We start from the raw sequence: 144179 nt of genomic DNA, 5'->3' as shown, positions 1-144179 counted from the left end.
CATACTCCTTCCATTTCTGAATGATTGCTTGAACAGTGCTCCGTGGGATGTTCAAGGCTTGGGAAATCTTTTTGTAGTCTAAGCCCAGTAGCGGTTTTAGATACGGGCAACACGGGCGGTTGCCCGGGGCGGCATCGTGGTGGGGGCGGCATCACGGGCATCGGAAAAAAAAAAAATTGCTCGTACTCATGCTGCCCCGACATCAGCCAGCGCATCTTGGGAATGTCATAGGCACCGATCGGTTTTCTATCGCCCATTTGCTGGGAGTAAGGGCGCCCTCCGTTTGCGAGATGCGCCTGCTGCTTGCGGCACAGGGAGGAGAGGGCGGGGCGGCGGGGGATTCTCTGGCTGGCTGGAGCAGCATCTAATAACCAACTCGCAAAATAAAACAAAATAAAAACAAACCAACAGACACGAAAACACCAGACATTATGATACAGACTTATAATTTGCACCGATGTTTTTTCAAAGTTCTATACGCGAAAAGTGAGCGCGAGAGCCCTCGGTGCGCCTGCTCGCTGCTGAAGTCAAAGTAAACTTTATTGTCATCTCCACTACATACAGTCCAGTATAGAGAGAGACGAGACGACGAGGCTCCAGTTACAGCAGTGCAAGTAAACAAACAATATATATAAGACGAGTAAATAAATATACAGTTTAGGACCAGGGGTAAAGGGATCAATAACAATTTAAAATGTATATTTTATATTTTGTTGATTTAAAGTCTCTCACACAGCCGGTTTTTAAAGTTTAAAAAAAAGAGAAAAGAAGAGGAGGAGTGTAGGCCGGGGACTGAGCCTGCCTATTTGCCTGACGCACTGTCAACTTTACGCAATAATGCGAGAGGTGGAATTGCTTGCTTGTTTATTAAAGTGCTTGAAAAGTTTACAGAGCAATGTGATCGGCTCGCGATTCAAACTCTTAAAACATCACAGGCTCTAATGCAACAAGGGGAAACTCGTTGTGCTGCGGTCAACAAAAACTACGGCTACCCAGCCCTGCTCTGTCAAAATCAAACCAGTGAAAGACAGACTGACAACGCCCTCTTAATGTCACCGCTACCACCCACGTGACTCCCGTTACACATCACCATAGCAACCAAGCAAATGAAAACCCAGTGATCATTAAAATTCAATACATTTAATTATGGGTCCTACAAGGAGAAACGAGCAAAAGATACAGGTAAGAAGATGTGTCACTGGATAATGGCAGGTCATGTATCCTAAAACATTAAGAATCAGAATACCTTCTTAATCCCTAAGGAGATTATGAGGGTTACAGTTCCTCCAAGAAGAAATGGTAAAAATAGTAACAGTAACAGACTAAACTCCAAACAATATATACAATAATATAATATTAATTAGTCAGTGTCAATTGTTGATTTGTCCTGTTCTCATTGTATGACGAATTATGTCTGTTTAGTAGCCGTTTGCATACTATGCATAATCTCTCTCTCTTCATGTATGTGTGTGTGTGTGTGTGTGTGTGTGTGTGTGTGGGGAGGGGGGGGGGCGTCAGAGGGGGTGTTCGCCCAGGGCGCCAAACAGGCTAGGACCGCCACTGCCTAAGCCTGCTTTAGAATAGAATAGAATAGAATAGAATTCAACTTTATTGTCATTGCACATGCACAGGTACAGGGCAACGAAATGCAGTTTGCATCCATCCAGAAGTGCTTTAGTGATATAGATATATTACAATGTATATTAGCAATAATATAGATATGTAAGTATATTACAGAAATGGGTCTATTATGGTATGTTATAATGTACACGGTATGAAGTATGTTGTGAATATTCTACAACTATAGGTATGTACAGGCTGTAGTGAGTACAAGCTATGTACAGGATATGAACAGGATATAAATATGAAAAACTATACAGAATATGAAATAAATAACTTTACAGAAATCTGAGTTATACAGCTATACAGAAATGGGAACTATGCAAGTTGTAAACAGTTGTAGGGTTAAAAATTATTGTATTTACAAAATGATTATTTACACAGAGCTATACAGTAGTGCAGTTAAGATAAGTGAGGGTGTGGATAATTTCTACAGAGGCTATATAAAGTGCTAGTGGTTGTGAGTGGTGGTTCAGTCAAATCAAAATCAAAATCAAATCACTTTTATTGTCACGTCATATGTGCAGGTACACTGGTACAGTACATGCGAGTGAAATTCTTGTGTGCGAGCTTCTCAAGCAACAGAGTTGTGCAAAAATACAATAACGTAAAACAAGCAAAAATATAAGAATGGCTAAATCTGAAAGTAATAAATATATGTACAATATATACGAGTATATGCATTATTGGATGTGTATACTAAATATGTTTTTCTACGTGTGTGTGTGTGTGTGTGTGTGTGTGAGTGTGTATATACATATTTTACAAATGAAATAGAGTAAACAATAAAATAAGATATATAAAATGTACAGAGGTTGGTAGTCGGACATGTGCAAAATAGTGGCATTAATGTACAGTATGGAGTGCATAATGTTGAAGTTCCAGTAGTGAGGGTGAGGTGTCTATGACGTGTTCAGCAGTCTGATGGCCTGGTGGAAAAAGCTGTCTCTCAGTCTGCTGGTACGGGACCGGATGCTGCAGAACCTCCTTCCTGATGGAAGTAGTCTGAACAGTTTATGGCTGGGGTGACTGGAGTCCTTGATGATCCTCCCCGCTTTCCTCAGGCACCGCTTCCTGTAGATGTCTTGGAGGGAGGGAAGCTCACCTCCAATTATCCGTTCAGAGCACCGCACTACTCTCTGGAGAGCTTTGCGGTTGTAAGCGGTGCTGTTTGCTACATCCAGTGAGGATGCTCTCAATGGCACAGCAATAGAAGGTCCTGAGGATGCGGGGACTCATGCCGAATCTTTTCAGTCTCCTGAGAAAGAAGAGGCGCTGCTGCGCCTTCTTCACTGTTTTGTTTATGTGTACTGAGCATGTGAGATCCTCAGCCAGATGTACACCAAGGAAGCAGAAGCTGCTCACTCTCTCCACAGCGGCGCCATTGATGGTGATGGGGGTGTGTACTTCCCTGCACCTCCGGAAGTCCACTATCAACTCCTTTGTCTTTGCGACGTTGAGGGTGAGATGGTTGTCTTGACACCAGTGGGTCAGGGCGCTGACCTCCTCCCTGTAGGCCGTCTCATCACCGTTGGTGATAAGACCCACCACTGTAGTGTCATCCGCAAACTTCACAATGATGTTGGAGTTTCTAGTGGCCGTGCAGTCGTAGGTGTAGAGTGAGTACAGGAGAGGGCTCAGTACACACCCCTGTGGAGCACCAGTGTTCAGTGTGATGGGGGATGAGGTGATGCTGCCCAGTCTGACCACTTGGCGTCTGTCAGACAGGAAGTTAAGGATCCAGCTGCAGAGGGAGCTGCTCAGTCCTAGATCCTGCAGTTTCCTGTCCAGCTTCGAGGGAACGATAGTGTTGAATGCTGAGCTGTAATCTACAAACAGCATTCTCACATACGTGTCTCTCTTCTCCAGGTGTGACAGGGCAGCATGGAGTGTCAGGGCTATGGCATCATCAGTGGACCTGTTGTGGCGGTATGCGAACTGTAGAGGGTCCAGTGAGTCGGGTAGTGCAGAGCAGATGAAGTCCCTGACCAGCTTCTCGAAGCATTTGCTGACGATGGGGGTCAGGGCTACGGGTCGCCAGTCGTTCAATGAGGAGATGGTGGAGGATTTGGGTACAGGGACGATGGTGGCCATTTTGAAGCAGGCTGGGACTACAGACAGAGAGAGGGAAAGGTTGAAGATGTGTGTAAACACTCCAGCCAGCTGAGCCGCGCATGACTTGAGGACGCGGCCGGGAATCCCGTCCGGACCAGTAGCTTTGCGTGCGTTCACCCTCCTGAAGCACTTCCGCACATCCTCCTCAGACACAGTGTGCGCGCTGACGTCATCCGCGGTGCGCACACTGTCCGGTCTCATGGTGTTCGCTGTGTCGAATCTAGCGTAGAATACGTTTAGATCCTCACACAGAGAGGCCGTGGTCTGCGGTGTGCTGGTTTTCCCTCTAAAGTCTGTGATTGTGTTTAGTCCCTGCCACATACTCCGAGGGTTGTCAAACTGTTGCTCCACCCTGTCCCTGTACTCACGTTTGGCTGCTTTGATCGTCTTCCGGAGTTGGTAATGTGCGTGTTTGTAGTCCGATGTGTTCGTGGAGGCAAAAGCGGTGCTCCGTGCTGCCAGCGCCGTGCGAACATCTCCGTTAATCCAGGGTTTTTGATTTGGGAAGGATTTAACTGTTCTGGATGGGACGACATCTTCCACACATTTCCTGATAAATCCGCAGACTGAGTCTGTGTACTCATCGATGTCTTTAGCACCCACGTGAAACATTTCCCAGTCCGCGTGATCAAAACAGTCCCGCAGCGTAGACTCCGATTGGTCCGACCAACGATGCACTGCCCTCAGGGTTGGAGCTTCCTGTTTCAGCTTCTGCCTGTAGGCGGGTAGATGCAGGATGGAGCGGTGATCTGATTGGCCGAATGGGGCGCGGGGGAGGGCTTTGTACGCATCCCGGAAAGAGGTGTAGCAGTGGTCAAGAAGCCGGTCTCCACGAGTGTTGAAATGGATGTGTTGGTGGAGTTTTGGTGAAACTTTTTTCAGGCTACCCTTATTAAAGTCCCCAGTCGTGATAAACGCTGCCTCTGGGTGTGCGGTTTCCTCACTGCTGATCGCGCTGTACAGTTCCCTGAGTGCTCGGTCAGTGTCAGCTTGTGGGGGAATGTAAACAGCCGTAATAATCACTGCTGTGAATTCCCTCGGTAGCCAGAATGGCCGGCACTTAACCATCAGGTACTCCAGGTCCGGTGAGCAGAAGGATTTGACCGGGTGCACGTTCGCATAATCACACCAGCTGTTGTTGATCATGAAACACACACCACCGCCTCTGCTTTTCCCAGTAAGCTCCTGTGACCTGTCCGCGCGGTGCACAGAGAACCCCGGTAGTTGTATTGCGGAGTCCGGTACCTTGTCCGATAGCCAGGTTTCTGTGAGGCAGATCACGCAGCAGTCCCGCATCTCTCGCTGGAATGAGATCCGTGCACGAAGCTCGCACAGCTTGTTCTCCAGAGACTGCACATTAGCCAGTAATAAACTGGGTAACGGTGGTCTGTTAGTGCGCCGTCTCAGTCGAACCAGAACGCCAGATCTTCTCCCTCTGCGTCGGCGTTTGCGGCCTCCCCAGGCCCAGAACAAAGGCGTCTCAGGTGAGATGAATGGGGGGTCTGCAAACGGAGGGTCTGTGTTGCAAAACTTGAACTCCGGAAAGTGATGAGAAAGTCCGTCTTTTATGTCCAGTAAGGTTTGTCGGTCGTACACAAGGAGACATGTGCTACTCGTGAAAAAATAAAGGAAAAGTAAAATTAAACACAAAAAACAGCTGTTGCTTGGGGGAGCTCGCAACGAGGCTGCCATACTCGGCGCCATCTTGGTCATCACTTGGTCCATGTTATTATTGTGTGTTTGAGGGTACGGTTGTTCATTGTGGGTGTGTATATGTTCAGTCCATGTGTTAACGTGGGTCAGATGTCAGGAGGCAGAGTTCAGGAGTCTGACAGCTGTGGGGAAGAAGCTGTTCCGGTACCTGGTGGTCTTAGTTTAAATTTCTCAATAACTTTATCCCTGACCTGTCTGGTGTGTTCTTTGGACTTCATGGTGTTGTTGTTCCCAATATTCTCTTAGACAACCTCTGAGGCCGTCACAGAGCAGCTGTATTTGTCCTGACATTAGATTACACACAGGTGCACTCTGTTTAGTCATTAGCACTCATCAGGCAGTGTCTATGGGCAACTGACTGCACTCAGACCAAAGGGGGCTGAATAATTACGCACACCTCCAAGACAACGAGAAAATGCTCTCGTCTGTGAACCTCACTTTTCAGTTATTTATTTGTAAAAAATGTTTGGAATCATGTATGATTTTCGTTCCACTTCTCACGTGTACACCACTTTGTATTGGTCTTTCACGTGGAATTCCAATAAAACTGATTCATGTTTGTGGCTGTAATGTGACAAAATGTGGAAAAGTTCAAGGGGGCCGAATACTTTTGCAAGCCACTGTATATATATATGTATATATATATATATATATATATATATAATTCAAAATCTTCCAAATTTGTCTAGTACAGTCTTGAGCCATGATGTTTTGCTAGGAAAGAGAATACAGGTGCAGTGATTTATTGAAAATGTGCAAATATACATACAAATACAGTATATGTAGCAAAGATAAGCTTTTTGAAGGACACTTCTCTGTCAAAATGATCCCACACTGCTTTAATAACGGCGAGTGTTCCATTATGTGTTTATATAAAGTGGTCCCTCGCTATAACGCGGTTCACCTTTCGCGGCCTCGCTGTTTCACTGATTTTCTTTGATGCAATTTTGCATGCTTTTTTTTCCCTCTTTTTTTACAGTGCATTGTGTTCTGCGTCCTGATTGGCTGTAGATCTCCTCCATGCCGTGTCTCCCGTACGGTACAGAATGCGTTCAGCTTGTCAAATTTACATAAATGTTTGATCGCTAGCAGTGTGACTCTATAGTGCTGTACTGTATGTTTGTAAGTTTTCTCCCCAACAAACACAACAATGTCGATGAAATGTTTTGCACCGTCAAAGGCACCTGTGGTAGCACCCAAAAGGCAGAGGAAGATGCTAACAATCGCACAAAAAGTTGGACTTCTGGACATGGAAGGTAGAAGTTACCGTATTTTCCGCATTATAATGCGCATTAAGCGAAACAAAACAGTCATATAAGTCAAAGTTTACTCAACTCATTCTTCTTACTTCTTCTACTTCCGTACCATTGATTCATTAATGTTGAAGTCTCTGGCAGTTCCTCTATTCCCATGTTCTGGTCATGAAAACAGGGTTTGATCTTTGGTTTCATTTTATAAATTGGACTTATTTTTCTACAAAGGTTTGAACTTTGAGGGTGTTTAAACAAGAGAGAAACGTGTGAAAATGTTCATGCCTGTCTGAGAAACGTGTATAAAGTGTGTAGTGAGGGGTTTTACAGCCTTAAAACATCTATAATAACTGTAAAAAAAATAGAGCTGACTTCTTCGCGGATTTCACCTATGGGAGGTTATTTTTATAACGATAAACGAGGGACCACTGTATAAAGTCTGTATTTTGAGATACATGAGACTGACAGACCACAACATAGGTATTACATCCATTAATAAAATGAAAATAATAATAATAATAATAATTTTTATTATTATGATACTCTAATGCAATTTTCTCCTCTTATGTGCCTTACACCATGGTGAGGACCACTGGCACAGGGCCGCCCATACGGCCACTCCGGCCCTGGCGGTGGGTTTAATCTTCCCCAAACTGAGCAGCGCGCTGTTCAGAGCAGCAGAGCGCTCCATCAGCCTGGTAAGCCGACACCTGTCTGCCACGTTCATTCCTCCTCGGCGGATCCACTGCTTTGCTTCGGTCATGAAGAACAAACATAACCAGCAGGTGAAGACATCGGCTTCCAACCGATTCGACATGTCCAGCTTTGAGGTGTCTCTCCAGCAACTCAACGATCTGTTGACGGACGAAAGCGGCTTCTACAGCTGGCCGACAAAACACTTCCATGAGGTCTACCCGAGGATATACGTCGGCAATGCGTGAGTCATTGTTGTTATGTATAAAGCGCTTTTTATAGACAATACAAATCCTTGTTTATGACCACGTGTTTGTAAAAAGCCTATATCATTCTGAAAATATGCTCATACGTGCAGAATGTACTATGAAACTTACAGAAAAATATGGAGAATGAATTAAGTTATTATTGTTATTAGATTATACCCATATCACGAGGAAAGGTCAGCCTGCTGAGAGGATTTACTGAGTAATGAAAAATGTAAACACATTATTGCATCTGTTTGCTGTGCACGAGCACGCTTCACTCATGCGCTGTAGAAAGATCTAGACGCTCCAGAGAATGAATACTTTAGCTTGAGCTTACTAAAAGGACTTATTGCTATTAACCAGCACTGCCATATATGTGACATATTTAGATTTTTTAAAAAGTCGTATGGTATGGCAAAATCCATTTTTTCTCTTGTCTGAGTGTGAAAAAAATAAATAAAAGGATGCAGGAAACCAACCAGGACACCATGGCCTTCACAGTCTGATTAATTTTTGAAGAGGTGGAGGAGAGAGCGAACATGGCAGGAATGGAGGAGTTTTAAATAGCTCATGTTCTTAACCTGTTAGCAGAGCATCCACAGAGGCATGCTCCACTTTTACTGATTTCTGCATGGTCAGCACTGGTGGCACACTGAACTGTGTTGAATTAATTCTTTGGAAATGATAAACTATACCTCAGACATCCAGGATCCAGGATGTCTGAAATCAAGTTTTATTTGTAGCCTATAGCACACTTAAACAACAGACATTGACCCAAAGTTGGAGACGGAGACATTTATTTTCCAGTACTCCAAAAAGTACAGTTTGAAAATGCATGAAAAGCTAAGAGGTGTCTTTTATTGTGCTGTGGAAAATCAAAATCACAAAATGTGTTTCAGAATTTGCAAATTGATGAGCTGATTCATCACATAAGTCAGTGCTTTCCCCTAAATGAGTTGCCTTTATAAGTTAAAAGTATCGGCAATTGAAATACAAATAGAGGGCTGCTCTAAGAAGCATGTTAAGGAAAGTGAAATGCAGGCCAACACAGAGGGCTTGGTTTAAATTTACTTCAGTTAAATGTTATTAATATAGCACCAGTCATCTCATTGGGCTTTATATTATAGAGAGTGAATGATCTGTATTAGTAGCATGTGGCAACAGTGGGGAGGAAGAAATACAAGACAGACATGAAAAAAGGAAATAGGACAAAACACTAAGTTCATTTGCCATGGGGAGGAGCTTGCCTAGTTAGGCATGCACTAAGAAGGATGAGTACAAGATGCCAAAGACACCCAGAAAACAAAAATTCTCATCTCCCTGGTGACAGCTGGTTGAAGTACAACCACACATGTTTACATTGTTTCTGCACAGAGAAGAAGGGTAATGAGACTGTCTCTGTGTAATGAGACTCTCTTGCTGCCATTAATCGGTTAAATGTGTGTGTGTTTTATAAAACAGACACTAACCCAGTTGGTAGATGGTTGTAAACAGATGGCCACACAATGTCTTTTGCACTTACTCAGACTCTTAGAAGTGGAAAATTTAGATGTTCTTGAACACAATCTTTGTCCTGCTAGAAAGTCTAACGAGGACATTCAAATGAGGTTCAATAAGTACCTCGAACCAACATCAAGGTGACATCTATGGCATCAGTTGAACTTTTATTTTTGAGCTATTTTTCAAACAGGAATGTTCCAAAGTGCTTTTAGTTACCCTGATGATGTTATGTGATGAGCTTTCAGTTGATGTCGGGTAGTTTTTGGAGCTTGATCCATGCTAGAAACAATGAAAAACAGTTAGCATGATGTTGTCTAAAGGCAACAGTTATGCTAATAAGGAAAAAAAGTACTTAGGTTAGCAAAACTGTCTTATTTTGTTTTCAAAATTGTCTTTTAAGAGTGATTATATAAATGAGATGAAGCATGTTCATGAAGCTTTAGAGGCTCTGATTCAGTGGAATCAGACATTTGTTTAACTCTCTTCATAATCTCTGTGATAGCTAGCCTGAGTGTTAGCTTACTATAGTGAAACATTTGCTGCTAACACGTGACACTACATGGCATTTTCTTATCTCACACTCAGAAACACTCTTTCCCCCAAATAAACATAACCAATTATAGAAGGTAGTCACAATGTTTATTAGATGACAGATAATCCTGTTTTTTAATCATATAATATAATTGATAATTAAAAAGTACTGGAATTCCAATGAATTAATGCACATGGTAAAGTTTGAGGCAAACATCATTTGAATTCCTTCACAGTGAGGTATGCAGTGAGGAATCTTCTAGATTTGGAAGAAAATAAATTTTACATGGCTGACTCTAAAAGCTTTACAGCAGCACTTTGCGTTTTTTGTTTTTTTTTAAGACCAGTGAGTCATAGCGAGACCTCTCTAGTATATGTGAAGGACGGAGCAGAATCCCTGTCTGTTAGATTTCAACAAATGTACTCCTCACAAATATAGGCTTGGATAGATAAGGGAAGCATATCTGCACATAACATGCACCCACGCATCCTTCTTTCTCGGCTGCTGTGTTTATGCTTTGATGTTTCTGTCCTGATTCCACTGAGTTGGCGTTCAGTTTGAGCACCAGTCTGCAGTCTGCTCTATTTTTAGCTCTTTACATCTCTGAGGCAGGAGGTGCTAAGTGAGGCAGCCTTCCCAGAAGTTCACAGTGAAAAGAAGCACATCTCTCTGAGGCACAGCAGTCCATTTATATGATGGGAAAAGGAAACATGAGACAGAAAACTGTGACACTGAACTTCCTTCTTTATCTTTTGTTTCCAGAAGAATCTGTTCAAACTGAAGAAACGCCATCAGCAACAGCTCAGGTTCATTAACCTGTAATTGCTAGTCAGCATAGACTGTATATAAAAGATGGATACAGTCACCGTGATATCAACCACTGGTTAGGGATGGGCCTTTGTGAAGGTGTTAAAAGCAAGGGGTGACTATTATAACTACTGATATAATCCTTGTTTGACCTTAAATCATCAATGGAGTCGATGAATGTAGATGTTTATGTAGACTGTTCTAGAGATTTACAGTAGCAGCCCATAGTTACCTGATTCAGAAAAACAAATGAATAATGAATGAACAACATGTTGGCTTATTTCCATTAAGTCACACTTGACCAGCGGGGTTCCATAATATATAGTTTAAAAAAATCATGGATTGTCTGGAGCCATGTTTCCATATTTAGTTTCTCAGTTTTTAATTTGTAGCACCGTTACCTTGAAATTATTTCATTTGATAGCTCGGCTTCTGCTGGCCTCTGCTGGCCTCTGCAATCAGTGCAGTCTGGCCTTCTAGCTAGGCTGCACTGATTAAATGCATTCCTTTTAAGACTGCTTTTTTTCAGTTCATGAATTAACTGCATGTGAAGAAATTGTCATTAGATAATTGCCAGTGTTTATAATGAACTCAACAATGGTGCCATTCAAAGCAACCTTACTGCCAGTTTTAGCCAGCATGAGTGGTTAGTTTGTTTACTCTTACCTGCTTGCTGCAGTTAAAGCTTGAGAGAATAGGAACCAAATGCAGATAAATGAAAGCCAAGGACGTAGTTCTGTGGAGCAAATATATCCAACTGTGCAAAGACAGGAAGGAGGACAGATGCTGGCAACACATCCGTAAACAAGGCAGGCTGGTTTGTTCTTTTATTCATAATTACTGTTTTATTCTACTTTCAAATTCAGTTTTAGTTCTATAGCATCGTGTCACAGCAACAGTAATCTGCAGAAAGGACCTACAGTATCAGAGAGAAAGCCTCAACAATCGGATGATCCCACAATACAGAGCATTTAGCAGTGGTAGGGAGGAAGAACTCATTTTTAACAGGAAGAGGCCAATAGCAGAACGAAAACAGTCGTCTGCTGTTTCTTGGGGGTTGAGGGGAAAGAGATGACTACAAGAAGATCATATAGACAAACTGAGGTTACACAAAATTTTATGACATGCATTGTTTGCGATTGTGGCGAGTCCAAAGCCACACAATGTTGAAATTTAACGAAAACCTTTTGCAGTAGTCCAAACACAGAGTCAGAGCGGTCAGACTGTGTTTAGTGTGCTGTCACGTTGATATTTAGTACAACCTGTAAAGTCCCCTTCATATTGCATATATGCTTGTTTTCTTTTCTTGATGCAGATTTGTGGCGACGAATGTGATGCGCCTGAAGCGCCTGGGCATCACCCACATCCTGAACGCTGCAGAGGGAAACTCCTTCATGCACGTCAACACCAGTGCTGAGTTCTATGCTGGCACAGGCATCATCTACCACGGCATACCGGCCAGCGACACAGACCACTTCGATATCAGCGTTTACTTTGAAGAGGCGGCCGATTTTATCGAGAAGGCTCTGGCATACAAAAACAAAAAAGGTCAGAATGTATGTTCTGTTTGTCAGAGTGAAGTATTTGAAAAAATACAGTCACATCACGCTAACTGCTAGAAGTTCTAGCCAGTCAAGATGCTGGCTAGAACTAAACAAAGACAACATTTGCCATTAGTTTGTAAAAGAAGAGTTTTATAAGTTTCATACTTTTAGGCGAATACTTGAATTAGATTTGTCAGGTGACAGGTTTGAGGGCTTTTGATCAAACTTTAACACCTGTATCTCTTTTCCTCTGTAGGTAAAGTCTACGTCCATTGCAGGGAGGGCTACAGCCGCTCGCCTACTTTAGTTATCGCCTACCTGATGCTGCGGCAAAACATGGACGTCCACACTGCTCTGGCCATGATCCGACAGAAAAGAGAGATCGGACCCAACGACGGCTTCCTTCGGCAACTCTGTCGGCTAAACCAGAGGCTGTCCTCTGAGGGGAAGCTCTGGAACAAATGAGGCAGGCAGGAAAGCATGCTTATGCCTAATCGCACATCCGTCCTTTCACTTGTTCGACAGCCTGAACGAGCCACAAATACGTGAGGGAATGTTGTGGAAGCGAGGAGAGTCGAAAATGAAAGACTTGTTCTTTCAGACTAAATGTATGTTACAAAACAATGACACATACAGTAAATCACTGGGTCCGCCTGCTAAACATGGAATGTAATGTGTAAATTCGGGTACACTGAATTCCCAGCATGTTTACAGGGTCTCACGTCTGTTGTGAATATTACGTTCATCTGAGTTCACCTCGTACTTTTCAGATCCAGTCTGTGTAGCGTAAATGTTTTCCTGTTGCTCACTGTTTCAGAGAACATTTTAAGATTAAGAAGTAAATGTTAATATACATTTATATATGTTTGAAGTGGTGAAAATTTAGATAGTATAGTGCTGTGTGAAACTGTCACTGCCTTTTCTCATTGAGGCTTCCTTTCTCTTTCGCCCTCGTGGCGTCGAGCCCTTAGTGTTGGCTTCTCTCCTGAAAACACTGCCAAATGTCTCAGTGCCAGCTGCTCCCGAAGGGGACTTCAAGTGGACACTGTGATTTTTTTTCAAATCGAATCAATGATTTTATTGCACTAGTTGGAAATATATATATATAATAGCTATTTTTCAACTTCTAATACTCTGACACTTATGTACAATATAAATGTTTATTATATGCTTTAGGTAAGTGCACATATTGTGACCTCGCATCTGATAGCCTGCCTCAAAAGTATTTTTCAGTCTAAACATCATTCTACAATTATTGTGCTTTATAGAGAAATGTTAAAATATTTTACATTGCCAAATAGTTACCTTTTTATTAAAGAAAAACTAATGTACTTTAATATTATTGGATCTGCTAAAAATAACTGTACTTATTTATGAGAGTTGGATGAAAAGATTAACTGTAAAACACAAACCTATAGCCGCCAGTTAGCTTAGCACAAAGGAAAATGCTACGCTATAGCACAGTAGCTAATATAAATATGAGAAACATTATAGTTGGACATTTTGGTACTTAGTATTTTTGTAGAAAATTAAACAAACAAGGAAAAGCATGTTAAATATTGAGCTTTACAATTTTGTGTGTACCGTTATGTAAAGGTAGGCTCCTTTGTTTTGTTTTTTCTTTTTCTTATTTTTTTAAGCTACACTAGCTACCTGCTAAAAGTAGCTTTGTACATGTTTAGTATACAAACACGTGGTATCGGAGAACTTCTAATACAGAGTTCATCAGTAACATCCTCCCTTTTTATAATGGTTTAGGTTCCATTTTTACCACTGATGTTTCAGAAAAACCTTATATATAAACTTTTGGGTCATGAATCAAGCTAACAGGCTACAAGATGAATCATGACCATGAAGAGATTTGATTTTAATCCCACTGCAAATACCAGATACCACAGGAAATGATCCTTTTCAATATCACAGCGTTGTATAATAGTTATGAGTAGTTAAGAATATATTTTGTAGTTCTCCTGTGTGTGTCGTGGAGTATAGCCTAAATAATGATATGATCCACTGCTTCATTTGTTGCTGCAATCACTGTTCTCACAGTTTCTGAGAATAACCCCCACAAATCTAAAATTTAAGGGTATCCATAAATCACATTTTTCAAAATAAAAGGGATAGAGATAAGCGGTACCATTCCATTTTTAGTTCTTTTAGCCGTTGAACTCCTTTCGCTTGCAGTCATTGAGGACCATCTTGCAAGTGCCCTCTGTTGAGCTTTTAACTGAAATACAGCTAAATGAGATTAACAGGACATTGAATTGTGCTCCCTTATTGGCCCCAGTGGTATCAATCCATTCATCTAGCTCTCATCATGACCATGAAACTGTTTTTCAAAATGTCAAACTCTTCCTTTATTGTTCGCTTTGGGAGATCATTTGAATTCTTCCACTTTGTAACTCTGTAATTGTAAACTGATTGCAGTGTTAATACTGCCAGAACACGACAATTGTTGCTTCTCAGTCAACGCCTTTTACACATTTGTATGTTCATATGAGTGTTTTTGTCACACTATATCTAGTTTTATATTGTACGGCAGCATGTCAAAGTAACACTTTTAGCCCTTTGTACACACAGCTGTATATCTGTGTATATCTGCTGAGTCATGGTGTGCAATATTAAGTGTGCATTATTCCTCATAATGTGCATTAGTGTGCCTGTGACTTGTGAATCATCATGTGCATTACTGAGTAGTGGTGATGTAACTGGTCATGTCAGTCAGTAGACTTTCTGTGAGTCTCACAGATGATGACACTGCTCTTATGAAGTGCACTTTATCCAATGACACTGGTGATTGTTGTAGCTCTCTTTCATATATTCATAAATAAATAAATGAAGTAAACATGGCTGTCTTTCTTTAATGTGTGGCTTCTTTCAAAGAAAAATATCTCAGGTGTGAGAGCTCAGCCAAGATCCACAGCTAGATTAGATTACACAATGCATAATAGCAGCAGTTACACAATAGCAAATGTTTTATTTTATCCCATAATACAGAATTCAGAACTGCACAATAGTATTTTTTACCAACAAGGAGATTCCCAAAGTGTTATGAGGTGAAATGATTGCATATCTCAGCATGATGTAGAGAAGATGATGAAGAAGTTTCAACCTTAAAAGAACAACAACAAAAAACTGTCTACAGCAGATGAATAGTATCTGAAAGTCATGAACTCAAGAAGAAGAATCCAAATGTGACACAGGACCTTACAGATGATCTGGTGGCTGTAAAGAAGGTAAGGAGGGGAAATGGGAGAAAAGGGTGTCATGTGAACTGAACTAAAAGTCAATGGCAAGAGATTTCATGAAATCATAAATCCAAATGTGGAATTTTTGGTTCAAATCATCATCAGAATGTATGGTGGTGGTCAGAAGAGAGATACAACAAGTGTTTATAGCCATCTGTAAAACACGGTGGAGGCTCTGTTGTGTTTTGGGCTTCATTCAAGCCAGTGGTGTTGGGGATGTTGTCAAAATTGACAACATCCCCAACAAATTGATAAAATGACAGTCAGATTTTGATCCACCATGCAGTACTCTCTGGAAAGCATTTGATTGGTAACAGCTTAATTTTTCACCATGACAATAATCCCCAAACTCGGCCCCAATACAGTAAAAATTTGAAAAACAAACAATGGAACATCATTAGTAATGGATTGGAGGCCGGACCACAGCATTAGCGATCATGTTGACAGACAACAGAACAAAAGGCAGCCAATATCCAAAGAAGAGCTTTGACAGTCCTTCAAGAAGCCTGCAGAACTATTCCTGTTGTAGTCTTTAAGACTACTTAAAGAAATTCCTAGAAAGTTGCCCAAGAGAATTCAGGCCATGTTGAATAGAAAAGGTTTTCTTACCAGATATTGAAGCATTGGTGGTGTATTCCTGTGTATGTTTGCATGTTTCTATAAAATGCTGCACACACTGTGTTGAAATGCACCTGAAGACCTTTCTGTTTCCATTCAGTCTCTCCATGGAGTTACTTCCTGCTTCATTAATAGTGGAAGCTGCCAGCAGATTTGTTTCTTATATTTTTCAGCCCTGACGCCATGCACACGATTTAGCAAGGCAGCCAAAATTGTCTTTCAAAACATTTGAATTCATATTTTAATCTCACATCTATTTTTACCTGCATCCAAATATTTTTTCGTGCATTGTCTGTACTTGTCATTTTTGCTAACTATAGACAACGAGGCACAAAAAGACACAAACATACCTGAAACCCTGGTAACTTTGAACATTGATAGCTGGTTGTCGTTTACTGTGTCCTGTAGAGGGGGCTGTGGGACTGCTAGAGTTTTACCAGCAGGTTAAGCAAAGCATCACAGTGCTATATTTACAACATTAAAAGTTCTATGCACTGCCAGACTTTCACTCACAATTGTGCAGTCTTTTTGCTTCAGTGTAGCATGCATTCGTGCTCACAGCAAGAAGGGAAACCCAGCTAGGACTTCTGTATTTGAGACTTTTAAAAGGCCATTTTAGAGGAAATTAAATCTTGATTTTTAGATATTTTATGAAACAAATACATTTCCACATTGGGTTTTCAGCCAATTCCTGAGAAGACTGAAATATACAGAAGCTAAGAACTAAAGAATCAAGACGCATAAAAAAATATATAATCGAAATAATAAACTCAAAATGCAAGGTCTTGTAAGTCCACTGTGACATTTCCACAGTCTGTGATGATTTGAAATGCTTCATGTCATCTGCTGGTGTTGTTGGTGCATTTTGTTTTAGCAAGTCCAGAATCAACACAGAACCTATGAGAAGCTTTATCTGCTACGTGAAGATGCCGATTTCCTTATTACGTGTTTGACTCGCCAGCCATCTCACCTGACCTGAACCCCACAGAGTTCTCAATTATATCTGTGTTATCAAGAACTCTGTGGGGAAAACACCTTACCCAGAAATACAGACAAGCTGAGGGGTGCTATCAAAGCAACCTGGGCTTCAGCATCACCTCAGCTGTGCTGCAGGCTGACTGTCTCTATGCCACGCTGCAATGATGCAGTAATTTATGGAAAGCAAGCCCCGGCTAGGTGTTGAGGGCATAAATGAACAGCCTGAGATACTGGAGTTAATGAACTGTGAGCCAAAGTCATAGAAATAAAAGCAAAAAAGCTCTAAATCATATGAAAATTGACCTTTTTGAATTAACAGAAAGTAATATTAATCAAAACAAAGAAACAAAAAAATCAAAAAACATTTAGCATTTTTAAGATTTAAAGGGCAAAACATATTCCAGTGATCCAGTGAGTGCAGCGTAGTGTAACTCTTGGCTCAGAAAGAACTTTGATGACGCCATCAGGTGCAGACAACACTTTTTGAGGCAAACATCAAAGAGGATGTTATTCTCAGAGTTGCCACTAGAGGGTATTTTCGGATCAACATGTTCTAATGTGCTTCGTACTCAACATATTCATTTTTTCCACCAGTCGTTACTGTGTTGTCACTAACTTCACAAAAAAAAGTACATGACTTCCATCACATTTATCATATTACCAAGAGTCAAGTCTCTGGCGTCCTGACAAGGACATTTTAATAAGCACCTCGTCCTCACTGATAAACCGTGCACATGTGCATTCCACAGGTTTGACAGGTTGAGCTCTGTGGTGGGGCCCCTTCCCTCCCTGATGTTATCGTTCCTCGTCTTTTCATGCCTGAGTTGATGCAAGGACATGTCTGTTAGGAGAGGAGGGTAACTCTCTTACATAACACCCATCTGCATGAATGAATCCATGGGGGGTGGGGCAGTGTGCGAGGTGGTTGTCTGTGTATATCTCCCCAGTATTTGGAAGAATTTATTTCCAACTGGCTGATCCACTTTTAGCCTCTTAAACCTAACCGACCCTGCTGCCGGCACATCATCACAGACGAAATATTGAAATTCATTTGTAATTCCTGTGGTGACGGAGTGGCCCATTAAATGGCCCCATACAACTGTGTCAGACAGTGTTAAATGCTAACATGCTAACATCAACTTTAACTCCCTTTGATCACCGCTTAGCACTAATCAGAACAGCTCAGGCTGATTTTGGATCTATTTGTAAATTTCATGGATATCCATTTTATGCAGTCTTGAGTAACGTCTCATTTCTTTATATTTTGTCAGGAAAATGGGAAATAGGTGCAGAAATTTACTGAAATGTGCAAGCAATTATGAGAATAAAGTATATAAGGCAGTTCAAATCAGTTTGCACACTGTCTTAATAATAATGCTGAAGTTGAGCTCTAGGGAGGCCAATCCATGGCTAATAGTGCTCTATTCTACCTAGGTGTGTTTTTACTGCACTGGCAGTGTGCTTGGGATTATCATCATGTTAAAAAAATGAAACCGTTTCCAATCAAATGTCTTCCAGGTTTCATGGTGGATCAAAATCTGGCAGTAGTTGTCTGTGTTCGTAATTCCATCGGTTTTGGTGAGTTTCCCAACACCTCTGGCTGAAATGCAGCTCCGAATCATGACAGAAGCTCCACCAGGTTTTTCAGATGGGAGTAGACACTGATTGTAGAACTGAAAAATTCTGATTATTCTTGGGTGAGATGCCTGCTTTGTTAGATATCTAAGGTTTTACTCAGCACTGTACAATTTTGTATCAAACCATCTGTAACACGTGGGTTTATGTTTTTTAAAAAAGACACGTGTGCTTTTCTTAGAAAGATTAAAATTGCAGGGAATGTCATTGTGAATGTGAGCATCATCAAAATACAGTGTTCTATTTTAAGAGGCTTGCTGCGAGCGCTTTTCCTTTAGTTGAGGGGAAAAATCTGTAATGGATGTCCTGATCTGTCAATCTGTGTCTGTGTACAAGGGTGTATGTCTCTCTCTCTCTCTCTCTCTCTCACACACACACACACACACACACACACACACACACTCCACGCCAGTCTGTGGCATGTCTGTTCCGTACCAACTGTGCCCTTCTGTTTTTTGTTTTTTTTGAGAGGGAAGGACAGGGTGGGTTGGGGGTGTGAGTGGGCTGTAAGGGACTTTGGATTGGTGGAGATAAAAGCTGCTCATTGTTACATCATCTCCTCCACAACAGCTCCACAACAAATTTGACATCGACTGGCTTTTATGACTCGTGGTGTTGGTAATAATTCAGTATTCTGTGTCCAAGTGGAGCTCAAGCACGGTGAAGGAAACATACTTAAACTATTTCAACTGTACAGAGACAGGATGGAGGATTAAAAGTCAATAACAGCTTTTAATAAACCAACGTCAAAAAACGCAATGAATATTTTTGGATTCGGTCATTTCAGAACTGTATTTAATGTGGTTTGACTTAATGCATCTGATGAAGGTCACGTGTGGTGGTGAAACAGCTGAAAAGTTGTCCAACCCTGAAACCAGCCTTAAGCATAAGTTGTGTCAGCTGACTGTACTCTGGAGAGCTGAGACGACAGAACAGATGACCTCGAATTCCAGGATAATGACAAAAATTACAGCATGTACTGTGGTCTGGGGTGCTAAACATAAGGCCCGGGGGCCAGAATCAGCCTGGCAAAATGTTAAAGAGGACATAAAACTTTAACAGTATTTTTATAGAATTTACAACTTGTCCTAAAGGTACAGACCCACAGCCATTCATACTACACCAAAGCAACAGAAATCCATTGAATTACACAAATGTTTGTGTTTTTTCGCAGCTGTGTGAAAAAACACACCAAAATAAAAACATCTGTGAATTAACAGAAGCTTCCTGTTTTATAATTACAGGACAGTCATGAGCTAACAGAACAGACAGATTTCTTTCATTTACCACACGAGCATTTCTTTATCATCCGGAAAAATTGAGACTTGATGTTGTAATTGCACTTTTTTTCTTTCTTTCCTTCTTTTTAATCTACTGACAGAAAGAGGATTTTAACTGGTTCAGCCCACTTAGTGGCTGAACCAGATCAAAGTGGGCTGTATGTGGCCAGAATGCAAAAGTGAGTTTGACGTTCCTGCTGTAGGTCACCATGTAAGTAAGTGTATGTGAATAGAAAAAGTGTTTGTACTTACTTACCTATGAAACTTCAGGAAAAATACTGCAAGTTAAACTTTATGATAAGCCCAGGCATGAAATGCTACATTATTATATTACGGCTACTATTAAATATGTTTTCTTCTTCACTACACTGCATGGTGTTACATTTTTTAACATAGTTTAAAACAGGAGATATTTGCCATAGATACAATTCTCAACAAAATTCAGATGGGTATCTAGGGATGGGAATCGAAAACCTGTAAATAACCGATTCTTGGAATTGAGCTACTTGTCGATTCCATTTGCACTTGCGCCACAATCAGCTGATTTCAGTTTGCGTGCGGGAACGGAAATTTGCATGAATGTGGGATCTTTGACATGTTGCTGGGTGATGGTGTTAAATCTCAAAGCAGAGCCAGTGAGAACCTGTGTACTGTGAGTACTGATAAGAAATCGAATCGATAAGTGATATCGATAATGCAGTCAGCATCACTCAGTTCATATCAATTCCCATCCCAATGGATGACTTAGAGCAGTGGTTCTCAAAGTGGGGGGCGAGCCCCCTACAGGGGGCGCAGAGTCTTTGCAGGCGGGGCGCGGCATGAATAAAAAAAAAAACAGAATGTGTGGACACTGCTAGCATAATGGACAGGTTTTTGACGGGGCTCCCACACAGACACAAAGCAGAAGATGAAGCATCACCAAATATGCTTCCAAACTAACTTCCTTCCAAACCAAAGACTAGAAAATATGATGATATCAGCGGCGCCAAGGTAGCTATCCCCGTCCCCAACACAGTTTGTTTCCCCTGCGTTGGGAGCACAAGCTGGGCTGTCCACAGACAAACAGTATCCCACATTCTTGACTTTTAGTTCGCAAACACTTCTTATAATGAAATTTTGGCTTTACAGTAGGATGCAAATAATATCAGGCTGATCCTGCCACAATTTGTTCCCCCAGTTCAAATCATGGACAAACAGTATCCCACAGCTGTTTATGTTTTTAAACCCATTTTGCAGAGAGAGGGAGGCGAAGATTTTATTGTAAAACAAAGGGGGCCTAGCCAAAAAAGTTTGGGAACCACTGATTTAGAGAAAGAAATGGTAACCCTAGATGAACCGTTTTCGTAACAAGCTGTAAACATGTTCATTTCCTCTCTGAAGTTGGGCGTTTTAATGAAGGTCTATGGAGTTTGGCTCACTTTTAGCGCTGGCTTCAAGCAGATATTTGAAGAACTGTAGTTTCTTTGTTGTTCTCCTTTTTTGTGTTGCCTTCATTTTTCAGCACAACAGGTTTGCAACTTTATGGATCTGATCTTCGAGAATGAGAGTAACATGCAGAGATGTGATGAACCACAGGAGGAACACTTTGGGGAGGAAGTAGCTACGTCTAGGCTGCCTTATTCCCAAAGAGTCACCACGGCAGATAGCCCCAACCTTCCCAACAGAACACCCTCCCGGGATCAAACCAGGGATCTTTCAGGGAATGTGTAAACACGTTGGACACTTTTTGTATATGCTATTCCTATTTTTATACATGTGCCTAATTTGGTTGTTTTCTTCTAGCCGGTGGAGTTTAATCATCGTGTGTTTTATTTATTTGCTATTGTGAAGCAATAGTGAGCAGTGATCAAGAGGAAGTTAGGAGTCTTTAGTGAGGTGTATGGTAGGAGTGACAGATGGGTTCAAAGCTGAAACGGGATTATGCCGAGAGCTGAGCGTGTTCACAGTGGTGACGGATGATCAGGCAACGGTTTAAATGGACTGATGTTTGCATGTGACGCTCTGATGTGAGGATAAGGAGTGTGCTGTGAAGAGTACATTTTTTTTTTGTTTCTTTTTTTTAAGCTTGGCTAACCTCCCGTCCATTAACACTGAAGGAGCATGGTCATGATTGTGCTGCTTCCTGCCTGGTCCACAGCACCATGGATCCATCCCTGGTCACTACAGCACAACATCTAATTTAACTTTTGTTGCAAAATGGTAGAGAGGTAGCGCCTTCCATCTGGTGACTGGTGACCATCAGGGACATGTTCAAGCTAAGAGCGCTAATGTACCTTTTCTATCATTTCGCACAGGTGGGTGTGTCGGGAGTGTTACCCAAGCAACAGCGGCCTGTGTATAAACCCTGTGATATGGAAAAGGCAGTGAACACAGATCAGATGGTGTAGATGCTTGGGTAACATAACAGGGTGTTCAGCAGTGTCTTGTGTTTTCTAGTTCTCGGAGTTCTGCCAAAAGAGTTGATTTATTAGTCTCATCAGGACAGAGAATCTTTCTCCTCGTGCTCCCAGAGTCTTTTAAAGACAGTCTGGCAAACACCGAGTGTGCTGTCATGTGCCTTTTACTCAGAGCTGCTTCTGTCTTGCTGCTCCACTAGAAAAGCCTAGATGGTTGTCTTTCCTATGAAATCTTGATTATTCTGCCATGAAGCTTTATATCCACAGGGTGTAACTCAATGGTAATGACGGTTTCCATATTATTTGGGGTGGGTGTGGCTCAGGTGGTAGAGTGAGTTGGCTACCAATGGAAGGTCGGTGGATGTCGGTAGTGTAGTAGAAATAATGGAGTACTTAAACTGAGTAGAAAAGTCTGTTTATCATGTGTTTGCAGGATGCTCTCGTTGGCTTTCCTACGCGATTTTGCCAAGTGGCCAACTTTACACAGTTAGGTTATATCACCCCCCTATTTTTCACACTAACCTTAAAGCTTGGGGTGTATGGGCTTTACATGCTTTAATGTTCAAAAGACACATTTTTCCTCATTTACTGCTGCTGCATTTCAGCTCCCGTCTCTTTGCAGCGCCTCTGGAAACGTCTCCTTTTAATCGGTCAGCTGGCACGATCAAAGTGAAGCGCCATTGGTTCTGTGTATAAAAGGCACAGCCCTAAGAGCTGCTGACCACTAAATAAAGAAGCTTCAGCCACAATGAACAATAGAGCTAAAAGCATGGCTGTTATCTTCAAATTACATCAATGGTCAGACTATGTTATGACATCAGGGTTTTAAAAGAAGCTTGAAAAATGGCTTCAAAGTGTCGGCTGGTTTACACGTTACAGAGCCTGAATGTGCAGCATTTGGGTCACCACTTCATGTTGTCTCACAGCAAAAATGGAAGATATGTAAGGAAGCACAGCCTGTTTTAAAAACAGTAAGCCTATATGTGAACACAGGAGAGGGGCAAGCAGATGGTAATGTTAACCACTTCAGCTGCCACTTTGATGACACTAAACATAAAGGGATTAAAAAAATCACTGGGTCTTCAGTTACTCAGATGCCAGGAGTGCTTTGAAGACTTGTGTTTGTTCTTGCAGCATAAAATGCAGCATTTGGTGTGCTTTGCTCACAGCTAAGACATTTTAGGGTTAAGGGCTAGAGAGCTGAGTGGAAAAACAATGGCAGGCTGTTAGGGAGTCTTTGCTCAAGTGAATGAGTAAATGATCTTTACTGTTATACATAGCACAATAAAATTTGGTTTGGCGTTCTCTTCATCCTAAAAGATAAAAATAAGCACATTAAGAAACTTAAGCAGCATCATTGTAAATGACGAGGTCAGTGCCATATTGTTTGTGTCTGTGTTGAAGTGTATTCTGAGGATTTCTGTGTTTACAGTCAGTTGTGTAGTGTGGTTGAAACTGGGGCGATGGAAGCCAACCCTATAGAGTCTGTTGATTCTTGTTTTTATTGTCATGAACAGTTTGCCAGATGGCGGTGGCTCAAACAGACAGACTGTGTGCTTTTCTTATCGATACTGTCTGCAGCCTTCTTTATCCTGATGGCACAGATGGATTCCAGATGTGGAAGTTTGGCCCATTTCAGTTTTCTGGGGAAGAAGAGCCTCCGTCGTGCAAACCTGACCAGCTGGCAGGTGCAATGTGGAGTAGGAGATGTGGTTTCCTAACCCTGGAGCTCAAGTGGAGGTGTTGAGGATCATTGTCTCTACACTGCTGACCATCAGTCGGATAGTCCGCTTCTTGCCATCCTCATTAGACATGTGGGTGATCATTGTGGTGTCGTCTGCAAACTTGATTTTGGAGTGTGGGGAGCAGATGGCGTGAAGTCGTAGGAAATATTGTGTAGCGCACTGGACACAGCACACATCCCTGTGGGGTGTATCTGTGTTTAGTGTGGGAGTAATGGAGGTGTGTTTGCTGAGAGCCGGTCAAACAAATAACTGCGTGGGCGTCGAGTTGCTGTTTCACATATTAATGGAGGACAAGATTGTGCTGCAGTATTTTCTGTGGCAAGGACACTAGGCCTTTGTAAACCACATGCAGGAGGGGAAAACACAAGAAGGAAAATCCAAAAAGCATAACACTGTATGGGTGGTTTAATCTGACCAGTTTGGAATGCCTCTGCAAATGATCTGAATACTTAGACATGTGGAAACATGTCTAAGCATTCAGATCATTTCATGCTTTAAATTCTGTAAAATGACGGCAAATGAGTTTGCTCTTTCTTTTTACTGCAGCACACATAACGCCATCTTTTAGCTTCAGTTGCACTTAATGTGACATTAAAACAAATTCTAAAAATAGTTTAAAAAAGTCATGTGTACTGCTGAGAACTCTTCTAGTTAAAGAAATTACAGTTGCTGCCCCCTTTTTGGAAGCAAACTATAAAAAAATGAAGGATGCTTTAAGACTTTTGCAGCGTATCGAACACTTTACTTTTATATTTAGCTAGTTTAGTGTTTATTTGTCTTTTAACTTGTGCTTCTGCGTGCATCTGAAACCGAGACGATATAACTCCTGATCACTTGGACAGAGACAAAGTAGGCAGACTGTTCTCAAATCATTTTATAACGCTGTAAACGAATGCCACAGAGCCACAAACACAAACAGCTTCGAGCCACTGAGATGTCATTGTCTGATTGTGCCATAAATGATTTGTCACAGAAAAGCAAACAAACAGCAAACGTGCCCGTCACAAACCCACGACCAGCACGATCGAATACAACATCCAACTGTCGTCTGGGGCGCTCCGGCTCACATCTCACTCAGCGTTACATTCAACACTGTGCTCTGCCAACAAACCCATCATCATCCCATGATGTGTCTCGGATAGAACAATTAGAGCCGGGATGGATTCTACTGCAGGGAGCAGCAAAGAAATAAAAAAAGGAGACAAGTCTAATCGTGGGAATAGTAGTTTGGGATGCTGGATCCTAAACCGTTCTTGTTCAAGGCACAATTTGCTGGCCTGTATTATATACACTAAATGCAAATGTTTAATTGCATTTTTGCACTTTTTTGCAGTTCCTAAGAATACTGGACTCTAATTCACACTTGCATTGATAATGTTATTTGACTTCGACTTGGTATACCCCCTCAGGTACGCTCCTGTAGTGATGAAGTCCTCCCTTGCTTTGTGCCATGATGCCAGCTGATGACTAATACCTCAAAGCGTGGCTTCATATTTCACCAGACACAGCAAAATAAGTCGTCTGCAAACTTTTTTTCTGAAAAACAACACTGTCACAGTGACATATTTTATAACCTGAATAGACCCTGTAAGCATTTTAACACATTTACTATATACACTGCTACTTTTTTATCCAGTTCAGTTTATTATTTCTGGCATGTGAAGAGGCCAAAAGAGAGCGAGCAAAAGAAAATAAAACCTTTCAAGTGTCCCCTTCCTTGCTCCTGTTCCATATTTTTCCATGATCAAAATGATCGCACCCAGTCCTTTCCTCTGGCACACAGCAGTACAATGAGGTATGAGCAGTTGTATATATCTCTTTTTTCTTCTTTTGTTTTGGTCTCTGTTTTATGATTTATCGTCATGTGTTTCTTTACACTTTTTTTTTGTATAGTGAGGTGTGTTCTCCATCAAAAGCTATATTATCGTTACAACATTGACACTTTTACATATGGCAGATGTATACATTGCACGATTAACCTTAGCTGGAGGTCTGATAGATGCTGACATCAGGATGCGAGTGTTGTTTTTCTCTTATTTTTATTGACTCTAGCTTAACAAATGATACAGCTCAAGCAACTGTGGAAAGCACAAATCAGGTTCATTCACTTTCAGTTCCAACTGGACGATGGATTAAACAACACTTTAGCTTTTAAACAGTAAAGTTGAGAAATATTTTCACTGAGACGGTAACCTGGTTATTCACATTTCAGAGGTGTTATAAGGGATTGTACGTAAATTATTAATGAGGGGCGTGAAAGAAAAGATGTTTATATACAAATATAAATAATCCCCTAAAATGTAAATATATATAGAAATGAATAAAATACATCTCTGTGTATTTGTTATACGGTATTTGTGGTATTAACTGTATTAAAAGTATTAACTGTACTGATTACCTTCTGAGTCAAGAGCAAGGCCCATGTACAGCAAGGCCCATGTACAGCAAGGCCTTCAATGACTTTTTCTACACCAATTATTTATGTACCTCAAAAGAAAGTCTTTCATTGTACCAGCTTTTAGCAAAACTATTAAAATATGGTGTTCAAACAAATGACGTCAACACCAAATAGGCAGTTCAAGAGCGAAGAGAGGACAGAGTGAAGTTAGCTCTAAGCTAGTAAGCTAATCTTTGGGGCCAACATTAGTTGTAAAATTGAAATTAGCTCAAATTGACTATAGCTTCTTTTTTTTAAATCACCTACATCTATCAAATTAGCTCAACACCAAATTGCTGATAACTCAAGTATGACCAGCAAATAAAAATATTATTATGAGTAAACCTTGGAACAGCAAGATTACAACATCATCAGCTAGCTAGCTAATTAGCTGTTTGTACCTTTGAATGCTACTTAGAATAATATTCAAGAGTTTGTCAGAGCAAAGATTATCATTTCTGTATTAAAATTAATTTAAGAATTGCATAACATTGCGGGTTGTCACCTGGTGAAATTACATTCTTCACAGTTTCACTACCGCTCAGCAAATAGTTAGCAAGTGTTTACAGACTGCTAGCAACCACCAAAGCAATCCCGAATAGGTTTTTGCTGCAGTGTCGTAATCCCTTAGATGACCAGTTTCACCTAGTGACAGCAAGCAACTGGGAAAAGAGTTTTCCCCTGCTGCCGGTGATTACCACAGGATCACCGACTAGTGTAGGCAAGCCTAACTAAGCCTTTAGGAACCGATTTCACAGCAACTGCCAGCAAACTTCAGCAGCCGTTCAGAGAAAATACATTTTTCTCAAACAACTTGTGTTTGCCAGGCAGTCACTAACTGGTCTCTAAGCCTGTGTGACTGGGACCCACAGTGGTATATTACGTTTTAGCATATGAGAAGTTGCAGTAGTAACAAAACAAAAAAAGGTCAGAAGTAAGAAAAATGAAAGATTCAAAACCTTAAAAAAAAAAGTATGAATCCAAAACACTGACTAGCTTATCACACTAAACGTATATTTTTGAATAATGCAATTCATTCATTCTTATACAGCAGTGTGTATTACAGTGCAAGCAGTACAGCTGCTAGATACAGCCAACTATGGTGCCAAAATGCAATCGCCTGTTCCAAGAAGTTTCAATTGTATTTATTAATATGGCTTCTTTTTCAGTTGGCTAAACTGAAGATGAGCTGAACCCGACCCATGGGTGATGTCTGAGCACTAGCTACCACTGCACCAATGATGATGTGAAAGTGCATATACAGCCATATTCTCACAGTAAAGCATCAACACAGATAGACATTCACTTACCAAGAAAAATCAGATGCAAATAAAGACAAAAGTATCATTAAAAAAACAAAAATTAAAAAATTCCTCTATACCCAAAACATTCACTTCATCCCTTCCTTTAAATCACTCAAATGTTTTCAGTCATCACACAGTTCTTTCATAAACATACTAGTTTTTTCTTAAAAGGACTCATCAGTAGCAGTCTGTCACAGGACGTGGTTCATGTCCACCTCCAAAGCTCAACGGCCCAAGAAAAAGCAGAACGACGAACACTTGGTGCACAACAAAAGCAACATCAACAACATCGAAAGCAACATGAGTGTGGGACTTCACACCGTGTCTTTAATTATACAATTTCAGTATTTTACATTCCACGTGTGGACATATTCCTGCAGGGATTGTCGTCTTTCTCCACCAGAGAGTGCTAGCATGAGCCGTAGCAGGTTTCTGGGAGAGTGTGTGGGAAAGGAAGGAGAGGCATATGGAGGAAACACCCGGGGGGGTTGGAGATGGAAGGATGGGGAAAGGTGGATGTGAGGATGAGAGCAATGATGTTGGCTTACGGATCTTTTCCCTGGGTAAGTAATAAAAACAGTAGTATTTGTTAGTTTTGTGCCAGGCTGCAGCTGCAGAGCTTAGCATCAAGTTCACATTTGAGTTGATTGTAAACGTAATATAACCCTTCTTTTGATCTCAGAGGCAGACACAGAAAGCAAACTGTGGTGATGGTGTGGAAAACATGGAGACTGTTATTCTACAGCTTGACTGGGACGTTGGGACATGAAGCGGACGGAGGTAGCCTACCTCTGAGTGGCCTCAATTATGTCAAACAATGCTACACTGCCACAAGAACACGTGTTTTAGACTCTATGGCTCGCACAGGTGAAGGAATTTTCCATTCTGCCTCGCCTGCATGAGTGCACCAAATACTCGAGCCATGTCCAAGCAGACAGAACAAATCAGTTCTTTTATTCTGATTTCTTAATGTAAAATGATTTTTTGGTTTTTTGTCTCGTCACTGAAGCACTGCTTGGAGATTATGAAGCCAAAAAAGTTAGAAAAGACACTCCATGCTATTAGTAACAGAGCTGTCATGCAGAAAACATGCTTGGATACTTGGTCACTATGACGATCAAGACAACAAATGAAGGTACCGTCCTGTGCAGCTACTTCTCATTAGAGTTTAAAATTCCAACCACTGAGATCAGACTTAAAGAGCGACCTGGACATGTCTGCTATGTGATGATGACTGTGGAAGGTGAGAAGGATGGTTGCTGTCTCTCCACTATGCTGGTGCAGCTGATCACGGCTGAAGGCAGTGTGCTCTGTGGTGCTGGTGTGCTGTTTTTTTTTTCTCTTTTTAAAGGACAGGAAGAGGATTTCCCCAGTGATCATTTGGCTGAGAAAGAGAGAGAGTGGGTGAGAGAAAGAGAGAAACAGAGAGACCATGCTGCCAGCTCCAATCTAAATCACAAAGCTGACCTCAGTCTCAAACTCGGGGGGGATTCACCAAGAGGTTTGCAAAAAGCAAGTCAGCCATGAGTTGATGATCTCCACAAGGCATCTATAAAAATTATATGTATGCATCCACACAGGAAGTGCATCACTTTGAAGCTGAACGTTGGTGATTAGCAGATGTTACAGATGGCCAACTAATATGTTAACCTTTTAATGTATTTACTGCAAATCATATGTCAATTACATTACCCTGTTATGCTTATTTAAAGCTCTGTTTCTTTATTACATTAGCTGGTTTAAAAAACGTCCTTTGCTCGGTGTAACACTTTAGTTCATCCACTGCCTGAAACAGGCGATTCTACGCTCTCCTTCCCTCCCGATAAACAACTTGCTGTTTTTCTGGGATGAGCATATTAAGACTTCTGACTCGCAGGATTATTTGTACATATGCTGAACTCATTATCTGAAGCTTCTCTGTTTAAAGTTACAGTTACAGAATATAAGAAAACGCACATCAGGTCCAAAGTCTAACCCCAAGTCCAACGTATTAAAAACAACTGTATTAACATTACAGACATTGATACCTGTGCTACATGAGCGGTCAGACAGATTCATGATCTGATTGGAACTGGCAGCATAAACTCACCCACTGATAGCTCGAATGCCACATACAATAACTGTATTGTGTCTGTGTATAAATATTTGCTCCTATATTGTGTATATTTGTACTGCCAACCTCTGTGAGGCACATTTACATGTGTGAATTAGAAAGCCAGCAGTACCCTGTCTGAGCCTTAGCCCGGTTGCAGCGTGGCTTTCATTCACAGTGATAGTGAGTGCAGTACAAACACAGCAGGTCTGGAGACGGCCACTCTGAACTTGTACAGCTCAATCATCCTATTGCCGTGTGTGTGTGTGTGTGTGTGTGTGCAATTGTATCCCTGTATAAGCACGTTCTATTTAAATACCCTGCAACATAGATTGGTAACACTGAGAGTGGCAGCGCCGCATCACAGTCCTTGTTGGTTATATAAGATAATCAGGGAGGATATTGGGAATGCTACAGACTAGCAGGAAAGGGAAAGGTTTAGGAGAGGTCATAAAGGAAAGGAGTTAAGGGCTGCTGAAGAATACAGGCATGGTTTTAGTGCAACAGAAAAAAAACCTGATAATCATTTATAGAGGATGGCAGTGCGGGATATGGTTGGTGGAGATCGTCTCAGCAATGTCAAATTCATGTTGTAGATTTCTGGGCCAGTCTTTTCCGTTTATGCTGCGATGGCGAGGGAAGAATTCAGGGACCCATCGCTCGGCCCGTGTCTGCGTATGTTTGCTGGTGGCCTGAACTGCGTCAAACTGCAACGGTCACACATTCGCTGTTTCCCTCGCTTCGGCCAGGACAAAAAGTCATATCCTCAGGCGGATGCTGCTGACTCAGTTGCTGTTCATTTACCTTCCAGTCACCACCCACAAGAGTCTCTTGGGCTGACCCGACAGGGCTAAAATTCAACTGGGGTGCCAGTTTCCAGCTGTCCCCGTGTCCTGACAGCTTCTTCCAAGTTCAATCGGCACACAGATCCAGATTCACAGATTCATATCTGCAGTGTTGTCACTTTAGGTTCTTGAATAAAAATTCAAAATGACTCTTGGTCCCAAATTTTGTGCGATAAAGTCTGAAAAAAAGGGGGGGAACTGAATTTCAGCTGTTGATCTGTGGCCCATATAAAAGACACTCACTGGGTCCATGCTTGCAAGTCCTTTGTGCACTCTCAGTACATATATCTGTATATTTATATCTCTGTGCATGTTTATGTGTATGCGCTGCAGGCAGAGGGCGAGCTCCTTTTAAATGAGAGGTGAGGTAGAATCTGCCAGTTTCAGGCGGGACTTGAAATGGGTGCAGGCGATGGGGAGAAGCCTGAAGAGGTTTCCACAACCACCACCATGTGCTAGTGCTGAACCTAACACAAATCAGTGGGAAGCTGAGGGGGCGGACCATAGTGCAGGGGGATCCAATGGGATACTCAAACACTGACTCACAGACACAGGAAGTGTGCATGACTAGGGAGGAGGAAGTGCTGATCACAAAACAACTGAGGTAATACATGTGATAATAACTAAATAGGTGTTTAATATGCATATGAGTATGTGAGGTAAAGACAACAGGAGGTATGTGTTGGAGAGGTATTCCAGCTGTGTATAAATATAAGCAGACGTCCTGTGTATGCTATAGTTAGTAGAAAAACAACGTCGCAATCAGCTTTTCTCTTCCTGGATGTTTAAGATGCCACGACTAAATCAGTGCTTTCTGTAGGCTCTCAATGAGGAACGGGGCTAGAACTGGCCATTAGCCTTTCATACTTTAAGCACAGTTAGGGTATAATGGAGGTAAAGATGATCCAAATCCACTGAATCCAATGAACAAGAAAAAAAAAGTATTATTTTAATTTTTTATTTTGCTAGATCATGAATGAAAAATACGTTTTAGAGTAAATCTGCTTATAACTCCTTGCTGCTACTGTTGACATGGAAATGATAAAAACATGTCCTATAACTCCTGAAGAAGCAATAACGTAATAGTGACTGATGTTCTGGGAAACAGGATTTCTTTCTTTGCTTTCTTACTTTGGTGAAAATAACAATTTCCAAATCTGTCCTTTAAAAAATAAACTACAGCCAATAAAAACACTAACTTAGCACAAAACAGGAAATAATAAAACATCTGGCTTTAAACATTCCAACAAACAACAACAACTAGGCTAAACATAAAAACATCATCCACAGCCACTGCCGCGCTATGAATCCTGGGATAGGCTGGGCAACGAAGGATACACCCAACCCATCCTTCAAATCTGGGGGAAAGGAGGACGCATTTGTGGGCCGCATTTGGAGCAGCCCTCGAATTGGGACAGCCTTCATCACCTGGCAGTGACGATGCTAAGCTATGTTAAGCAGTCGCTAGCGTTAGCTTCAAATACTGCGTGAGAATGGTGTCAAACTTTATATTTAAGTCACAGCAAGAAAGAAAGTAAACCTGTTTCCAAGAATATCGAACCAAAGTCACAGCAAGAAAGAAAGTAAACCTGTTTCCAAGAATATCGAACCATGTCAGTAAACAAAGAGAATTTACTGCACATTGATGGATATCAAATCCACTAAAGCAAAACACTCAGTGATCACAGAAAGCACCGTGATGTTCATGACATCTTGTAACCTCTGATGCACTACAGTTTTTAATACCTATGGGCTCAGTGTCCCAGACATGGATTTAGCCCAGTTCCACACTTGAAGGAAAATTCAATGAAGATTTCAACTGAAAACAAAGTTTTTAGTGTTTTTTTTAGACTGGGTTTAATCCCTGCTTGGGAAACTGAGCCATAACATCTCATGTCTGCAGTTATAAGATATATCTGTATATAAATAAGGGCTTCATACAAAGTTTTCTCAATGTAGCTTGCATATGGTTTGACTAAATATTACATGAATCTGTGTTTTCTAATCAGAAAGGTAATATTGTTTGAGGTAATATTGTAGGGGTGTCTTTTGTGCATGTACACCATGTGCCTGTGTATACATGAGAGAGAGAGAGGTCAGTACGTGAGGGAGGTAGGTCAACAAAGACTCACGGGGCCTTGGCAGGTTGAGGGCTAGGCTGCGGACAGAGGATGCCTTTGCAGTTTAGGAGATGTGAGGAAAGTGAGGGATTGAAAGAGAAGCTTATGATCAGGTCCCAGAGATTAAAACAAAACAAAACAAAACAAAACAAAAAAAGCACTTATCTGAGGTGATGGGTGGCTGTGCAGCTAGTAGAAACGTAACCAAGCCCCTCAGTTTGCATTAGTCGCAGGAACAGTACAGCTGTGTATCCATGGGGGTGCAAAAAGAGGCAATGCAATTGTTTGCATATAAATACACTTTTTATGGTGTATGAATGTGTGAATAGCTATATAAGTATTTACACTGCTTGTACTTTGTGTGTGTGCCTAGTGAGACTGGTTGCATTCCTCTGATAATATTGATGTGTGCTTGCTGGTGGCGGATGTTGTAGTTGCTTGACAAATCAAAAAAACAAAACGAAACAAAAGAACACACACAAAGGGGCAACAAAAGAAATTTACAGAGTGTGTTCTCCGTGAAGAGAAAAAAAATCCAGTTTTTCGTCCTCGCTTGTCCTTCAGCCAATCTTCCACTCCTCCCAAAGCCACCACAAAAGTGTTCTTTCTGAGGGTGATGTACAGTTACACTTCCTGGTCCTCGAACACCTCCAGGAAGAGCGGGGGAAACAGTTCATTGGGACACTCAACCTTCATGTGAAGGAAACGGCTGGCGTGGCAAGCCCCGATCATGCGCAGGTCTGTCACCTTCATCAGCAGCTTGGGCCAAAAGTGGGGAATGTTGTGCTTGCGGTAGTTTATATAGTGCTCGAACGCCAGAAGGTAAGCCTCTTGGCACTGCTCAATCTTCTCCATGCTGGTCAGCCCTGAACGGTCTGCAGGCAATAAAGAACAGAGGAACAATTACATGGGAAATGTGCCCTCAGCTGCCTGGTTCCTTTTAAAATAGAAGAAATATTGAAAATTGAAACGATGCATACATTTTTCTTGGAGAGGGCAGAATAACTGGTGTGACAGTGTGTACTGGAAACAAAATCTCTGAACAGAACATCGTATTTATATATAACTTATATAAATGAAGCTGTTCGTTTATTGAAAGTAGGGCTGCCACAAATGAGTATTTTGATAGTCGGCTTTTCACCAATTATTTTTGCGATTAGTCGACTAATCGTTCATCCATTGGACGTAAAACGTACAGCTTATTGCACCAGCATGCATCTGCTCTTATATAACTATCATTAACTTACAGCTTGAAGTGTTTCAGGTATGTGCTAACTAAAAATAAAGACAAGATGATAGTTTATTAAACTTTTAATGAAATTTGCAGATTGTCTCAGTGAAGTTTAATAAACTCAGCCGTCTGCTCCTCGCTATCTAAAATATAACAAATAGGACGCTGGCGTAAACTCTCGACCATCTTACACTTCTGTTTAATCACTTCTCTGTTTGACGTTTATTCAGCTGTGTGAAAACTAGAACTTCAATCTCAGCCAAACCGATTTACTGAGGAACAAATAAAACACTGAAAAAAGCCAAACAAGAACATTTTTTAGTTAACTAAGTGACTTTTATCACTTAGTTAAACATCATGTTTAAACTGAGTAGTGAAAGACTGCGTAGGGTCTAAAAACGATGTGCCGGGAGTTCGCTGTTCTCGACGGCTGTAGTGAGCCTTGAACCTCGGCTAGCTACGAGCTGGTGGGTAACAGACGTCTCCGAAAACATCGGAACACTTTTGCAAATATGTGATGTCTTGATAAACCAAGCAGATATTTGAAGTTTACACAGCTACATTCTCGCTTGAGAATATCTTAAAAGTTTATTTTGTAACCCAGAAAGTTTAATAAGAGCAATATTAAAACTAAGTAGCTGCCGCCATTGTTGGAAACTGGAATTGGCTGGGCCGCGCTAAATTCTGGGATAGGTTGGGCCACAAAGGATACACCTGACCAATCCTTCAAATCTGGGGAAAAGGAGGACGCGTTTGTCGGCCGCATTTGGAGGAGTCTTCAAATTTGGACAACCTTCATCGCGTCGCTGCAACGTAATCGATCTCCAAATACGGCCTCCGAAGGACGCGGACCCTAAATTTGGACATACCAGAGACTGCTTCTTCTTCTTCTTCTTTGGCGTTTAACGGCAGCTGACATCCTTGTACATGCAGTGCTGCCATCTTCTGTTTCAGTCCGTTATTACACTATTAAATCCTACTACCTATTTCTGCGTCTTTAAGGATCTTACAAAGCTTCAAACAACGCGTCAATCTGAGTCGACGTAATTGTGACTAGTTGACTAATCGTGGCAGTCCTAATTGAAAGTGGCAAAAATGTGGCAGTTCAAACACTGGAACTGTGTGTTTGCAACCAACTAGAGAATTAGGACCTATCAGCTACAAGTAAAAAGGCCAATATTCACAATTTGGAAAAAAGCTGCTGTATTCAGTGTCTTTACCCCTAAAAATATCTCAAATGTACTCAGGAACAAACACACCCTAACAGAATTCCAGCAGCAGCATGTCCATAAATAAGCTGCCTTAGGTCATCCTAGGTCTTGGAGAGATTCCAGGACCTTGAATGACCTGCAGGATCTGTTCTTCTGATCTGCAGTGCTGCACAGTTCTTTGCTTTCCAACTATCAATCATGCCGATACTGTGTCTGTCCCTCCCTTGTAGTGTTGTTCAGATAATATTCTGTCCATCCTCTGAGTGTATCACTGCACACTAGTTACATCATTTCAACTATGAAACAGAGAATTAAAGTAGAGATTTATGAGAAACTATTATGGCATTTTATTTTATGACAGATTATTTTGTGAATAAGCATCTAATATAATTAATGTTAAGGTTGCATCTGGGTGTCTTTTAGTTCACACTTTGAAGAAATCCACCCCAAGTGGGGCTTTGTGGCCCAGCTTCAGAGACAGTGGCTGTCTAGGAATTAGGGCTGTGTGATGATAGGATTAAAAGCAGATTAGACAAGATTATTCCCATTCAGGTTGTTTAGGGAGTGTGGGAATTTAGTAGATGTGTTTTTCCCTTTTCCATCAGTGTGCAAATAAAGCCGGTGTGATCAGCTTTATGTCTGTGGATAAAGTCCGTCAAACTGTAGGTACCATGGTAGACTTTTAGCATTAGAGCAGAGCTAAAACTACAGGGCCAGTCACATCTTGGGTTTTGGGTTTTTTCACTTGAATGGTTGAAAAATGGGAAGCAAATAACTTCCTTAGGAAATATTTTTAAATGGCAATAAGCAACTCCACCTGCACCAGTATAAGGACTGACCATGAATGCACTGGAAACTGCAAAGTTGACTATTTGCCATCTTTCTGCGACACAAAACAAATTTTGTCAGAAAGCTCCTTACAGAGTGGAAGAACAGCAGTCCACTATTATTACTACTATATATCAGGACAACTCTGTTTTTTTGGAGGGCACCCTGCCCTTCTATGCAGTTATTGTTAGGATGCCTGGGTCGTTGACCCAGAGTTTTGAGTTTATTATATTATTTATCATTTCTAGTTCTGTCTTATGGTTTACGTCTGTGTTCCCTCTGTTGCAGTGCCTGCCTGTGAGTCTGTCTTTAAGTTCAGTCTGTGTTATGTTTCCTGTTTTACTTTGGAGGTGCATGTCTTATGTTACTGTATCTGGTTTTGCTTCCCCTGTTTCGTTAGGCCTGATTTGCCCCAGCTGTGTTTCCCTCCTGTTGCCCATTCCCTGATTGCTCCCTGTATGTATTTAAGCCCTGTGTTTCAGGTTGTTGGTGTCGCGATCTACCCTTATCCACACCGTCTACTATGCTGTGTGTTCTGTCTGCCAGCCTGCCGAGTTAGTTCGTTTTTGTATTCTAGTTCAGCCAGTTTTCTGTTTGCTGTCCAGCATTAAAGCTGTATTTAAGTTCACCTTTTGTTTCCATGAGTCTGCATTTTGGGTCCTTTTCCTGCCTGCACACAGCCGTTTCATAACAATTATATAGACAGACTAAAGAGAAAGCAGCAGCAAGACCCACCACAGAATATAACAGGTATTTCTGACAGTCAACTGCATTATTTACAGTGCATGTGGACAGTAAGTATTCATGTTACTTATTCCACACTGTGTCATGTTATGTACACCCTGTTTTCCCTGATCATCTGTCAGATGTTTCTACAACTTCATTGGAGTCCACCTGTGGTAAACTCAGTTGATTAAACCTGATCTGGAAAGATCACAAACTGTCCGAGACAAGATCGTATTAAGGCACAGATTTAGGGAAGGGTACAGAAAAATATCAAAAGCATTTAAAGTCCCCATGAGAAAAGTGGCCTTTGTCATCCAAAAATAGAAGAAGTTTGGAACCACCAGTACTCTCCCTAGAGCTGGCCATCTGGCCAATCTGAGCGATCAGGGTAGAATGGCCTTAGAGATGACCAAGAACCCAATGGTCGCTCAAAATGACCGCAGAGCTCCAGGATTACTCTGTGGAGAGAGGAGGATCTTTCAGAAGGCCAAACATTTCTGCAGCACTCCATCAGTAAGGCCTATATGGTAGAGTGGCCAGATGGAAGCCACTCCTCAGTGAAAGGCACATGGCAGCCTGCCTGGAGTTTGACAAAAGACACCTCCAAGACAACGAGAAAATGCTCTCGTCTGTGAACCCCACTTTTCAGTTATTTATTTGTAAAAAATGTTTGGAATCATGTCTGATTTTCGTTCCACTTCTCACGTGTACACCACTTTGTATTAGTCTTTCATGTGGAATTCCAATAAAATTGATTCATGTTTGTGGCTGTAATGTGACAAAATGTGGAAAAGTTCAAGGGGGCCGAATACTTCTGCAAGCCACTGTACATGTTATATTTTAGCTTTTTGTTTGTAATAATTTGCAAAATTACTCTGTAAAAAAGATAAAATGTGGAACATCTGAAGCACTGAATAATTTACACTAAAACTGTACAAGCAATACAAAAGAGCCAGGTGGAGTGGGGTTGCAAAGTGGCGTGCAGAAGCATACAGCAACTATAATGAGACTGAAACATCGTGAGGTTGACTTCGTAGACTGTCAGAACCACTACACCTGAGATTTAACATGAAGTAATGTTATTAATGTTTTTTTAAACCTACCAAACCATAAAATAAAAAAAAAGACTTGATAGAAGACAAATCAATCCTGCTATTACAGGCTGATTTGTACTCAGTGAGTGGAGCAATTTCATTGTGTGATGTAGCAACAGTGACTTTGTTTCCAACATAGTGTCACATCAATGTGAAAAAAATCATCGTTGTTGATTTTTCGGGGGAAATTATTTTTGTGGTGTTTCATAAGACCACAAAAGATAAAAAATCCTCACTTGGTTCATCTATGAATATATTTTTGGTGTAAAGATGTTAGGTGGGAATAAAACCTGAAATCTAACAAAACCAATGTCGAATGACAAACATCACATCTTTTCACTCAAACAGGTTTTAGATGATGGTAATAATATTCATTTTTCACCTGAGCTCATGAGCAGCACCGCCTGCATCAGTGCCACCTCCGAGTCGTCCAGATTAAATTGTGCTAGACTCTTGCCCAGATCAAAGATGGCGTCCGACACCACGCCCAGCCCGCCGTTCTTCAGCTGCTCGCGTTTCACGGCCATCTCGCCGTTTAGAGTAAGAGTCTCGCTGTCGGGATCGTAGCGCACAGCAGCACGCAGCGACATGATCTCCATGCAGCAGCCTTTCAGCAAGATGATCTGGTCCTCACAAGGCAGCTGGGAAACAAGGTTTGAGCTCGTCAGGAAACGAGACAATGCTGAACTTCAACCAGAAAAATCTGCCCTGGAAGTCAACAGTTGTGTTTGTTTTCTAAACTAGTAACACATTAATGATATAATAGTAACTAAAAGCTAGCTAGCAACATTAAGCAATTTGAAAAAATAAAGTTACACCAACTGCAATGATCTTTTCTGTATTTATTTACACTGACACAGTGTCCCGACTCTTTCACAGTTGTGGTTGTATTTCTCAATAACTGAAAATAACAAACTGAAACACACAGTGAAATGGATTAGGACTGCTTTTCCTCCACCCTATCATATGAGGGAAAGGGTTATTATATTCTATTCACAACAAGTCCTTTGCCAGGTTTTATGTAACCAGGAAGCCCCTACAATATACATGATGAGTGCACTCAGTTAGGTGGGAAGACATGCGATGGCACTTGCTCACAGATTGTTTGCACAGAGAGCAAAGCAATATCAGTAAGTGGTGAGTCACCACTTAATACAGAGAGAGAGAGGGAGACGGGGGTGGGGGTGTGGGGTGGATTAATCGGTGTAATCCCAGCTGACAAGCAGCAGGACAAAAGCTTCAGATGGAGGAAGTTCCCAATCAAAAGACCCAGCTTAGGTTAACGAGCTTGTTAGTGTTTTAACAGAGCGCTACGCTCACAGCCTGCCTTTAAACATTACTACAGTGAAACCAGAGTATGCACACGTGTAGTTTAGATAACAATCTTATATCTTAAATCATTTATAGCTGTCTAAATCCAAAGTGGAAATCAGAATTTAAAGAAATGACGATAAAAAAACTCACAGTGTTAATTTCAGTAAAAGTGGAAGCTCGAGAGAGCGACACATTTTTAAAGCCGCTGGATTGAATTCTTGTCTTTGAAGTAGACGGGCTATATTTAGGTACTGTGTGAGCTGACATTTTGGGGAAAGACATAAAAGACTGAAATGGGGGTTTGGAAACCTTTCCTGGGGCACTGAGTAAGAAATCAGACTGCTGCTGATGTTTCTCTTAAAATTTGTCTCTCACTGAATGCAGCATAAACTTAAACAATACTACTGCAGATTTTTAGAAGCCTCTTCAATTGAATGTTGCAGATTATTCACTGAGGTTCTTTAATCTGTACTGCTAACTGACATGACTTTACTGTTAAGAGTAATTTCTGTTGATGACAGCTGGGGTCACCCATAAGTTCACGATATCCAAGCCAGAAGGCAACACACTGGGTCAGCTGAAGGAAAGTTAAGTTGAAGGGTTGCCATTGTGACACACTGGAGGAGATCCAGCACATAATGCAAAGGCACAACTGCAAGGGGGGACAGAACGGGACTTCCAGGCAGTGATCTAAAAATAGCAGCAGAACTGGAAGCAGTCCAGAGCTGCACGAGAACATGACCTTCAAGGTAAAATGATTTTGATGGCAGGTAACTGTTTGATGGCACAGGTTGCCTGGTGGGAAGCGACCTGTCGGCAAACAAGCACAAACACGTTGCAGTCAATCTGAGCCAGGCTGTGCTGATGACTGCAACTCGTCTGCATCTCTTTTCAATAAGAGATTTGAGTCAGCTGGTTGTATTCTGCTTATATTCCTATATAAAAGCAATACTGCCAGGAGTCTATGTGATTTACTGTTAAATTGAAGTCTTGCAGCAACTATGTCACAATTTAAAGAGAAATATCTGATTTTCTCTTTGATGAAGTTCTGTCTGGACTGGAATGTACGCCGTTAATGTGAAATTCTGTGTAATTTAAACTTTTGTCTATATAAACGGCAACAGTTCTGCGATTATCCCACCTCTGTCATCACGAGCAGATTGCATGCTAACTTAATCCTGTTCAACTGCAAACTGATAGCAGACGAAATCCATCTTACAGCTAATGTTTCATATTAAAGATATCCACATAAAAAGCAGATTTGTTTTATTGTACTATAAATCTAGTCCTGTGTAAGCAGGATGTGGGGAAAAGTAAGAGTCTGTCTGAAATACGCACACAGCAACCAAGACAGAGGATCCTGACTTGTGAAGTTATCACTGAATAAAAGGCGTGAGTGATCGGAAAGTTGGAAAGCGGCGTGATGTGCAAGCAGAACCAAAGACTGAAGATAAATATGAAACAAAGAGTGATGTAAAGCCCCACGCATACCACATACCTCTGAAAACATGGGCAGTTTTTTGGCAAAGTCGACGACGCGAGTGATGGCAGGGGTCATTATCTTGGTGAACTCACTGAAGGCTTCCAGATCCACCTTATCTCCGTCTGAAGTGGGCACCATAGGACCCTGGCCAATATCATCGGGCTGGAAAGGAAAAATTTTTCATATTGTGAAACTTTTAAATATCACAAGGAATATCTGCTGAATGAGACGCTTAACGCCCGGCCTGTGGGTTGACTTTGATTCTCTGTGCAGTCAAAAGCGGCCCCAAACAGAGGAGGCGTATTAAAGAAGCTCAAGGAAAAATGGAGTCGGTTTAGGAGATTACAGCTTTAGAAGAACACGATGTAATATAAATGTAAATGCAGCATATACGATGTTACGTTATGATGTTACAAAACGGAAACAAATATTTAAAACTGCATGTTTATTTCTGGGCTTTGATGCCAACTGTTCAGCGGTGTGTGCAAGATGCAAATCACATCACAGTCGTTGCATTGTTTTAGTTTAAGCACATGAATGTTCACTCTTTTGTAATATGAGCACAATGCCTAAGAAATTATTTCCAGTTGCTGGCGATCCAAAGCATGAGCTGTGATTTGTGTCCTCCTCCTTATGTATAGTTCGGTCTTTACCTTTCAACATAAAGTGCTCTGAGGCAACACTACATAAATAAAAGTGAGCTGAATCGAACTGTAACCTTGGCCTGTTAAAAACTTTAAAGCTGTCTTTACCTTCATGGAACCGTTGCCTGGTAACAAACATCTGACCTTTGCGTCAAGGTAACCTTGGGAGGTTTAAAGCACGTGCGCCCGCACGTTACAGTGATCACACGGGACGCCACAGAGCAAGCTGGCCATGATGAAAAGGAGAGCTCTCAAAACGGCTTCTTTTGAAATGAAGAGAAGTCGCCTTCTTTCATGTTGAAGCTTGATATCTGAAGTGGAACTGACTTTCAAGGCGCTGTTGAATTGTGGAATAACGAGCTACATGAAAGAAGGAAGGAGCTGTTGTGAGGACCAAACAGCAGCCCGATTCAAATGCCCAGATCTGTGTTGTGTAATGTTTTTGCAGTTTCTGCTGCGTTTTCATAATCTAAGATGATGCTTTATACTTTTTCCATCTCTGTTGCTGTATAATTTAAATTTTTGCTTTCTATAAACTTCATATTTGTTATCTCTAAAGCACCCTTGGGTGTGCAGGCAGCCATTCTTGGACCGTCTGGAAGTTTTTTTCCTGCACAGGATCCTTCTTGGTCACACTGGATAGATCTGTGTGTAATAAATACATTTCTGCATGACGCAAAAGAGCGACTGTTGGCAATTAAGGTGCAAACGGCACCCCGGTTTCCTCCACGGGCTGTGTGCCACAGCCACAGCTGACACAGCGTGATGTAAAACTCTGCAAAGAGCCATCTCTGAACTGAACATGACACTGTTATTGACTTTCATGTGAAACATTTCTGTTCTAGTTTATGCAACAGTGCTCAGCCTGAAGGCGATGTCCACTCAACTAAAAGCCTACCAGGAATTTGCGCTTCTGTTTCCAGCTGGAGCCCTGGGCGTTGGTGTGCCGGTGGGCTTCGGTCACCATCCTGATCAGCTCCCACTCTGCGGTGTCTGGCTCTGGCCTCGTCTGTAGCATCCGCATCATTTCCTCTTTCTTCCTCTTCTCGCGGTTCTCCTCGATCAGACGGCGCTTGGCCACGCGCTTTGAGTCATCCAACACCACTATCAGACAGGGGCAGGAAGGACACAGTAACATGGAATTGTTCTTTTCTCTGTGGGAGATGAGTCTTTGTGGAAAGCCTACCAGTTTAGTCAAAAATAGGCACAGTGAACATGCATTATTGTACCGAGAAGCTCTGATATATTTGTCTACAGCTGAGCTGGAAACCTTTTCAATGCAGCAGCTGTTGATCGTAGGTTTTACACTGAAAGGACTTGGCTAATAGACTAATTATGCATTACGCCTGGATGACTCTTTCACCGAGTGCCTATAATCACAGCTCTCTTCCAACATGAGTACTCTGTGCACATTCAGTGTCAGTAATAATCAATCCCGTCCTGTAAGGACACGGGCTAAATCAGTTTTAGCAAATGTGTTCAGAATAATCACAAAGAGATGTTACTTCTGTTACATAACACTTTGTAGTAAAATCCTATATACGCTGCTGGATAAAGGCACAAACAGCTTGCATACAAGGTTGCACAGATGATATCCTGGTTACGCACTCAGTGCTAATAAAAGCACCTACTTTTGTGTACACTGCCATCCTCGTGTTTGCAAGGAGCTCTGGTGACACTGAGTGCGTTTATCAGACCTGACTCAAGTCTCCTCCTCTGCTAATCCACTGCAGTAAATAGCTTATAAATTTAAAGCACTACTGCTGCTAAAGCAAATACTAAAACAAACATAAAGAAGTCAAGATGCTACAAATATTCTGAATGTGTGTGTGTGAGGTTTTTTTTTAAAAAACATCCTGGGAAAAACAAACCTTTCCCTAGATCCACACAAGCAGATGCACTTGCAAAGATGCTGATGAGCATGTGAGTGTGTTCCCCATTATTCATTGCTCTAACTAGTTAGACTGCAACCTTGTGCAGAAATCTGTGTGAACACCCAGTAACACGTTTTTGCAAATTTTCAAAGGGTGTACTGTTCATCTCAAATTAGAGTCCAGTCCAAAGTTTTTATGCGAGAACAAAAGACTCAGGCTACCCACGCATGCACGGGTTTCACGCTTCGATGCTCTTGCCTCTCACTTACTTTGAATGGAGCTGTGGATCCATGGTTCTGTTTTTGTGATGAATATTTCCCTCTCTATCGAGAGAGTGTTTGAGGATAAGGATGACTGATCGTTGTAGTTGTATGCGAACAACACTAGATGCCGATAGCTAGCTTAGCTCATGCTAATCAAAGCTCCGTTAGCTTGTTTTATGAAGGATTTTTATAGATGCTTTGAAGATTATGCCAGCACAGCTTTAGGCATGGCTACTGCCAAACACTGTAACAATGTGCACTGCTCAAGTGAGCTAAAAAAGATAAAGCCAACACAAAAGTAACAAAAACTTCTGCATAGCTTCACTTCACATAAAAACTACACAGTGCATGATTTCTTTCTTCTTTTTTTGTTAAATCAATCCATCTGGACGCTGAGATTGGTGCAGTAATTTGACAGGTGTCCCCTTCTGCTAGGCTTCAAGCCTCTGAACTGCACCTCTGGAGCCTGTTTGTGCTCCTGCTGCCTTTCGGAACATTTTAATGGAATTAACAGAGAAACAGTTTTACTTACTGTGGGGTAACTGTAACACAGTGAACAGAGCATCTGATTTTTACGAGTAAAATTCTATTATTTTTATCAATGTATTACTCAGCACTGGTTAGCAGCTATCTGCACTTGTGTGTTGCACTTGTACATTTCATGAATGCCCGTAGCTAAGCACACTTGCAGGCATTATCAGATTAACGACTAATCACCTTCTCTTCTAAACAGGGTAACTTCTGGCTCTAAAAGTCCAACACGGCAGATAAAACTGAGAAGTTACATTCAACTAGCACCGTAACTGCCAGGCACAATCTATTTTACTTTTTTACTTCTATGTGAAATATTTGTTTTTACTAGACTAGTAAAAGTTGTAAGATTATTATTAGATATTATTTTTTTGTTTTACTTTTCTTTTGTGATTTCTAGTGTGAGTTACTTTCTCTGCACAGCACCTTCAATCTGCCTTTGTGTAAGAAGGCTGCTTTTTAAATAAATGAAACTCAGTGAACTAAAAATCATTACCTCTTCTCTAAAAACTATGACGAGCTTAAAAAACAAACAAAAAAACTCACAGTCCATGGCCATGCCCACAGAGATGCATTTCTTAAAGCGGCACAGCTGGCACTGGTTGCGCGTGATCTTGTCGATGATGCAGCAACCTTCATATTTACAGGAGTAGGACGGATGGAGGTTCTTCTGGATGGTCCGGCGGAAAAAACCCTGAGGAGAAGGAAAGGGGAACAGGTGTCTTCCTGTTAAAAGGGAGTTTTTCCTTCCCACTTTCACCAAAGTGCTTGCACATAGGGAGTCAGTATGATTGTTGGGTTTTTCTGTATGTATTATTGTAGTTTCTACCTTACGGTATAAAACGCCTTAAGGTGACTGTTGCTGTTATTGGGGCTATATAAATAAAAATGAATTGAACTGATGTCAAAATTAAATCCACCAATTAAATGTTCTTGTGTTCTGATTACAATAAAACAAGCTCATTAAATGAGTCACATCACAAGGCATGTTGGTGACTGTGAGCCAAGATCCTGCTTGCCAAAAATCGTGAAGTAATGAACTGATGGCATGACTGAACATCTCTCGCAAGCTTAACACGAGACGGTTTGATTGGAATAACACTGCAGACGTGGTTTACAAAGGCCTGGTTTGAAGCAAAAGTGGAAAGTGGAGCGAGGTAGGAAATGTTACTCTGTTATTTGAAAGTTAAGTGAATACGAAACAAGTGTTTCTGCCTGAGGAAACACACAAATTTAAATGTTTCTCTCCTGTGAATGTGTTATATTGAGAATAACTGCAGCCAGCTTTAGGGGCTGCTGTCAGGCTGCCAGTCGTTAGATACTAGATCTGTTCTCAGCACCTCTGTGCCTGCCATCAAGGAGTCTGCTGGCAACTCACTCATGTACAGTATGGCACATATGTCTGTATTTGAAACAGGAGATTGATGTTTCCTTTACTGATTTTTTCCCTGAATGTCAAACTGCCAAACAGCTGGATTCTAAACATCATAAAAGGCTGTTTATTTTTTCTTTTTCAAATCAAAAGGGACAAATAAAGATGCTATCAGACGTGTCAGACATGAGGAAGGAACCAATCTTCTCCACTGTTTGGCTGAGCTGTGTAAAACTGTAGGGTACATTGGTATGAGATGGACTTTTTACTGTTGTTATGTGCTGAGAAACTCCATTTTTTAAAGAACATTTAGAGTATTTAAGGTGGAACTGTTAATTTCCTGTGCATGAATCATTGTCAACTTTACATCGTTCTTATACTATCAAAGAGCCGGCTGCTTTGAGTGAATGTGAAACTGCACTTATTTTTCTAAACACATGTCAGATTGCTCATCTGCTCATTGTGGAATGGGTTTATAAATGTGAGCGTTTTCAAAAAGCACTTGTTTACATTAGAAGAAAACTTGGCGTAGCTTATGAGGCAGTGGTGTTACCGGTCCATTCTACTTCACATCAAACTCAACTTTAATTGGTTTTATGAACTGAGACCAGTCTGACAGCACTGATGTGAACTGTAGTGACAGATTTTCAGTCAAACCCACCTACTGCGTATATTAGGACACCAAATGTGTTTTCATCTTGGGCTGCAATCAGTCCCAAACAAAGTCGTCATTCTTACTCATGCTGGGAGTACAACAACTGTGGTACCAAACAGACTATATAAAGAATAAAAGCCAGTGATTTCCTTTAAATAGTAAAAACTGAATATTTTTAAACCAGTCATGCTGCTCAGTCACATGAGGATCCTTAACAACCTAAATTGTGTAGGATGGATTGTGGCGTGACCAGAAAGCAACAAAGAGCCTATTGCTACTGAAATTGCACGAACACTTGTTAGCAGCTAACATGGTTCAAAGGTTGCATAATACTCAAATTATAGCAACACCGCAGGGGCGTTTGGGAGCTATGTAACTGCTGTAGGTTATGCTGAGAAAAAGCTCCTCTCCACTGCAGAGCATCTATTCAGCTCTCTGACTCGGAGCATAAATATTGTAGCTGCACAGAATGAGCTCATCTTCATCTACACAACAAGACAGCTCTGCATCAGTACGTGTGAAAGAAATAGTGTAAGATATTACTGAGGTGGATTAATACAAGGCATAAAGAATGAGACGGCCTGAACACACTAAAATCTGAGGTTGGAGAATGAATTGTAATGGTAGCTTTCAGCTCGACTCCTGATTGAACAAAAGACTCCTGAGGGAATTGGCTAACCTCATCAGAATAATTCAGTTAGCTGTGACTGACAATTGTTCTTTCTTACTGATCCTTCAGTGTTTTCCAAAGAACTAAATGCAATTTTTATATATAGAAATGGGTGGGAGTGGGGGCACATGCAAGTGAAAGGAAACATAATCAGGAGGAGTAATCGTAGCTGCCTCGTCAGGGAGCCGAAGGACTTTCGTCGTCTTGGGTTAAAAGCTGTAGTACTGTTTTCCTCTGCAGCTTCAATTAGCTTGGCGTAGGGACACGTGAACAATTTCTCCAACTGCTATAGATTTTGGTTTATGCAGACTGTCATGTTTACCCTACAGAGCCGGCGGCAGCCTATGAGGTTGAGTTGGAGTCTGTCCAAGACAAGAGACATCCTGGAGAAACAGCTGAATGTCATCACAACAGTGACGTAGTGAGTTACTGGTAGGACAACAGAAGACATGACGGGCTGGGGCTAGCTGGTTAACAGTGAAAGAACTTACAAATCACACTGTTCACTATCTGCAGAAATACTGAAATACAGCACAATAATACCAAAGTTTATGTTTATGTGTTTCGAACACTGAGCTTTTTCACATTTAACTATTCAGCGACCTGTAATACATGACAAACTAATATCTGCACCATTTTGATACAACTGAGAGATGTTATGTACCTTGCAGCCCTCACACGTGATGCAGCGGTAGTGGTACCCAGTCGCCTTGTCCCCACACACTACACACGGCTCGTCCTTCTCCAGGTAGCTGGGGATGTACCCTGGAACAGAGACGCTAAGAGCTATAGGAGAGGAAGAGGAGGTCGAAAAGAAAGATAGGATGGAATGAGAGATGGGTGAAGGAGTGCGAACAAGGCAGTACAAGCAAGATGGATGGTGAGGCGTGATGACGTAAGAGCAAGAGTTTGAGTGATAAAGGAGGATTGGGATGAATGGGGTCAGAGAGGGAGGAAGAGAAGAAGAGGAGTAGTGATGAAGAGGAGTGGAGAAGGAAAGGGGGGGCGAGGATGAGTGTTATCACAGGGGCCTCAATGAAAGACCTGCAAACACGGCCCCTACAGACTGTGATACAAGATGAAACATATGCACAGTTGCAAGAATAAGACAGTATACCAGTAACATGTCAGTTTTGAAGTCAGAAGCTTAAGCTTCATCTTAGTCACAATTACAGACAAAGCAACCTGATTATTGCCAAGACTTGCACATCAAGATGAGAGAGAGTTCAGTTCATCAATATTTCTTCTCATCACACAACAAGCTACATCTCAAAGGTCAGAATTCCGATTTGATCATTCCAAAACCCGAGTTTTCCTCTTTTTCAGCCATTCTGATATTTGTTCAGTTGTGTGCTTTAGGCTCAGGAGCTTCATTCTCCTATAATCTTATATGTTTTGACACAATTCTGAATTCCCAGATCCCTCAAAGACTGCAAGGATCCCGACCTTGAGGAAATCAACTCTAAGCCACGATGCCACTTCCACCACGCTTCACAGTGGGGATGATGTTTTGGTGCAGTACCTTTTCAGTGTCAGGCAAAAGTTCAGCTTTTGTCTCTTTACGTCGCATGTTTTTTCATGAACAAAGACTAAAGCTAAGTGTAGGGATTTCTGCAAACATTTTGCTCCAAACGTTGGGTTCTTTCCAATCTGCCAGGACTGCATGTTGTGTTCTCGGTGTCCTGAACTTTGCTCCATTTGTGGGCAGTTTGCCTACCCATGGACTGATGTACAGCCAAGTTTTGCTTTTGTAGCCTTTCCCAGCTTCATGCCTCTTTTAAGGTCCTCTAAAAGTTTTGAGGAATGATTGAGGAACAGTTCACACCAGCCAACCTTTTTTTAAAGATGATAAGACTGTCAGTAAACTGAGTTTTTATGGTTTTACTAATAGGGAGGGGGGCCCTCTATAACTGACAGCTCCTTAATAGGAACACCTCACTCCCAGGATCTTTTGGAGAAATCGCTCGTTTTTCCCCCCCTGCTTTTGTCTGTAAATGTGACTTAGACTTAAGGTCAAAGATTAAGAGGGGAAAGCCTGTTAATTAAATCCTTGTATAACAACCTTTTTCTTGCAACTTTAAGACAGGCAGTCTTTCCTGCAGACTCCGATATCATGCCAGCTTACAAGGTTTACACTCACATTCCCAGAATTCATGAAATATGCTTTTCATCTTCGCATTTCATTGACTAATTTATTTCTCTTCAGAAGTTTCCTTGAACTCTTTGATCCTCTGAAGTCACACAATATCAATATATGTAACAAACATAAGAATTCTAACCTCTAAGCTGTCATGTAGTTGCACAAGGACCACCAACCACCCAACGCACAGGTACAAACAATAACCCACATGTACAGAGGCTTCTGGAAATCACAAAAGTAAAGTCTGCTCCACAGGGAGCATACTTATTCAGTCAATCCTCTTGTACTACTGAAGCGAAGAAGAGAAAAAAGTAGATCCATTCTGATTCTGTAGAATTTCATGCGATAATGTATAATAAACATATAAAAGTGAACGAACAATGTTGTTGCTGAGTTAAGTTGTTTTACAGATAGTCGTTTGCATCTTCATCACAGACATGATTTGCGGGGATCTCAGGAAAAATGCATATTTCCTGACAGTGATGCACCAAAAATTCCTTGTGACCGTTGTGGTCGTTAGTAGACTAACACACTCAACTATGGTTTCTTCGGAAAATGTTAATTTGTCTGAAACCACACGGAACTACTGTGAAAAGTGTCACCCATACGATTAGCCATCAAGTAAAAGTTGCATCTTTTGAATCGCACTGGTTCCAGCAGTAAGGCTCACCTTTTATTAAACGTGAACGTTCCAGTTTTAGTGTGTAGGAAGAGCCCAATTAAAGACATGACTAGTTTCAAAGACTTAAGTGATTTTGCAATTTCAATACAAACAATTCATAATCCAGATTTTTAATTAAGCACCCCTACACCACAAGCGAACACTATGGAAAACACTACATTAATTTGGCTCGATGATATCAGAGGCTAGCATATTAAATCAGGAAAAAACCAAAAACCAAAAACCAATTACAACGTTTACAGGTAGAAATAAATGCTGATTCTGTTTATTTATCCATAACATGAATAATGAATACTGCATACATCTATTTGAATTGTTTGGATAATAATGATGGATCTTTTGATTTTTTTCTGCTTTAATCCATTAAAGATTAGTCCTGAACATTCATAGTCCTGTTTAACCAATCCCCCTTGGTTAGCTAATTTGTGTTCAACAAGGCCTCTGAGGGAAACTATTCCCTGTCACCATTGTATGATCATATTCCTGACAATAAGGACACCACTCAAAACCCAGGGGAGCTGCCGAGTCACGGATTTAAACCAATCACTGGCCAAATCCAGCAGTACATCAAAAGACATCGTCTTAGAGCAAATACGCTTTGAATTGTGTTCACTTCCATGTGGGGGGTGACACAAACAACAAGACTGAGGCAGAGATAATAAAGTTAGTTACCGGACATGCTCTTCACTGAGCACTGGCTGTTCTTTCTCTTTCTTTTCGGCACATCTGGCCACCTGGGAGGGTGGAGGAGAAGAGGGTGGAAGGAAAAAAAGACAGAAGTGATTAAAAAAAGATAACATTATAACAATTTCAGGAAAAAAACATTTCATTACTAAGATTTCTTTTTCTAATCCTGATAAGGCAAAGACAGATTTCTGTTTAAATTTTTTGATTAACTACAGTAATAAAAAAAATGCCCACCATAATTTTCCAGCTAAAATAAGACATAAGATAACACTGCTAGAAAAACTGGTAGAAAAACATGGAAACTATGCTGCATTTTAGATATTTAAAGGAATCCTCTTCATGAAAATGTTGGTCTGCATTCACAGCACAGACTTACATTTTACATTTGGTTTGTTGGGTAACCAGCCTGACACTTGACATTAAATAAGAGCTGTTAGCTTGTCATGAAAATGTTTTTAATTTCTAAGATCTTTCAAGATCTCAGTGTCTCCTTGTCTTGCTTGCTTTGCAATATGTTCAACTTGTGGACCCAAAATGAGTTCCTGTAATAAATTTGCTAAAGTCATGGTTTGAGCGTGGTGCTAATTAGCAATCCAAACCACCACATTATGCATGGTAACCAAAACCAGCATAATCCAGTCTCTTCAATCACCACTTTAGGCTGCTCTATGATTACAGAAGAAACAGGTTGGTATATTTGAATCTTGTTATTTCGCTACACTATTGAGGTTGTTTGGCAAATAGACTTTGTTTTGAGCCTGTTTCTTTTTTGCTGCTAGACAAAATTATTACCTTGTTTAACCTTACTTGATGCACTATGCTACCCAAGCTAGCTTGAGTAGTGTTAGTCGATAACGGCACAGCTCAAAAACTCGACCATACATGGTAATGACCGGTTTAAAAACAAACAAATAAAACAATAAGATAAGAACAGAATAGTCTACAAATTATCGAGTGTTGTTGTGTCATTTATGTTGGTCTCTAATGTCAGTTTGTACTGTTAGCATTCTTCACATGTTAGCATACTATGAATGGCTGGATGGATAGGTGGACAAATGAACTGCTAGGCAACAAAGTTTAACCTAAACACTTTTTGGGGGATTACTGACAAACTCTGGTCACTGATTCAAAACTGAATCATACCAATGCTTCCCATGCATGGACATGAAGGCTACTCCACTCTGTCCTCCACACTTAAAGACTGCACATACACAATTCATCCCCACCTTCTGTCTCATTCTATAATTCTGTATCCCTCTCTTTTATCACGCTCACAGGACACATTCTGTTATTTGCTCCTAGCAGCAGATTTGGATTACCACACTCTCTCCACCCCCCCCATTTTTTTCCCTATCTATCCACATGTCTGGCTGTTTGCCCCACACCCCTCCCATTCCCATTTTCTCTGTGTCTCTTTAAAAACTCTGTCTCTCTCTCCAAACCACCGCCACTTTGTCGACTCACAGTTACTGCTATATTCCCTCGATCCTCCCAGTGATTTCTGTCTTTCCCTCCGCTCCACCTCTTTCCTCTCCACTCTTCTCCTCCCTCAACTTCCATCAACACTATTAGGTAACACCACCGTCGTCCCTCCTTCCCCCTGCTCACTGGCTGTCAAATCCACTTTGCTCTTCCAACATAAAAAAAAAGGAAGAAAAAAAAATCCTCTGACGTCTCTTTCTCAGTTCTTGCTGCTCTTCACGGTCCATGAAACATATTATCTTTAATGCAGTGCACATGGTGAGGCAGTAACATGGTGGGAAACTGTCTGCTCTGGTAGTTGATCAATGTAAACTGAACTGGAGTTTATGTCAGTGTTCACAGCTCTTGTATGCATTTTCTACAATGTGGGAATAACTCAAATGTGCACAATGGTGAGGTTTGGAAAAATTTCCCGAGAATGACTTTGCGCTACTTGAATTCCAATTTATACAACTTAAAAAATGACAATCTACAGGGTAGAGGAAGTTTACGTCTTTTGAAAACTGCAATCATAAAGCTGTAACCATTTATTCCTGACTGCTATGGGGGAAGCAGAACAGAACAGGCTGAAGAAATCCAGCCCTCAGTGGTCCCCATGGTGGTTATAGAGAAGAAGGGTAAACAATTAACAGTTTTGTAATTATACATATATATTTTTTTAGCAAGTAAGAGAAGAAGAAGTTGTAAATATCAGGGCCAACGGTAGCTAGCTAACAGCTGTTATAGGTGTTGAGGTGTCTGCCATTTATCAATGAGAAAAAAGCCAGGTATGTTGTGAACCTCAATAAGCTGTAAAAGGTGACAGCTAGAGCAAACAATCAGTCATATATAGAAATTATCATTTAGTGCGCAAATCTTTGCGTTTGATTTCAGACAACAAGAGCAGAGAATTCCTTGTATTTGTAAACTTGTGTTTTTGATGCTGTTTAATGATAGTATGTAAGCATGTTGTGATACCAGAAATTCAGTAGCCAGTACCAATAACATTCTTAATATTTACTTTCATACCAAACCAATGTGTCCTTAAACATAAACCCTTTAATGAGTTTGTTTTAAATGCCTGACAGGGCGGTAGCAGGATGTTCATTTGAAACAGGAACATTTGTTTTGTTGACAGACAATAAAACGGTAACACGCATTTTTGGATAATTTTAGGATAAAAAGGAATGCACAGATTATTTTACATATTGTTGGACGTTGAGCTGAAACTCAGTCAGCTTGAGTTCTTACAATGGATCTCTTGCAGATGCGTAAATAAACTGAAAGTTAGCCTTAATTGCTCTGAAAAGCAGGGCAGCATCTTTTGCATATTGCCTTTTGCAAATCAAATATCACCATACCCAACTTAGACTGCCATTCTTATGAACGAGCTGGGGCAGAGATACCGCGACAGCTGGACTAGCCCATCTTCCAATAACAGAAGTTTTTACTGTTTCTTCTTCCCTGGCTTTTGGTCTGGAAAGGTATTGTAATGATCTGTTCTTGTGACATCCCTGATGGGCTTGTTTTAAACAATTACCATCTTCGTTAGAATTCAAACGCTATAACTACATAATTAATTAATTGATAGCTTTGTGAGTTAGTTGAACAAGCAGTCTTAGGCTGATTTGTTAATGTTACTACTCTTGTAACAAGCTACTTGGCATGCATGCTAATGCAGCTTTAAATAGAACCTTTGCCTTAATGAGATTCCCTTTGACAAAGAAATAAATAGCAACTATCCAAAGTGCATTTCTGTTAAAATATAACATACATTTTGTGATACATGAAACAATTATGTGGTTGCAAAGACAGACACAGGAGCTGGTCTAGAGCTCTGTCCTGGGGGCATCAGTTGAATGATCTGGATGTGGTACATGCACTCACAACAGATTTATTGTTAAGCTAGCAAGGCTTACAGAATCACTAACATCCATGAACAACTGATAGCACTTCCAACAAAACAACAAAAAAGAAATAAAGACACATCTACAATCAGCTGACTACGAGGCTATAGATCTTCTTACTGCACTGAAAGAACTGTATTCATGTTGTTTCCCTAAATAAATCATTTTAAACAACATGACAGCAATAAATTTGTTGCAAAAGAATCGTGTTGATAAGACGATGATTTGAGGCTTTCTTTGAGGATTTCACACATTTCATCAGATGAAAGTAAATTAATGCAATCATCCCCTGGAAATCCAATTTCTGAACTACTGTTATGAACTCGTGACTAATAAACTGGTTTACAGATAGAGAAGACCATAAACAGAACTAGATGCTATCCCTCAACACACACAGACATCTCATACTTCATCTGTTATGAGCATGTGGCAGGGAGCACAGATGCCAGCAGAGCTCACACCCACTTTCAACATACATGCACGCAATCGCAGAGAAATGCAATCCTGCAATCACACCAACCTGTTGATGCAGTACGGCTGTAAGATATGCATGTTGCTCCTTTTGAAGGAATATCAGCAGGAGATAATGCAGCCCAGCAGCACTGTCTGCTGATCCAGCCTCCCAGGAAGTTACTGCACGTGTCCCACTCAGCCTGGTTCACATGAACACAAGCTGTGTTTGCAGACCTCAAATCCCCGACTATCAGCCTCCCACTGAACTCAGCAATGAGTTGATCCCAGACAAATGCAGAAGAACTGAGCTTGAGTTGCTGCAATCAACTGAAACAGACTTCACTAGTAGCTCTGTGCCTCAGACTGGCTGCTGGGAGGAACGGCCACTCTGTTTATTTCCCTCCCGCCACCCGCCCCTCTCCCTCCCTCTTGCTCTCCCTTCTTTCTAGTTGCTCTTGTCCAGCCTCCCCTCCCTCCCTCCATGTCTGCACGGCATGGTGTAGTTCCTCCCCCCTAAGTGTCATGCTCTCTGTCATCACAACACAACTCGTCATGCCCAGGTTTACCTTGTACAACCTCTCTCTGTCTCTTTAACTTCCTGTCCTTGCTTTATTATACACGTTACGTGTTTCTTCAGCGAGCAGCCCGACTTTCCCTCTTCTCCCTCTCCGGCTCTGGCACCTGTCGTTACTGCTGATATTTTTACATTTGACTCCTGTCACTTTTCTGGTGCATGACCTCTTTGCTAGCATCCTTCTACTTTGCCCTTTTTATTTTGTTCCCCAAGAGGAAAAAAAAAAACTGTTGCCTCTCTGGATCCAAACTCACTTAAGCTTTAATGCTAACTTGATTACATAACAGCAGTCTGATGCAGTCTCCCTAGTAGAGCCAAGCGAAGTCTTATGAGGACACAGAGATGCTAGATATCTCATCAATTGAATTAGACTTGTCTGTGATCTCTTTTTGCTCCATGTGAAATCATAAGTTGTAGCTGGTTCAAATTTACCCCGAAGAGTTTAGCTGAATGATCCCAAACAGGGTTCATCTGAGGCATAAGAGCCAAACAACAAGCTCCACAACAAACCATAAATACAGAGGTAACGCTTTCATTTGCTCATTATTTCTTCTTGCTGTTTTCCCAGTTTCACTTCCAGCAGCTTTAACATTAAAGGCCGACCATGAAAGGGAATGACTTATAAACTGACTTTGCCTTTCCAACTGATGGATTGGTTTGACTTTAGAGATGCAGAACTATAACTGACAGCATGCAAATGTATTTGTCAAACTTTTATTTAAATGAATATTCTGTTTATGTTCAAAATAAAATATTGTCATTTAATATCTTGCATTTTCATACAGGACCTTCTGACTCCACAGGTTACTGTAGAGTTACTGTACGTCCCACTTTAACCAATATCCACGACTCTGTCATTCTCAAAAACGCAAACTGCTTACATAATAATGACATGACTTTATTTGTTGTTCAGGTTTTTTCTTCTTCTTCTTCTTCTTCTTCGAATTATGAACATAAAAACGTACCATCAGACTCCAAACCACCATGCAGTTCCATCTGGAAACCATCTGATTGGCAATGGCTTCATTTTTCACCACAACAATGATCCCAAACACACTTTCAATGCAGTAAAAGCACACCTGGATAGTGCTCCAGTGGTGTGTTTTTTTGCCCTCCATAGAGCCTGGAGTGCAACATTATTCAAGCAGTGTGGAATTACACTCTTGAGAAAGGACCACGAAGGTGGCCAACATCCAGAGAAGAGCTTTGAATGCCTTTCTAGAAGCCTGTCGAACTTTTCCTGAAGAGTACTCAAAGAAAGCTGCCTAAGAGAGTTCCTGCCACTGTAAATAATGATAAAGATGGCTTTTCTTTTGGCTTATACATGTTTCCATTTATGTTTGCTATTGTGGCAATAAATCACAGCACCTGTTTTTATATGAGAGTGCAAAATGTGCACTCCTAGCATGTCGTCCGCAGTAAAGGCTAAACATATTAGACACATCTACGACTGATCAGCTCTGGTGCCCTTTATTGACAGCAGCAGTTAAACTTTTAAAAAAAAGCAACTAAGCATGAAGGTTTTATATGAACCGATGTCAACATTTTGATAATGTGCACAACAGCTTGCTTTGACATTTTAGCGTGGCAAAATTTGGTAATTACCATTAAACAAAACAAATCAGTATTTGGCAAACGAGAATGCTGAAGTAATGATCGGTCCAGATAAAGAAGTCAGGGGACTACCAGAGTGATAACATTTATCCTGAGGGGATCATGTGTGTCTTCAATAAAATTTATTACGCTCTGCTTTAAGCTATTATTTTTCAAGACATTTCAGCTTCGCTGGTTTCACCAAAGGGAAATGTCAGGGAAATGCCAGCATCAAAGTGATAAGACTTAATATTCTGGAGAATGTAAATGCCAAAATTTCATGGCAATTCATCCAATAGTTGGAGAGAAGTATGACAGATCAGGGTAAAAGTGGTCGACTGACTTGTAGATCTATACAACCACATCACTAAAATTAAGAGGGAGATGTCCAACTCCAAGTGGAACTAATTATTTTTTCTTGATTTACTATAAAGTAAATGGTGATTCTGGGTATGACACAAGCAGAAACTTGTGGCCTGAAACATGAAGCCAATGGAGACAAAAACTGCATACCATCCACTGGCTAATAGAGTTCTTATAATGTTGAACTTTACACTGCTAAAAAGCATGTGCATACCCTAGTTTAGTTAGTGCTATAGCTAATTTCCAACTTTTCAAATACTGTACATGAGGTACAAGAAGTTCCACTGAACTACACGTTTCCATCACGTCTGCCGTGTTGGTGGTTTCTGGAGCAAATTTGAGAAAGAACATGTGAGGAAATGTTCGCTCACTTGCATGAATGAAATTCTAGTATTTTATATATATGTTGCTTAACAAGCACTATCAGATATGTGTGTTTTTGCCTTGCACACATGCAGCCTGTAGATGCATCTTGCTGGCCTGTAACTACAGTATGGTCAAGTTCCCTATAAATGCTGGCATTAATCTCAGTCATGCTGCAGTCTCCAAATCTTGTTTTTTCATTGAATGACTGTAGCTGTAAATAGACTGATGGACTGTTAAACGGACTAATACAACCACGGCCTGTATTCACAAAGCGTCCTTGTACTAAGATTAACTCCTCATGACGAAATTCTTAGAAAAGTCTTAGAATTATGACATTTGCTAGGAAGAGAGTTAAAACTAAATCCTGGTAAAATAAATAAACCAATCAACAAGGGTTATATCCAAAAAATGTTAGCCCTTAGGACAGCTGATGAGGTGAAAAACTGTTTCACGAAGCTTAAGACTTGTTAAAAAGACAAAACAACGGCAACATAATTGTAGTCCTGATGTAGCACACTGAAAGGACATCACTTTCTTTCTCTTGGTGAGCAAACAGAATATTTGCTTATTCGGTTTGCAAAATCCAATAATGCAATTAATTAATTTTTTTCAGTTTAAGAAGATCCAGTCATCACTAACCCATTCTTCTAGACAATCTGCACTTTGTGTTACCCTGAACAATAAAACAGCATCCAAAAACAACAAGGCGGTACACATAATACGTGCTCTTTTTAATAAAATAACCCCCACCAGAAAGAAGGGAATGCTGCAGAACCACAAAACTACCAATGAAATTAAGTAGTTAATGCAATTTGTGCGTCAAATGGATTTGCTTGAGAGGAAAAAATACTAATCTATTAAAGATTTATTATTAGCTTAACTGCAGTGGCAAGAGTGGATACGAGGACATCCGTGCTGGCACAGAGGGTACACTGTACTACACAGAGAAGTCCTTGATGTACACAAAAGCAAAAACTCCTATGGTTTTCTTTACAAGGTGAGGAAGAAGTGTCCATAAAGAATTGCAAAAGTCACTACAGTTCAGGTAGCGTTATATTTGCTCCCCACTTTACTGTTCATCTTTCTTTCTCTCTTAAAAACAGTTCTTCAGTGATTCTGCGTTCAAGTGATGCATAAAATGTAACTTTTATTGAATAGAATATTTCAGTTTATATCTATCTTGCGTCGTGTCTTTTTGTCTGTCATTCCTCTCCTTAGTTCCCCACCTCTGCTAACGTCTTTCTTTTTACTGACAATGTCACCCTTTTTGTTAGGCTCCAACAAACCACTGACAGTTTTAGCAACACCTCAAGGTAAATTCCACAGCGTCAGCTATCTGTCAACTGCGTCGCTGACTTGAAGAGCTGGAAACAGCATTGAAAAGGTTTTTATAGAAAACTGTGGTGATACTTGTACATTTAGTTTATTGTTGACGGAGCAGTTGTTCAGTTTCATGTCTGAATCTGCTGTTAGACACACTAGGTAACCCGTCTGATGCAGGAATGTGTCGCCACAGTATGCATCTACCCACCCGGATAACTTTTTAAAAAGCCTTCATGGTTCCGTAAGTGTCATTGTCTCTGCAGCATTAAAAAATGATGCAGAGGTCTGACCTCTGTGACTGTGGAAGGGTCATACAGTTGCTTTCCTCTGGTGGTTACACAAAAAACACACACAGATAGAGGCAGTGTTATGTCACTATCAGTGCTGGCCTACTCATGTTGCAGTGCTGGTGTCCTTCCTAATTATTTCCTAGGGGACCGATAACTGCCACACTAAGGACTATATATTTACTTGTATAAAATAGGCAAGCATAACTGAATCTTGAGATATAAAGTCTAGTCTCCTTGTTGCTGTTCATCTTGTAGCCTCATCTCAGTGATCACTGCTGCTGTGGTGTAGATCAGCTGGTTGGTTTCGTGATGGTAGCAAGTAGGTATTGCCCATAATGCTCCATTCACACCTTCTAGTAGACCTTCAGAGGGTACTTCATGTAGTCACAGAGGGTCCAGGTTTCCAGCTTAGCCATGATCCTATTTCTGAGATCAGTTGCTTTCATACGCAACGCCTTCAACGCCCCAGTTTGGTACCCAATCTGGGGCGGGGATGAAGGTATCTAACAGTTTAGGTTTTTCTTGACAGATGTTGTTTTGCAATTTCTAAAATGGAAACCAATGAGCAGTTCATTCCATTCATTCATTCATTTTGAATGTTTATTATTGCTAATTAATAAGACAAAAGTATTTCTTATTATTTCTCCGATAATTTGATGGACTAATCGATAGAATACTCAATTACTAAAAATAATCGATAGCTGCAGCCCTACTTGAAACTATTAAAAGCTACCGATTCACTGACACAAACCCACTCGACAGCTGTAACATGTATGAAAGATACTTAAGGGCAAGCACATGTACGCCTTTATAAATGATGCTTCAATTTACCTGCTACAAGTCCAGCAGTAGCTTTTTGGACCAACTGCAACTGAGATAATAGTGCCTTGCCCACTCCATGATATAAACAAATTGCATTAATCCAGTCTGGATGTGATGAAATGAATCACCTTCTCAAAATGAATAAAGCTTGACTTTAGCTAAGACTCTTAACTGAAAGAAGCTAGTTTTGTTGATGATTTAATCTGCTAATCTAATTTCAGAGTGGAATCAAAGATTATACCAAAGTTCTTTACATGAGTTTTGCAATACGACATCAGAGATTAAAGGCACACATTAATATTTGTGATATGAGCTAGTTGGCAGTGTGGAAGGTTAAAAACCAGAATTCCAGTTTTGTTTTCAGAGTGAGGATATTCTGTGAAAGCCAAGATTAAACATCAAACATTTTAAAGATTTAACTGAGAAATCTGTGTCTGGTTTCAGAAGTTGGTTGGGTGTCACCTCAAAACAAGTGATAGGTATTATTAGGCTTTTTGGATTAAAAAAAAACAAAACAACCCACAATGTATCCCAAAATGGACTCTTCATACACCACAGGTCAAAGCAGCTGATTTAAAACAAAAGCCGATACCGACAGAAAAGGACTGTTTAGTCAGATATGACCTGAAACAATTTACTGTAGTACCACGGACACCAATGTAATGTTTAAAATGGGAAATCAATATTTCATGATGCACAGTGTCGAATAGAATTTTAGTTAAATTTGAAACCGAGATTGGTTGAACTGATCAAAAAACAGTGGTAAAAGAAGACAGATTAAATAGTACAAAATTGGAGTGGAGTCCTAGTTCTTAATATGACGACTTTATCCATAACACAGGTTAGAAAAGTATAGTCCAGTCCACTTCACATACTTGGGTCAATTACTTTTCACAGTGTTATTGATTCTGTCACTAGTTAGCTAACATAAACTAATGTAAGTCTATTAGCCACAACCAACCGACCGTAATGTTCTGTACTGGCACAAGATGGCGTTAAACATGTTCTTAAAACTTAAAGTTTAAACATTTATTTCTTAAACCCAACTTCACAGACAGTATTACATTTATGTGAGTTAAGAGTAGGGCTCCATAATGTAAATTACACTTTATACATGTAGTGTTTAATGACAGAGAAGACTACGCCTCCGGCTTGGTTTGGGTGTAGCTGCTGCTACAGCAGATTATAGTGCCAAAGCTGCCGCTAGATACGCCTGCCATGAAATTATTATTATACCAAACATTTTTAGTGAGAATGCCAAATCCAAAATTCCATCCAAGGAACTCAGAGGAACTCTTCAAAACTTTTGGTATCAAAGCATTTCAACAATAAAAAAGAGGCAGCAAAAGTAAAACACTGGAAGCACGCTGGGATAAAGCCTTTGCTGTCCAAAAGGAAAACGAAAGCAGATGAATGGGAAAAACGAAGGCAAGGCCTTCTGGAATAATGTGCTTTAAATAGAAGAGACAAAGACGGTTGTTTAGCCAGAGTAATAGAAGACAGATTTGGTGTAGACAAAACCATCCCCTTTTAGAATAACCTCAAGAACCTCAACAATGAAACACCGGGTGTATGTGTTTCTGAAACAAATAGGACCAACTATCAGAACTTCAATGTCCAAGTGTTTACAGTCATGATTTTTCAGTAAATAGCAGCGGAATGGTCAGATATTGTGTTGTTGTTTATGGAAATTTTCACGGAATCTATCAATTAAATCTACAGTAGACAGGAAGGTAGGCGATGGGTGGCAGATTGACCAGTGCAATCTATTCAGACCAATCTCAATCACCATCAAAATAATCCATATTATCCAAATGTTCCATAAGGAAATAGCTTACGGAACATTTGAGCTCTCCTGGAGGAATTGTACACCAGAGATCTGAAGAATCAATACCAAAGCTGTGGCTCAACCCGTCACTGAGACCTTTTCATGGTGGTTTCTCCTTTAATCTGTATATTTGATATAAATGGTGATGACTTGAGAGTTCATTGTAAAGGTCAGTTTTTAAAGAACAGCATGCTAGTGTTTTTGTGTTGTTTTTTTAACATGTGAATTTCACTCTACCCAAAATGTGGACCAATAATCCTGTGGCAACAGTTGAATACTGTCTTCTGTGGCTCTGGTGGAACGTTCCCTAAAGACAAATTGTGAAGCGTCGAGGTTAAGAGAAGCGACTCTGTTGTAGAAGACAGCGAATGAATGTTCTCCAGTTGTAGAGTGAACTGAAATGCTCAAGGCCTGAGTAGAGCTTGCTGAGGTGACTCAGATAACTAATTCACAGCTGTGCCTTCAGTTCCTGAGTGCAGATCTCATAACATGTTCTAAGTATTGTTAACACCCTGGAACTTCAAAGCGCTAATTTTTTCTTTCTGCCTCTGTCAATAGAGGAATGCTTATAATCCGGCACCACCTGCTAGGTCTTACTGATGTTAAGAGGGGGGTCATATGGGTGTCACTGCTGCGACATCTCTCTTTATGTTTGCCCTACAGGCTGTTGATCTGTCTTCTGTTCTTCACAGTGACGCTGCAGGCATGTGAGGCCAAATGAGGTGACAAACAGCACAAGTGGGTACCTAAAAACCAAGCTGCAAAGTTGCTTTTAATACTTGATTTGACACAGGATGTCATATGATAGATAACTCTTGCACTAAAATTAAATTACAGGTAGGGCTGCCATGATTAGTCGACTAGTCACGATTACGCCATCTATCAAAATCGTCAACGACTAATTTAATAGCCGACGCGTCGTTTGAAGCTTTGTAAGATCCTGAAAGATGCAGGAATAAGTAGTAGGATTTAAGAGTGTAATAACGGACTGAAACAGAAGATGGCAGCAATGCATCTATAAGGATGCCAGCTGCCGTTAAATGCCAAAGAAGAAGAAGGAGTGTCCGGTATCGTAGCTGTGTCCAAATTCAGGGGCCGCATCCTTCGGAGGCCGCATTAATAGGCCGATTACGTGATAGTGACGAAGGCTGTCCAAATTCAAAGACTCCTCCAGATGTGGCCGACAAATGGGTCCTTCATTTCCCCAGATTTGAAGGATGGGTCGGGTGCGTCCTTCGTGGCCCAAGCTATCCCAGAATTCAATGGTTAATTCTGTTTCTTGTTTAGTGTTTTGTTATTTTAGTGTAAGAACAACTATTTCAAACAACTGCGTGCACATGAACTACAAAATTACAAAAAGCTTAATCTTTTACTAAAATATGAAGGAAGCCGTAAAGAGCCATGCAGTTTGATATAACCGTCAGGATAAAAAAAAATACTCATCAATGATTAAAATGTGTTCAGAAACCAGAGACTCCACTGGCTAAAAAGACACACATATAAAAGAGTAGAAAAACTAAATCTAGTGCAGGTCTTTCATGTCCAAAACAAGCTGCACAGAAATGTTCTTTAAATCTGACTGCCTATAGCAATCGGAAGAGCGCAGAGCAAGTACCACCATCAGTGCCCTTTTCTAGCAAAAGTACCCAGAGAACTGTGCTATTTCTTTGGAGCTGAAAAATCAGCTTTGTGATCTGAAGGACATGAGCTCCTCTCAGCAGAAATGATTCTCTTCAAAACAGCGTGCCGTATGTGACGAAGTGCCTGCATTCAGCCATGATAGACTACAGGAAAAATACTGACACCAATTAAATATCACATGTAGAAATCCACCTTTTTACACAAAAAGGAGCATCATGCTAACGCTAAGTGTTTCGCCCAATGGGAACCATAGGTGGACAAAATGTTATGCCAGTGAATCAATGAGACTCTTGGGATGTATCAGTACTAGGGCTGCCACAAACGATTATTTTGATAGTCGACTAGTCACCGATTATTTTTGCGATTAGTCGACTAATCAGATCATGCATCCATTGGACGTAAAATGTACACCTGAAAATATGTTAAACGTTTATTTTGTGACCCAGAAAGAATAATAATTGTAATATTAAAACTAACTAGCTGCCGCCATTGTTGACAACTGCGCTGGGCCGCGCTATGAATTCTGGAACACAGTTTCTTCTTCTTCGGGGTTTAACGGCAGCTGGCATCCTTGTACATGCAGTGCTGCCATCTTCTGTTTCAGTCCGTTATTACACTCTTAAATACTACTACTTATTCCTGCGTCTTTTGGGATCTTACAAAGCTTCAAACGACGCGTCGACTATTAAATTAGTCGTCGACGATTTTAATCGTCGACGTAATCGTGACTAGTCGACTAATCGTGGCAGCCCTAATCAGTACAGGTAAAATATTTAATGCACTCTGTTTTAATTTGTTCTTTTCTGGGTCTAATACACCAAAGACTGTTTAAAACATTTGCAGGTACCACTCTGAAATATAACAGTGATCCAAAGTCTTTGCATCTAAGAGACTTTGGAGGTGGCAAACCTGGCAAAGGTTGAACCTTTATACACTATCATATCTAAACAAAGCATGTTTTTAATGCAGTCATTCACTGTGCTGACGTTTCAAGTGGGGGAAGTGTGACACTGAATGAGTGGTGAGTCATCTCCAGTCAGTGTCAATCAACTCATTTCATCCACTGGAGCGGATTTCTCCACCATCATTGCCGTTAGTTTTTTCTGCTTACAAATTCTCAATTCCCATATTGTTTTCTGATGAGTTGTGTGTGGAAAAAAAGACCAAACTAAACAATTTTATTATCTCGGCGTTCCAAAGACTTCCACGTGTCTCAGCTATTCAACGCTCCACTACCACTTTGACTTATAGGCACCGATAAACTAAAGTGAAAAACTTGAGGGAAATGACTGCAAAGGTTCAGATAATTTGGAGCCTGCGTTCACTGCAATTCCTGTTCCAATATGCATGGAGACACAATTTTCCGTCATAACCAGCTCTCCCAGTGTAATCCGTTAACACAGATGGTGGGAGTGGTCAAAATCAGCCAGCTTGGTTACTCAGTAGCTTAGGGAAGAGCTACGGCAAAGAAAGCAGACAGCACGTGTTACGATATCTCAGCGTCCCAGACATCTTAAATCACTGCCTTCTATTCTTATTTTCAACTTTTACTCATAGATGATGAAAGCTGATCTGAAGTGGGCTCGATAAGGAGTTTAAAAGAATTTACTTTTGATATTGGAGTCAGTATCTATGAAATGCCAAGCCCCCCCCCCCATTCAACTAGCTGAGAGTGATATGAAAGCACTGATCTCAGTTCTGCATTACAAACATACGAGGTTATTCTAAGCACAGAAGTAAAAAGAAAAGCACCGAAAACCTTGTAATCACGCAAACTTCTGCATGCAAACTTCTTCAAACACACATCCAATCACTCAGTTGCAATTCTGCTCTGTAGACATTAATTGAATTGCTGTGATAAAAGCTAACTGCCTCCTGAAACATTCAAAGGCTTTGCACTGCGGTTAATTTTGAGACATTACACACAAACAAATTGGTACACATACACACACCAAATTCTATTTCAGCACCCCGACTCCAGGCTATGCGAAGCCGTGTGTGTGTGTGTGAGCACTTGTATCAAGAACACGCCGTGACTCAGACAGCGCAGAGGGGAGGGGTCAGGGCATGAGGCAGCACTCACAGGAACACGTGCGTGCCCAATGATACTCTGAGAATCACATGTGCGCATGCGCAAAAACAACACAAAGCGACAATCCCCTGTTGATGTCGCATATTGAGGCGTCCCAAGCTGTCCTCTGCTTTCTGCGGCTCCATCTGCCCTCACTGCTCCTAATCCAGCTCTCTTCACTCCGCTAATCCCCACACAGATGCACACACGTGCGCTCGTACGAGGCATGCATGTAAACACACACACACGCCAACATGCATACATTATTCATACAGCTGGGTAGGTACATGGCACGTGCAACTTTTGAAAGTTAATCAGGTTTTTTTGGCTCAGAGTGGCGAGTAACTTTGCACGGCAACAAGCAGGATTTTTTGGGGGGAGACCTGTGTGTTCATTTCTGACCATCTTTATACCGTTTATGACAGAGTTGTCTTTGTTTATACACAAAACCCCACCTGTATCGTGTTTGGTGGCGGTCTGGGTGAGTCCATGGTGTAAAGAGCTGGCAGCTCTGTTTGATATCAGGCTGATATTTTTTCCTGTTAGAGGAGGTAACCTGCTTAACCATGCATATGACATCTGTTCACCTCAATGATAAATTCTTAGAATTTATAAACCCCTACACTTTAATAACTCTGATTTGTCCCAGCAACATTTCTGCTCATGTGACTTGGATAAACAGAGACTCACAGCAGCTCTGTTTTGAGGCTTTTTTCCTTCTGGTTAATGGACGGCTCTCTGCTGTGCTCTGTTCAAGAGGAAATGCTGTGACACTGTTGTCTGGATGTTCTTCTATATGTCTGAGGAAATATAGTTAGCACTCCAAATACATAATTACAATTTCAAATATGTGAATGTGTAATGAATGTACAGTGGTCCCTCGCTATAACGCAGTTCACCTTTCACAGCCTCGCTGTTTCGAAGGGGTTTTTTTTGTGCATGCTTTTAAAAAAAAAATAAAAACAGCACATTGTGTTCTGCGTCCTGATTGGCTCTAGACCATGTGCCTCCTGTCAGTACAGAATGCATTCAGCCTGTCAAATTTACACAAATCTTTGATTGCTAGCAGTGTGACTCTGAAGTGCTGTACTAGGGCTGTTCGATATAACGATATACATCGGATTACGATATGAAAACGTCTATCGTTACATATTACACTATTGTTTATTTAATTGTGTCGCAAAAAAACCTGTTTATGGCAATAGTCTTTTCATCGTTTTGATGGTCACTGTAGAATTAATTTCTACTCTGTTCTTTCTCTTATATTTAATATAACCACACTACGGAGGGACGAGCGACTGCTTTTATGCGTTGTTGTTAGCAACACCGATGGTAAGACCATTGCAAGGCTCCGCCGCCCGCTTGTTTATTTTCCAAATAAACCTACACAATAAAGCTGAACATCCTTCGGAGATTTTTCAAAATAAACTGAATCACGTGTAATAGTATGCAAAGTGTTTACGGATGAGAAGCTGAAAGGTGCTAAAAAATAAACCGTAGAACAGGGTTTTCCCCGCAGCATGTCGTGTAATAAATACAAAGAAAATTGCGGCCGTTTCAACTTATGTCCAAAAATGTATAGTTTCATGCATCGGTCAAAACACTGGACTCCAGGTACACGACGCCCAGCTGAAAACACTTCACGCAAGTCGAGTTGCCTGAGATTCACAGAATTTACAGAATTTCCGATAAATGTCTTATATCGGGATATGAGATTTTGGTCATATCGCACAACAAACACAACAATGTTGATGAAACGTTTTGCACCATCAAAGGCACCTGCAGTAGCACCCAAAAGGCAGAGGAAGATGCACATCGCACAAAAAGTTGGACTTCTGGACATGGAAGGTAGAAGTTACCGTATTTTCTGCATTATAAGTTGCATTAAGCGAAACAAAACAGTCAGATAAGTCAAACTTTCCTCAACTCATTCTTCTTACTTCCTCTACTTCCGTACCATTGATTCATTAATGTTGAATTCTCTGGCAGCTGCTCTATTCCCATGTTTTGGACCTGAAAACAAGGTTTGATCTTTGGTTTCATTCTATAATACTGGACTTATTTTTCTACGAAGGTTTGAACTTTGAGAGTGTTTAAACAAGAGAGAAACATGTGAAAATGTTCACGCCTGTCTCTGAAAAGTGCATAAAGTGTGTAGTGAGGGGTTTTACAGCTTTAAAACATGTATAATAGTTGTCACTGTCACTTTAAGGTATAGTCAGTGTTTCACATTGAAGAGTGTGTGATGTGGTCCGAGTAACAGTAACATTAAACGAGCCACACCCTGATATTTAAAGGAACAGTGTGTAAAATCTCACCACAGATCACAGAGTGCAGTCAGCTGAGTTCTGTTTTTACCATCTCCTGGTTCAAGTGGAAAATCATAGCTATAGACTTAGACTTACTTTTATTGTTATTGTACAGTTGCTTGCACAATGAAATTAGGTAGCAAGACCACAAAGATGCGAAAGTAAAGTAAACAATATACAAGAAAAGTAAGAACACTATGTAAACGATATAAACAATGTTTGGGTTACAGGAAGCATTGTGGGTATGTGCCAGGCATCATAATAAAATATAATAAATAATAAATAAGGGTGGAAGGGCTGTGGTCGTTAAGGATATGTTGAGGGAAAGAAATTGCACATCTTCCGAAATATTGCACAGAACAAAATATTGCACGAGAGAAAACAAACAAACAAACACAATAAATAGCAGCAATAGAATGATTGTATGACTGAATGGTGGAGACCAGCTCACACTCTTAATTTGCATTTAGCTGTGGATTGTCCGCTGTAGGACAAACAACTCTGGCTTTTGTTTGTGGTCAGCTGTCCGCATGTCTAATCTGCTGACAGTAAGTACAATATAAGGAATAAATAAGGATATTTAAGCACATTTTTGTGCGTTAGAGCCCTGACTTTGCTCAGGAAGAGGCTGACATGTTATCCAGATGCAGGTCACCGCTGGATGATAAAACATAGTTATGAACCTTCACATCTGGAGTCTGAAGGTGCACAAATTATTCGCCTCGATGACACGTGAGTTCTCTTCTCCTCCTCTTCTCTTCAGCCACACACATAAAACACGATTAGGGACAATCGCAATGTCCAGTTTGTATTCAAATGATGGGGCAACATGGTGGCTTCCACAAACCAGCGCCTGCTGTAATGTATTTATTATGGATTTTTTTCAACTATCAGAACGCATCAGTTTGTTGGAAGCTGTAATGATGTATATATTGACTGACTACAATATCTTTTCTGTTAAATAAAGTGCCCAAAGAAGATAGTTTAGTCAGCTCATGTCTCATTATTAAAAAAAATAAAGATTTTGCTTTACGTGCAATAGAAATACAAGATATAAAAGTTTACCAGTTTGAAGTTTGGATGTGATAATGGACGTGTCTGATTTGGAACTTGTGTTTCACCTCTTTGGCCCACCGACAGCCTTAAACTCTCAATATTTGACAGCAGTTTCACATGAAAAGCTTCTCATTAAAGGAAAATATATTTGGCAACTAAAAGAAAAAAGGGGATACAGTGCAGCTTGTTGGAGGAACGCGCGATAATAGTGTTCTGCTAAATTTGGTGGTGATTATATATAATATCGATTTCTATATGTGCCGACATAAAGGAAAGCTCAGTAAATTTACTTTTTCTCGACCTTTCCTGAATCTCTACAAATAAAACCAATGGAGACAAATAAAACCAGTGGGTGTGACTAATAAAGCCCAGAGGGAACGAAACTCCATGTGACTGTTGCTACATATGGCAAAATGCTTCACAATGAAAGCACTATGAAGAAAAGAACTGAGACATGATAATCACTTATTTATAAACAGATACATGACTGTAGTATCCCAGAGGGACGTGTGGGAGAAGTTATGGATTCTTGTTGGTCCATGTTTATTTCATTTGTTTACAAACTTTGCCCCTCCTAAAGGTTCAGCTGGAGGTCCTGCTCACCGTTGTTTTGTTATACTTTTGTTAATTTAGTTTAATTTCATTTAATTAATACACTCTTTGGGTCTATGTACTCCAACATCCTCACCACACACCAGTGGGTTCAGTTTGCTGTGTCTTTAGTTTCTTCTTCATCAGGCCTGATGTGAGTCTCTGTGAATTTGTCTCATGAAGCGGTAAAGGCAGTATGTGCTGCGTGTGTGTGTGTGTGTGTGTGTGTGTGTGTGTGTGTGTGTGTGTGTGCAGCTGCACGTGCAGGAGCAACAGTGAGTACAGCAGGCAGCGTGACAGCGCTCAGCCGTCCCTTTTACCGCTCCTAAAATTCTGCTAAATTTATGGCATTCCTTCTCTTCATCCGCTGAGATAACAGCCTGTTTGAATCATTTGTTCAGTTTCTATTTTTCACTTCATACCTCAAATTATTTGAACTGGTAGCTAAGAAAAAAAATGTGTTGCTGCAGCTCTTAATCTTTCATTAATCCATCCATCTATGCCTACAGCTCTGCTTTTATCTGTTGTCCCTCCACACCATTAATCTTTGCTTTCCTTTCATGTTTACATCAAAAATGCACACACACACACACACACACACACACACACACACACACACACACACACACACAAAGCCAAAGGCAGATGTACACTCCATCACATTTTGTTTACCACACACACCAGACCCCTCTGTCTCACCCTTTCTCATCTCCCTCAGATGAGTTGCTATCCTGCTTGTTGGACATTGGCTCCATTCGGCCTCAGTCCCATCCAGCAGCCAATCACAGGACAGCGAGGCAGATGCTGAGCTCGCCAGCCTGCTCAGCGTTCACTGGCAGCCCGCTCAGTAGCTAACCATCCCAGACTATAGGCAGCGGTTGGCTGGGAGGAGCGCAGTGGGCGGAGCAGAAAGCTGGAAGGGGAGAGAAACGATGCAGTGAGAAACAGGCAGTCACATGACGTGGATCATAAAATATTTCACTACATTTTTAATTCACAGCGTTACATAATGACAGATGTTGTGATTGTGATATTTCAGGTTCTTCTTTTGTTTCCAAACCAGATTTTTTCATTTGTTTTCAGCGCTGGATGTTTATCCAATCATGTGAAAGAAAGGCTGGATTAAAAAATGCATTATTTTTTCAATATCAAAGTCACAGTTATTTAAGGTAGCTGTAGTATTAATGTCTGTAACGCTTAGCTAATTCTATCTATAATCCGAAGTAATTCAAATCAAAATAATTAACTGTGACTGCAGCAGATCGCACAGGTTGGCCCGACTGCACTCACTCTCAGACAGATTGCTGAAGGTCTGCAAATAACTGACATCTACATTTATAAACACAGACCGAGGCAGCAAGCTGTAATCAGTCTGAGCCGATGAGCGCAACACGTCTAAGACAAGTGGCTGAAACTTTTGTATCATGCTTATATTCCTATATGAAAGCAAACTTGCCGTGTGCCCACATTTAATGCAAACTTGTGTATGCAGACAGCGATAGATTTAAATCTGATTTGTGATTTTCACACAGATTCCCACAAAGCTAAGCGTTGTGTTAGATTTACACACTTTTACCCCTTGAATCAATTCTCTGAAGGAAATAAAAAGCAAAGGCAGGAAAGTCTGAGAAGAAATGAGGATAAAATGTGATTTTTGGCAGGATACACACACAAGCAGCCAAGACTGTGGGAGGAAAGTATCCCGAGAGAACTCGGGCAGGCACATGCAAACTGCAGCTCCACACTGAAAGGCCCGGCCTGTGGATTCAAACCCAGACACTTGCTCCTGTGAGGCGACACTGCTAACCGCTGTGTTTTACTTCATGTAGGGTTTTTTTATCTTAAGAATAAAAACACAAAAAATACTTATAATAAGAATTATTTTTCCCATATTATTATTATTATTATCATTATTATTATTGTTATGTAACAACAATAATCTTCCATGCATGAATCTGCCCAGCTCAGCAGCTCACCTCAGATTTTTGGAGGCTTTTAGGAGCTCAGCTCGTGAACAGGCTTCCGATGTAATGTTTGACTTTATTGATCAGACCCTCTGACCCAGTTTGTGCTTTAATTACTTCATTACATTTTCAGGGGTGATTGATGATGGCTTCTCTTGACTCCTATCAAGTATGTTTTTTAACTCAAATTCCAGGATGTGTATTAAAAAAACAGAACACTGGTGAAAACTCTGCAGATCTTCACACCTGCATCGACTCGTGTGACAAAACGAGGTTTAAGGACAGTTAAGAATGCGTCCTCGCTGTTGGTGCATCCAAATCAGAGGCAGCACTCGACTGTGAAGGCAGCATCAGGAACTGCATCACTGGTTTTGGTGTACGTCGTAGCATGGACGCAAGAGTCGAGTGAATGATGATGTAAAGGGTACTTGGTTCCAGAACAATGATGTAATGGGAGCGCTGGCCAACGGGGGAGTTAGGAGGGAGGGGCAGTGGTACTTGGGGAGGGTACAGATTACTGCGTCCTAATCTGAAAACGTTCTGAGGCCGACTTCAGACTTCAGGGATTGTTTGCTCTTATAAAAACAACATCTGTGTTCTCACTACTATGTTAACGGCAGAAATCCTGCTTCTATTAGAGGAAACCGACTCCAGCCAAATCTAATTTACTATAAGCTACTTACACGTCCTCTGAAAGGAATTTAGGCTAAATTGCACCCTCACACAGCTACATTTAAACCCTGTTGAGCAAGAGCAGCAAATGAAACTTTCTCTACTAGTCTGCAGTTTTTCACTTTTTATCTAACTTTTTATTTACATTTTAAAGTGTGCAATTAAAACGCTGTTTGCAATCGTTGTTACAGCTTACTAAAATCATCACACCTAAAAGACAGATCTGTATAATATAGATTATATACAGTTTGTGGATCTCAGGCAGGGTAAGAAAGGCTTTCATGCTTTGAACACATCAAATATCAACAACTGTTGTTTCAGCAGCAACGCAGCAATTCAATGTTGTAAACACAAACTTGGTAATATTCTCAAATATGGCCATTTCATACATGTAACTTGCCTTACAGCAACACTGGTCCAGGGTTCAAATCCCTCGGCCGGCCGGGGCCGGTCTGGTCTGTGTGGGGTCTCTCTGGGCACCTCGGCTGCCCCCACAGCCCACAGATATACATGTTAGGTTCGCTGGTGAGTCTAAATTTTGCCATGTGTGAATCACTGTGAGCATGAATGAATATGTCTCTTTGTGAGCTCTGTGACAGACTGGCACGTTGTCCAGGGTGTACCCAGCCCCAAACGACCCTGAAGTGGATAAGTGGATCCATCACATACACCCAAATCAGAGTCTGAACCCAGTTAAGCATAAGAACTGTGACCATGTGGATTCCCCCAGGCATAAGTGCTGAATCCGATGCTATACACCCTCTTCACATATGACTGGGTGACTTCCCAGACCAACAGCAGCATTATACACTTAACAGATGACACTACAGTCATTGTGCTGATCACTGACGGGGAGGAGACAGAAAATACTAGAGAAGTGGCAGGAGTGGTGTCAGGAAAGTGACACCACCAAAAGACCAGAGGAGGACACGGCAGCATACTTCAACATTTACAGGTGTAAACTGTTAAAATAATCAGGATCTCACCAGATTTCACAACACCAAAGAGCTTGCAAAGAAATCACAGCCATCTCACCTTCAAGTCAAATCCACCACAGCAACCTCAGATTTGACATGTCGACTAAAATCCTCGACAACTTTCACAGATTCACAGTTCAGAGCATCATCAGGCTCTCAATTAGTCTGCTGTTCAGGTTCACAAGGTCAGGTCTGTACAACTCATTTCTATGTTTTTGTTGCTAAAATTAGAAAGGTGTGAGGGGACGAGCAAAATGTTTTATCAAAAAACAAACAAACAAACAAACTACTTGGTTTGGTTTTAGAAGGATCCTGGTTCGGGCTACAACGGAGCCTTTCATAACGTTTTGGTCTCATGATGTCTGATGATGTCATCAGCACTTCTATTGATGTCTATGGACAACCCTGCATTTTGTAAGATGATGCTAAGGTTGGAGCCGGTGCATTGTAATGTGTACTGAAAGCATCCAAGGGAAGAACAGGAAGCAGAGCCTTCAGCTGTTGAACCGACTCGATTCAGGAAACTTAAGACTTCAAACTTTCCTTTTTGACAAACTCAGTCGTGCACCATGTGATCAGGAACCATCAGGAACCAGGCTCCTGGGAGCGCTCCTCCACTCCCGTCTTTACACTCCTTTTGTGTTTACAGGACCGTAAACACAGCCATGTTCTTCCAAAGTCTCATAAAAACAATGCCCTCTCAGTTTTATTCATTATTAACTGAGTCATGTTTCAGCAGCTGCAGGGTTCAGCACGGATTAGCATGTCAACACTGTGGACACTTGCCAGGGATTAAAATATTACTGTCTGTTAATAGTTTGGTGCAACAGTCATGATCCTTTTGGACAGCGACTGTTCCTTTCAAAGCTGGCAGCTCACTGAGGCTTTTAAACTCAACTATAAAAACCAGAATACAACTATGATCCAGCTGATTATACAGACACATGTAACTATGTATGACTAAAACCACAAACCTCTCACAGCCCACCATCAGTCAGTGCACGCTTACAGTATTACTGTGGGGGAAGCAGAAGGGCCAGATGAGGGCACCAGAGTCACTGCAGCACTGCTGTTCTGGTTGTGTATCCTGAGCTGACCTGATTCCTGCACAGAGACGCTGTGTTGTCACATGCAGCAAGTCTAATGAGAACTTGAAGCTTGTGAAGTGTGACTTTAAAGATTGAGTTAGATGTGAAGAAGACCGAGAGGTCTGAATACACACTCGTGAATTTAAATGTATAAATGTAATCAGACTAAATTCATCACAGTGTTAGAGCTCAGACGCTTAAAATGCTAAACAATCAAGTTTTATTCACACAGGGGTTATACGGCTTCTGATAACATTGTAAACAAACCTTAATAGAACTGCATTAAAAAGAAATGAGGGACAATTTTCCCTCTTTTTAATCAGAAAATAATACAGAGGTTGTCTGTGAAGGTTCTCAGTCATCCAGCTCATGGTAATCTCAGCAGGCTGAAAAGAAGAATGGCTGGAAGCTTCTTGAAGACCTTCTCAAGCTTCGTGGAGGAGATGGGAACGTCTTCATGAAACTTTCCATCCGCTTTTCTTTCCAAGCTCCTTAGACTGACTTCAAGAACAGTTTTGTCATGATTAGAATTTGTGTAAGAATTCACTAAAGAATTTATTTTTTCTACTCCAGATTAATATCAGAAGGTAACAGTTTGCTCAGACTCGTGTCTTCAAAAGCCTCAGATCAATCGAACAACAATCCAAAAGTAAAACTTGCAACAAAGAGAAAATAGTCTGAGTTATTGCCACTGCAGATCAGTGCATCATTATAAAAGCACCATCAAAATTATTTAACTTCACTGATTTGGCCATCACACAGCCCTAGAAACCAACAAGCAACCACCGGGGGGGGGGTTCATTTCTGTGAGAACACAAATATAACAGTAACAGAAGAGATTATTACCTGATCTACTGCTTTTCATTTTTTCATTATTGGAATCAATATAAGCAGTAAAACTTTGAGATTTGGTCTCTTTTTAGTTTCTGCCTAATTTCACAAATGGTTCCATACTAAGTAACTGGTTATATACATGTCTTCATCATTCACCCCATCATTCATAAATATTCACAGGAATAAGTCGGCATCTGTCCGTCTCAGTGATTGTATGTGAACAGATTTGAATATTGCTGCCTGAGCACCTTCACTTCTTCAGATATGACACTAGGTGGCATCAGAGTATGAGAAATCTATAGATGTGATGTCCTTTTGACCCAACAGTACAAATACTGTAACCACACACACACACACACACACACACACACACACTCTTTAGTGCCCAGGAGAACTCAAAGACTTTTAAAGCTGTTTACAGAGTAATATCTCCAGAGAGTAGAGTGGAGCAATGAAACATTAATTACATTTACAGACAAAAAACATTTGCAAGAAGCATCATCTGCATGTTATAAATTATTTATCGGTTCAGTGAATCAAAGCAACAACAACAGTAAATGTTTATGTTGTTTCATGATTTCACTGAAAGCTCTTATGAATTATTGACTTTTTTAACATGTAGGATTAAATCAATATCCTCTCTTCATGTATAAATCCAGGTGACCTGCACAGAGAGAATTTCATCCTGCCTTGCCTTGTCTGATAATTGTTATTGATAAAAAAAAGAGTAATTTTTAGCCAAGCGCTTAGAAATGTATCTACAACGCAGATATTTTATAAAATATATGGACACAATATCTTTAAAATGATTTAACACAAATAGTATTCAAATTCCAGCATTTCCAACTGGCAGATGTGATTTCATCTTCATTTACGTCACATTAAAATCACTTCTTAAAGAAAACATTTTGTTAAGTGCAGAGAAATAACCACCAGTTACAGTAATGGCAAATATGCTTTCAACTTAAACAAAGCCATAAAATCAGACATGTAGTCTGGAAGGCTTCCTCACATTAGTAGGAGAAAAAAAAAAGAGTTTTGACGGTCTTATGTTTTTGTGAACATGTGTACTTGTGTGTCTGGGTGTGTGAGTTTGCTAGCACATGGGTGATTCTGTGTGTTTGAGCCTTTAAAGGCATGCCTGTGGTGGCAGCAGTGAAGAAAAGCGAGCACATCAGCGTTCTCTGAGGCTCGTCCTGTGCTTTGATGCAAAATACCTGCAGCAGAAGACAGATGTCCCACCATGACAGATGTTAATGATTAATGTCATTAATAATTTTTTGTATATTCAAATTTTATATTTATCTAAATCTGCAAAATAATGTTGCAAAAGCCTATTTTAATGTATGCGTAACCTAATGTAACATCTGGAGGCTTGCTGTAACAAAAGGCGTTGGTTGGGGGGCATCTGAGAACAGTAAACTCGTCATTCATTAAGAACCAGTTTAACATGGTTTCAGTTTTGTGACACAGTGCGTTATCCTGCTCAAAGCAGCCATTAGAACATGGGCACACTGTCCTCATGAAGGGTCAGCAACAATCCTCAGGTAGACTGAGTGTTGTTGGTACTAAAGGACCCAAAGTGTGCTCACACCATTACACAACCATCAGTCCGACCCCCTGATACAAGGCTGGATAGATTCATGCTGTGACTTCTAACTCTACTGTCTCAATGTCGTAGAAAAATTGAGACTTGTTATAGCAGTCAACATTTTTACAATCTTCCCATCGTTCCACTTTGATGACCTTTGTGAATTGTAGCTTCAGTCTCCTGTTCTTAGCAGAAGGGAGTGGACCCCAGTGTGGTCTTCTGCTGCTGTAGCTCGTCTACTTTAAGGTTTGACGTGTTGAACATTCAAAGAGTCTCTTCTGTATACAATGGATGTAATCAATGGTAATTCAAGTTACTGTAAACTTTCATATCAGCTTGAAGTGGTTTAGCCATTCTGCCCTAGGATCTATAAGGTGTTATCACCCAGAGAGCTGCTGCTTGTTGACGATTACAGACCTCAGATCAGACCAGCTCGTCTGACACCAACAACTATGACACATTCAAAGCCACTTAAATCTCTCATTTGATGCTCAGTTTGAACTTCAGCAGATCATCGTGACCATGTTTACATGCCTAACTACACTGAGATGTTCGTGATGGCTCATTAGATGTTTGTCCTAACAATTAGTCAAATATAATAAATCTAATATAAAAATATACTGTTTTTACAGTTAAAAAGTATTTTTTTAAGATGCTCATTGGAACGTGGATTTTAAAAATAATTCTTAATCATTAATTCTATTTGTATTGCATTGTCGTTACTAAAACTAAAGAAGTTTCAGTAAGAGACTCATTTGTGTAAAACTCCTGTCAAACCTGTTCGACCACGTTACGCACACACAGAGTTGGTTTAAACATCACTTGGTTCAGCGATGACATATTGATGAATGTTCTGTGCATTGACTACAGACATATACGGGCTTACACTCAGCTGTCAGAGTCTAACTAGGCCAGAGGTCAGCAACCTGTGGCACGCAAGCCACGGGTTAGAGCTAACTAGAGTTAACCATAATCCTATTAATACATATGTTGTATGCTTTAGCTTATACACTTCAACCTGTCTGTTCCCCGTCACACCCACTGTCACCCCGTTGTTTGGTACGAGGAGCTATGGCAGTTCTATTGATATTGAAGGTTGTTGACAACTGAACTAGGCTATCCAAAGTAAATGATGGTGGAAACGTTGTTAGCTTTGTAGGTATAAGTGAAACCAAAACTAATGTGCACACTAAAAATTGTGTTTATGGACATGTGGATGAGATGTATATTTAATTACAGTAAACAAGTTGGAGATATCTAAGAAGAGTCAGTCAGTAACAACAGGGAAGAATCTCTTTAAAGAGTGGTGAAAGACACAGGCAATGCCAGCCCTGAATCCAAAAACCCCCAACTGTGAATAAGCCTTATATATACCTACAAGGGACAGTTCACCCCAAAACAGGTTTTTGAAAAGATGTATACTTGTATGGTAATATAAGCTTAGAATATGTCAAAAGGGCAGGTAGGCTTGCTGTTAACACAAGTTCTTGAATATTTTACTTCTAAATCTAAAATTGCGTTAGCTCTCTACAGTTATACATTCCAGTTTCCAGCTAAGCACTTCTGGGAAGTATCTGAAGTCTACATGAACCATGTGATGACGCTGTAGTCAGTACCACTGATTATGCATCTCTTACTATTTGAGGGCTGAACTCGCCTATTAGATAAATAAGATAATTTTTTCACTGTACGTCAGTCTACTTCTTGTACCTGACGATTTTTTTGGTTAAACCACTTAACTCTGGTTCATGAGTCATGCAACCATGAAAAAGGCACCAAACACAAAGGATCTTCCACTGTTGCAGGAAAAATGAGCAAGTAACACATTAAATTGTATCTTTAGGCACTTTGTTACAAGCAGCTTGTTGCAAAAACATTTGCATCTGTAAAACATGGTGGAGGCTCTGTCATGTTCGGGGCTGCAGCTGGGCGATATGAGGAAAATGTAAATGTATCGTGATACACGATATATATCATGATATGTTTACATAACCTCCAAAAACAATGTTACTTTCAGTCATATCGTGCCTAGAATTGCACTGGTTTACTCATTCAAATCAATCATTCAGTGTTTTTTTCTGGTGAATATAAAAAATCTAAATGAATTGATATGTTTTATTTTTAACCATTCTTTAACCATCAGTTTCCCACAGAGGTTTTTCACAGCAAGAGTCTTTCTGTGATCAACACTAGACCTTTAACAAACAAAAGATCACAGCAACAAAAAAGTACATCAAGCAAGACTTCATGAGACAAACAAACCAACTGAAATTAAAAGGGCGTCTTTTGTGCTTCTAACATAAGAAAACTGTTAAATAAAATTTTTGATGAGGTCAAATTACAGAAACAAAAGTCTAGACAGTGACTACAAACAGCGACTGACCAAGAATAGTCTTAATTTTATAGTGAAAGACTTTTCAGCTGGTGGAATAAATTCAGGTAGTGCTACCTTTAGTGGCAACAGTTTTACTGCATGTTTTGCAAATTTCCACATTTTTTTTGACATCCTCCTCCTGAAATCCAAATGACAAGTGAGTCTCATTCCCTCGCTCGTCTGAAACTCCTGCTGTCGCCATATTTGTCCCTATCTGGCAGGACATAAACACGCATGCTCAGCGCAGTGTGCCCGGTAGAACATTTTCTCTTTGGGAAGGATGGGGGTTAATGATATTTGCAGCGTGTGAGATTAAAAAATTTTTTTTAAAAAAATTAAGTGCTTAATATTACAGCTTAATATTTTTATGGCAACATGCTCGATGGTTACGATAAAGCCATTTTAGCCAACGCACGTGGAAAAACTCGTGATACATCAAATACATTCGATATATTGCTCACCTCTACAGTTCAGTCGATCTGGGCGATCTGGTCAAAATTGATAGACATTAAAACACATAAAAATGCTGTTAGAGTTTGATCCACCATCGGGAAAGTGTCTGAAGTGGCAAAGGTCTCATTTGTTCATCCCAAACACGCAGCCAGTGCAGTAAAAACATACCAGGATAGAAAAACACACAATAGAACACTATTCATAGTCATGGACTCGCCCTCCCCGGAGCCCTGACCTCAACATTATTAAAGCAGTGTGGGATCATTTTTACAGAGAAAGAAACAAAAGATAGCCAACATCCAAAGAGGAGCTTTGGAATGTGTCCTTCAGGAAGTCTGGAGAACTATTCCTGAATAATATTTAAAGAAAAAAGCAGAAAGCTTGACTAAGAACGTTCAGACTGAGTGAAGAATAAAGGTCGTCATACCAAACACTGACTTCTGAGTTTGTAAGAATTCTAAAAACTCTGCTTTTAACATTTATAGTGTATTTTCATTTGTTTGCTTATTTGAATAATGCACCCATTTCCCATTTTCCTAAAAAAAATGTGAAAAGAAAGCAGTGCGTTGAGACTTTTTCACAGTACTGTATACGTGAACCTCGTTCTAAGAATTATGAAGCAGAAGAAAAGGAAGACGGTGCTGAAAGCCAGCCCAGACTCAGAAGATCACAATAAGGTATCTGAAGGTCATCTCAGCATTATCATGTCTGTTACCCTTTTCATTTCCATCCCCCAAACCACATGGAATTATCACAGTCGCTTCGACATTTACCTTTTAATATAATGCTTTCGAGCCCTCTGCACATTTAAAGCTACCTGTGGCTCTTTAGGTAATGGTTTGATTACAAATAAACGTGAATATACAGAAAATGTTTTTCACATTGTAATCCTGGTCTGCTCATTTCTGCCTCGACTTTCTCAAACTCAAGCCCTGTTTGTTTCCACCGTTGTTCATTTCAGCGCTCCTTTCTCCAGGTGCCAGCAGCATCGTGCCCTCCTCCATTCCCCCCTTGCTCCACTTTCATTCTTTTACTTGCAGCAGTCATCTGCTCTGTGTGTTCATCGTTTCCTCCGCTCTCATTGACTATGTACGGCTGCCGTTTTCTCTGCCAGCGACTGCAATTACGGGCTGTTGGAAGAGTGTGCATGTGTGGGTGAATTTAGTTAACTATCTCTGTATGCACTGAGTCAGTATGCATGCCTATCCTTTTAGTTTGCATCTGTGCGTGCATCGCCCCCCATTTTCCCCTCATCTGTTTACTTGCATTTTAAAGTAGCTGTGTGGGCGTCAGATGATGCCTGAACAACTGAGGAGCTAGGTTACAGTAAATGTGTCGTTTTGAAAGCAATAAAATGGAATTTCATTGCAATGCTTTTGGATATATGAACGAGAACAGAAAGTCATTTTTTCACAAAGCAGATCAAATGAGCTCGAGTGGTTAAGCTTTGGATTTAAGGAAACATGTTTGCCTGTTCTTTCTCTCTGTACATCTACCAGCAAACAACTGGTGGATGAAGATGATGGGGTGGTGTTATAACTAGGCAGCATTTTAGACGAGTCAAACATAACCCCAACTCTACCTCTAATCCTTGCTTGGTTCCTACAATTTTATTTCACTGGTTACTACTGTGATGTCCAGACAGTAAGAGTGGGTAAGCGGTGCAGTCCAACGCCATGCTGAGGGGTCCTGAGCATCAGCAACATGAGATGACTTGGGATTGAGAACAAGGTTTAAGGTAGATGCACAGGAGATATTTCTATAATATCAGCAACATTGCGATCCTAGCTAGCATCAGGTACAATAGTTAGACGAAATCCCCCACGATGGAGGAACAATGTCACCCTGATCATGGATGAGATTGCATCAGTTTTCCTAGAAAGCACAAAGCATCTATGAGACGTTTTAAGATCTCTCAGTTTTTTCTTGCTTTCGTGCTAACACTAAACTATCATTGACCATCCGGAACCAGGTCAATGCCGCTGTGTCCAAATGAGTTCAGAGAAATCTGGCTCTGAATGTGGATCACCGACTTTTCATGCTTGGCTAAGGCACGGGGTAAAGTGCTCGAGCCAGAATATCCAGCAGTAGTCCAGACCTTGTCTGCTGGGCTGCCAAATGGCAAACACACAAAATAGAACGGCTTGTTTAATGTAGCGCAGCCACAAAGCCTTCCTTTTGTACTATTCCATCTGAAAAGGACAATTAATTTTCTGTCCTTTTCTATACCGAAAATCCCAAAAGTGGAAACTACTTTAGCCGTGATAGAGGGCTGACGATGCTGGACAGCTCCTGGTTAGCCTGCTACGCATGATGTACAGTTTCTTTTTCACTTATTATAAATTAATTGGTTCTTTGCCAAATTGTCAGTTCTGTTTAGACAACACTGACTCAATCAAGCATAAAAACATGCCCAACTCAAGGGATGAACCAGTGTTAAGCGTCATTCCTATCAAAATAATCAGGTAGCCATTGTCCAATGAAAATCTTTGAAAGATCTTCAACAAGAGTAGCTGAAGACTTTTCCACAGTACTCTGTCTGCAAAGGACCTTTAATAGTTACTAGTTCTTATCAATCAAGATAAGATTCCTAATAGGAAAGGCTGTGCCTCAGAAGGATCAGAAGGCTGGCGGTGTGATCCCTGATTCCTCGAGTCTGCATGTTGTATGAATGTGTATGTGAGCCTTGTAGTAAGAAAGTTCTTTCAGTGGTCAAATAGAGTAGAAAAGTACCAGTCTAAAGAGTACCATGCACTTCTTAGTAGTTATTCAGTAGTTAGAGGGAAAATAGATTAAAAAAAGCAAAAAGAAACAAGAGTTCAAAGACATTTTTCTCAAGTAGCATCTTAATCGGATAACATGAACACTCTGATTTTACACAGCACTGATTTAGAAGTCAAAAGTTTTTCCCTGAGCTATAGTTATGTCTGAAAACAAATAGCACCTTGAATTTGGAAGCTATAGTAACCAAATTCTAGCTCTCGTGTTTGATTGAATTAATTACTAAAACCTGAGAATGTGAGGATTTGTAATCTTTGTATACTTTACATTGATACACACACACACACACACACACACACACACACACACACACAAACAAACAAAAGACCAACCTTTTGAAATGAAAGCTGTCCAGCTTTCTCCACATCCCGGCAGCCCCTCCACCCTCCACCTCTGCTCCTTTGTGTACCTCTCTAATGATGAGCCAGTGTGTGAGGGCTGCCAAGAATGTAAGTCTGCCACGGCTGACCTTCCTTTCGCCTCTCCTCTATGTTTCTGTGGATGTGTCAGAATGACTGCACTCTGCCTCGTCCCTCCGTCAACTGTTGGTGCTATTCATTCACAAGCTGCGGCCCTGCTGCAGCCGCATAATTGACCCCGCTGCTCAAAACACGTAGGAACAATCAGCTTCTGATGCTCAGCCCTGCTGACCCAGCAGGAACAAGAAGCAGGGCATGGAATTATAATGATATTTGATTCATTTAAAGTGGAGGTAAATCGCTAGCAGCTTCTAGTTTCTACAGCCCTCGACTTTGTCAGCTGACTTAACAAATCTCTTTAGCGGAATGTATAAGCTAACGAGCAAAACTACTGTTAATGCGGGTGATCGGCAAGCATTAACATTATATATATAACATGGCAAAACACAATGCAGTAGAGCAACAGACTATACAAGCAGTGTTACCATTAAGGCCGATCCCATTTGATTGGGACTATTTCTCAAAAGATTTACATTTCTGATATGAGACTTAAGTGAAACAGAAGCAACGAAGACTTTATAATTACACTACTACTTCTTCTTCTTCATAATTTACAAGAACAGACAGCTGCTTCATCTAAACAGAGCAAAACTAAACCTAATACATGCAAACACCATCAGCATTTAGCCAATTGAATATTTTCAAATCAGCTTCGTATCGAACTAAAAAGTTTCCAAAGCAGTTACAGGAGACAAATTTTATTCCTTCATAGCTCGGATTAGTTCTCCACACTCTCACACAGCCAGCAACTTGCCCAGTTCCTTCCACCTCACACACCCTGGTCTTCTTCAGCTCGACCCATTGAGCCCCGCAGTAATCACTGCTCTTTTATTTAATTACAGTCCCCGGCATATCTATCAATCCCATCTGTCTTCCTCTGGCTCATCTTACATTTTGATTTGAAGGTTGCTGTATTATTATTATTCTTTTATATGAATTTCTATGGGTCACAATAGGGCTGTTCGATATAACGATATATATCAGATGACGATATGAAAACGTCTATCGTTTCATTTTACGCTACCGTTTGTTTTGTGATGTCGCAAAATAAACTGTTGACGGCAATATTTTTTCATGGTTTTGATGGTCGCTGTAAGAAAATAATATAGCCACTAAAGTTCTCTCTTTCTCTTATATTTAAAATAACCACACTACGGACGGATAAGCGGCTGTTTTTACGCGTCGTCATTAGCAACAACGACGGTAAACCCAGCGTGTGGCTCCGCCGTCCGCTTGTTTATTTCCCACATAAACCTTTCACAATAAAGCTGAAGATCCTGTTGAGATTTTTCAAAATAAACTGAAATGATGACAAACAGAAAGACCAGTCAAAACAAATCGAGGACCTTATTTCTAAATGAGGGGCTACCTCTGTAGCATGGACATGGTTTGGTTATGAAAAGTGTGACACAACCAGAAAACTGTACTATGCAAATTATGCAGGAAACCGGTCCCCACCTCAGACTCAAACACGGCAAACCTCTGCTACCACCTACACAAGAATCACGTCAAAGAGTATGCAGAGAGTTTATGGATGAGGAGCAAAAAAGAGCCAACAGATGCTCAAACCCCCCCCCCAAAAAACCTTAGACTAAAACATTAGAACAGGCTTTTCCCCGCAGCACGCCGTGTAATAAATACTCACAAGAAAGAAAATGGCAGCCGTTACAATTTATGTCTAAAAATGTATAGTTTCGTGCATCGGTCAAAACACTCGACTCCAGGTACACGACACCCAGCTGGAAACACTTCATGCAAGTCGAGTTGCCTGAGATTCACAGAATTTACGGAAAATGTAAAAATTTTGTGATATATATCGTTGTTGGGACAATAAATGTCTTATATCGGGATATGAGATTTTGATCATATCGCACAGCCCTAGGTCACAATGACTTCTAGAGATAAGTGGTTATAATATATATTTTCTTTTAATACTACTCACAACAAACACAGAGGCTGATATCAGCGTGATTACATCATGATGTGATCGACACAGGATGGGCAGGTCGGTCACTAGTAATCTAAACTTCTGTATACAGAGCTAACTCTTAAATATAAGTAACATGCACATGTTAAAAAAAGAGAAAAACAAGAATGGGATTTTAATGAATAATAATATTGATAACTATACTGTAAATATAAAATTAATATTAAAAGTGGTTTCATTACATGGATACAGAAGCATAGAAAGAGACAAAGGGAACTCTAAAGGGAACAGACTGAACATGTTTAAAGCTGATAGAGCAGGTATCAGGAAATGAAACAGCATAAGACATCAACATAAACGATAACCTGTCCTGGCTTAAAGCACACAAACCTCATGTATATGCTGGCTCCCTAAACTGACACTGATAACTGCTGATCTCTGTACTCGATACAATGCATCTGCTATCTTATCCTTTTTTTATTAGGAGTTGGCTTCCACAAAGGGCATTCGTGTTCTCACCGAGGACACGAACAGCTGAAAATGAGATTTCTGTACTTACTCTTAAGTTCACTGACATTTTCTTTCAAACCAGGATCGTAGCAGTGGAGACAAAACTATTACCTCCCTCCTTATCTCTCGCCTATTGGATGTGGAAGAATAAATTACAGATTGTAGTGAACTGAGAAAAGATCGAGGACAATGACCTCCACCGTGAGGGTGGATGCAGCAGAACTTCAGCTGTTGGTCTAGTAAGTTCTTGCTGTACTTCTTCAGTCTTTGCTTTCACACAGAGTCATGCCAGTCACTTATTCTGGAGTGCCTTAGTACGCATGTTCACAATGTTCAGCAGAGACACATCCTTGCTGTTGTTTTCTTCCTCTTCTACATTAAATTTGGGGAATATTGATTAGCATAAAAGCGGAACAGCTGATGGTGTTTTGTGTTGTTTATCATATATCCTGCTTCTAGTTCTGATTATGTCATTTCTGGACATTTGCTGTAATTATGTGATGCAGTTTGTTTGCTGCACAGCAGTTTTCCGGTTCTTTTCACTTGCCTTGAAGTAGGACATACAAGCCCATCCATTATTTTTCTGTTTGTTTTGTTTTTTAAATTTAAAAGAGGATCTTCATTCATTTTAAAAGCAATGTGATTAATTTTTGTGCAACATTAAGGATTTTTAAATATGAGAAATAACAAAATGTGAGAAATGTTTTTATTAAAAAAAGCTTTATATTTTAACCTCTTCCAAAAGGGAATTCAAACTGTGTGTCAATAATATTGTTTCAAAGGTGTCCATCATATTTCTACTGTTGTGTAACTGAGTTGCCTATTTGCTTATTCATTCATTGCTTTAAACACTTCAAAGTTGATGGTATATCCAACTGATTTCGAGGCCTAGTCTCAGGAATCAAAACAAAACATTTTTAAAGAAACTTGTTCTAATGTATCTGCTGCTGTTTGATAACCTGGAAAATCGAAGAAGACCTAAGAAGAACTAACAGGAGCTAAGGCTCCATTTAAGGTCCTGTTCTTCAAAAAATAAAAAATAAAACATCAATGGCTCATCAATGGTGTCCCATTATATATGAGTGTGGGTCTTTGCAATACGGAGTTCAAAAAGGAATCCCATTTTCACTATCAGCACACTCAGTCACTTTTATGTAGCTGCTGTGAGCAGTCAGAGTTCAACTTTATGGTCCCCAATGGGAAACAGATCTGCAGTATGTCCACACATGAAACAACACAAAAACCACGGCATAATTTGATCATCAACAAAGTGCAATGTGCAGTAGTGGCAACAACGCTCATGGTTTAGTGTTATTAATCATGATAACAGCAGCAGGTATAAAAGACATAACATGACAGAGGTCGCCTTCCTCAGCACCGTCCTGTTATAAAGTCTAAAAGCTGGACCTGAGACCTCCCTGAAATCTGACCAGTCACTGTAACCAAGTCTGGCCCTATTGGTCACAGACAAATCACCTTGTTAACACACTTGTTTTGTACAGGCCGGCTTCGACAAACTTTAACCGCCAACTTCACAGAGCTGACATTTTAGGAGATATAAATAACTCAACAAACTCTTGCATACCTGTTCTCTGAGCGCTGGAATGGGCTTCAAAATTCTCAAAGCCCTCTTCATTATATTTTTATGCATTGATAATTAAAGAGAAAAAATGTTTCAGTGTGAATGTTCTAGTCAGGATCCAAAGAGCTTAACACAGTGCAAATAAAAGCAACAAGTAATCAAGTGCTATGTGCGCAATTGCCGATTAAGGGCTTCACCAAAAACCGTACATACTGGTGAGCTGTTGGTTGTTTAGGCTTTCTCCAATAATATTAATAATTTCCTATCAATGATATAACAGTAGAAACTAGGTTGAGATGATTTGCGCTCACACCATTACAGCCATCACCTGCCTGAACCACTGCACTGACAGAAAGTCGGTTTCCTGTTCTTAGCCAACAGGAGTGGCACCCAGTGTGGTCTCCTGCTGCTGCAGCCTGTCAGCTTCAAGGCTTGGTGTGTTTTCCAAACACATATCCTTCTGCATACCCTGATTGAACTGTTGCCTTTCTAGCAGCTTGAAGAAGTCAATCCTTTCTTCTCTGACATCAACAAGACATTTGCACCCAGAGAACTGCGGCCCACTGAATATTTGCTTCTTTTCTGACACATCGACAGTTTGTGAAGGACTCAGACCAGCCTATCTGGCACCAACAACGATGACACGTTCAAAGTCGCCTAAATCATCATTTTATTTCTCATTCTGATGCTCAGTTTGGACTTCATCAGGTCGTCTTCACCACGTCTACGTGTCTGCATGCATGAAGTTGCTGCATGTTAATTGTTCGGATTGAACAACATCAAACTAAAAAACACACAACACTACAGCGAACCACTGTAAATGTTTTATGTGCTTAAAAAGGTTTTTCACTGGCGGACTGTTTTCATTCTCTCTGGTGGGCACACACACACACACACACACACACACACACACAGAGACAATTGCATGATTGCAGCAATTGTCTTAGTGAGCACATGGATGACTTATTCAAAGCTCCACTCTCCTATATCTGCACACACACACACACACACACACACACACACACTCTCATGATGAGATAATGGGATGTCATGCAGCCTCCGTTGCCCCATGTGCCCTTTCTGCAGCAACAGAACAACTGGGCCATTTAACATACTTATGTGCTTTTTCAAGCCCTCTGACTGGTTCAACATGGCCAACTCTTCCTAAACTCAACACAAAAACACAAGTGCTCAGTTATTGTGCTTGCCACGCTAATAAACCACTGACCTGACTGACTAATGCTGGCTTTGTGTTCTATACATCACTGCATGACGTGAGGAGACTATCAATGATGAAGCATAATATGCATGACTCAGACTGCCTGTCTGCCTGTGGGGGGAGCTGAATGGAGGGGACAAAGGTTCTCAGGTGAGGCTGAAACATTGATCTTTGTCTCTTTCCGTCCTCCCCTGAAACTTCATTTTCCATCTTTCCTGTTCTCTAAACCGCAGCTGTAATCTGTCTTTGTAATTCCTGTTTCTCTTCAAACTCATCCCCTGCACTACATCTTCACAATTTGTCAAAGAAAAACAGCGTGTGGCCACATCAATAAATATCTGTGTTGTGTCAGTGCATTTCAGACAACAGTCAACATGCAGGACCAATGTTATGCATTATCTCTACAGATGTATCTCAACAGTCACCTTACAACTTAGTAAAGCTTTTTTAAATCTAGGCCACGATGCTTTTGATTCTCTCCTGTGCTACTGTGAACCAACAGCTGAAACGTTTTTTTAAATGTCTTCTGCAACACTCATTTAAAGCAGCATATATCCTGTTATAACAGCTACAGACACATACACATAGGATCATGTTAAGTCTATTTATACTGCACTATTAGAACCTGTATTTTCTAATGACACTTACACTCTGCCTCAGTAAACCGCTGCCAGGGTTATCAAGCAGACTGCAACGTTGCTCACGTTTGTACATTTGGTTTTAGCCAAAACAGTGATGACACATTTGAGACTATTCTGCAAAACTGCTTTACTTTATGTATTGTGTCATATCATGTACAACTGGGAGACCAGCAAATACACTCTCTGCTTGAGTATCAAGCTGCTCCCTATGTTGGCTAACAAGATGCTGCAAAAAACAAATATCCCTGTTCTGCTGCATTTGCACAACATACATGTGGTTCAAATTAATGCCATTTGAGATCATCAATGATGCAAGCTAACTAGAATTTCCACGAGTGATAGTGTTAACAAGCAAAAGACGTTTAGCCAGTTAGTCATATCTTTGCTATGCTACGCTGTTAGTTTGTAAAATTAGCTGAAAAATTAGCTAAAAATGGCAAATTGGGGGAAATTAGTCAGTCTTATCCATCTAAGACACGGCTTTTGCTACGTAACGTAGTTTGAAATTCATCCATGTTAGCAGTCACAGTAGCATTAGCTCAACATGTCAATCTTCCTTGATCTGAAAGCTCTACTGATACTGATGCTTTTCCCTAGTTGGCTAGGATCATAGCCAACTTTAGCAAGAGCAGAGAAATTATGGACACTCAACTTGGCATCTAATTAGCTAATATCACTAAAATAGGTGTAAATAAAGTATTTTTTGTGCTTATGTGAAGATTGTGTTAGAGTTGTGCTGTGCTAGGAGTCAGATGTCCCCACCCCACTGACATTTCAAATTCATGTTTACTACTTTTACAGTGCATCGCAAAAATTCTCAATGGGGTTAAGTTGTGGACACTGTGGTGGCCGATCCATGAGTGAATCACTCTTTTACAATTTGAGCCTAATGAATCCTGGTGTTGTCATTTTGGAAGACCATCAGGGAAGAAAAAAGTCCACTGATGCTAATTTACAATATTCAGATAGTCAGCTGACCTCATTTTTGGGCATGTAACATTGCTCAATCCAGACCTCCAACTACCAGTTCTCAGTTCAAATGTAGTTTTACGTCACAGCACTTTGGTGGGGACTATAGTTTTAGCCACAACATGTTAGACAACAATCTAATAACAAATAAATAAAAATAAAAGAGACATGCAACACCCTTGACATTAACCATGATCAAATGAAACATCTGAAAGCTCTGCAAGGAGTTTAATCCGGTACAGTAACCCCTCTCTGCATGTTTGAAATTAAAAATTAAACAAGGCTTTTGTAAAGAATTAAAGGATGTCTGCCTCCTTCCAACCATAAAACTATTGTGCAGTCAACCAAATGTCTAACACTATGGAGATATTCTCAGTAATGAAACTCTGTATATGTCACAGTGACATTTTGTACTCACCATTGTTCTGTAAGAAAAGGTTGGATGGACTTCAAAGTTGGGAAGAAAAAACATCTCACGTTACCCATTTATAAAGCTCTACTACCAAAGTTCAATCTATAACTCAAGTTCATCCAAACTCCCAACCATAAATGTCCTGATTTGCACACTTATCTTGAGCGAAATGGTTGCAGATACCAAGTAATATCCAATCTATTTTCAACTCCTCAGAATCTTAGAGACTTTAAAAAAATTCTTTTAACAAGCTTTGAATATTTGTGTGCTCTGTTGTCGTTATCCTGCATCTCTTTCTTGTTCCCTTATAAAAGACAGATGATTTTCAAGCTCGACTGACAGATTGAAAATAAAGATTTTGGACTCTACAGACGTGCAAAGTACTTCTATTGGTTTAGTGATTTATACTAAATGACTCTAATGGCTGCTCGATACAATTGTCTCCATTGCTCCACCCATGCCATCCAAACTGTTCCATCACTCTCATTAGACTCTTTCGAGTCCTGAAAGCTTCAGTCAGTCACTCTTTGCTGCATAAATTAATGAATGCTAGCCTGACTTCATTTTGGTTAGGTTCATGGACATCCTCTGATATACTAGAAGACTAGGTGGTGCAAAAGTTTACAGGTAAATTGACGTTTTTTGTTTTTTCTTTTCATGTTTTTTTTTTTTAAAAGGAATGTCAAGTCTTGCAAACATATCTTAATATAAGACAAGACTGAACAAGAACATGGGACAGGTGGGCTAATCTGATGAATATTAGTTGCCTTTAATGTTAGTGGAACACATTGTCTCAATCCTCAAAAAGTGATTTACGCTGATTAAAGCTAAGCATGATCAGTTCCATCATCACAGCTATAAACAAACCCTGCATCCGCGGCCGTACATTCAAGCTGTCGTTTGCTGTACTGAAGAAAGAAAAAGACCAAAAAAAAGACAGCAGATGCAACGCATGACCTTTGAATCTCTCAGGAGTGCAGGATGGAGAACTCCTAAATGAAAAATTCACAGTCGTACTAAATTATTATTCTGAGCAGGACCCAAACAAAAGTAGTAATCTTTCTCTATAGCAAACTCTATAGCAAACTACATCTGCAGGTGGAGGCTATGTTCTTACAGGTGAAACACACGTGAATCTCAGTAAACTTAAAATCAACCTCGTAGAGCTCAAATGAGCTTTGTTCACAGATCTGTTCAGAACATGTTCATGACCTAGGTGCTCTGTCAGTTTAGGCACATCAGAGCCTTGAGCAAACTGCCAATGTCAACATGCTGGTTATAATCTCTTTAGTGTAATGTGTTAGCATGCTAACTATTAGCACAAGCACAAAGTATTACTGTAGCTGACAGGAATGGCACATTTTCGACTGCTAAACGTGATGTTGGTGCAAAATGAAAGGTCACACTTGTCAAAATTCACCATAGAGAATATAAACGTACCACATTTTATACCAAACCATCCAATCCAACAACTGCAGAGCTATTTCAGTGACAAATGAAAAGGTCAGGGGCTTCCCAAAGTCATTGATACAGTGTCTTGGAACCATAAAAGTCTCAACAAGATTTCATAGCGATGGACACTGAGACGTTTCAGTGACAGAGCAACACTGTGTTTTCCATCCTTTCCTGGAGTCATACTAGAAAATCTATATTCTGAACATTTTATCATCTCACAGCGCATGATTTAGAAATACTAGAAGACGTTTTAGTCAAGTTTTTAGACAAATGGTCCTAAAGAGTAGTTGTCAAACAGCTAACAGATCATCTGCAGAGGAATGGCTTATTTGAAGAGTTTCAGTCAGGTTTCAGAGCTCATCACAGCACAGAAACAGCTTTAGTGAAGGTTACAAATGATCTTCTTATGGCCTCTGACAGTGGACTCATCTCTGTGCTTGTCCTGCTAGACCTCAGTGCTGCGTTCGATACTGTTGACCATAATATCCTATTAGAGCGATTAGAACATGCTGTAGGTATTACAGGTACTGCACTGCAGTGGTTTGTATCATATCTATCTAATAGACTCCAGTTTGTACATGTAAATGGAGAGTCCTCTTCAGACACTAAGGTCAATTATGGTGTTCCACAGGGTTCAGTGCTAGGACCAATTCTATTTACATTATACATGCTTCCCCTAGGCAACATCATTAGAAGACATAGCATAAATTTTCACTGCTATGCAGATGACACGCAGCTCTATCTATCCATGAAGCCAGGTAACACACACCAATTAGTTAAACTGCAGGAATGTCTTAAAGACATAAAGACCTGGATGGCCGCTAACTTTCTGCTTCTTAATTCAGATAAAACTGAGGTTATTGTACTCGGCCCTGAAAATCTTAGAAATATGGTATCTAAGCAGATTCTTACTCTGGATGGCATTACCTTGGCCTCCAGTAACACTGTGAGAAACCTTGGAGTCATTTTTGACCAGGACATGTCCTTCAATGCACATATTAAACAAATATGTAAGACTGCTTTCTTCCATTTGCGCAACATCTCTAAAATTAGAAATATCCTGTCTCAGAGTGATGCTGAAAAACTAGTTCATGCATTTATTACTTCCAGGCTGGACTACTGTAATTCACTATTATCAGGAAGTCCTAAAAACTCGCTGAGAAGCCTTCAGCTAATCCAAAATGCTGCAGCAAGAGTACTGACAGGGACTAGAAAGAGAGAGCATATTTCTCCTGTTTTGGCTTCCCTTCATTGGCTTCCTGTTAAATCCAGAATTGATTTCAAAATCCTGCTCCTCACATACAAGGTCTTAAATAATCAGGCCCCATCTTATCTTAATGACCTTGTAGTACCATATCACCCTATTAGAGCACTTCGCTCTTGCACTGCAGGCCTACTTGTTGTTCCTAGAGTATTTAAAAGTAGAATGGGAGGCAGAGCCTTCAGTTTTCAGGCCCCTCTTCTGTGGAACCAACTTCCAGTTTGGATTCGGGAGACAGACACTATCTCTACTTTCAAGATTAGGCTTAAAACTTTCCTTTTTGCTAAAGCATATAGTTAGGGCTGGACCAGGTGACCCTGAATCCTCCCTTAGTTATGCTGCAATAGACGTAGGCTGCCGGGGATTCCCATGATGCATTGAGTTTTTCCCTTCCAGTCACCTTTCTCACTCACTATGTGCTAATAGACCTCTCTGCATCGAATCATATCTGTTATTAATCTCTGTCTCTCTTCCACAGCATGTCTTTCATCCTGTTTTCCTTCTTTCACCCCAACCGGTCGCAGCAGATGGCCGCCCCTCCCTGAGCCTGGTTCTGCCGGAGGTTTCTTCCTGTTAAAAGGGAGTTTTTCCTTCCCACTGTCGCCAAAGTGCTTGCTCATAGGGGGTCATATGATTGTTGGGTTTTTCTCTGTATTTATTATTGTGCTATCTACTGTACAATATAAAGCGCCTTGAGGCGACTTTTGTTGTGATTTGGCGCTATATAAATAAAATTGAATTGAATTGAATTAAATGTCGACTTTGTTTCTATTATACCCATCAAGCTCAATGTTAAGGACCACTTAAAGGCACCAAATAAGGCATCAAAATGTGATAATTTGGCATATTTAACTTTCAATTGCTTAAAGCAATAAACCTCAGTGTGGCTAGAAAGTAGTGTGATGTTTCTTTGTTAAGATTTATTGAAGCAAATTCATTTAATGACCTTTACTGCACAGTGCTCCTTCCATCTCTCCCTAATCTTCTGTCTGGCTCCACTCTGTATCATTTAATAAGGCAGAAATGCCATTCAAATGTCAGTTAGTGATACCTATAAGAAATGAAAAATATAAGACTAAAGGGGGTAGGAGTGGGGGGTGAAACAAAAAAAAATGACTCACCATTATATTCTCATCTGTAGGAGAAGCTTGTTTTGTTTCCTTCTTTTATTCTTCACTGTCACGCCATACAGATCTGTTCTGTCTTTACGTCGTTCGGGCATATAACACTCTCTGTTAAATCTGACAGTCAGTTCTTTATTTTTTGCATCCTCCTGCAGAGTAGTAACAGAACATGAGGCTCCCAATACTTTCTGCTCTTCCTGGGGTAGCTTCACTACTCCGCAGGTGTCCCAAAGAGACGTCCAAACTCAAGGCGGTGGGGGTACTTCCAAAGGGGTCCCCTGGGCGATTGCTGATTTCTGCTACTGCTCAGATCTTGAGGCTTGTGTATGATGTGACTTTGCTGAGGATCAGATGAACTGATGTTTCGTGCAAGTACCTGGCTACTGTTGCTATACTCGTGCCTTTAAGGCAATTGGAAGATTCCAGAGTGAGAAGTCTACTGCGTGGCTTGAAGCATCAGGTTAGTGAGCGTGTGTTGCCTGCTGGGTAGATTAAAGCACCAGGATAGTGAGTCGTGACTGAAAGTTTACTTCTGTTTCCTGACTATCCAGAAGTTGTGTTTGAGGTATACAGTTGTCTGCCTGGAGTAGAAAGTATGAGGTTAATGAGGGTTTTCCTTTAGGTAAAGCAGACCAGGTTTGTGTTGATCGCTTCTATTTAGGCAGTGAACAGGTAAGGGCTGGCGGGTGGTTACAGGTCAAAGGTCTTTGCTCACGTCACGGTTGCACTGAGGAGATCTTGAGAGGCAATACTGGTTGTCACGGTAACAACAGTGGCAGGTCACGGGTGTATTTTTGCTCCGTGTTCCAGTCACCGGGCTGGCTGTTTGGGTGGTGGAGGTAGACAGTGGGAGAGGATCCCTGAGGTAAAATGGTAAAACGTTGCAATGAAAAGAAGATGAGAAACTAATCGTGGAAAGTAAATGGATGTTTCTTCCTTTTCTATTTCCCTTCGAGGTAGAAAGCAGATGTGGTTTTCTCTGACTGGAACCAATGACAGGAGGTAAAACTGTGCTGTCAAGTCTAATCTTCTATACTGGTAAAGAATGCTGGTGGTTTGCCAGAGTCTGAAACAAGTCGAATCGTGCCCTCTCATTCAGAGTAGATAGGGTCATTTAGGGGCTTCGCCTATGGAAGAAAAAAAGAAAACAAAAACAAGTTAGAGAGGCAACCACATTGTGTTGGCAGAGAAAAAGACAGGGACTACAAAGTCAGTAGGGTCTGGACAAGATGTCCCTCTGGATCACAGCAGCAGAGGACCTCACTAAGGCCACATTTACACAGCAAAGGCCCACAATCGGTTGGCAAGTGCTTGCTGGCAGTCGCTGGGTACACAAAAAAACCTCCCTGTGATTACTTTGATCCAGTTTTAAACAATTTTTGTCTACAACCTTTTTTTCCCTTGACGAAAACAAGACAGTGATTAACCTCCTAAGACCTGAACTCTTTCATGGCATGCATTTCTAATTTCTCTTTGCAATTTGGGTTTATAGTGTTCGATAGAACAGCGATCCCCAACCCCCGGGCCACGGACCGATACCAGTCCGTGAGTCGTTTGGTACCGGGCTACGAGAGTTGAGGCTCGGGTGTGAAATTTATGGTTTTCGGGGTTTTTAATCAGGGTTTTTTTTTTAATCGTTTTTATGGTTAACTCGGTTTCCCTGGGTCTTTTCCCGTGTGTTATGAACATATCTTCTTTTTTTTGGTACCAGTACTGGCTTTATTTTATTGTATTTATCGGCGACATCTTAAAGGCCGGTCCATGAAAATATTGTCGGACATAAACCGTCCGTGGGGACCGCTGTGATAGAACACCATAAAGTCACATTTGAGTAATGTGACTTTACTCAAATGTCAAAGGAACTTTACTCAAATGTCTTCATTTGGTATCTGAACAAAGCAGCATTTTTTCTAAGTACAAAAACAAAATGTGAAGCAACAATTGTGTCCCTTTGAGCCATATGGCTCATTTGAAAGAGCAAAATTTAGTTTGTGGTCTAGACAACCCAAAATGTGATGTCCCCATATGTGGACGCCAGGTCCTAGGAGGTTAAATAAAAATACTTGGACATATGGACACATTTTGCATTTGATGCCAAGAACAATACGACTCTGTTTAAACCACATGGAGCAACTTTTACCGGTAAAAACACAACAAACCTTAAATTTCAGTCAAATGAACCAACTTGTGATTTTGTCTACAATAATCTTATTATATTTAGTTAATTAAAACTAGACTAAAATTACCAGAATTTAGATGATGAAATTATTTTTTATTTTACCTTTGTTTATACAGGTAGCCCCATTTAGACTCAATGTCTCATTTACAAGAGAGACAAACATATTAAATGACAACAAAAATGCAACAGCAATAAAATAGCAAATATAAAAAATAGTCTAATGTTTACATAGTCATATCAGAAACAGGAATAAGTTCCTAGTGATGATTTTACAAGGTCATTTGTACGTCTTTTACATCTGCAAGTGAAATCAACAGAGAGCTGCAAATCCTTCTGTAATGTTTTCAATGAAGATGGAGCAGAAAACGAGAATGCCTGTTTTCCAAGTTCTGTACAAACTGATGGAACGATGAATGTAATCAAGTCCTGAGACTGCAGACTATGACAAAGATGTTTATGTAACATGTAATCTGATAAATAAGCAGGGAGTAAATCACAAATAGATTTATAGATAGAATTATACCAGTGAATCATCCTGCATAAGGCCAATGAGGGCCAGCCAGAGAATATAAAGTACAGTGATGTGTTAAAGGTTTACAACCAGTCATAAATCTAAGTGTCCCGTGATAAACAGAGTCCAAAAGATGGAGAGAATGAGCAGAGGCGTTCATGTAAATTATATCACCGTAATCCAGGAGGGGTAAAAAAGTGGTACAAAAGAAATTACAAAAGAAAAGATTAGAAAAGATCACAATACGCAAGTATTCGTATGAGGTCACGATTTCAATAGATGCCTTGAGCAGATATAAGAGAGGGAAGTACTGCAGGCACACTCTCCTATTTGAGAAGAGCATTTAAAAGCAGTCTGAGCTGACAGAGGTGGGACTCTACATAATTACAAGCTAGTTGTAACTGTTCAAAAACCATGTGGACGGTGCAAGCACAACAATAAATTGTATCATCTGCACAAAAATGGACAGTAAGTACTGTGCAATTTCCTAAAACCAGACTAGGAAGGAGATAAAATGCTAGCAGAGAAAAAAGGAGACAAATTTCCACAGTCGCCTGCGCTTTTCATAAAACTATTTTTTTACTTTGAAGGCGAATGTTCTTCAGGTTCACTGCAGCTTAGAGATTGGTTTGCAAGGCGGGCAACCTCAGCAACCAGCTACTAACCAAAGCAATTGCAAGGAGGGTTTTGGTACAGACCTGTATACCTCCTTGCAACCAATTTCATGCTAGAAGCTGCAAGCAACCTTGAGCAAACACTTTACTCAAAGACTGGACTCTAGGCTTGTGTGACAGGGGATTAGACAGATTATTGGGGCTGCTGCTATGGTTGAGGATTACGTCTGTACAGGTGAAGAATCTTCTTGGGAAAGATCACAGCAGCGATGTCACCCAATGGATAAAATGAAAAACTAGACTCAAGTGTTAAAGTGACGTTTTGTTGACCCAGCCATCATTTTTGACCATTTCTAAGAATTTTTAAAATCACAACAGCAGTTGTGCTAGGCCTCGTGCATTCGACTGGCAACATTTCCACTGTTAGCATCAAGTGAAAAAAAACATTTCTTTGAACTGGGCTTTTCCTGCTGCTATTCAACTACTTCTTACCCTAATTGTTTTTACCAGCACAGGTAGCTTGGTATAAAATAACACACCACTAGTTGTAAATATTAAGAGAAAAATCTGTGTGGAGTATGGCCTGATATATCACTTACTTTAACTACTGACTGTAACGTCTTATAAGCCAATCATATCCATCTTTAGCCATTTTAATTTAAACAGTATGTTGGTTTAAATAAATAAACAAACCACAACAACCACAATAGTCACAGTGCCCAAGTGTTTTTGCCAAGTGCTTTAAGTCAAATAGATTTAAAAAAAAAAAAAAAAAAAAAAGAACTCCACCATCAAAGGTCAGGGCTCTTATTTGCTACATTTTATTTCCTATAATTTGTTTTTTTGGCAAATTTATATTCTCTCACGTTTAGATTTGGCAACAAATATTCAGATCAATAAATATTTGTTTTGGCTGTTGTTCAGCTGTGCATTGATCTTGATTCTTAGAGCAACAAACAGAGCAAACCCTTTTTGTCAGAAGTCACTGTGGCAATAGGAAATGCTTTATAAGGTCGGGCAGAAAGGCCCATTAGCAGAATCTGGGGTCTTAAAGAGGTCAAGAGTGCCTCACATACAATTTAGCACTGTTGGATGCTTTCATTTGATTCTAGCTGAAGTGTAATATCGCACCATCCTCTGCAAGTCTGCGTGCATTACAATGAGTGTAGCCACAGGGTTGGTTATGCAAGTCGCGTAATCAGTTGCTTAGTTACTTTTTCAAATAAGCGATCCCCAGTGTAAAGGCAGTGTTTCTGACTCGGTCTGTTTGTAGGTACTATAGTTTTGTCATTTCTAATAAGTTTTTATTTTTATTTCATTTTAATCATTTTTTTTAATTCATTCTTCTGTCAGTTTAGTTTTTATTGTTTAAAAAGGTTTAGTTTTAGCTTCGTTTTAATCATTTCAGTGTTCATTTTAGTCTTTTTAATTGATCTTTTTAGGGGTGGCTGTATCTCAGTCATCTAGTAATTTGAAGTTTGGCGGTTTGACACTTGTGTAAATGAGACAAGTCGTATAAAAAAATCCTCTGAGTGCTCAGTGAGAGTCGAAAAGCACTATATAAGAACAAATCCATTTAATTGTTACTGTGTGAAGGGCCTATAGGAAAATCAGCACAGGTGTTACTGCTCTATTTGAAAGCAGCTGACTCACAGTCTTGTACACTTCCAGAGTCTTAAACACATCTGTCACCGACTCAGTGACATAATAAAATGTATAATAATAGTTTAATCAAAGTAACAGATTTCCTCTATATTTCTATTTTTAGTTAGTTAGTTTTACTTCAAAAGTCTGAATGTTTTCTCACATCGAGTTTTAGTTTTGCTTTAGTCAACCATGATAACCCTGCTACGTACCTGTGGAGCGTATCCAGTTCTGAGCTTGAAGAAGAGCTCCGTGTGGGTGCTACAGTTATCTTTCAGCCAAAGTGTGGGGGAGGAGGTGCTACCAGTATAGCTCACAATACAATGAGGTAAAGGTACAGTAGGCTACACTCCATAACTCCAACCCTGTGTAAACCCCTAAGTTGCTTGTACAGCAGGAAGGCGCGCTGGGAGTGGCAGAGTACTTCACGGAAACGCTCTCAAGCATAATCAAGACGTTTCAACAGTGGCTGCATTTACATACATTTGTTCATGTCAGACATGTTAAACAAGAACGGTGATTCATGCACAGCAGAAAAAAACAAAGCAGCAGTATGCAATGACGTGCTTCCTTACACGTCAGCGCTTCTCTATAGTGTCGATAGAGCTCATAACCAACAAATGTATGGAGGTCATTTTGCATCTGCGAGAGCTACAGGACTTATTTAGTATGCAAAGCAGCTACAGGGTGGAAAGTCTATTACAGGCACCCCGCATTTAAATGCACACAATGCACACACACACACACACACACATATTCCCTGTTAATCTCCCTCCATCTGTGCGAGCTGCCCTTGGGTTCTCTGTCAGACACACATCTCACTGTGTGACTCTCTGGCTCATTTAGAATAACGCAAGTCAACTTCATGCTAAAGACACATGTCACCACTTCTCTCCAGAGAAAATGTGAAACTCGAGCCACATTTTATTTTTTCTATTGAGGGTCCTCCATCAGACTGCACACAGATTAAAATTACAGCCTTTAATTTTCTCTATTTGTATTACCTTTATATTTTTCAATTTCTCTCGTTCCCATAAAATAAACCAATTAAAGAGTGTTGTATAATCAGATACCTACACAGACATGGGAAAGCCCCACAGAAGGAAACCCCACACAGAAAAGCTCCAGCCTCCAGCCAGCCAGCAGGTTCCTCTTATGTATAAAAATTTCTATATTAGTGGTTTTCAAATATGTAAAGGTGTGCCCTGTGCATTCATGTCTGCAGAAACATTGGGGTCTCACAGCAGTTCCTGAAATAAACACAGTCTCCATCTTGCTTCTGAACACATATCTGGATGTTTTTCTGTGTCCCTCAGTGAGTTTTCATCTGTCCAGCGTGGATCCACTGATGTAAACAAAATCATAAATAAAGACATATTTCAGAGGGGCTCACTTCACCCCCCCAAACCAGATTTTTAAGTTTGAGTCACACACATCACTGAGTTTCACCCTGCATTTGTAATCACTCTCAGTGCATTATTAATATAAGCTGCATTGCTTGGTTCAGTTTAGGCATTAAAAACAACTTGACTAGGTTTTGAGGTCAAATGCACCTCTTGCTACATCTTACCAAGGTGTAGGCAAACACGAGATATACTCCATCTCAAATATACTGCTAAGAAATTTGGGAAACAGATTTGTTTTTTGTGACCTTTTCATGTTCTGACAGGAAACAGCCTGCAACATGCAACAGCACCAATTCTTCTTCAGATATATTGTCAGATGAAGATATCTTTGCATATTTGTAGCATCTGCACCGAGCATGACACTCATGGTAATTAGCACTGTTGCTTCACACCAGGAAGGTCATGGGTTCAAATCCATGATCTGGTTGGGCCCATCAGTGTGCAGTTTGCATGTTCTTCTACACAGGGTCTCACTGGGGACTTCCTCCCACAGTCCAGAGACCGGAGTTAATTTTGTTGACCCACAGTTTTCATCAATGACCATTTTTCATCCTGACAAGAACAAGACGACAACTAAAAGAAATAATTAAACAAAAACTATGATGAAATGTACTGGCACTTTCATCAGTGAGTGAGATTAGATCTGTGTAGAAAAGTGATGCAAGTTTGGAAGTGAGCCGAGCAGAACCGCCTCGTGAGGTCAGACGCTCGCTGATCTGCGCAGAGGAAACGGTACAATTGTTCTGATGCTTCTTGTTTCTCATAAAACGCAACCAAACGTCAACACAGGAAGAGAAGAGTCAGACATACGGACAACACATTTCGCATTTGATGTCACGAAAAATAAAACACTTGGTAAAACGCGTGGAGCAACTCCCACTCACCAACTTTTACAGTTAATTGAATCCACTCAGATTTAGTCTACAATAATCTTACAATATTTAGTCAAATTTAGATGCTGAAATTCTGACTAAAACTAAAAGATGACTCAACATTTGCTGCCAGAGACATGCAGTTAGTGGGTTTAGGTTAACTGGTGATTGTAAATTACCCACAGTTGTTACTGGGCTCCAGACTCCTCTAACCCTGAATTGGAAAAGCAGAAGAAAATGGAGACGGATGTGATTTGTGCAGGTCTAATGATAAGTTGGGTTTACACAAAAACACTGAGGCACACCTGGACTTGCTGTTTGCCTCAGCACATCAACTTGAACTAGTTTAGCCGTGGTTCATGGTCCATCGCTGGTACGCTCTACTCTCATGGTGGAAGAGAGCGTTTAAAAAACAACCTCTGCTTTCGCTCACATTACTCACAGTAAGAGTGAGTCACAGCCACAGAGCCTGCAGACTTGTGTCCCATCATGATGGCTGTCCATCTTTCTGCCCTCTCTTTACTCTCATTCAAAATATCTGTTTGTTTTGCTTCTTCACTGACTTTTCTTTTAGAAATGCTTCATCTCACCCCTCATCCACCTTTATATTGTGGTAGCAACATCTGCCCTACGATTCCCATGTCTCTAACACACACACACACACACACACACACACACACACACACACAAGCTTCCCCAGCAAACAAATGAGAGATCAGCAGAGGGCTTAATTACCCAGCAGCAGGAAACATGAAATGAAAGAGACACCGAGATTAATCCTATAAAGACGGAAGGAGGCAAAAGCAGGCGTGAGGGAAGAGCGAGCTGATACAGCATGCATCATTCTGTACAAAGGAGGAAAAATGGCTTCCCTCCAGCAACAGTTACACTGACAGATGTACAGTACAAACGGCACTAAATTGTTTACGGTAAAATAATGCAGGGTAAAGGGGTTAATATCTCAGCGTCTGCTAGACTGACTGTGAAAGCTGATAAAATGAAGTAGATTTATGTTTCAGAGGGAGAGATTCCCTTTTCTCTTCAGTGATTTCCGGTCTCTTATTTAGCATCAAGAACTATTGTGGATTTCGAGTGAGCCACATATAAACTATTTTCATTCTCTTGACTAATGTTTGCTAAAAGCTACAAAACCCAGCAGAAACAGTTAAGGGGCATTAAGGGTGTAATCCTTTTGTTTCAGTAAACAAAAAGCCACATCACCAAAACTGTAACTACTTTGTATAGAAATACAGATGATGGAAAACAGAACAAGAGAAGCTTTTCCTTAAGCCATCGACTGACTGTCACAGAGTTGCACTTCTACTGCTCAGAGTGTCACAGTGACAGAGTCAGAGACAGCTCTTCGTCTCACTATCTGGCAGCAGTCGGTGATAAGCTCACATTGTATTTGAGTCTTTCTCACGACTCTTACACTTTTGGATGTGGGCGGATTTGGAGCCTAGAAAAAGCCCACTGCCCTGCCTACGAACACTGTGGGTATTCAGTGGTGCATGTGCAAGTGTGTCACCCTGTTTTCTGCACGATGCTGTAACACTGGCCCTCACCTATTAGAATTAAATATGCTTGGAAGTTGAAATCAGTGTTGTGATTAGTGACCAAGGTTATTGTAGTTCAATAAAACCAAACTACAACTGTGACTGTGACACTTCTTTGTGTTTGTAAAGGAGGCTTTGATACATAAAAATTATGATTATAAAGAAAAACACAATTTTATATAGAAATGATTCATTTTTCATATGAAGATGTGAAACTGTGTCCATTCTTTGACATGTTGAGCTTTAGTAACGATGCAAATAGATGACAACAACACACACGGCAGGTCACAGTGTGTGTGGCTGCACTTAGCGGGGTTTTCTCCTCACTGGAAGAAGTTTACTGGATGAGAAACAAAATAGTGTGCTGTTTATTTGTAGTTTATCCATCAGAGACTATTCAATAAACTGTATTATTTGGACACAGTTTATAGAGATATTTGCAGCTGGCGGAGCAAAGATAACAGGAAACATGTGAAATATTAGAGATTTGGCTTTCGTTTTTTCTGCACAGCTGAGACTCTCAGTCTGGCTTTTCCTGTGCAACACGTTTTTGAACAATAGAAGCTTTAAGGAGTAGTGAAATGTGAGCACACATTCTGGACGAAAAACCAAAGTGAACAGAAAAAAAATCAAAATGAAACCAAAGAACTAAAAGAACTAAATGAGCGGTTGTGACTGGAAAAGCAGGTAAACACAAGTATACCCTCCACTTGCAATGCATATAGTAATAAGACCTAGACCATAAGTAATAAGGCCTTGAAGAAAACATGTGACATTATATTTTAAAGCTTTATACGGCACTTTCTATATGTTGACAATGAAATTATATTCAATTATATGTGATGATGCCCACCTCAAGGCACATTACAGTATATTGTAAGGTCAAGTAAGGTAAACAACCCGAACAATCAGACGCCCTCTATGAGCAAGAATTTGGCGAGAGTGGGGGGGAAAAAAATCCCTTTAAACAGGAACAAACTTCCTGATGTGACTGACTGAGAGTGAGACGAGGAGATAGGACACAAAAAGATATTTAACATGTCCACACTGTACACCCCTACAATGTATCAGAATTAATTCAAAATTTTGAGCTATAAGAGAGGACGGCACGCATGCAGGCTCACCAAAGCTACATCTACATCTCCTCCTTGGAGGAGGTAATTATGTACTCTAGTTTGCTTCTTCCCCTTTCATGTAATTACCCAGAATCCTTAAGGAAATGTTACGTTATGTGCAGGCGATCTATTACCAAATGTTTTTCAGGGCTTAAAGTTTATTTTTAAAGGCATGTAAGTCTTGTGCTTTTGTATTTCTTGCATGCATGCATATATGTGTGTACATATATGCATGTTTTATGCTTATATAAAAGCTGATTGGAAATAGGTTTTCTACTAAGCCTGTGTGCCACTGGGACTGAGTAAAGCCGCATTTCTCATCTGTACTCTTATCTTTTTTTAAGCTTCGCATTAAAATCGACTGAGCACTTCTGACTCCTTTTGATCATCTTCTCCATGAACCACTGCAAAAAAGATGCACCTGCGGCTTTTTTCCCCTTCTTCCTTTTTACAAATGACTGGTTTCCAGCCAAATGACTTGGGCTGGTTCTATTTGAAATGCATATTTTTCAGTGATAGCTGGATGTCATCTAGCAAAGGTCTGGGATGAAAAGGAGTGGGGGGTCACATGGTTACGGATAGATATTAGATCTGGTAGATGAAAATAACCGAGCAAGTCTTTGCAGAGATCAATATGGTATCCATTTGTATTTCACTTGAGTCCATTAAAAAAACGTTATTATGCTAGGCACGTAAAGAGCTGACTTTATGACTCGATTCTCCAAGACATCCACATAGATTTTGTTGATAGAAAGAAATGCATATAGGATATAACAGGTGTTGATCTGGCAGGAAGAAGGGGCAGCTCATTTAAAGACCAGCTCTATCACATTGTCTGATAGACGGTACAGCTGATCTGCAAGCAAAATCCTGATATGATAAAGAAATATCACATAGCTGGACCAGCAGATTCTTTAATAATTAGATTAAAAATGAGTTAATTTACATTAGTGGTGCAACGGATCACGGTTGATCCGTAATCCGAACCAATCCCACTCCACAGTTCGGCACGCACGTGATCCAAAGATTCAAAAAAGAAGAAAAAAGTATGTGTATGGTGTGCGTGGTCAGTCTGTCAAGCGATAGCTATGGTCAGCGCTAGCGGTCCAAGTGGAGGAGCAGAGGAGTTTGCGGTATTTAAGCAGCCCTTTGCTGCCCAATCCGACCGGGCTAAAGCTATTACAAAAGCTATTGGGGTGTTTAGCTGCTGACGGGTGGCCGTATTCCGTTGTGCAAAACAAGGGGTTTAAACTAGTCAATGCGTTAAGTTGACGCATTGACGCCGTGCAGTCCCACGCACGGGCGATCCACGGTAACTAGTTAAAAAAAGAACTAAAAATCAAACCATTTTACACTGAGTTCTGAACCAAAATGTGGCCTTTGTGTTTCGGAGCCATTTTGAAACCCATCTCTCCATGCCCTCTGTGCCGCCTGACAGCGGAGGTAGGTTTCCTCAAGGTGACTTCCGGGGGAAGCCCATTGAAAACAAGGAGGAAACAACTCATAGGTAGGAGTGTTGGGGCTGAATTCAGAAAGGTACACAGCACCTCACCACCAACTGAACACATCTCATAACAGAAAGCAACATTTCTGAGGAATTATGAGAAGTCAGTAAAGTTTCCATTTCAACAACATTATTAGAAATTATTGGAAAACTGATGGCCAGATAAGCTGTGTTTATTATCATTATCATTATTATTATTATTATTATTATTATTATTATTATTATTATTATCAGTATTATCAGTATTATTAAAGGGAGTACAGAATTATTAGGCAAATGAGTATTTTGTCCACATCATCCTCTTCATGCATGTTGTCTTACTCCAAGCTGTATAGGCTCGAAAGCCTACTACCAATTAAGCATATTAGGTGATGTGCATCTCTGTAATGAGAAGGGGTGTGGTCTAATGACATCAACACCCTATATCAGGTGTGCATAATTATTAGGCAACTTCCTTTCCTTTGGCAAAATGGGTCAAAAGAAGGACTTGACAGGCTCAGAAAAGTCAAAAATAGTGAGATATCTTGCAGAGGGATGCAGCAGTCTTAAAATTGCAAAGCTTCTGAAGCGTGATCATCGAACAATCAAGCGTTTCATTCAAAATGGTCAACAGGGTCGCAAGAAGTGTGTGGAAAAACCAAGGCGCAAAATAACTGCCCATGAACTGAGAAAAGTCAAGCGTGCAGCTGCCAAGATGCCACTTGCCACCAGTTTGGCCATATTTCAGAGCTGCAACATCACTGGAGTGCCCAAAAGCACAAGGTGTGCAATACTCAGAGACATGGCCAAGGTAAGAAAGGCTGAAAGACGACCACCACTGAACAAGACACACAAGCTGAAACGTCAAGACTGGGCCAAGAAATATCTCAAGACTGATTTTTCTAAGGTTTTATGGACTGATGAAATGAGAGTGAGTCTTGATGGGCCAGATGGATGGGCCCGTGGCTGGATTGGTAAAGGGCAGAGAGCTCCAGTCCCACTCAGACGCCAGCAAGGTGGAGGTGGAGTACTGGTTTGGGCTGGTATCATCAAAGATGAGCTTGTGGGGCCTTTTCGGGTTGAGGATGGAGTCAAGCTCAACTCCCAGTCCTACTGCCAGTTTCTGGAAGACACCTTCTTCAAGCAGTGGTACAGGAAGAAGTCTGCATCCTTCAAGAAAAACATGATTTTCATGCAGGACAATGCTCCATCACACGCGTCCAAGTACTCCACAGCGTGGCTGGCAAGAAAGGGTATAAAAGAAGAAAAACTAATGACATGGCCTCCTTGTTCACCTGATCTGAACCCCATTGAGAACCTGTGGTCCATCATCAAATGTGAGATTTACAAGGAGGGAAAACAGTACACCTCTCTGAACAGTGTCTGGGAGGCTGTGGTTGCTGCTGCACGCAATGTTGATGGTGAACAGATCAAAACACTGACAGAATCCATGGATGGCAGGCTTTTGAGTGTCCTTGCAAAGAAAGGTGGCTATATTGGTCATTATATTGAATTATATTATCATTCATTAGTTAATTAATAATTATAATTACTTTCAAAAACTGTCCAAATACTTTTAGAAGCTAGTCTGACCTGCTAGACTCTTGTCATTTCTAACAGTGCAGCGATGTATTATGTAATTTCTGTCATGTACAGATTTATACATAGAGTGTACAAAAGGATTACTGAACTAATAATCACTGATAACGTAACCTTGCATAGACTCAAACTCCATTCTTTGCTTAGACTATGATGACAATCCGTTGCTTACATTCTGAACCAGAGTCAGAGGTCAATATTTGCTGAGTGACGAGTTTTGATGCAGACAGAAAGTCGGTTTCACGGAGCTTTCTACATCTGTGCCTCCATTAGAACAGAGAATAGTTATACAAGCAGCCCACAGCAGGACAAACATCCACACGTACAATAAGGGGACAGCCACACACACAGATGTGTGTGCTCCACACCATCATGCAAATATACTGACACTGGCCCCCCCGTCAAACTGATACTGGATGCTTCACCAGCATCCAGTATCAAAACAGAGAGCAGAGCTGCCTGGCAGAAAGATGAGAAAGGAGGAGAGGCAGGAGAGCCAAAGGATGGGCGGATCATTTGGCTCTCCTAAAGCAAATAGGAACAAGAAGAAAACAAGCGGTACACGCCCGGAACAAGAAACAGAGGTAAGGATGAGGAGGACGAGGGGGAAAATAGAGTGGACGTAGATGTAAAATGTATATGAATTAGCTGGAGAGGTTCTTCTAATGGTTGCATAGCAACTATTTGAAAACAGAGCTCAATCTGCCAAAAGGGGAAAAACATACAGCTCTCTTTTTCAAACGCTCAAAGGCAAAATAATTCTCCCAAATGTGCAACACACACACACACACACACACACACACACACACACACACACGTTAACTTGCACATGCAAACCTTGCGAAGCTTCCAGATGTGGATGACTACAAAAAAACAAAAAAACAAAAACATATTATGACCATCTACCGAATATTGTGTCTTCATTGACTTGAATTTTGTTTTTGGAAAGTCGAAAATGCTCAGTTGGATTGAGATCTGGGAATTTGGAAGTGAAGTCAACACCTCAAACTCGTTGCTCTGCTCCTAAAACCATTCCTGAACATTTTTGCTCTGTGGCAGGGTCCCTTATCCTGCTGAAAGAGGCCACAGCCATGAGGAAATACCAGCACATCACCTACAACAACACTTAGCTCGGTGGTACATGACAAAGTAACACCAACATGTATGGCAGGACCACTGCATCACACTGCTTCTGCCAGCTTGCCTTCTTCCCATAGTGCCTCCTGGTGCTAGGTGTTCCCCAAGTAAGCAAAAAGCAAACACCAGCCAACATTGTCCCATTGCTCTATGGTCCAAATCTGATGCTCACATGTCCACTTTTGGTGCTTTCAGCAGTGAACAGGGGTCAGTAACCCAGCTGGTCGGCAGCTATGCAACGCCATACACAACAAACTGTAATTCACTGTATATTCTGACAACATTCACTATTCCAGCAGTTTGAGCTATAGCAGCTGGTCTGTTGGATCGGACAACATTTGCCAGCCTATGTCACTCCCCACATGCATCAATGAGTCTCGGCCACCCATGACCCCCGTCACTGCTTTATCACCGTTCCTTCCTTGGATCACTGCAGACCAGAAACACCCCACAGGAGCTACAGTTTTGGAGATGCTTTGACCCAGTCATAGCTGTGGACATGATTAGCAGATACATAGATTTTAGCACCTAAAAGAATCAGTTCTGACTTAATCATGCACCATCTTTAGATTATTTTCAGTTTTACTGGCAGACCTTTCTGACAACCAAGTAAAGCCATGACACCACTCCACTGAAAACAGTCATTTTACCTTGCAAAACTAGTCATCTACTGCTGAGTTTTTGTTGGACTAGCCCTGTAACTTGAGGAAAACTTGAGCGAGCTTGAAGTGCAGGGGGAAAGAGGGAAGGGGTTATGTGAGCCTATGGTGGGACGACTCATAACACTTTATGTTCATTAACATAAAACAATAATGCTGAATTATGTGTTATTGTCGAAAAAAATATATATATTGTTTTTGTGCTTTAAAGTTGTATAAAAATCTGATCCAGACATACAAGGAAATTACAAAAAGGGTTAGTATGAACTAAAGCTGTACTACTTTAAAGGGTTGCTGATTCACCTTTATACTACAACTGCTACTACCAGGATAGTACTGATTCATTTATCATATCCATTGACCTATTCAGGGCTCATACTTCCTGGCTGAATGCTGGGATGTCTTTTCCAGGTAGCTTTGAGAATAGCCTTGGGCTTAAGGGGTTAAGGCATGTACGAAAAGTTATCTCATTTAGCTCTGAGGCGACATCAATGACGCTTTTATTAAATGCAAATATGCCCTTCTGTAATTTACCAAGTGGAACGTGGCTGTGATACTCTCGAGATCCAAGGCTGGGTTCCACTCAGCCAGTCATTTTCTCTCCACAGCATAACTAATGGCAAGGAGCGGGTGCCACATCAGTCACGTCTGTGGAACATTTTTTGCTTTAAATGGGTTTTTAAAGTGCCGTCGCTTTGGTGTGAAAAAAAAAATATAATGCATAAAGGCAGCAGTTAGAAGCCCTCAGAAAGAGGCGGCTTTTTGACATGCCTGAGATAATGAGACTGCACTTTGTAGAGTGGGAGCACTTCATCTCTGTCTGCTTCTTAAGTGTCACTCTGACACTCACACAGCCGAGGGGAAAAACCAGCCACAAAAAGTCTCCCATCGAGCCATGATGAAAGTGTTTTTAGAAGGATCACTCATCCCACGTAACAGATCTGCTCCCATTTGCCGAACGGATCAATCCACACTGAAATCCGTTTTATTTTCCTTGTTGTGCGCTCGGTGAAGCATTCTCTCCACAGAAAGCTCATTGAAGTCACACAAGGTGTCAAAGCAGTGTCACTACAAAAGCTCGCTGCTCCTATTTAAGCCATCATTTAAAAAGAAACATAAAATGAATAAAAGTACTGAAAAATATAAACTTACCTTACCCTTTCTTACCCTGCACAAAAAAACCAAACTATCAGATTCTTGAATCGTGCAAACCGGCCAATTTTGTTCTTGCTACTGTTATGAAACAGAATGACTCAGTTCTTATTCTGTATAGAGAAACATGTTTAGCTCCAGGTGGATGATGGAAAAAAGCAGGAGACATTGTGACTACAGAAACTGAAACAATACTCTCAGTCTTCCACAGCATGACTTTATCCTGTCTTCCTTCTCTCACCCCAACCGGTCGCAGCAGATGGCCCCGCCCCTCCCTGAGCCTGGTTCTGCCGGAGGTTTCTTCCTGTTAAAAGGGAGTTTTTCCTTCCCACTGTCACCAAAGTGCTTCCTCATAGGGGGTCATATGACTGTTGGGTTTTTTCTCTGTATGTATTATTGTAGGGTCTATTGTAGGGAATATTTTAACAGTTGCCTCAAGGTATATATATACCTTGAGGCAACTGTTGTTGTGATTTGGAGCTGTACAAATAAAATTGCATTGAATTGAACTGAATTGAATACCAGAGATGATGGAATGGCATAATAATCATTAGCGAGACGATCTAAGTGGGTACAGAGTTAAGCTCCTCTCACTTTTGATGCAAACAATTGAAGCGAGCTACCTACCAACACAGCTTCATGATGCAATGTCCATGACTAGCGCTGGGGCATATTATACCGTTCACGGTAATACCGGTATATTGTTAGGCAATGATAAGAAAATGAAATGTTGCGATAGAATATGGGTAAAACGTGCATACGCAGTGCCTTTGTTTTCATACGCACATGGCAGAAAAAGCATGGTGGCAACGGAGAATGAGAAGGGCGAAAGATTGAATGAAAACAGAATGAAACAGATGAACCAGAACTGGTTTGTAAAAATGGTGCAACTTCAGTGGTGTGGAACTGGTTTGGTGTTTGTCCGTCAGATACCCACCAAAGCACATCGTTTTTGTAGAACATGCAAGCGAGCCATCGTTATTACCATATTTTTCGGACTTTAAGGCACTCTTAAAAGCCTTTAATTTTCTCAAAAATCGACAGTGCACCTTATAATCCGGTGTGCCTTATGTGTGAATTCTGGTTGTGCTTACTGACCTCAAACCCATTTTATGTGGTACACGGAGCTCAAAAATATTTAAAAAAATGTTTTTAACAACTTTGGTGAGCTACGAAGTCGCACCGCTTGATGGATTTTTGGAGTATTACCGCTACCGTAATCAGGAGCCTCGCGGAGTGATACGTACTGTGCTTCAACATAATATTACCGTATTGTGTGTGTATAAAGAGCCCACCTGTTAAGAGACATGCCTACAAAGCGGATTTCAAACTCTATCAGTCACGCAGTAGAACATGGGAATAGAGCAGCTGCGAGAGAATTCAACATTAATGAATCAATGGTACGGAGGTGGAGGAAGCAAGAAGAATGAGCTGAGTAAAGTTTGACTTATCTGACTGTTTTGTTTCGCTTAATGCGCCTTTTAATCCTGTGCACCTCATGGTCTGAAAAATAAGTATTTGACTTGTTTATTTGGCACGCTGCAGTTTCATGTTGCCTCTTTTTAACTTTTGTGGATATTATACATGGTTATGCTGAGGATATGTCAGCCCATTTTCACTGGAAATGCCTTTTGGTTAAACTGTCAGCAAGGAATTTGCATTTGCACTGTTAAAGTTTTATATAGCATTAATGCACATAAAAAAGCTGCTTGTTTAAGTGAAAATAAATTAATGGGGGTTTTCTGCACTAATAAAGTTGTGGAGTTGTAAAGTATTTTGTCTTGCATCAATTATATCATCAGTAATATCGTTATCGCAAATTTTCTAATATATATCGTGATAAATATTTTTGGCAGTATTGCACTGCCCTATCCACGACTGCCCAAGTGTCAGCTACAAAGCAATGCACAACAGGAGAATCTCTTGATATGTAGATGGGGCTTTAGTTTAGGGCTCTTGATACGTTATTGGCTTGGTTTATACTTCTCATAAACCCTAAAGCAGTTTCCACACGCCATTGGTAGAAATGACCCGGTAGAGCTGTACGGAAGGGTGCAACTGACTGAATAATTTGGGAAAAGTCTGAAGAGTATGAGCTCTCCAGATGAAAAATTTGGAATGTCAACACAAAACACATTTATGCAAATAAGCATTATTATAAACGACTGCCACCACCCTTCAGTTTCAAATGCAGCTTTTGAAAGTTCTGAATATCTCAAGAGTCGTATTTAAAAAGAGATAAAAGTGTGACTGCTACTGTGGTGGCAAGGTGTAAGCTGAGATGCTGCTGATTGCATTTTGATAGGTAAGAATCCGGAGTCATTAGCAAACAAAGGGTTTTTTGAATACTTGAACAGGGTCATTAAATGGTCATCTTATTGTTCTTTGACCTGAAGCTCAGTTTAATAGACATGACAGTTTTGTAAGCAAATTCCAGCACTGTTTCAAAATGGAAACGCCAATAAAAACTTTTTCACCTTGACTTAACTCATCAAGAAACCAAACCCCAAACCTCCACACCATGATCTCCATTTATGCAGAGCTCAAATAACTGCTAATCTGCTGCCATAAAACATCTTGTATTTAAAATCCAGATGAAGATCATATCCCTTTCCATTCTCAGACGCCATTTTCTGTTCCGTTTATCTTTTTTAGAGCTGATGGCAAACAGGAACACTCAAAGGCATTACTCTGATTACAGAGTCAGTATAATGCACTGTATAATATAATGGAACACTGCAGTGAAAGCACTGCTGATACAGCTGCTGTCATTAATTCAGTGACTGATTAACTTGCTGTCACAGATAAGGCTCCCTGAGAAAAATCTTCAGTTAGGCAGCTTTACATAACATTACTGAGGTCTTTTTGATACTGAGCTACATTAGAGGGCGATATCTGAAACATCAAAGCAAATCAAATCTTCTACTTCCATCCAATGCATCTATGTCAATCTGTTCAATGACTTTTCTCAGCAAGCCCAGGGAACTGTTCATGAAACATGGCAGCTTCGCTGCCTCTTGTTATGTCCACACTCTCTCAGAAACGAGCAGTGAAGCGTCAGTGTTTTTGAGCAGCCAATGACCCACTTAGGATGTCTGACTTATTAGCTTCACTACTCTGTGTGTTGTCTTTTCCACCTATGAGTGTGTCTTTAACAACAGCACTGCAATATGTCTGGATTTAACGTGACAACTCAGCCAAGTTTGATACTGTCTGTGCATCTGTCCAATCACAGCTGGACAGATGTAATCAGGAAAAGCATCAACCTCCCCAAAGGTTGACCGCAGCCTGATGACAGATTCTTTCTCTGATAGCTTAAAGAAAAGAAAAAATAAGTTAAAAAAAAAAGAGATCCAAAAGCTAAAAGGGGGACAGTTATCATAACAGTGATATTTTCTTTTCTTTTGGGGTTGCGGGGCCTCGCCCTTAGATGGGAACAAGGCTTTTCTTGTGTTGCAGTTCACCCGTATCATCTGGGCTTTAAGCCAGTATCCAGAACTACCCCGCAGCACTTTATGGTTTTGTAAACAAGGCCTGGAACAGATGAGCAGGCATCGCTCAAAGACACTGGATACCCAGATCTGCTTCATTAATTCTTCATGCTGCCGAATGTTTTTTTTAAATGAGCTGGGGTGTTTGTTGTGTTGTCAAAGCATTCGGCGCCTCAGTCACGCCTCGTCCAAGTGCAGAAAAATATGGCACGATGAGTTTGATGAGCACAAACGTTGTGCATTTTAAGGGAAACTATGACACGTGACGACGTAAAGCGGTCAGTTTTTACTTATGGAAGCAAAGGAGCATGACATCTCACTGTGCTTTTATTTGTCTGCAAGGTAAATGTCAGTGTAGCGGCTTTTAAACAATAGCTGGCTATGCTTAGATGGTGCAAACAGACTAAGGTTACAGGCTCAGGAATAAGAAGGATAGACAAACATTTCTTTCAACTTTCATATATTTCTGCATGATATCAAGAAATGCAAACAATGTTTCGTCTTGTCAGCACTCATCAATGGGGTTTTTTTATCCTTTTTTTTTTTTTTTTTTTTTTTTTTAAAGAAAAGAGGACAGCCAGTGAATCGGATTAGTGAGGAAAAGTGGAAAGATGGTTGGTCCAGATGACATGATTTCAGAGGTATCGAGAGTGTAGGACAGAGGACAGTCGACTTTTTAAACACAATCTTGGGAGTGTGACAGGATGCCTGAGGAATGGAGAAGAATTATACTGGTAACAATTTTCAGGAACAAGAGTGATGTGCAGAGCTGCAGTAACTGCTGAAGTGTCACAGTTACAGTTACTGCAACTGGGATAAAGTTGATGAGCTGAGAATGAAGCCAAGTTAAGATAAAGCTAGCTTAAGAAGAGAGGTGATGATCAGTGATGGGCAGTATGGCTTCTTGCAGAAGTATGGAGAATGTCAGAAGGAGCTGCACTGTGTATTTGTGGATCAACAGAAAGCGTATGATAGGGTGCCAAGAGAGGAAGTGCATGATTGGCAGAGAAGTATGTGAAGGTGGAGCAGGACGGATACAGTGGTGAGGCGCGCAGTAGGAGTGACTGATGGATTCAAGGCGGTGGGATCACATCAGGGATCAGCTATGAGCCCCTTCTTACTTGTAGTGGTGATGGACAGGCTGACTGATGAGGTCAGGACTATGATAGTAGATCACATTGTGATTAGCAGTGAGAGTAGAAAGGAGGTGGAAAAGAGCCTGGAGAGGAGGGGGTATGATCTGGAGAGAAGAGGAATGAAAGTCAGTAGAAACAAGACGGATTACAGGAGTAAATAAGAGTGAGACAGGTGAAGCTGCAAGGAGTAGAGACAAAGTGGTTGGATGAGTTTGTACACCTAAGGACAACCATCTAAAGTAAGAGACGGTGCACTAGAGAGGACAGGAAGAGTGTGAGCGGTTTGGAGATGAGTGTCAGGGCTTTATTTCTGACTGAAAGACGGCAGCAGAGTGAATAAGAAGGTTTGCAAGATGGTGCTGAGACCTGCTGCGAGTTTGCTTTGGAGACGGCATTGCTGACATAAAGACAGCAGGTCCAGGTGGAGATGCTCAGATTTTCATTGGCAGTGAGAAGAATGGACAGAATTAAAAATGAGTACATCAGAGGAACCGCTCAGGTTGAGCAGTTTGGAGTTAAGGCTGAGATGGTTTGGACATGTGCAGGGGAGGGATGGTGGATATATCAGATATAGGATGTTGAATATGGAGCTGCCAGGCAGGAGGAGAAGAGGAGGACCTCAGAGGAGCTTCATGGATGTAGTGAAGGAGGAAATGCAGAGGAAAGATAGGGGACAGGGCGGAAGCAGATGATCTGTTGTGGCAACCCAAAAGAAGCTAAAAGAAGAAGAAATCAGGTAGGGCTAAATCCTTTTTCATGGCACAGTAAACACATTTTAAAATGTATTTCTTTAATTTCATAAATATTCTTAACAAACACATGATGTTATTATAACGCAAATGTAAAGTTGTATTCCATAAAAGAATCTTTTATTGAAATATATCATTATTTACAGCTATTAATGTCAGTACATGCTGAAACACAGTACCCTGATTAGCATGTGAATAAAACCTCCATGGGATAAAGTGTAATAGACTGTAATTGTATCTAATTAGTTATTGTGCTAATGCAATAGCTAGCCTTCCACCACTGCAGACATGCATGTTCTCTCATTTTCACAGCTCTGCGTTGGCTCTGGTGCTACTCAGTGCTTCTTTTAGAACAAACACAAAATAAACAAAATGACACTCGAACAAAAGTTTCACGCCTCAAGCTGCTATTCCACTTTCTTTTCACATTCATGGACTGTTTATGCTTATTAATATTTGAGACTCCCCAGATAACCCAAGAAAAAAGCAACTAGCCAGAGAAAACAAACAAGCTCATCTTTTTTAATTTGCTAATTGTTTCTCTGGGTTCATCTCAATCTCACACTGAGATTCCACTCGCTGACTAACAGCTGAGATGATTAATATTCATGAGGCAGCCCCGAAAAAATCACTGAGATGGACATATCAAGTGGCAATGCTGTCAATTTCACAAGCGGCAGACCCTTCTGATATTCTACGAGATCAACAGCTTGTCTCTTCCTGTTCGCGGGTCTCTGGTGACAGCAGATCATTTATATTAGAGCCACATGCGCTGCTCTGTTCTGGTGTTTGCCAGCTGTTTCCAATTTCACAAGCAACCAAGAAAATGGATCTGAATCATAGCAATCAAAGACGCGCCTGAAGCCGCAAAAGTCACTGCTGAGGATTTAGAATGTGGAGAAACGGAAAGGACTGTCAGCCTGAGTCAGATGGGCTTTCTGTCACGCAGCCATGTATCTAGCAATGATCGCAGTCGGTCGCTGCATCTCCAAATGCAAATAAAAATGACACCAAAGTTTCCATTGGTGTGATGAAAGATCCAAAATCCTTCCAAAAGATAAACGTCCGTCTACTCAGAAAAGCATAAAGTCTGATTCTTTTGTTTTATACAGGGGCTGTCAAACTCAGTTTAGCTGCAGGGGCCCGTACAGCCCAAGAGTGTCGGACCAGTAAGCCGCCATACAGCACTCACTCCTCCAAAAAGCCTTTTTTTTCCCCAGTGGTCCAAGTTCACTCCTTCACTGACCTGATTCTGGCCTCCGAGCTTGAGACCACTCCAACGCAGCAGCTGAACTGAGCTCCTGCACCAAGTGCCAGTATAAGATAAATAAGGATTATTTTGAACCATGACTCATGCAAAGCTACTCTAGTAGAGTCCAAGTGTAAAAAAAATGTACAGCTGGAAATGAGTACAATAGGTCTTTTTCCAGTGTTCATTAAGAATAGAGTCAAGAACTAAAATTCTTTTTCCTTCCTGGAATATAAACATTTTTGCTCTGTGAGGACCCCCACAGTGTCACCCTCCCTCCCCCACCACCACTCTAAAGCATGCTGGGAAAAACCAACAAGTTTCCCCTGAGGATATTCTGATGCACAGCTGGGGTACAGCCCTAATCACATCACACGCTGGAAACAGAGAAATGTGAATGAGGATATCACCCATGGGCAGAAGCTGTCTTCGGCGGCTCTGATCTCCTGTGTGATCAAGTGTGCAAATACGCGTTTTGTTTGAACAATTCTTTGTTGAGATTGTTTTTATTTTTTAAAACTGTTCGGGAAATAGGAGGGATTACTGAATAAACACACCAGCTCATGCAACTGAAATCCCCCAGGTAAAAAACGATTACAGGGATTCTGTTCAGCGGTTTCGCGCAGAATGCTGATGTACTCTGGAGCTGCCTGTGAATGACATTATAGTGAGAAACCCCCGAGATCTGTCAACAAAACAAACAGTCTTCCTGCAACTGTGGTGTGATGAACATAATTTTCTATTGATTCAGGCTCATGTAGGCACTTCAGACAAAAATATTGACAAAATGGCAAGTGCTATTGGTTTCCTGCTTCAGTGCTACTTATCACCCATACTTCTGGTAATCCCAAGTAGTTGAGTGCTTACTTGTTGGCGTTATTTCCTATTGGAGTCATTGTGGCCGCAACAAGGAGGTTTTTTTTCCCCCATTTTGGCAGCAAAGTGGATCAGATTTGGATAATGAGGTAAATAAGATGCACAGATAATAAAAACAAATCTCATATCTACTCTTCAGCCAATCAGCTGACGATGGGGGGGCATCATCACATGACTTTAGGATGAACTAAACTCATACACAGCACACAGTCTGCTAAACATATTAGGCTAAATGAAGTACATCAAACATGCTGAAATATACCAATTCTCACCAGTGTGGAAAAAAGAGTCTTATCATAATGAAGTCAATTTGCAATTTTACAGTATGTAGAATCTTCTCTAGCTTGTGCAGAAAGAACCCTGCTGATATTTGGCATTCATGAAAAAGCTTCAAAGGCATTAACAGCTTCCAGCGAGTGACTGTAAAGCTTCATCTAATTTATGTGCAATGTGAGAAAACCCAGATGGATTTTAATCAAATGAAAAGACCGTGTCTTCTTTGGTAAGGCTATACATGGCGGAAGGTGCAAATGAAAATGTAAATGAATTGCAACTAATTTCATGCAAAATAACAACAGGGAAACGATCACACAGTATAAACAAATGACACCATCAAGCTGATCTCCAGTTTTGCTTTACATTTCTTCAAGACAGATTTTTTTTGGTCAGACTCTAAAATAATTCAGCTTCTTTGTCATTTATACATTTGTCCAACAAATTCAAAGATAACCAGCTTTAACTCTTTCTCCCAGAAAGATAACATTTAACAGCCTCCCCTGTACCTGTTCTGACGCCTCAGTATTTGTCAGTAAAGCTGTGGTTTGATGGTCATTACTCATAGTTTCTGGATTTTTCCAAGGGTAGCTGCACAGGCAGAGACCAGCCTCACTAATTTCTTCTTTTTTAGTAAACAAAATGAGAAATGGAGCCACATTTACAAAGGCCCCATCAATGCAGTGCAGTAGATGTCTAACTGGACAAGCTTGTTACCTTGTCCAATTGGAGCCGGCCAAAGCTCCAGTATGTGCCGGCTAGTGGAACAATTTACTTACATCAATTTACAGGTGACAGTGTAACATACATATATTATATATATATATATACTGACCCCCCATAAAAAAACCCTATATAACTCTGCAGCAGCTGCACTTAACAGACAATGTCTGAATCAGTGTGGATCAACGAAAAGTATAGAAAGCCGAGACGGTCAGAGGACAGTTTAGGTTGTATGCAGGATGTACGCCCATTAGCAGGCTATTACAGGTAGAGGCTGGGCAGCATGGGTGAAGACAAAGAATCTGAAGAAGCTGAAAAAAGGACCACCTGACAAGCTCCCTGACATACTCTGAGTAATGTGGGGGTTTTATTAATGTAAAAAAAAAAAAAAAAAAAAAAAAAAAAAAGCTCTTGCAAAGAACACTTAGGCTACGTTCACACTGCAGGTCTTAATGCTCAATTCCGATTTTTCGATCAATTCCGATTTTTTTGTCTGCTTGTTCACACTACAAATAAAATGCGACAGCAAACGCGCTCTAGTGTGAACGCTCAAAGCGGCCCGCATGCACAAAAGAAGATGTCACACACAACGCGCTCTGTTTAGACCCAGAGCAAACAATATTGTTTGACTGATTGCCCTTAATATAAAGACTTCGGACTTTACATTTCCCAATTTTTGCTTTAAGTTATTTTGTTATTTACATAATAATGTAGATAGCCTAATAATTATCCTTATTGCTGTTTTAGAGAGGAGCGGTGCTTCAAAGGATAGTTGCAGATTTCTGTCAGAATCTGCAGATTATACAGTACAAATAAAATGTTCACGTTTCTCCAACATTGTCTTCCCAGCAGTTTCACTAACATCTACACTGGATGGCCAGGAAGCGTTCGCGATGTCTTCTCGCGCTTCTCCGGCGCTGATAATTGGCGTCTGTCTTGTGTCAGTGACGTAAAAGACGGATTTAATGCGACATGACCGTTCAAACAGCAGTCGCTTTCTAAAACATCAGATATGTATCGGATTCAGTACCACATACGAAAGTGACCCAGATCAGTTGAAAATATCGGATTTGTGCCGTTCACACTGTCATACCATGATCGGATATGGGTCGCATAGGGTCAAAAAAGTCGGATTTGATGCGCTTTCGCCTGCAGTGTGAACGTAGCCTTTGTGTGGAAATGAATGAACTCTTTGACATCCAGGTAGTTACCATGACCATTAGAGAGTGCAGCTGTCTGTATACGTGGTAACCTTCAAAGGTTTTTGAAACATGTGCCTGAGAGTGAAGTAGGCCATGCTTTTATTTCTCCACACTTGGTAAAATACAAAAGAATGTAATTATAAATCTGCAGTAGTGCATCTTCTTTGATATAGGCTGAAGCATTTCTGCCACTGGGTCAGGGTCTGAGTTCGCACATTTATGTAGTCCTCAGAACCAAAATATGCAACACTAAAGGACACTGTAAGTTCAGAGGAGAATAAATCTTACAGTCTGTATTTATAGATGACAAATTTGAAACTACCATCTGTCAGCATCATAAACAGTGTAGAACTAATTGTACTGTGTTTCTTTAGTATAGGTTTCCTAAATATAGACCAACTTGTTATTGATCTAGCTTTGTGAGTAAGGTCCGACTGATATCCGATTCAAATGTCCCCAGAAATAATATTTTTGCTGTTGTGTTACAAAAGAAGAAGACGGTTTCCCTTAACTAATCAACAAGAAAGGTCCATCTATCCTGTACCTTTGGTTTAATTTAGCTCAGGGTGCAAAACACTGTCACAGCTTTAAAATTCATTTATCAAAAGTGGCACAGTGGTGAACCAGCAACAGGGTCATGGGTGGCCAAGGCTCACTAATGCACATGGGGAGCGAAGACTGGCCTCTGTGGTCCAATCCAACAGACGAGCTAGGCTTCAGACTACACAGCACATCAGAGTTAACTGCGTATGGGGTTGTGTAGCCATAGACCAGTCAGGGTGTCCATGCTGACTCCTGCTCCCCACTAAGGGCACCAAAAATGGGCACATGAGCATCACAAGTGGATTATGGAGCAATGGGAGAAGACGGCCTTGTCTGATTCTAACTGCTTACTTGTGGAACACCTGGCACCAGGACACAATATGGGAAGAAGGCAGGACAGCAGAGATAATGTGATGTTTTAAGTAATTATCTGCCTGGAAATCTATGTGGATGTTACTTTGACATGTCCCAACTACCTAAGCATTGTTACAGACCACGTACATCCTCACAAGAATTAAAGGATCTCTTGCTAAAATCCTGGTACCAGATACCACAGGACACCTTCAGGGATCTAGTAGAGTCCAGCAGCCAGAGCTGGTTTGGCAGCGAAAGGGGGACCGACACGACATTAGGCAGGTGGTCATAATTTCATTGAGGCCTATTCTGTTCTGTGCTGGGGGCTTTGCTCACCCTGTATGTCAACTAGGGCTTTGCTTGACATTTATAAATTCAGACCCATACTTGACTGTGGCGTTTCCCTGTTCAGGGAAGAGTTCCAATAATCCCACATCTGCATGACCACAGTCCAGCAGTTTCTGCATAAAGCATGAGCCACACAGCTGGGTTGCTGTTAGTGGTGAGTGAGCGTTTTCAAGGCAAACCCTAATTACATTTGACTCCTGAATAATGCTGGCACATCAGTTGGATGAGATTTTGGTTGCCTGTGAGGAAATTATGATAATGGGAAGACAGGAAGGGCTGAACGTGTGTTGTAAATTTGCATCGTTGGGGACTCAGTGGTGTGAAAATGATTTGAGGCTACGTGAGAACTAAAATTAAAAATCACATCAATTACACAGTATGTCAGATCACAATATGTCCTGTTGTGGGGAATCACATCAGAGAACATCTGGCTGAGTGTTGCTGCTGCACTGCTCTCTGTGCTCTGCCTTCCCCACAGTCACTCAGCAGAGCTAACGAGGAAGTACAAGAGCAGGTGAAACAGCACACCCACAAGAAAGATGAGGAATCCATGCTGTGGAGACTCTTATAGTTTGATTACCTTCAACCTTAATATTATTGTATGAGTTCTTTTGCACTGCAAAACACCTATCCTCCTATCACAATTACGGTCTCTGTGTTAATATACAGATTAGAGAGTTTATTCTTGTTTAGCAGACATTCACTTTTTAAAGAAAACCTATTCTGCTTATTTGCTGTTATATATTTTTATTGTTGGACTCTAACAACAGAAATATCAGAATGAAAATCAGAGTAAGAAAGTTCGAGTCTTTTATCATTTTTTTTTTTTACATTTTGTCTGCATTTTATTTAAAATGAACTGGAAACTTTACATTTATATCAGAATAATTGACTTTAAAATGCAAAAAATATTTTAGGAGATGTTTTGACTTCTCATAATGTGAAAGAAAGTTGAGTGTAATTTAATCTTTAGGAATAACACAGGCCAGACAAAGCTACAGTGTATGCAGACAAGCTGATGTAACAAATATAACAAAGACTCATCTTAATTCTGATTCCTCTTTTTTCTTGGTTTGATTTTGCTTTGTATGTTGACACTACAACACGAGCATGCTCATTATTGCAGAAAAGGAAAACACTAAAAAGGTGAAGCGGTTCACAAAAAAACACATCTCACAACCTAATTAAAAAGTTCTCTCTGAGACCTTTCAATGGCAAAAACTTTTCTCAGCTGTAGTCTGAATGTGCTCAGCCCTCTGCCCTGAAGGCGTCACACACTGAGTTCACTTCCAGTTTCTGCTGGAAATCACCAATCATACCAGCAGACTGTGTCACAGTTATACAGAGGCGACATAAAAAGAGTTGCTGACAATTATGTGTTTTATTTAAACGTTCTTTAATCTGCTTTTCCTTAGTTTTATGCAATCTAATGTGATTTCACTCCTGAGCCTGGGCCCTGCAGCATGCATAGTAGGAATCACTTTAACATCCAGGTGCATGGTTTCAGAACATCTTTAATATTATAAAGAAACCACTTCAACAAAATTACAGAATAGCACTGTGTTGGTGCAATTACTGGCACACAAAGTATGAGTAATTTCAACCATCAGCATGAATTTGAGCGAACGGTTTAGCTATGAAGACGAAATAACAGACAACCCACCTGCTGCTATGAAGATGGAGGCCGGCTTTCTTCACCAACATATTTACTGGAAAACATCATGTGGCAAAGCGTCTTCCTTCACAGAAAATCTGGGGGAAAAAAAGAAGAAAAAAATGCAAAATGCATTTAACAGAAATATTTCATGATGATTATTTTCCATTAACAAATATTATACAATACCAATTTTTATGCTTCCATTCATATAGGACCGAATCCCAATGACAGTCACCTCCAAGGTGCTTTATACTGTGAGGTAAAGACCCTACAATAACACAGAGAAGAGGCCAAAATTCCCACTGTCGCCAAGTAAGCACTTGGTGACAGTGGGAAGGAAAAACTCCCTTTTAACAGGAAGAAACCTCCAGCAGAACCAGGCTCAGGGAGGGGCGGGGCCATCTGCTGCGACCAGTTACGGTTGAGGGGAGGGAGGCAGGACAAAAGACACACTGAGGAAGAGAGCCATAGGTTATTAATAATTAATGATCAAATGCAGAGTGGTGTATAAACACCACCGACACCCCACAATATGATATTCTTGTAATTTTTAGGCTGAATATGCAGAGTATTGCAACAACATATATTGCAATTTATCACCAGTTTTCTTTTAAAGCAAAATCCCAAGGGAGGATTTAGGGTCACCTGATCCAACCCTAACTATAAGCTTTATTAAAAAAAGGAATGTTTTACGCCTAATCTTAAAAGTAGTGAGGGTGTCTGACTTCTGAATCCAAACTGGGAGCTGTGAAGGCCTAAAAAGCTGAAAACTGAAGCTGCCCATTCTACTTCTAAATACTCTAAATACAAGTAAGCCGACAGTATGAGAGCAAAGTGCTCTATTGAGGTGAGTTGATACAGAAACATGAGGTCTTTAACATATGAGATGGGACCCGATTATTCAACACTTTGTATGTGAGGAGAAGGATTTCAAATTTGCATCTGGATAGATGGTTTAAAAAAAAAAAAAAAAAAAAAAAGAGGTTCAGCAACACCACTCGTCATATTTTTAATTTGGGAGAAACAGGAAGATGTCATTTTGCCTTTCAAAATAACAGAGTGAATTTTCACTTTGTCAGTTTCAAATGGCTAAAGTCTTTATTAGCTGACTAGCTGAATGCCATTTGTCTGAATGCACTTGTGTCTGATGTGATTATCTATGTCTGGGTCCAGCGGCTCCTTCACTCTGTTCCACAGGCTAAAATGTTTTTAATAGCCAATATTAAATCTTTATTCGAACATAATGCAACTATAATATTAGAAGGCTACTTGGCAACTATGATAACATTTCATGTGCTTGTCAAAAACATATATTTTTAACATTTTAGATAAATGATCAACCACTGCGTTACTGTTTCAAAATGACGCTACTGGCAGTGACTACTAAATTTCTGGTATTGTGACGTCCCTCCTTGCAAGCGTGTATTCTTAGTGTTTAAGGGGGCCACGTCCCCCCAGGTTTCCAAAATAGTGGTTTCAATCTCCTTAATCTTCCGTTCATTGGTTGCTGCATATCCCAACTGCAAAAGTAACTAGTTTGGCCAGCTTAGTCTTCTTTGTTCCAGTATTTCCAGATGGCTTGCTTGTCATTTCTGAGGCTAGCAGGAGAAGTTCTAATATCGTGAAGTTCTAATATTCTTTGCATGTTTTTTGGGTAAATTACCTCCCATAAAATGCACAAAAATGATCAATAATAAGAGGAGCACATACAGGGATGTCCCCTCTGCTGGCATTGACACTAAAATCTCCAAAATTTCAGGAGTAGTTAGTCGTTATAAGAAGTGTTTGTGAACTACAAATCAAGAATGTGGGATACTGTTCGTCCGTGATTTGGAGAGCCCAGCATGTGCTCCCGACGCAGGAGAAACGAATTCTGTCGGGGAGACCTACCTTGGCATGACAGCTGTTGTGCAGGTGAAGCCAAAGGCAAGATACGCTTCATCACATGTTCTAGTCTTTGGCTTGGAAGGAAGTGGGTTTGGAAGCATATCTGGTGATGCTTCAACCTCTGCTTTGCGTTTGTGTGGGAGCCCCGTCAAAAAAAACTGTCCATTATGCTAGCAGTGTCCAAGCACTCTATTTTTTTTTTTTTTTATTCATGCCGCGCCCACCATGCAATGGCTCTTTGGGAACCACTGTGTTAATGAATTAGAATAATTGAAAACAGACAGGAAATCTGAATAAACCTGCATACTTCCAACCTCATTTCTCTATGTAAGGAAACACATTTACGTTGAGGTGAAGTGGCAAAAGCAGTAATTATGTTGCAAGTTAAGTTGTTCTTAATAACAACTTAGCATGTCCAGCGTTCCCAATCAGCAAAGACAAAAGCTACCATAAGGCAGGAAGAAGACGCCAAAATGCACCAAACATCAGACAGATGAGTCCATCCACAACACGAGGACAGTCAGTGATATTTTGCAGCATGGTTTGAATCACTTGCATAGAAGAAATCCTGATCTTTCAAGAGTTCAAATATTTGGTGTCTGGGACCCCGTAAACCCATGCTCAGTAGAAAACATCGTGAGTCTTTTCAAAGATTAGTTTAAAGTTGTGCTACACTTGCATAGAGATATAAAAACCTTATTATTAGCCTACAGTATTGTGTTTAATACTATTACACTATATACTAATACTAATTACAACACACAGTCAGGCTTAAAATACTTTCAGTTTGATGTTTTCTTATGTGTTCTGGAAATAGAAATCATGTGAAACTGAGCAGTTTGATTATAATTTGGATTTTTTTTAATCACTGAATTGACCAGAAAGCACTGCTTTAATTATGTTTCACTAAATTTCTGCAAGTCTGGAGAACATATAGGTCACCACTGTCTATGTGTGTACACGATTAATTAAGCTTATTTTGTTTAAATTCTCTTTTAAAAAGGAGAAAAAAGGGAGGAAAAATCCATGGATCTTCTGGAAGTTAAGGCTCTTTATTACAGGTTGTGCCTCAAGTCAGATCACATGGCTCTGATATCAGGGAGCATTACCAGCCACCTTAACACTTTTCTCCTCAGTCTTCCTTTTGAATAGCTGCTGCCGGCGTCGACCCAAAGCGGAAAAACACACTGAATCTACAAACTGGTGAACTGGTAGCAGCTCATTATATTGCATAGGTGAGAAGTCGTGCAAAGCTGCTGGCCTATGGTGATTCCTGAACTATAAAGACAGCACTGTCAGGCTGAGGTTCCACAGCAAAACTGTTAAAATACTACAACACACTCCTGTTAGTGTATAAGAAATGGAGTTAGAAGTTCAGGAAGAATTGCAACGAGTTGTAAGAACTGGTGGACAGATGGGCCTACAGGGCCTCTATGAATGATCTTTGAATAGAGATAAGATAAGATAAGATGGCCTTTATTAGTCCCACAGAGCTGAAATAATTAGTGACCCTAAAATATCCAACAGTGTTGCTACGGTGCAGCCGATAACATTCACTAAATCCAGCAGAGTACAGCAGTTCTTTGAGTTGGGGCTGGGGAGCTACCCCAAATCCTTCCAGCACCGTGGATCCACGTGCGGAGCATGATCTTTCCTGCACTTATTCCCATCTCCTCCCATTTTGATCTCCCAGCTGTGCAGTCAGTTTCTCTCTCTCTCTTTGTGTCTCTGATCTTGAAAACAGCAAGCTGCCTGAAAAATATTCTTTCAAGACTCACAGTGTGAACTTTACTGTATAGGACTGCTCAAATCCTCAGAGGGAGGAGCAAAGGCCTCTGGCTCACTGCAGAGGTTCATTCAGAGCAGAGAGTCTTGTCCTGTTAATCTAATCCCTGGGCAACTTCCCGTTGTGGCCACTCCTGATGCCAGTCTTGGTTCCAGAGAGTGAATGTGGGCATGTGTGTGTGGCTTACTACATGCACGTGCATCTACTCACTGACAATGTTTAAGTAACTGTGTCAGCGAGAACTTCCCTTGGGGAGACAAAAGCCTGTTATAAAATCTCTCTCATCTCACTCAAATTTTGGTTTTCCTCCTCTGCCCTGAAACAATACAAAGCCCTTGAGAGCTGCAGCAACTGTGCTGCAACAGCTCCAAGGATGGAGGGAGAAGACTGAACACAGCAACAGGCCAACCAGTGCAGTTCAAAGGAAAACAGAACCGCACTGGTGATCGGGGCTGTCACATGACAACTGATGAAATGAACGACCGACATAAATGTCCCCGTTTGACCAATCACTGTGTAACAGCAAATGTGGAAACACATGGATGAGATGCATGATTTCCCTGAGGTTTGAGCTGATTAAAGTGAGCAAAATAATAGCTGTGGCACAAAGACAGACAAACATTTGTCAAGTTCAGCTCCTTTGTGCCCATTGCTGTTGAAAGATTCTCCCAGGTGTCAAATAATGCAACATCAGGCAAGAGTATCAATAACTAACAATAAGTCCCTTTTCTTTAGTTTTTTGTTAAACAACCCAGCTTCACACTACTAACACCAAGTTTCATTCATTTATGTGCTTAATCACAATAGGTAAAAATATACAGGGCTTACATTATTTGAACAAAGTTGGGCTGTGCTCACATTTTAACACCAGTGGTATTCAACTCACACTGAATAGCACTGCTATAGGAACTCCAGTTAGAGAGAATTTCCTCAAACAAAGGTCCAGACTGACATGCATTTCATTTCAGTGCAGTATATTTTGTATCAGTGTCTGTATACAGTCAACAACTGGTTTTCAAGTACAAACAATAAAGTACAGTTCAACAGTGGGTGTTTGTAGCTCAGGAGGTAGAGCAGGCCATCTACTGATCGGAAGGTTGGTGGTTCAATCCCTGGCTCCCCCTAGTCTGCGTGCCAAATATCCTTGGGCAAGATGTTAACCCTAGGTTGCACTTTGATGCATCCATCAGTGTGTGAATGTTAGTTAATAAGCACTTAAAATCATAGAAGAAAGTACTTATGTGAATGTGGCATGTTAAACAGAAGCTGCTTTAACAGAAAAATATGATTCCAAAAAAGCTGTGGAAAAGTACCAATAATCACCTGAGTCTGTGGGTGAACAACCATAAAAGAGAACATTACAGCTATTTTTGTCAAAAGTGCGCTCACACTAACTAGTGCTTACAGTTCTTATATCATAGGACAAAACTGAAGACTTCAAATCATCCATCCATCCATTCGCTTCCCCTTATCCTTTTCAGGGTCACGTGGGGCGCTTGAGCCAATCCCAGCTATCATAGGGCGAGAGGCAGGGTACACCCTGGACAGGTCGCCAGTCTGTTGTGAGGCTAACACATAGACAGAGACAACCAGTTTCGCTCAGATTCACTCCTGCATTCACACCTATGGACAATTTAGTGTTTCCACTTAATCTATCACCACTAAGTGCATGTCTTGGGAGGAAGCTGGAGTACCCGGGGAGAACATGCAAACTCCACACAGAAAGACCCTGCCCTGTTGGTGGAATTGAACTCAGAACCTTCTTGCTGTGAGGCAACAGTGCTAACCACCACTTCAAACTTGACTTCAAATCAATTAAAAATAAAATAACAACAACAATAATAATAACAATAATAATAATAATAATAATAATAATAATAATAATAATAATAATAATGAAGGGTCATATGTCATCCCCTGGAATGGTTCTGAGTGAACAGGTGAGGCATCTTAAAAATTATCGGTTTCCTTTGTTGCCTTCTTAATGCATTTAAAGTCCAAGCAGAGCTGGACCAAACATCTCTACACTTTGTAAGGCCTCTTTGACCAAAAAGCAGAGCAATGCCATGTTGCAGTCCGCAATTAGCAACCTCAACTCAGCCAAGATGGCTTGGGCGGAGCTGAACCACAGGGTTTAAGAAAAGCACTCATCGAGAGCTCAGACTAAATGGGAACTGTTGGGAAAGAATGCTAAGGTAATGACCTCTTAAATTTATTATCCTGGGAGAACCCGGTGTTCAAACTTTGGACTCTAGATGCACCAGTCAATCAGCCAGGATTTAAGATTAGCAGATTTATCAGTGTTAATGTACAAGCTGGTAAATAAGCAACAACAGCTGCAGTAAAAAATGCCAAACTAGGATTGATGAAGTTTAGAAAAATGTTTCCCCACACAGATTTTTACTTGGGCTGCTGCCCAGGTATGATAATGGCTGCCAAAGTTTATTTGGCAACCCATTTTTTTTCCTTTATCCTTCAGAACAAAGCCATCTGCAGTATGTTAGTGTTTCCCTTCAACAGGTTTGTATGAGAAAGTTAAGCTGGAGGTTTATATGGTTTCTTATATGAGGGATTAACATTCTGCAGGAGGGAAAAGGCACTGAAACTACTATAAAACTATTAGTCGTCTGACCGTGTCTGGGCGTGTTACACTCCTTTCTGTGAGTGACAAAAAACACAAATGTGAGCTTTTGTAATACATGTGAATGCTGCTCCATTACAGCAAGGAACATAATCACGATTATTCGGCTCTATATTGTCATTTCGGTTGTTTTAAATAATTACTTATTTACATAAACATCACAGAGTAAAAATTAATTAATTAATTTTAAAAAGACAGAGAGAGATGAGAGTGGTCACGGGGGGTTAAGCCCTGCTTAGGGGGTGATTTGGAAAGACCTTGAAATTAAAATTTGAAAATTGAAATGTGAAATATTTATTTTGGTCAAAAACAACAACAACAGATTATCATTTTACATAAAAGTACTCAATCAAACAATAACCGAAAAAGGAATAGGCTGAAGCCTTGTGGCTTATAATTATCCTATCCTTTACCCCCATAGGAATAATCAAATCCTCTTGATGGTTCTTGTTGATCCAAGTTCTTGTTTTTTAATCATTCCAGCTGAACTAAACCACGACTGACAACTTTTGGGGTTGAGAAAAAGCACTCTGCTGTAAAGAAATGGAAGCATTTCATTTATTGACAATAAAATGTACAAACACCTTTGTAGTTAAAACGAACTCCAAAGAATGATTGCATAGGTGAAATCTGACTTTATCAGCCAGCTGTATCTGCATGTACGTTTAGACTGAGGACAACTGAAACATTCGTGATCTCTAAATAAAAGCCCATGAATGCTTGTAGAGGTCCCAGAAAAAGTACACTAAGAATCAGAGCTGCTAATAACTTACTACGTCTGCCAAGGAGGTTATGTTTTTGGTACGTGTAAGTCATTCTGATCAACGTTGTACGGGTGTGGAGTGGGTCATGTTAACAATTTGCCTTACACCCACCAAGCTCTTCAGGATCAACTTATTTATTGATCAAATATTGACAAAAAGTCTTAGAACTTGGAAAATGTGATTCTTACAAGAGTGGTGTGTATCATAAACATACAGAACGCACTGTATAAAGATCTAAAATATGTCACCTTTGACCTCTGACCTCTCCTTCAAGGTCAATACACTGACCTGAAGGTTAAAGTCACCATAATGCTATATGGAGCTATTTAAAACTGTTTCTTTTTGCCATTGTTTGCACTAAAATGTCGACATAGAGAGTTCCTAGAGAAGACAGGCTAGTTTACCCAGGCTGAATTAGAGCTGGGCGATATATCGAGTTTTTTAAAAATATCGATATATTTTTATACGAGATATAAGATGTGACAATATCGTTTATATCGATATAGTATATGTTACGTTATAATTATACTTGTGGAGCCCCAAGTTTGCCTCTCTTTCGTCGCCTCTCTCCTTCACTGAACACAACTCCCCCTCCTCCCCCATCGCTTCACCTGCAGGCAGCGACAAGATGGACACGGCAAATCTCCGTTAACGAGTTAACGCGCATCGCCCCGTGCATGGGGCTGGACGGCGTCAACGTGTTAACGTGTTAACAAGCTAACCGCGCTAACGCCATGCACCCCACAAGGGCTGCACGGCCTAAGATCCTTTCATTTTCTCAAAAGTTGACTGCGCGCCTTATGTATGAATTCTGGTTGTGCTTGATGACCCCGAACCGATTTTATGTGATACACGGCGCTCAGCAATACGTCAATAAATGTTTTAGTTTGACTTTGGTAAGCTACGGAGCTGCACCGCTTGATGGATTGTCGGAGCATTACGGCTACCGTAGTCTGGAGCCTCGCGGAGTGACACGTACTGTGCTTCAACGTAATATTACCGTATTGTGTGTGTATAAGGACCATAAATGGCACCTGTTCAGAGACATGGTTACGAAGCGGATTTCAAACTCCAGGCTGTCAGTCACGCAGTAGAAGTTGGGAACAGAGCAGCTGTGAAATCTGTCTTTGTTATTATGCTCAGTGTCTGTTAGTTTACATTTTGACTGCACAATTGTGAGCTCTTTGTTATGCACAAAAACAACATTGTTTTCTTTTATTTATGGAGCATTATTATTTAATAAATACTCATAATTTATTTTTGAGTAATTTTTTCATGTACATCTACGCTGTATGTTAATAAAAGTGCCTGTGTGACATCTGGGACACAGCTTTAAATAAGAACTCTCTTTTTGTTCTTACTTTATGGCTTTAAAAAAATATCGAGATATATATCGTATATCGCCATCCAGCTAAAAGAATATCGAGATATGAATTTTGGGTCATATCGCCCAGTCCTAGGTTGAATTACAATTGCAGAGGGCAAAACTGGCTCAAGTTGTCACTTTTCTTAACATTTTCTTGCCTGAAACACATCAGCCTTGACTTTGTCCACCTAAATACTACTTGCAGTGAAATTCTAAATGTACATCTAAAAGCACTTCAACAACATTCCTGTGGTCCATGTTGACACTTAACCCCACCCCTCCAACGCACACGCTTGTCTACATCTGTGTGATGCGAGCGTGCAGAGGGACCTCAGAGGACTGGGGCAACGGCTGCCTCCACACATTATGTAACCAAGGTCGGACAAACACACTCAGCAACCCTCACGCTGAGACTGGATCAGTGGGTGAAGGGTGGACAGGCGATGGAGGGGATGCCACTTCCGCCTCCATCCCATTCTTGCTACACATTAACCCCGAACCTCAGAAAAAGGACGCAGGCCTTGCAGCAGAGGAGGGAGAATGAGGATATCACAAAGAGGTCACCTGTAGCTGCTGGCAGGGATTAAAGCTTTGTACGTGTACGCTGGCTTAAACTTACATGGCCTTTCTTTGCTTTGTAATTCATTCCTTCCATCCACTCATTCATTGTAATTCCCTTACAGGGACTAAGAACAGCAATATTCCTTAAAGAAAAAAACACAACTCTTTGTAAAAAGAAAGCCTCTGAGTTGCTTTGTACACAGAAAAAAATATATGAAAAGCACCCTGGAAAGGATTTATTAAGCTCTGGCACTGAGGTGCAACCAAAGCTGAGGGGAAACTCCTGAAGACAAATACATTTTCAAACGGCTGAATCTGAATGTATTAATTGCTGAATTTAAGTTAAAAATTTTGAATGAAATGAAAAATACAGAAGTTTTCGCCTGAAAAAAAAAAGTGCTGAACTGCTAAAAGCTGACATCCACACAGAAGAAGTTGGAAAATAGCTGAAAAAGTTTTAAATGTAAATTAGAAAAACCTAAGAAATGAGAAAAGAAAATTTAGAGTCAGAAAACATCTGAATTAATATTAAAAGTTCATATTCTTTAAATCACTGAATGACTAAAATGTGATCCCTCCACTTGGATCCACACAGTTTAAAAAGTTTAAATGTCTGAGCTTTGAAAGACACGGTGTTGGAAAGAGAAGAACAATGGCTACGTTTTGAGGGTAAAATGATGGCTGTAGAGCAAACACTGTGGACACAGCAGCAGTTGAAAGAGAAGTGTTTAAGATGAATATTGGCAGAGTGAGAGACAGAGCTCATTAGGCAGGCAGGTGTGAGCCTGGTTGCTATAGTGACTGCACCCAATGGCTCCATACACACGCACACAGACATGCGCCTCACTTTTGCTGCTTAAAATGAACAGAAAAGTCAGCCCGAAACAAATCGCTCCCAAATGAAAAGTACAAGTCGTATTGACAAAATTCTTTCACCGTGAGCGGCAGCAATGTCTAGTCTACTGAATTCTCAATTTTCATGCCTGTGGAGTTTATTATATGGATGTGGTGACAGTGTAAAGACAGCCTGTACTTCTGATTTTCAGACAAACCTTCTGAGCCATTTTAACATTGGAGTCTATGGAAGAGTTGGAGGGAGGAGGCTGTGCATTGGTGACATTTATGAAAGAACCATAACACCTATTACAATAATAAACACATTGGATGAAAGAGGACAGCGATGGCTACGTTTTGAGGGTAAAATGATGGCTGTAGAGCGAACATTGTGGACACAGCAGCAGTTTTAAGAAAAGATTTTAAGATTAATTCCCCCCCTCCTCTCACTCTAGCAGTTGAGCTGTCTCACTCTAGCCCCAACATTCCGTCCCATACACACCCATTATAAACTCTGAAACGGATGAAAAACATCATGAAACTTAAACTGGAACTGAAGAAAAAGTATAATAGATATTGAAAAGATAAATACAAGTTGAATAGTTGAACGTCTTGGCTTCGTTTTAAAGTTTGAATGGTGGCTCTATGTCAACGTATGTGGAAGTAGATACAGTTGAAAGAGGAGTAAGTTGAAGGAGAATTTGAAGGATCTCCCCATTGAAATACATGGGAAATTTTTGTTGAAAAAAAGTTGAATAAATTTAAAAATATAAATGTTAAAAATGAGAAAAATACAAGCACACATGTCCAAAAGAAGAGGAATCTAATGGTGTTTGAATGGTTTTTCCTAAGTTGAACGGTTTTGAAGGAGATAGAGTCCAAAAAACGTACGGAAAAATAATAATAAAGATTCGAAGAACAATACTGTTCTTTTCAAGCATTCACACTAATAAAGATTTAAAGAACAATACTGTGGATGCTTAATCAGCATTCAGACTAAAAAAGAATCCTCATTCATATATGTCATGTGACAGCCTAATTCCTATGACATCATTACTATGATGGTTCTTTCAGATCAAAGGCACATATATGCCTTTGATCCAAAAGGCTTAAATAGGGGTGCAATCCTAAACTTTTAGTCCGTTTATTTGCAGCACTCGTGTTGACAGCATTCAAGCATACACCTTAGAAACATTTTGAAACAGTTGGCTCTTTTACACAGTCATTTTATCAAGACTTCAACATGTCTGAAAGAAAACACAGCAAAAAACCACAAGCTTACGCTGGCTGTCCTCTCGAGGTTGCACAGCCAAATTCCCCAAATGACGTTTTACCCGTCCGAAGGGCATCCGCTGAAAGTAGGCAGGTAAACCAAAATCTAGAGGACAGGATTAAACAAATCCAAGCAGAAAAGATTCAACTTGAAGAGCAGTGCAGACAAATGGAGACCCAAAATAAACAGCTGGAAGAAAGGCACAATGGATTTGTCAAGAACCAACAAGTCTTGCAAGTAAAGCTTAATGAAGCACTGCACAGAAATGCAGAAATGGTTCATGAGAATAAACAACTGGACACTAAATACAGAGAACTGGAGGCCCGAAATAAAGACTTGGAAGAAAGGCACAAGGAAATGCTCATGAACCAACAGAAGCAGCCCAACGTGGACATCATAAATGAGGGCTGGGGAGTAATGTTTAATCAAGCTAAGCAGCGGATTGTAAGCCTGATGACACAAAAGAAGCAGAACATCCATGAGTTAAGAACAATGTCCTGCCAGCTTCAACAAGCACAAGCTGTTAGTCTGGAGACCCATGGGAATCTCGAACACGCTGTCAACCTGAATCAGCAGCTGCAAGTACAGCTTGATGAAGCCCTGGAGAAAAACCAAGAGCTTCTTCAAGAGAAGAAACAGCAAGACATAAAGGAGAAAGAGATGGAATGGAAACTTTACAACATGAAGAAACAAAATGAAGTCTTGCAAGTAAGGATTAATGAAACACTGCACACAAATGCACAAGTGGTTCATGAGAAGAAACAACTGGAAACTGAATACAGAGAACTGGAAGGCCGAAATAAAGACTTGGAAGAAAGGCACAAGGAAATGCTCGTGAACCAACAGAAGCAGCCCAACGTGGACATCATAAATGAGGGCTGGGGAGTAATGTTTAATCAAGCTAAGCAGCGGATTGTAAGCCTGATGACACAAAAGAAGCAGAACATCCATGAGTTAAGAACAATGTCCTGCCAGCTTCAACAAGCACAAGCTGTTAGTCTGGAGACCCAAGGGAATCTCGAACACGCTGTCAACCTGAATCAGCAGCTGCAAGTACAGCTTGATGAAGCCCTGGAGAAAACCAAGAGCTTCTTCAAGAGAAGAAACAGCAAGACATAAAGGAGAAAGAGATGGAATGGAAACTTTACAACATGAAGAAACAAAATGACGTCTTGCAAGTAAGGATTAATGAAACACTGCACACAAATGCACAAGTGGTTCATGAGAAGAAACAACTGGAAACTGAATACAGAGAACTGGAAGGCCGAAATAAAGACTTGGAAGAAAGGCACAAGGAAATGCTCGTGAACCAACAGAAGCAGCCCAACGTGGACATCATAAATGAGGGCTGGGGAGTAATGTTTAATCAAGCTAAGCAGCGGATTGTAAGCCTGATGACACAAAAGAAGCAGAACATCCATGAGTTAAGAACAATGTCCTGCCAGCTTCAACAAGCACAAGCTGTTAGTCTGGAGACCCATGGGAATCTCGAACACGCTGTCAACCTGAATCAGCAGCTGCAAGTACAGCTTGATGAAGCATTGGAGAAAAACCAAGAGCTTCTTCAGGAAAAAGAGCAACAGGAAAAAATGCAGGAAAAGATAGGGCTGTGCGATATGACCAAAATCTCATATCCCGATATTAAGACATCTATCGTTGATATAACGATATAAATTACAAAAATGTAACATTTCCTGTAAATTCTGTGAATCTCGGGCATCTCGACTTGCGTGAAGTGTTTCCAGCTGGGCGTCGTGTACCTGGAGTCGAGTGTTTTAACTGATGCATGGAACTATACATTTTTAGACGTAAGTTGTAACGGCCGCCGTTTTCTTTGTGAGTATTTATTACACAGCGTGCTGCGGGGAAAAGCCTGTTCTAACGTTTGAGTCTAAGGTTTATTTTTTAGCACCTGGCGGCTCTTTTTTGCTTCTCATCCGTTAATACTCTGCATCTTTCACGTGACTCGTTTTATTTTGAAAAGCCTCAACAGGATCTTGAGCTTTATTGTGAAAGGTTTATGTGGAAAATAAACAAGCGGACACGCCGTGGTTTTACCGTCGTTGTTGCTAACGAAAACGCATAAAAAACAAGCGCTTGTCCGTCCGTAGTGTGGTTATATTAAATATAAGAGAAAGAGAGAACTTTAAGAAATTAATATAGACACTACAGTGACCATCAAAATGATGAAAAAATATTGCCGTAAACAGTTTATTTTGCGACACCACGAAACAAACGATAGCGTAAAATGAAACGATAGACGTTTTTCTATCGTCATCCGATATATATCGTTATATCGAACAGCCCTAGGAAAAGACACAACTTACTCTCCAAGACTTACAAAGGAAAAGTCTAGAAATACTCGCATCTCATAATGAAATGAGGGAGAAAACCATTGAACTAGAAGGAGAAAGGAGAACACTGAAAAAACAATGCTCAGGCATGCAATATAGGATCAATGACATGCTGAGAAAGAACGCAGAGCTCAAGGAACTTAATAACAAGTTGAAGTGCAAAAACAATGACATGCAGGTTCAAGAGCAAGAACTGGAGAAAGCGCATAATGACCTGAAGTGTATGCTTCAAGAAATCCAGAGCAGAAATGAGGAGTTAGAAGACATGTACAACAAAGTACAACAGAGGAATACAGACATGCACGAGGAAAAGCTAATACAGGAGGCAAAATCTAAAGATCTGAAAGAAAAGCTTGAAGAAAAACAAGCACAATTAGAAGAACTGGAGAAAAAATGCAAGAAACTTGAGGAGGAAATTACAGTAACAACTGAAGACCTGAAAACCCTCATCCTACAGAAAAAAGAGCTCCAGGAACAGTGCCTGAAAAAGAAGAAGAAACGCTTCTGGTTTTTCAGGAGGAGGGACCCTCCTGCTTCCTCACTTGATCATAAGGTGGTGTAGCCTGGTTTTCCTCCACCGCTTTTCTATCTCCTCACCCCTCTACCTCCCCTCTTGCCCTTTCTCTCCTTCCACCTCTCCATCATTCTCCATTTTTTCCTTTCTCCCCTCCCTCACCCCCCAACTAGTCAAGGCAGATGACCCTCCCTGAGCCTGGTTCTGCAATAGGTTTCTTCCTTTAAAGGGAGTTTTTCCTATCCACCGTCGCAGAGTGCTTGCTCAGAGGGGATTGTTGGGGTTTTCTCTCCTCCTTTCTATCCCTTTCTTTTCACCTCCCCTCCTCTCCCTTTCTCTCGTACCACCTTTCTCCATCACTCTCCGTTTTTCTTTCTCCCCTCCCTCACCCCCCAACTAGTCAAGGCAGATGACCCTCCCTGAGCCTGGTTCTGCAATAGGTTTCTTCCTTTAAAGGGAGTTTTTCCTATCCACCGTCGCCAAGTGCTTGCTCAGAGGGGATTGTTGGGGTTTTCTCTCCTCCTTTCTATCCCTTTCTTTTCACCTCCCCTCTTCTCCCTTTCTCTCGTACCACCTTTCTCCATCACTCTCCGTTTTTCTTTCTCCCCTCCCTCACCCCCAACTAGTCAAGGCAGATGACCCTCCCTGAGCCTGGTTCTGCAATAGGTTTCTTCCTTTAAAGGGAGTTTTTCCTATCCACCGTCGCCAAGTGCTTGCTCAGAGGGGATTGTTGGGGTTTTCTCTCCTCCTTTCTATCCCTTTCTTTTCACCTCCCCACTTCTCCCTTTCTCTCGTACCACCTTTCTCCATCACTCTCCGTTTTTCTTTCTCCCCTCCCTCACCCCCCAACTAGTCAAGGCAGATGACCCTCCCTGAGCCTGGTTCTGCAATAGGTTTCTTCCTTTAAAGGGAGTTTTTCCTATCCACCGTCGCCGAGTGCTTGCTCAGAGGGGATTGTTGGGGTTTTCTCTCCTCCTTTCTATCCCTTTCTTTTCACCTCCCCTCTTCTCCCTTTCTCTCGTACCACCTTTCTCCATCACTCTCCGTTTTCTTTCTCCCCTCCCTCACCCCCCAACTAGTCAAGGCAGATGACCCTCCCTGAGCCTGGTTCTGCAATAGGTTTCTTCCTTTAAAGGGAGTTTTTCCTATCCACCGTCGCCAAGTGCTTGCTCAGAGGGGATTGTTGGGGTTTTCTCTCCTCCTTTCTATCCCTTTCTTTTCACCTCCCCTCTTCTCCCTTTCTCTCGTACCACCTTTCTCCATCACTCTCCGTTTTTCTTTCTCCCCTCCCTCACCCCCCAACTAGTCAAGGCAGATGACCCTCCCTGAGCCTGGTTCTGCAATAGGTTTCTTCCTTTAAAGGGAGTTTTTCCTATCCACCGTCGCCAAGTGCTTGCTCAGAGGGGATTGTTGGGGTTTTCTCTCCTCCTTTCTATCCCTTTCTTTTCACCTCCCCACTTCTCCCTTTCTCTCGTACCACCTTTCTCCATCACTCTCCGTTTTTCTTTCTCCCCTCCCTCACCCCCCAACTAGTCAAGGCAGATGACCCTCCCTGAGCCTGGTTCTGCAATAGGTTTCTTCCTTTAAAGGGAGTTTTTCCTATCCACCGTCGCCGAGTGCTTGCTCAGAGGGGATTGTTGGGGTTTTCTCTCCTCCTTTCTATCCCTTTCTTTTCACCTCCCCTCTTCTCCCTTTCTCTCATACCACCTCTCTCCATCACTCTCCATTTTTCTTTCTCCCCTCCCTCACCCCCCAACTAGTCAAGGCAGATGACCCTCCCTGAGCCTGGTTCTGCAATAGGTTTCTTCCTTTAAAGGGAGTTTTTCCTATCCACCGTCGCCAAGTGCTTGCTCAGAGGGGATTGTTGGGGTTTTCTCTCCTCCTTTCTATCCCTTTCTTTTCACCTCCCCACTTCTCCCTTTCTCTCGTACCACCTCTCTCCATCACTCTCCATTTTACTTTCTCCCCTCCCTTCTTCATCCTTTTTTTTTCTTTTTTCACCCTCACTTAACTTATTCTTAACTAACAATAAACACAATCAACCATATTTTTACTTGTGTCAAATCAGTGTCTCTTCATTCAAGAATAATTCATCTTAAGAATAAAAACAACAAACGGGTAATAGCTGTGTGTGTTGGTGGGGCGGCATATTTATGTTTTATATTTTAGCAGTATCTGTCGTGATCTGCTGGTTTGACTCACCCAATAAAGAAATGCATAGACAAAAAACACAGAGTTATATTTCTCTTATGTATGAGGACAAAATTTCAGCAGATGTTTAACATAAGAGAAACACCTGCATAACATGCATTATTTAGACTGATGAAAAGCACAGATTTTATTTACATTTGGGTTAAAAAATTAAAAAAAATTATAGATGACCCTCGAGTGGCACTGCATTAAAAATGCAGTGCCACATGCTTTTCAAGCATTCACACTAATTAATTTGTTTCATACGCAGCTGTGGCTCTGACAGTATTTTATTTAAAATGATAAATGAATAAAGATGTGTAAAAAAATTCCTATAGTCCTTCAGTTCTTCATCACTGTCTTTGTACAAGCTCACATTCAGTCCTACAAATCTATGAAAATGGACCGCAGACACACAAGTCACAACAGATACACTATATTCCCAAAAGCATCTGTTGTCATACACACACATGAAGTTGAGTGACATCCTATTCTTAATCCACAGGGTTTCATATGATGTCAGCCCACCCTTTGCAGCTATAACAGCTTCGACTCATCTGGGAAGACTTTCCACAAGGTTAGGAGTGTTTTGTGGAATTCATGACCATTGTTCCAGAAGTGCATTTGTAAGGGGATGAGGAGAAGGCCTGGCTCACAGTCTCCACTCTAATTTATCAAAGGTGTTCTTTCAGGTTGAGGTCAGGAGTCTGTGCAGGCCAGTCAAGTTCTCCTACACCAAACTCACTCATCCATCTTTATGGGCCATCCCCAAACTGTTCCCACTAAGTTGGGGGTATGAAATTGTCCAAAATGTTTTGGTATGCTGAAGCATTAACAGTTCCTTTCATTGGAATAAAGGGGCCGAGCCCAAAACACCCCCACACCATAATTCCCCCTCTACGTGCAGTCACACGTATCGTTCTCATGGCAACTGCCAAACCCAGACTCATCCATCAGATTGCCAGACTGAGAAGTGCCATATGTTATTCCAGAGAACACGTCTCCACTGCTCTAGAGTCCAGTGGTGGTGTGCTTTACACCACTGCAGCTGACGCTTTGCGTTGTGCTTGGTGATGTAAGGCTTGGATGCAGCTGCTCAGCCATGGAAACCCATTCCATGAAGCTACACACGGTTTTTGACCTAATCTGAAGGCCACATGAAGTTTGGAGGTCTGTAGCGACTGATTGTCACTGAGTATACTGACCAGACTTGTTGCACAGGTAGCATCCTATCATAGTACCACACTGGATTTCACTGAGGTCCTTAGAGCAACACATTCCTTCACAAATGCCGAGGTGCTTGATTTTATACACCTGTGGTTGAGGAACTGGAACACCTGAATTCAATTATTTGGATGGGTGAGTGAATACTTTGATTAAATATACTGTAATATGATTTTAATGATGATAATACGGTGGAGGAATATCATCTTAATTCCTCCACTATAACAACCTCAGATGCTTCTATGACATACCCATTTGGATTAAGTTAAGGCTCTAAGACAGGGGTGGCTGCTGTGATTGACAGGTGTGCCGACACAGGCAGCTGTAGCCAGGAGCTTCTGCTAGGCACTGAGTAGTCACTGAAGCAGGTAACTTTACAAAGTTATGAATCACTGATTAGCTCAAGGCGGATGTTACAGTACATATAAAAGAATAATACTGAGTAATTTCTTTTCTTCAGTGAAGTGGTTTACACATTTGGCAAACATACATTTTTTTTAACAAAATTTTTATGTGGAGCTACCTGCTGTGGTAACCCCTTGTGAATCAGTAAGAAGCCAAAATCAGTTTTTACTCTGTCTTTTTTCAAGATAAGGTTTACAGCCTATTAATGTAACACTAATAACATTACTTGATATCAATAAAAAATAAAGCTTTTTACAGTGAGTCCACAGTTTAAAAAACAAAAAGAAAAAAAGGGAATTTTCTACATACAATATTATGAAAACTTTACATTTTCAGCTGTGAGAACTTTTTCTCCAGTTTTACACATTTATCATGTGGGCTGTAAGTGGCAAACCATAGAAAAGGACATTGACATCCCTGACTTAAAGGTGTCTGGAACTACAACTCTGGATAGAAAATAAGTGACTGAGCCCCCCTTTGACTGGTCCACATGTTTAGCAAACACTCAGGGAACCCTGGAGGGCGGTCATATGAATACTAATGGAAATAACAATTGTGAGGCCGCACATTAACGACAAACAAACGCACACTCTTACTCCAGAGAAGTACAACAGACTGCTAATAATACCTATATGTGCAACCCAGTGCATAATGGCATAAACACACATACCAGGCCTCTCCCTATAGAAGCAGCTATTGGCTGGGAGCCACATTTCATACATGACACCGCCCTATGAGACATGTATGGCTCTGAATCCTCCAGCAGCTTTTCAGGCAAACTTTGGCACGCAAGCGCCCACGGACAGACCGACCTATGGGGACATGTCACAGCAAAGGAGCGAACAGTGACGGTGAAGATTACACTATATACACACGCAGACACAACATAGTTGTCACATCTTTCCCCCTTCCTCGTTCACCTCTGACTGCAGAATGTAGAGTAACTAGTTTCACACAGCGCGGTGACAATAAGAGGAAGCCGGTGTAGGTGAACGTGGGGACGTCACAGAGCTGCAGTGCACTGGCCAGACGACGACGACGCGTTTCCCTAACGCTGGAGTACAGCAGGCAGGGAGCAGGCCGGCGCAGCCCGGGGTTGACGTGAGGACAGCGCTCACCTTGCACCGGCGTCCCCGAGGAGAAGCTTGCAGCCTGTTTTCGCTGGAAGTGTCAAACTGTTTCACTCAACTGCACCCCACCGCTCAAATAAAAACGCCTCCCGGTAGCGTCCACGTAAAACCGCTGAACGAGGAGCGGCAGAGTTATCACGTGAAGAAACAAGCTCAACAAACACGTTAAAAAATCAAATAAAAGCTGCTTTACCGACTCGAGCCGGCGTCAGCTAATGCCTCTCCCTCCGGTGTAGCCTCCTCTACCGGTCCGCTTTCAGGTGCCTGGAGACGGGAGAGCAACGTCCGCTAGCCGGTACTGTCAAAGTCATGGCCACGGTGTGCACAGGGAACTCCACAGCGTTTACTAGTTCTCTATGCTCGGTCCTCCCCCATGCCTGTACAGTACGGGTGAACGCGGGTCAGGAGCCTACGAGGGTGGCTCTACAATGAGGGCCCGCAGCACCCTCTAGCGGACGGATGTGAACGTGCAGCCCCGGAGGGTTATATAATGCAGAATCAGACGGGGATGTTTTTATTAACAAAACATTTAAACTCACTCTCGTGTGAGCTGTCAGGCAGGACTCTGAAGGCGTGCCCTGACTAACTGGCAGAAGTTTTTCTGGACATCTTCAACCTGTCTGCCTTAAATCCTCTGTACCCAAAAGATTGTCTCTTGCCTCAGTGATTATAGTCCTGTGGCCCTGACTTCAGCAATTATGAAGTGCTGTGAGAGGATCGTTCAGAAGCACATCAAGGACCAAGCGCATCCATGTTGGTCTGGACAGACATCAGCTTGCATACAGGTGGAAAGTTCAACACAGGATGTAAGCTCTGACCCACCTGGAACATCACAACTCTTATGTTAGGATGCTGTTTGTTGACTTCTTCTCTGTTTTCAACACTGTGATCCTGAATAAGCTGGCTCTGAAGCTTCATAACCTGGGTCTGTCGACTTCGCCGCGCTACTGGATCAGAGACTTCCTCTCCATCAGGCCTCGGGCGGTAAGAATGGGGAGCTGGACATCTTCCACACTGGTCCTGAAGACGAGCACCCCAGAGGGCTGTGTGCTCAGCCCGGCCTTATTCAATGTCTTTACTCGCAATTGTTCTGCCATTCATTTCACTAACACAGTTGTGAAGTTTGCGAGACAATGATGAGACTGACTATAGAAAGGAGATCCAACACCTGACACAGTGGTGCTTAGACAACATCCTCGTCCTGAACACCAGCAAGAACAAGGAGGCCATTGTGGATTGCAGGAGTAGAGCATGTGGACAACATCAAGTTTCTGGGTGTCCACATAACATCTGACCTGACCTGGTGGCACCTTGTGAAGAAAGCCCAACAAAGGCTGTACTTCCTCAGGAAGCTAAAATGGACCGGGCCGTCTTCTCGACTGCTTGTGAGCTTCTACAGAGTCAAGTTTGCCTCTCAAACAGTTAATGGGAAAAGTGAAGCAGCACAAAAGGGTGAATTTTGTTTGCAGTGGCTGTAGAAACTATTTATATGTACCTATAAATTGGAGTAAAAATACAATTAAACACTTTTTTTCTCAGTTTAAGCTGTTTTCTTTACAATCATACTGTTTTTTGTTTTTACTTTATTAACATTAAATAAAGCATAAATATCAGATAATATCAATATTTTAGTTTTGTTTAAATCAGCCCTTTTGCTCAATGGAGGCACAGTCAAACTGACAGGAAGAAGATATATCAAAACTTACAAAAAGCTTGCAAAACCAACAGTACAGACTTACCAGATCCCCTCCCTGTAAAGCTCAATGATAAAGGTATTTCCTTTCATTTGACACTTTTATTTCAATTTAAAAAATAAATTGTGTTTTTTTAAAAAGAGCAAAAATCAAAAACATCATCTTATCATACAGCAAACTGAAAGAAAAATGTCTTCATGGCTGTCATAGTTTCAGTTTCTTTCTCCTCCAACCTGAGAGGGCATGCTGCCTTTCTCCTCCCCTTTAGGGTGGAGTTCTATAGTTTCCCGCTCTTCGGTCGTAGCACCTGTTTGCCATCAAGTTTATCCACTCCAGTTCAAACAGACCAGCTGCTAGTGTTGCACCAGTGAGCTACATACTGAACCGAGAGGATAGAAACTAAGTATCGATACTATTGCGCTGTATCGATCAGATACCAATCTTGGTATTGATATCTGGATCGTTCTTCCCACGTCTACAGCTGCTAGTGGTAATCAGAAAAAATTGTCTGTGTACCTGTGCTACTTACCTTCACGCTTAGTTTTGTGTGTAAATGTAAAGACTGTGAAACTTGACACCAGTCTCTGTTGGTTCTGCGTTTGGGTCCACCTTTGCTGATGGCCTCACAGCCTTGACAGTGACTTCTGACATATTCAGCTGAAAAGTGCATCTGCTGGATCATAATAGCTCAGGTTTGAATTACTGCTTGGCCTTGAAAATTTAGTTTTTTGTAGGTTTAGCATAAAACAAAATTATTTTACAGTAATGCAAAATGAAAAGCCTTAAAATGAATTTCTTATTAAACAACCCACACACTTGCTTACCTTATAAAAAGGTTTGATATTAATATACATTCTTACTATTCATTACTACAGGGGCAAAGGGCTGGAATTTTTAAAGCACTTTTAGTTTTGGGTTTATTTTGTTGTTTTTTTGGACTACTTGAGGTTTGACTTATTTCACATCTGCACATAGAGCCAACTTCTAATCATGGAGACTTCAGGAACCCTTTTCATATGAAGTAGCACTGCTAAGACACAAGGCACCTTGGCAAAACATACATTTCTCATTTAACTTAAAGGAAGCAGAAAAAATGAACAGTTAAAAAAAAAAAATCCTGTATTGTAGTAGAAAAGCGCTATATAAGAACCAGTCCATTTAATAATTAGCCTTGGATGATACTAATCTGTAGATTGTATCAATATTGACAGTAACAGACTTTTGCTGTTGTTTTATTTTAGACTTTTAGAGAGTGTACCAGAGTGCTGAAGACCAAAGAGGACCAAGGATTTATCAGACATGAACTTCCCTCCCTTGTCTCTTGGCCAGTAGCTTAAAAAGATATGCTAATCTGACTGCAGCCTATTTAAACTGAACTGAGTACCAGCTATAACACCAACTGTAACAGCAGGTCACATTTTTAAAAGTTAGTGCGATAGGAAAAAGGGAATGCACACATATGAGAAAACTATTGATACATTTCCTTATAACTAATCAGTTTGGAGACTGAACACAGGCCACTGCACCTGTTCACTGCTGAGCTTGGCCTCTGCTAACCTGCTAACTGGAGTTTCTGAACTGGACTGAATTGTTGCTGTTGGTACCTTGTGGAGCATGTTAACTGAATTATCCATGATGGATAACAGTTCCACAACCTCACAAGTGTCCAGTTGTCAGCCACTCACAGAACCAGCCATCCTAAATCAGTTTAATCAGTCTATCTGTGTTACCAGCTCTGATGCTGCTCCCCCAACAGACCACAGCAAAGTATACTTCCATCAGTCTGTTGCACTCACCACGTGTCTTTGTTTCTGCATCTGTAAAGTTTATAGATGCTAGCTGAGCAAGCTACTGTTAGCTAATAACCTAGCATTTCACCCGGTGAAGTAAAAGTGGTTCTGGCTTAAATAACAAACAAACAAAAGCATGCTAGCACTAAGGT

General features: G+C 40.8%; 3 protein-coding genes across 8 annotated transcripts; 2 read left to right on the top strand and 1 right to left on the bottom strand.

Annotated features, from left to right (window-relative positions):
* Positions 1–7324: 7324 nt before the first annotated feature.
* Positions 7325–14870, top strand: LOC102077703 (dual specificity protein phosphatase 3). The gene is made up of 3 exons (XM_005468577.4): positions 7325–7635; positions 11794–12026; positions 12279–14870. Exons 1-3 carry the CDS (start codon positions 7460–7462, stop codon positions 12485–12487), a joined length of 618 nt encoding a protein of 205 aa, XP_005468634.1. The 5' UTR covers positions 7325–7459; the 3' UTR covers positions 12488–14870.
* Positions 14871–25948: 11078 nt separating this feature from the next.
* Positions 25949–141861, bottom strand: LOC100697873 (thyroid hormone receptor alpha). 6 transcript variants are annotated; one of them, XR_269127.4, is made up of 12 exons: positions 140737–141860; positions 121621–121709; positions 93084–94213; positions 69473–69686; positions 50111–50172; positions 47281–47402; positions 44466–44613; positions 42150–42355; positions 40623–40769; positions 38193–38451; positions 32190–33595; positions 25949–32140 (listed from the first exon to the last, which is right to left on the bottom strand). XR_269127.4 is itself a non-coding variant. In XM_005468574.4 (11 exons), the coding sequence occupies exons 4-11, from the start codon at positions 69526–69528 to the stop codon at positions 33345–33347; spliced, it is 1251 nt and encodes a 416-aa protein (XP_005468631.1). In that variant the 5' UTR covers positions 69529–69686; positions 93084–94213; positions 121621–121709; positions 140737–141860; the 3' UTR covers positions 25949–33344. The 6 variants fall into 6 exon arrangements, 5 of the variants coding, with proteins under 5 accessions (XP_005468631.1, XP_025762491.1, XP_013127541.1 ...); XM_005468574.4 differs by having other exon boundaries at positions 25949–33595; XM_025906706.1 differs by lacking the exon at positions 25949–32140 and having other exon boundaries at positions 33345–33595; positions 47281–47381; positions 140737–141861.
* Positions 134157–135881, top strand: LOC112846745 (filament-like plant protein 1). The gene is made up of 2 exons (XM_025906707.1): positions 134157–134327; positions 135043–135881. The coding sequence occupies exons 1-2, from the start codon at positions 134160–134162 to the stop codon at positions 135640–135642; spliced, it is 768 nt and encodes a 255-aa protein (XP_025762492.1). The 5' UTR covers positions 134157–134159; the 3' UTR covers positions 135643–135881.
* Positions 141862–144179: the final 2318 nt, after the last annotated feature.

This window comes from Oreochromis niloticus, linkage group LG4 (assembly GCF_001858045.2).
Source record: "Oreochromis niloticus isolate F11D_XX linkage group LG4, O_niloticus_UMD_NMBU, whole genome shotgun sequence".
In the NCBI taxonomy this organism is placed as follows: domain Eukaryota; kingdom Metazoa; phylum Chordata; class Actinopteri; order Cichliformes; family Cichlidae; genus Oreochromis; species Oreochromis niloticus.
The sequence above is the reverse complement of the archived record's forward strand: the minus strand, read 5'-3'. Positions and strand labels throughout refer to the sequence as shown.

Coding starts and splice junctions, on each gene's coding strand:
- LOC102077703 (XM_005468577.4), top strand. CDS start 7,460: ATGAAGAACAAACATAACCAGCAGGTGAAGACATCGGCTTCCAACCGA. Junction 7,636..11,793: donor AGGATATACGTCGGCAATGC/GTGAGTCATTGT, acceptor TTCTTGATGCAG/ATTTGTGGCGACGAATGTGA. Junction 12,027..12,278: donor GGCATACAAAAACAAAAAAG/GTCAGAATGTAT, acceptor TTTCCTCTGTAG/GTAAAGTCTACGTCCATTGC.
- LOC100697873 (XM_005468574.4), bottom strand. CDS start 69,528: ATGGAGCCAATGTCCAACAAGCAGGATAGCAACTCATCTGAGGGAGAT. Junction 50,173..69,472: donor TCTGAGGGAGATGAGAAAGG/GTGAGACAGAGG, acceptor CCACCCTCCCAG/GTGGCCAGATGTGCCGAAAA. Junction 33,596..38,192: donor GGTGCTGCTCATGAGCTCAG/GTGAAAAATGAA, acceptor TATTGCCTGCAG/ACCGTTCAGGGCTGACCAGC.
- LOC112846745 (XM_025906707.1), top strand. CDS start 134,160: ATGTCCTGCCAGCTTCAACAAGCACAAGCTGTTAGTCTGGAGACCCAT. Junction 134,328..135,042: donor AGGAAAAAATGCAGGAAAAG/ATAGGGCTGTGC, acceptor CCCTAGGAAAAG/ACACAACTTACTCTCCAAGA.